This window comes from Scardinius erythrophthalmus, assembly GCF_964197995.2.
Source record: "Scardinius erythrophthalmus genome assembly, chromosome: 7".
Lineage (NCBI taxonomy): Eukaryota > Metazoa > Chordata > Actinopteri > Cypriniformes > Leuciscidae > Scardinius > Scardinius erythrophthalmus.
The window spans coordinates 20,795,848-20,917,743 of record NC_138227.1 but is presented as its reverse complement, the minus strand read 5'-3'; the positions used below and the strand labels follow the sequence as shown (position 1 = coordinate 20,917,743).

Here is a 121,896-nt window from a genome sequence, read left to right as displayed (position 1 = left end):
TGGCAGTTCTGTCCCCATGTTGAAAGAAATCGGGAATAAGAGGTAGAGGTGTTGTGTACGCTGTGATAACATAATGCTTATTGTAGTTCTAGACTAAATGTGCGCTTGCATTTACTCATCTCACTTACACAAAAACAGATTCATTGTTCCTAAAAATGAATACAAACAATGCAAACTCAGAATATTACGCAAACCAGCAATAATGAATTATGTTAAATTACACAAATACACTATGTATTCAATCTCACTTTATAATGCTTTTGCCGCTGACTTTCGATGATCCAGTTCAACCATACGAATAAGCAAAAATGACTAGATAAACATCAGATTTGTGTTTCATTTTCGAGTTTTTATTGCTGAAGTAAGAGTGTTGAACATCTGTACTATTTTTCTGCAATCCAGAATGGAAGCACTTTTTTTTTTTTTGCTATAAAACAAGCATATGCAAAATTAACGTAACATTACTTTCCAGAAAAGTAACTAAATTACATTTTAGGGAGTAACGTAATATTGTAATGCATTACTTTTAAATGTAAGTTTCCACAACACTGCTCATTAATAATAGATCTTACCTGAGCATCAATCAGCATATTAGAATGATTTCCGAAGGATCACGTGACACTGAAAACTGTAATGTTGAAAATTCAGCTTTGCCATACTATATTTTATACATTAAAATAGAAAACAGTTACTTTAAACTGTATGTTTTTAATGTATTTTTGATCAAATAAATGCAGCCTTGAGATTTTCAATAACACACTGATTCCAAAATTTTGATCAGTAGTGTACGATTTAAGCATTGTTTTATCTATTACAACACTATGTCATATGAATAAAAGCAATAAATTGAATCAAACATGATTTCAAGCACTGGAATTTTTATTTTTCTCTTTTTTTTGTTAAATTCCATGAAACAATTACACATAATGGTATAACTATACTATATTATATAACTATTTCTGACAAAAGATGCTATTAAAAATACGTTTGACAATGTATATCAATATAAATAAGAGCATATTAATATAAATAACACAGATTTACATCATCATTGACCAAATTATAAGTATTCAAAAAGGAAAATGAGAAAAGTTAAGGAAAATCAGGGCCTTTCAGAGAATCTAAAAGGCAGTGGGTGCAATGTCAGGGCAAAATACACATTTCCTTGCACAGCTCCTGAAAATATTTCTTCCTTTAAAGGTTCAGACACACTGCACCTCACTCTACAGGAGCCTCTTTTTATGCATTAGAAGCCTTGAGTGTTGTCACTCACTGTATGAACATTTAGTCACAAATCATTTGGCTTTGGGCTTTGAAAAATACATAAAAAACAGAGCATGCAATTAATGCACATGTGCACAGGCACACTCATGAACTCAATGAGATACACAATTATCACATACTTTAAAAGATTCGAAGGAGAAAAAAAAAGTAGTACAGGCCCATTTCTTAGAGTAACATTCTCTCTCTGTCACACACACGCACAAATATGCACACACACAAATCCTGAGATTTTTTTTGACCAATGCATCATCACATACAAAATTAGATGCCACTTTCAGTAGATGTTCCTATGCCAGTCCACTGCAACTGGATGCAGATTTCTGCAAATGGTGAAAATAACTTGTTACGGTCCACCGTTATAGGAATAATCTGCCTTATTGTGCATTACTAGCTTGTTGTCCACAAAGTAAAAGCTGTCGGATTGTGTCTCGTATGGGTGAAGGATCATTTCACGCACTGTAGAGGGATGCAAGAAACACAATGTCACTTGTATTATGTCCTGCTACAAGATCACAAACCAATCAATAGTTATTAAGTCACACTCTGAATTCATAAAAAAGTTCATGACTTACTTATGTCTTCAGAGAGAGGTGGGAATTCATAGATGTGTTCGCAGGTATTCTTACTGCTCGGGATGCAGAAGCCAAACTCAAAGTCAAAGCTCTTCAGCAGCTGCCCACGGAAATAGTGCCGCTCAATCATACGAAAGTTGTTGATTGGAACATCGCCTACAGTGAACTCAACCCTGTGGAGGCAGGAAAGGACACATTTAAGGTTATGCAGTATGTAGCAATGAAATTCCTACCATGTTCTGGATGGAGACACAGCGTACACAAGAAAAAGATTCAATGGGGTTCTATGTACAGTAGAACCTTAGGGTTCTCGGCTCAAATTTAAAGAACACTTCATGCCAAAAAGGTTCTATATAAGATGAAATATCTTAAATGATTGCATAATACTTTCATGTTTAAAAGGTTATTTCCCTTTTCTCAGTATGCTTTCAAGCTGTTTTATTCATACAATTTAATCAAAAGAAAACATTATTTCAATCAAAATGAATTAAAGATCATATTTGTTTTTCATTTAGCACTGCCCTTTATAAGCTACATGATTTACATGTTTCCCCAAAGATGAAATAAGTTCAATTTACTTTGATCATCCAATTCAAGAAGCCTTTAATGCATATTCTGTAAGGGGTGTGCAAACTTATGAGCAGAACTGTCAAGTATACATCTGGCAAATCTTCCTTTTTGTCTTCTCTTTAGTTCTTCTGATGCCTAGTACTAGACTAGTGGTATAGTCTTGGTTACTGTTGTAACCTTCGTTCCCTGCTGGAAGGGAACTCCCCTTAGGGAGTTAAACTCACCTCTGAGTATTAGAAAAACAGCTAGTGAAATTAGCGAGTGGAATTAGCATGCATAGCTAGGCGGCACGCATCCACTCATTAGGTCTGTGCTGAGGAGCCGAGACAGTGTCCCGGCCATTCAGCGGGTAGTTTAACTAGTCTCAACTAGTCTCTCCCTATGGAGGATCCCTTTACCACTCTACAGCTAAAGCGTCGTCGGGAAACTCAATTCGCGTATCTACCCCGAATTGATAAAATAAAATAAAATTCTGTATCAAAAATTATAAGGAAACACCAGTACTTTGTTTAGGCTTGGTTTGTAGGGAATTCCAAACCTGCGCTCATATATTCAAACGCACATAACTATAGAACCAATTCTTAATGCGCATGTGACCGCCATCAGCGTTTCTCACAGGTTCGCGTTTAAAGTTTGTGTAGAGAGAATGGTGTAGTCTTTGCGGCTCCTAATTTGATGACAAGTGGTTGTTGCGACGGAAGCGAATCAATCAAAGCTAACTTTGGCTGGAAAATAACTTTATTAAAGGGCTGCTGTGAAGCCTAAGCAGTCTCTGTTGCCTTAAATTATACGTTTATCTCTGTAAAGCTGCTTTGAAACAATCTACATTGTTAAAAGCGCTATATAAATGAAGATGACTTGACTTGACTTTAAGGTTGTGGCAGGAGGGACATACTGTCTCCGTTCCCTCTATCAGGTTACGTTACGACAGTAACCGAGACGCTCCCTTTCTGTCAGTCACGTTCTATGTTATGTCGACTGAAATTAGGGGTCCCTATGGAAAGTGCCACAACGACTGAACTGCGTTACGAGTGTCGGCGAAGCAGATGCTGGCAAGCTGTAGCGTGCCACCTATCAAATGTCCTTGCTCGATCTTAACCTTCCCAACGCCCCATGTAAGCCGAATAGTCCTTCATGCATGTTGGGATGGAATGGACCGAGCTTACCACGCAGACGGTCATTAACTGCTGTTTCTTTATGTTCTTAATGGAAAAGAGTGCTTCGGCTCATTCAGCTTCAGCCACGACCAGTGGTTAATGCTGGGGATTGGGGAAGCGTGCCAAGTCCAGGTGGAGAGGGATGCTGCAGAGGCCACATCCTACCCAAAGGGAGGTACATGTGGAAATACCCATATGGTCTTCCAACACTTTACCTAACTATTGTACTACCCAACACGCGGGAAGAAACCGGCTCCACTCAGAGGTTATAGAATCTCGTGAAGGTATTAGGTGTCGCCCAGCCCGCAGCCTTGCAAATGTCTGCTAGAGAGTGAGACCGTAAACTATCCAGCAAGAGAGATCTTCTCTTTTCAATGCTCTTTTATTGGTGATTAGAGTGATCGCTGTCTGTAACCAATCTGATGAGCGGATGCATGCTGCCATCTTCTATAACCGTATATACGGGGGAGTGGCTAAGCACTCCCAAGCATTTCATTGCCCATTTTTCTAAAACTCAGAGGTACAAATGGAACTATCCTACTTTCTCCCCTGTGACATGGCGGGTCATCTGTTCAAGTATTCAAGACTTTTTTCACTTGGAAGGAAGTTTTAAGTTGTTGAAACGGCATGTTTTCATAGTATAATTAACCAATTTATCTCAAACTTTTATTCATTGTGATATGACTCCTTTAAGGATTAAGTCAAACAGACTCAAGTGTGATTTCAGGCTAATTTTATCTTGCAATTTAAGATCAAGTGTAATCCTGTCACTGATTGCACTTACGTGGCGCCAACCTGGCGTAGTCGGAGGAAGGCGGGGGTGAACTGGTAACGCACAAAGCGTCCGGCGTTCTGGTCAAAGTCGGTTCTGTCCTCCCCACTCTCTGTGAATCAGAAAGGGGTCGGCATTATCAAATGAGCCTTTGAAGGGCTCTTGTGCAGCAAGCTGCATCTAAATGGAAATCAGGGCTTTATGGCGATAAAAAAATCAAGACAAGCCTTGCATTTAAATGTGCAGCCTGTGTAGGTGGAGTGAGGAAGTGAATTTGAGAGGTCTGGTCTTTGTCTTACCTGTTGTAGGGGGTTTGGTGATCTCAAAAAGAACTGTGCCAGTCTCCATGTCTCGGATTTTGAACCTGGTGAAGTCAATCTTGTGTATGTTCTGCTCTGGACCGCAGAGGTAATCTATGGAAACAAAACCCAACCGCAGCGGTTCAAGATGTGCCTCAGTTACGACTCTCATTACATCAACATTTGTAAGATAATGAAATATGAATGGAACATTAACATGGATGTGATTCTCTCCAGACTTGTCACAACATTTCAAAATATAAAGCTAACCACATTTTAACACTGGGTATGTGTGCGTGACATAGGTCACATGCATCAAGTGAGCTATCAAAGATATGCCTCAGGGCTGAGCAACGCTGAAATCCGTAACCTTGTGTGATAGACTGCAGGGACAAAAAGAGCTATTTCTGTTCTCTCTGATGTTGTATGGAAATGACATTGATGATGACCATACACCTACTCGATTCATTACCTGCCTGCAGAGACTGATACGGTTTAGAAATACTGTCAGAACAATGGGAAGTATACCATCAGAAAAACATTATTAAACACATTGTGCTTTCATTTTCAACATTTTCTATTGGTTTTTAACTTAAGATTGCCATAATGGTGTGTTTGCTCATTTTGTGTAAAATGAGTGACAGCTGGTTGGATATTTTGTTATGTTTTATAATATTATTTTCCATGTAACATTCTAATAATTTGCTTTATTGTGTGTGTGTGTGTGTATATATATACACTCACCTAAAGGATTATTAGGAACACCATACTAATACTGTGTTTGACCCCCTTTCGCCTTTAGAACTGCATTAATTCTACGTGGCATTGATTCAACAAGGTGCTGAAAGCATTCTTTAGAAATGTTGGCCTATATTGATAGGATAGCATCTTGCAGTTGATGGAGATTTGTGGGATGCACATCCAGGGCACGAAGCTCCCGTTCCACCACATCCCAAAGATGCTCTATTGGGTTGAGATCTGGTGACTGTGGGGGCCATTTTAATACAGTGAACTCATTGTCATGTTCAAGAAACCAATTTGAAATGATTCGAGCTTTGTGACATGGTGCATTATCCTGCTGGAAGTAGCCATCAGAGGATGGGTACATGGTGGTCATAAAGGGATGGACATGGTCAGAAACAATGCTCAGGTAGGCCGTGGCATTTAAACGATGCCCAATTGGCACTAAGGGGCCCAAAGTGTGCCAAGAAAACATCCCCCACACCATTACACCACCACCACCAGCCTGCACAGTGGTAACAAGGCATGATGGATCCATGTTCTCATTCTGTTTACGCCAAATTCTGACTCTACCATCTGAATGTCTCAACAGAAATCGAGACTCATCAGACCAGGCAACATTTTTCCAGTCTTCAACTATCCAATTTTGGTGAGCTCGTGCAAATTGTAGCCTCTTTTTCCTATTTGTAGTGGAGATGAGTGGTACCCGGTGGGGTCTTCTGCTGTTGTAGCCCATCCGCCTCAAGGTTGTGCGTGTTGTGGCTTCACAAATGCTTTGCTGCATACCTCGGTTGTAACGAGTGGTTATTTCAGTCAAAGTTGCTCTTCTATCAGCTTGAATCAGTCGGCCCATTCTCCTCTGACCTCTAGCATCAACAAGGCATTTTCGCCCACAGGACTGCCGCATACTGGATGTTTTTCCCTTTTCACACCATTCTTTGTAAACCCTAGAAATGGTTGTGCGTGAAAATCCCAGTAACTGAGCAGATTGTGAAATACTCAGACCGGCCCGTCTGGCACCAACAACCATGCCACGCTCAAAATGGCTTAAATCACCTTTCTTTCCCATTCTGACATTCAGTTTGGAGTTCAGGAGATTGTCTTGACCAGGACCACACCCCTAAATGCATTGAAGCAACTGCCATGTGATTGGTTGATTAGATAATTGCATTAATGAGAAATTTAACAGGTGTTCCTAATAATCTTTTAGGTGAGTTAATATATACACACACATTATATAATAACAATAATAATTTTATATATATATATATATATATATATATATATATATATATATATATATATATATATATATATATATATATATATATATATATATATATATATATATATATATATATATATATATATATATATATATATCTGTGTGTGAATCTATGTATTTAACTTTAACAGGCACCATCCCCTTTGGTGTCCTTGGGTCCCAGTTTGAAAATCTAATGCAATGGCATTTGTAATTTGTAAGTGTTGCCTCAATCTACTTGCAATCACATCATTCTCTATAGGGCACAGCTGATTGGTTCTTGCTGTATCAGTAGCCAATGAGCTCGCTGCTCAAGGTGCACTGTGTAATATTTAGCGGCATCTAGTGGTGAGGTTGCGAATTGCACCCAGCAGAAGTTATGGTGGCCAACAGGAAAATATGTCGTCGTCTGAGACAGCAGAGTAGCCAGTTAAGCAATGAGGTTTCTTTCCAAATATAAATTAAGAAATTAGGTTTACTTGATTATTCAGTAAAATGATATAGTATTGCGAATATTATTGTTACTTGTTCATCATTGTGTCAGTCACAGTGTTTTATTTGCTGACTTTAGCTAGCTTCTTTGCACGAAGAACAACATACGAAGCGCGTTTGTCCGTTTAGGGCTACTGTAGAAATATGGCGCATTTCAATGTAAGGGGACCCGCGGTGTATGTAGATAGAAATGGCTCATTCTAAGATAATAAAAACATAATGGTTCTTTAAGTAAGGTCTACACCATTGAAAACATAGTTATGTATTTGATGTTGCATTTCTGTCAACAGATCCTACTAAATATTACACAATGTACCTTTAACTGTCCAAATATTTTTTGGTGTTCACTATATATGGGGATTTATTTGTGTCCTGGAGTTGGTAAAAAGTTTGAGCCAGCCACTCGTATCATGCCCTTTAACGTTCGTCTCTCTTTCCTCATGCCAAACTCCCAAAGGAGGCATATGAGGTGCGAGGAGCAGCTGTGTCAGCCCTCTTCTACCTGGGATGGATTATACCTAAGAAGCTTACATTGTTCCCCATCACATGGAGCAGATTGGTAGATACTAAGGGGATTTAGGACAACTCTAAATTTTGAGAGGTCCATCTCTGCTACAGATGGTGGACAACCAGAATGCCTATTACCGCCGCGGCAAAAATAAACCAGCCGCATTTCAAAGTCGTTCCCGAAATGACCGCCAGGTGGCGCAAAGGGACATTGTGCAAAACAGCAGCAATTGCCGTATTTTAAAATGTAAGTGGGTTAAATATAAAACCCTAAGCCTAATAGGCTTATTTTTCATATATACTGTAGGATGACATTGAGATGAGTGTATTACTTTCTTCCTGTGAGACACTGACCCGTAACAGTATCCCATAAAATTCCCATTTAAACATTGATCAGCGAACATAAACAGAAGCTTAACCAAACCTGTTTGAACTTCATTGGTTCTTGAGGAAGCTCAAACGTGCTGCGTAACATGAGAATGAACCTCATTGGTTCTCGCACGTCAAGCGAACATGCTTGAGCTTCTGTTTTCCACAGCAGATGTGTGAGTTGATAAATGTTTATGTGAATAAAAGCCTAAATTCAATCTGTTCATCATATAAAGCGATCATGCCTCTTCAGAAAATTTGGTCTAAACCACTCAATTCATATGGATTAGGCTAGTTTAACAATCTCTTTCTGAACTTTTTGAAGAGGTAGTTGCATATCTGTGAATGGAGAAACATAAATCTTTCAGATTTAATCAAAAAGATCTTCAATAGTGTTCCGAAGATTTACTTTTTCAAACATAACCCGCGGATATTGACACGTTCTCTGAGCACGAGAGCCAATTCAGAGTAGAACACCGAAACCTGAATAGACAAGAAACGGATACCTTGCATAATTTCCTGCGTTTTAATGCACTTGCCAACACCACAAAACACGCTTGATATATATCGACACTTTTATACCTCTCGGTGAACTTGTTCATGCAAATGTTTTTTGTTTTGCTGTTTACTTCACCTCATGAATTGCCACACAGCGGGACCAGTCTAAGTGAGGTAACACTACTATGTGTGAGTGTGAGTGCAAAAATACAAATAGTCAGGAAAATTGAGAGGTGAAGGGAGAATACAAATGAACAGAGACAGAGCAGCATAGTGTATTTTTAGAAGTGTAAATCTCAGTCATTTAAAATGTATTTAAGGCAGGATAAGTGTAATTATAATTTAATTTATTGAGAATGTAACATTTTAATAGTTTAATACAATACAATATAATATGCTGTTATCTAGTTTTCATAACCCCAATGTCTTGGTGGAGGCATCTTAAGTGCAATTAATTATTTTTAGCTTTTTATATGAAGTTATAAAGCATCTGGTGTGCGTCTGCTTTAGAATTTGTGAACTGTAAAAAATTAGTTATTTCTTTCTGATCCTTAAAGATGGTCTTTTCTTGTAAAACCTAATGTAGGCCAGGTTGATCATTCATATTAAGCGATATGTGTGTGATTATCTGACAAAATGTCAAATGTGCAATTCTTTAAAAAATCTTATTAGAGCTGTGTGGCAGGCAAGTGTCAATGTAGCTTTCCAAACCACCATGGTGCCGCACTTCACTGCGTCTAATGCTGTCACCTAGCAACAAATCTTTTGATACCAATCCAGAATAACTACCTGTTATTGTAAGGTAAACAAAAGGAACTGCTCTGTATAACAAACACAGATTATGAACGAAACAGCATCCATTTACAAGACCACACAGGTCCAGTTAGATTTATGAGGCATAATGTGCGTATCTAAACACCATAATTCATTCTTTATGAAGTAATGCTTCCAAACACTCTAAGAAAAGCGCCAAATTGAGCAGTTAATCAAAAGATTATAGGAGGATGTCATGTAACCACTTCTCTAATGAAATTGAAACACTTATTAACATAATTTATATTTATACTATTTATCACTTCATCCATTAACATACTCTGTGTTCTTGTTTATAACAGTAACATGAGATAAAGAGGACAAAAATGCAATTTGTAAATAATAACGAATGAATCCAAAGCAAGCATGCTGTCCACCTTCCTCAGAATAGCAGCCTGTATCCTTAAACAAGAGCAGCTTCTATTTTTAGAGCACTAATCCAAGTGATTAGCCAGACACCAGCTTTTCTTCCATTTAGAAGAAGAGTGGCATCTTAAAGTGATATCTCAGCACTTCTCTCAGGCATTTCCTCTGTGCATTTGTAAATATATTTATTCAAAGAGATCTTTAAATTCACAGCTCAGCGGATAAGAATACATTGTTGATTTTTCAACCACAAACCACTCGCATTTCAGAGCTAATGACTCACACAAATGGTGGCAAACATGAGACAGTGTAGCTATTATGTCCAAGTAAAACATTCTTTATGGACTGTGAGAAGTGTAAAAGTAATGCAAATGTCTATCAGTCAGTTTTGGCAGTGCCAGTTCCGTAAAACTGTTGTATCAGTAGAAACTGAGCATTTGTATTCATCCACAGATCTGATCTCTGATCAAGTAGCCTATATTTGTTTTAGTGCTAGATATAATGACTTGCATGCAGGATCAACAAGCAAAGACATTATCAAAAATGTGTCAAAACACCAGCTCACAAGAGTCATCCAGTCTTAGCATCTGAGTTCCTTTGCACGAGGTGATGAATGCTTATTGGTCAAAGTTCATAATATTTTAAACTAATCAAACTGTTTTTGAATAAGTAAAAGCAGTTCAACCAAATCAGCATTTTAATTCCTTTTTAAATGGGTTCAGAGGATTATTAGTCATATCAAAAGTTAACACTATGCAGTATGATTGATCCTCAACAAATATCTTCAATCATCATCAGATTGATCTGATTACATTTACTCATGTAATGCATGCATGGTTCTTCCTCATTTCATTGAAATTTGTATCATTAACCACCTGTCAGTGTTATTTGATTATTGAAATACTTTTATAGATTTTTATTAATATTTCAATTAGTTTCTTTTTTTATTTTCTGTTTTACTTTTACTTTTGGTCAAACTTTTATTTTTGTTAATTTTTTTTATATATATTTTTTAATGTATTTATATATTTTCCATTTTAGTTTTGGTAATTTTAGCACATGGAGTTAAACTAAATAAAAATGAGAAATGTTGATTTGGCAACTAGTTGAAATAAAGTAAGTTTTGTTTATATTTTATTTCAGTTAGCATTTATTGTATTTCAAGTAATGTTTGTTTTTTAATGGTTTTAGTTAACTATAATAACCCTGCCACTTGTTTAAGAATGTGATATACACAAAACATGCCCTTTCTTGTATGCTGCTTCAGAAATAATGAATCCAGCAACATTATTGGAAGAAATTCTCTTGTGCATTTATATGTATGTGGCTCAAAGTTACTACACACATAAGCCTATACAAAGTAAAGTATAAATGCTTAATCTTACATGGAAATGTAAACATTCAGTGAGTGATTAATGTATTAAAACCATCCTCTAATCCTAAAATATTTTATTCAGATTCTAGAAAGATCATTCCTATATGACTTTTCACAGACTTTTTAAGAGGTGACAAATGCAAACCTTTAAAACTGGCCCTAAGTTAACTATAGCCATAGCCTACATGCTAAACAAACAACTATGATTACATATTTCGTTTATTGCTTTAAAATGAAACTTAACGTTAGGCTACTCAGTTTCAGGATTTTTATATAGTCTATTTCTCGATGCTCAGCCCGTTCATCAGTAAACTTACTACGTCGTCATTGTAAGCAGTACATTGGAAATCCATAATGTTTATTTACCAAGGAAGAGCCGATTGAATTAGGTATAGGTAGGCTATATGATAGATAGATAGCCTATCACTGGGTTCGTTCGACCAAAAAAGAGGACCGTACAAAGACGTAGCCTACTCGCTAAATGAAAACGTTACATCGACGTCACATTTTAAACGATGACGCTTTATTCTAAACGAAGTTTCGTACTAGAATGTCACGGCAGGAGACTAAAAAAAAAAAAAAAAAAAACGTATTAAACGTGCCATTTCGCACTGGTAAATTATGTGCAACAGTGTGAGCTAGCAGAGCAGCTCGTCAGCCGTGCAATTGTTTTCGGAAGCTTCCTGTTTGAGAGTGGCATTGATATTACTGAACTTACTGTCTGTGATCTTCTGCAGCCCGAGTACATCATCCGGCGTTATTTCTGTGTTTTTTAACAAATCTTCTTCAGTCGTATTTAGGACACCCGCGTCGCAGCCTTGCTTCACTTTCATGTCTAAATGCGATAAGACGCTGCTGTTGTTGTTCGTGCACGAGTTGCGGTCTTCGCACCAACCTTTCTGGCAAGGGCCGTTGGTTTGTCTCACCTCTGCTGTATTATGCGTCCTGGTTATTTAACGCAGGCTCTTTACTGATACAAGAATAGCGCATTCACCTCCCCCAGCCAGTCTGTCTTCTAAGGATGTTGTGTTACCCGTATTTTAGCTATTCCTTTCCTAAGGCGAGGGACTCTCGCTCTGTAATCTGCATGTTTGTCTGCAGCTGAAGGTATTAGAGCAACCTCTTCATGTAATCGAGCAAACCCCGAGAGAGATGAGCAGTATTAACTAAGTGCGGAAGGAAGTGGGCAGACGGCTCACTCGCTCAAGCCACTTCTTTTTAAAAGTAAATGTCTACTGTCTCATTTTGATCAGACTTGTAATGCACTGTATGGACAAAACTTGCATTTATTCCTCTTTTCTTGGAGGAAAACCGGAAAATCTTTTTAACAATAATTATTAGTAATCTTATGTATTTAACTAGCCTATATATTATATATTACCGGTATAGAGTACATTATATATATATATATATATATATATATATATATATATATAAAATCTAACCTTTCATTGAAGTAAAAGAATTGAAATTAGGGGGTAAATCACATTATGAAATAAATGTTTTTCTCCAAAACACGCTAGCCATAATTGTTGTCACCCCTAGAATTTTTTTATGAGAAAAATATCTCTGAAGTATATTTCCATTAATATTTACCTTTTTTAGCACACCAGGGTGACTAGGAACATGAAATTGTCTAGCTATGACTTCTTGTTTCACAGGAGTTTAAATATGAGGAAACACAAAGGCCAAATTCCCTTGCTCATCCATCACAATGAGTAAAACCACAGAATATAGTTCTGATGTGCAGCAAAAGATTGTTGAGCTTCACAAAATAGAAAGTGGCTGTAAGAAATATATCTAAAGAATTGAAAATCCCCATTTTGACCATCAGGGCAATAATGAAGAAGTTATAATCAACTAAAGATGTTACGAATCTGCCAGGAAGAGGACGTGTGTCTATATTGTCTTAATGGACGGTGAGGAGGAAAGTTTGAGTGGCCAAAGACTCTTCAAGGATCACAGATGGAGAATTGCAGAGATTACTTGAGTCTTGGGGTCAGAAAGCCCACAAAAAATTATCAAACCACCCCTACATCACCACATGTTGTTTGGGAGGGTTTCAAGAAAAATCCTCCTCGCTCCTCCAAAAATAAACTCCAGCATATTCAGTGTCAGACACGACTGGATCTTCAAAAGGGACCAGATTCTATGGTCAGATAAAACGAAAAAAAAAAAAAAGGTTTTTTTTGGCAGCAAACCCAGCAGATGTGTTTGGTGCAAACAGGGATAAAAAGTGCCCCATGCCTACGGTTAAATATACTGCTGGATCTTATATGTTGTGGGCCAATTTATTTGCTGGAGGTCCTGGACATCTTGTTCAGATACATGGTATTATGGATTCTAGCAAATACAAACAGATAAAAAATCAAAACCTGACAGCCTCTGCTAGAAATCTTATAATGGGCCGTGATTGGATCTTCCATCAGGACAACGGTCCAAAACAAACATCAAAATCAACACAAAAATGGGTAACTGAGCACAGAATGAAGCTTCTGCCATGACCGTCCCAGTTCCCTGACCTGATGAGTGGAGTGAACTGAAGAGAAGAAGCACCAACATCTGAAGGATCTGGAGAGATTCTGTATAGAGGAATGGTCTCTGATCTCTTGTCAGGTGTTCTCCAAACTCATCAGGCATTATAGAAGAAAACTCAGATCTGTTATCTTGGCAAAAGGAGGTTGCAAAAAGTATTTAATAACAGGGTGCCAACAATTATGGCCAGTGTGTTTTGGAGAAAAACATTTATTTTATAATGTGATTTACCCCCCACTTTCAATTCTTTTACTTCAATGAAAGGTTAGATTTTTGTGATTTTTTTTAATGAAAGATCAAAAGGATAAACAATGCAGATTTATTTTTTACAGCCATTTTTTATCATATTTATCAGGGGTGCCATCAATTTTGACCACCACTGTATATATGCATAATAAATTAGGAAAAATGATACACATATTTGAAAGTGAATAGTTGCATTTGGAGTCTGAACATGGCAAAAACTATGCAAAAAATTTGCTACCAGTAGAATATAACTATTCACTTCCAAATATGTGTATAGTTTGTCGTAATATATTATGCATTGTAAATTACATAAATAATTAAAAATATTGAATTAAGGACATTGTATGATTATTGTGCTTTAAAATCTTTTATTTTTGTTTATTGATTTTCTAGGAAATTTGTTTTTAGATGCCAGCATCCCTGAGATATAGCCTAGTGATAAAGAAAAAGTGTAGTAGGATCTCTTCTATTTTGTAAAAGGGGGTCTAAAATCTGTTCCTGGAGAGAGAAGAGGCATATTCTGTTCTCTTCTCCCCTCCGGTCTGCCACGTTGAGGACTCCGTCCGTCACAGTAGCAGATGAGCATCTAGAATCTAGAAGATGTGGTGTGTGAAGCCAGGAGAAGGTTGAGTTCTGGAGTGCTGAATTGCACCTCCCTCTTGTTCAGTGAATATTCCTGCAGGGTTTAGCAGCTAAATGAGAAATTGATTCAGATTAGCTTTACTGTGGATGTTCATATGGTATATATTCTTTTATAAAGTAATAAAGACAAAGAGTTTAGAGCAAAGAAACATAATGATGCAAAACTGGGACAATTTTCTTTACTTTTTTTAAGGGGTTAGACGTAGAATGCATTTGCCATACTTAATAGTGTTTCTACAACTAGTCGTAACACATGATTGCTTATTTCTAATGTCTATTCCAAGCTCTTTTAATTATAAAGGATTTTTTTTTTTTTTTTTTTTACATTCCACAGAGTTTTCCCTGCGGGGCCTTTTTGTATCCACCTGTCCATGCCACGTGTCATTCCTTATGCCATATCGAAGCAGCCTCTGTTATGCGTCTGCATGTCCCTCACTCTGCGCACAGACTGGATCTGGGGGTGATTGGCACCCCATTCGTTCCAGTGTTTATAGGGTCCAAATTCAAACAGGTACTGATATCCACGGTAGCCAGGGTACTGGTATCCAACCCATCTACAGTAGGAACGAGCATAGCATATGTTAATTCATGAGATAACATCAGATGCTTAGATAATCTTCATCTTTTGTAATAGAAAATATAAGAAATGGTAAATCACTTACGTTCCACCATTTACTTGAATGCTGGCGACTCTGTCCTGGAAGCCATAACACCACAAACTTGGGATGTCCTCATCAGACACCTCCATCTTACGACCCTCAAAGTTCATGCACTCATACAGACAGATGTTATGGTCCTTGGGGTCCTACATGGAGAAAGAAACAGTTGAGACGGTTTCTGTGGTCCTCCTATTATTAATTGGTTATGTTTTGTGATAAAATGGGAAATGGACTGATATAATGTTCACCCACCATCTTGACGGGCCGGACAGACATGAGGCGATCACATCGATAGCTGTTAGACCAAGTGTCCCATCGAGGGTATTCGCCCCTCTCTAGCATGAACATCTCACCAGTCATATCCTGTTGCTCAAAACCTACCCATCTGCAAGACAGTAGAGGGCAAACACACTGTAAATGGTCTTTTTACATGTACATTATGGAAAAAATATTTTAAAATCCAAAAAAAAGTTCAAAATTTTCCCTTGATGTTCTTTTATGCTATTGACAAGAGTTAACAGATAAGAAACATTTGAGAAGGATTACGGAAATAAATTGTACATTTTTAAATAATTTGGACTATTCGCACCATGGAAAATAGGAATCAAGGATGAAAGAACGTTTGTGAAAGAAGCCTCTTATGCTCACCAAGGCTGCTTTTATTTGATCAAAAATACAGTAAAAATAGTAATATTGTGAAATATTATTTACATTTTTAAATAACTATTTTTCAGCCTTAAGTGTCATGTGATCCTCAGGAAATCGTTAAAATATGCTGATTTGGAGCTCTAGAAACATTTCCTATTATTATTAATGTTGAAAAAAATTGTTTTGAAAAAAATCCTTGCTCAATTAAAGTACTAGTTTCTTTAAAGGGGTGGTTGATTATGATTTCACTTTTCTAACTTTAGTTAGTGTGTAATGTTGCTGTTTGAGCATATCTGCAAAGTTATGACGCTCAAAGTTCAATGCAAAGGGAGATTTTTTGCTTTTTATGGACAACAACAAATGGCTGGTAGGGACTACACAACATTCCTCCCGGGTTAGTGACATCATGAACCCTAAAATTTACATAAACCCCGCCCCCGGAACGCGATTTATAGATTATCAAGACAGAATATGCTAATCAATGACTAGAAGATAACTACACATAAACTACATAAATTAATCAACTAACCATTCAGAAATGTTGTCTACATGTTGTCACTTATTCTTGAGTTTCTCCATCTTTCATACTCTGGTTTGTATGGAAGCTTGTTTCCGCCACAAAATAAAAAAAATAAAAGATAATTGCGACTTTTTATCTCACAATTGCGAGTTTACATCTCGCAATTCTGACTTTATTTCTCAGAATTGCGAGATATAAAGTCAGAATTGCGTGATATAAAGTCAGAATTCTGAGATATAAAGTCAGAATTGCGAGATATAAAGTTGCAATTGCGTCTTATAAAGTCAGAATTCTGACTTTTTTTCTCGCAATTGCGACTTTATATCACGCAATTCTGACTTTATATCTCAGAATTCTGACTTTATATCACGCAATTCTGACTTTATAACACATAATTGCGAGTTTATATCTCGCAATTCTGACATCTTTTCTCAGAATTGTGAGATATAAAGTCCAATTCTAAGGGGAAGAAAAGACGGACTTTTTTTTTTTTTACCTCAGAATAGTTTATATCTCACAATTCTGACTTTATAACACGCAATTGCGACTTTATATCATGCAATTCTGACTTTATATCTCCCAATTGCGTGATATAAAGTCAGAATTCTGAGATATAAAGTCGCAATTGCGAGAAAAAAAGTCAGAATTCTGACTTTATAACACGCAATTCTGACTTTATATCTCAGAATTCTGACTTTATAACACGCAATTCTGACTTTATATCTCAGAATTCTGACTTTATAACACGCAATTCTGACTTTATATCTCAGAATTCTGACTTTATAACACGCAATTGCGACTTTATATCATGCAATTCTGACTTTATATCTCCCAATTGCGTGATATAAAGTCAGAATTCTGAGATATAAAGTCAGAATTGCGTGATATAAAGTCGCAATTGCGAGAAAAAAAGTCAGAATTCTGACTTTATAACACGCAATTCTGACTTTATATCTCAGAATTCTGACTATATAACACGCAATTGCGACTTTAAAACACGCAATTCTGACTTTATATCTCAGAATTCTGACTTTATAACACGCAATTGCGACTTTAAAACACGCAATTCTGACTTTATATCTCGCAATTCTGAGAAATAAAGTCAGAATTGCGAGATGTAAACTCGCAATTGTGAGATAAAAAGTCGCAATTATCTTTTATTTTTTTTTTATTTTGTGGCGGAAACAAGCTTCCATAGGTTTGAACATAAAAGGCTGAAAGTTTTAGAAATTTCCAGTGCTTGTCTGTGTGAGGTAATCAAAACGGCTAAGAGAACCATCTGTTGTAGCTCCGCCCTCTGTGTCAACAGCTCATTTGCATTTAAATGGACAGACACAAAAACGGTGCGTTTTTGCTCACCCTCAAAAAGTGACAACTTTAACATGCTATATAAAACTATCTGTCGGACATTTTGAGCTAAAACTTCACATACACACTCTGGGGACATCAGAGATTTATTTTACATCTTGTGAAAAGGGCATTATACCACCCCTTTAAAAATCATTACTGACCTATATGTGACAAATCATATTATGCATATGATTTTTGAGATGAGTACTTACGGCCCACACTCCACTCTGATGGAGCCCACACGGGTAAGCCCCTTGTCACAAATGTTACGGCAATCTCCATTCAGCTCCATTATGCTCCCTTGGAAATTCTCGTACTCAAACAGATATATCTGATCAGAGAGATCACACAGTAAAGGCAAATAATTCAGCGAGTGCTTCTTGTACAAAACACGTGTAATGGCAATATTAGAGTAAAAAGAGAGAATCTGATAAGAGCATGATGGGACCGGTTTGACATACTCTGTGGGAGCTCTTTCCCGTGGCAAAGCGACTCCCCATACTTCCTTGTACAGCAGTGTGTGACATGGCTGAAGCTGCAAACAACAGAACAGAGAGAAGTTGAGCTTAAATGAAAGACTGAATCAAGATTAATTCCGGAATGTTACACTCCATTCTTCTTTGTTATTTATCAGAACACATTTGTAGAGAAATCATTACTTTTGAAAATCATTTTTAAATGGTATCTATCTATCTATCTATCTATCTATCTATCTATCTATCTATCTATCTATCTATCTATCTATCTATCTATCTATCTATCTATCTATCTATCTATCTATCTATCTATCTATCTATCTATCTATCTATCTATCTATCTATCTATCTATCTATCTATCTATCTATCTATCTATCTATCTATCTATCTATCTATCTATCTATCTATCTATCTGTCTGTCTGTCTGTCTGTCTGTCTATCATAATCATAACAAACTTATTTAAAGGATGGTCACTCTGAAATGATTAAAATGACCAATCAGATCTCACCTAAACTTTTGCAGTCAGAGGAATGGAATGTAAAAGGAGTGCTGGCGGAGGAAAAGATGCCAAGGCCTGATTGTACACGGGCTTCAGGCTTCAGATGGGTTCTATATACATATATATATGCCAGCAGTACTTCTAAAGCAAAATGAGACCAGGCTATTGGATAAAGGTGATGGCCGTTTGGAGGGGTTTGGAGTGGAGGCTTATCTATGTGACCCTGCTGACTCTGCTCATTGCTTTGTTCCAGGCTACGGCTGGATGTCTGATGTCTACCTCCATCAGCAAAAAGCGTGGCACTCCACAGCCCCTATCTCTTCAACACTCTCTCACACACACACTCATTCACTCTCTATAGCATGGCTAGCAATGTGCTGACCTCAGTAGACTGGCCACAGACCTCTCCATTGAGAGAAAGAGGACTTGTTGCCGTTGTGTGAAGCTTCAGCAGTTTTCTGTGTGGTTACGGTTATATATTTATGTTGTCAAGGATTTTGGAGCTTATAAGTTTGAAGTAAAAGTTCCCACAAGTGTACATTTAGGTACTCTACATTTCCTGACTATTAAATATTAAACAAAACATAAATAGCGCTGCATTTAATTATTCTCACAATCATACACATGACCATCGACAAATCAAAAATACTTCTCTTTGTAGAGCTATACTGAAACTCACCCAAAAAGCTGAAAATTATGAATCAATCTTCTTATTTACTTGAATGCCATAATTCACACACTTCATTTGACTTAGTCATGCACCTCCTAGATCGACTGGGCCCCAGCCATGGAGCCTGCTTTGCATAAAGTCAAAGGAGTGGGCAGGACATGGATGTTGAATGGATGTGCTTGTAAGGGCCTGTTGCGTGTGTATGCATGGGAGAGCGTCTGTATGTGGGCGAGTATGTAAAGGCAGGTGGAAGTGGGTTGTTGAAACATTCTGTAGCTGCCACCGCACTGAGAGGAGAGCAGAAGGGTCTCAATGCAGCTTAAAATGGACTTTTAATGATAGGTAATTTTTAAAAAACAGCGTTTTTAATATTTAAGGATACCTAGTGTTTTGGGGGATGTTTGCAAAGTTTGTACCAAGCATTTTTGGCTTGAAAGAAACCTTGAATGCATACCTCAGTAAATCTTTGTGTTGTCTTTGCTGGAATGATCTCAAGTCGAAACAGCTTGCTTGTGTTCCTGCAAGCATGTGTGCTTTGCCATACACTCCGGTCATATGTAAAAACATGCATGGAATCACTTGCCTGGCATCCGCTCCGGTGGCAGATGCCAGTAGGCACGATGCCTCCCTGGCTACGGCAGATGGCATTGTGAGCTGGGTAAAGCCAAAGGCTCAGTCCAAAACAATGAGGCCTGAGGCAAAGTGCTGACTCCTGCCTGCCCTGTGGCCAATCTTCCCTTACTGTCATGCTACATATAAATAGAGCCCTTAGTTGGAGGTCTGGAGACCGTTGTGTGGAACTCCTGAGTGCTTGCAGCTATTTGTTGGGTAGGTCAGGTAAGCCCTTCATGTTTGTCCTTTCAGCCTCAACATCTTTTAGTGTGCTTTTCTGATCTGCAGAACTCTATGGGAGGGGCGCACATATGCACAATTGAAAACCCAAAACAAACATAGCAAGCATATATGGGTGTCTTTGTCAAAATATACATGCATTTCAGAAAATGTATATAAATATATAAAATTAGTGACTAAATATTGTATTTAAATGACTAAATATTTAAGTGACTAAATATTTTTAAAATGTAATTACAATGAAAAAATAGGCAGTTTAAGCTTTGTATAACGTAAAACCTTCTAGATTATCTTGATATTAAGGATAACTCTGATATTTTATTAGTTGCTGATATAATCTCTGCCGTTTTTAAATTTGCATATACCTCAATGCTTTGGCTATAAATCAGTATTTCAGTAAGCTGTGTTTTTTATTCTGTTATGTTTGGATAATACCTTCTAAAACAGCAGCCAGGTCTAATTTGTTGGCTGCCATATCTTTCTTATTTTATTTTTTTTATCCCTAGGCTACTTGTAGAGTTAACATAAATTATAAAGAACCCATGCATGTTTTTTTTTTTTTTTTTTTTACATTTCTGTATTGTTCAGGTCTATCAGCATTGAGATATCTTCAAGGATGGCTCTGACTAATCCCATGCCAATGGGGCCATGGAAGGCAAGTAAACACTTAATGTCTATGAAATAATGCCGGTCACAATACAAAATGATATAGAATAATCTGAATCACATCTCTTTTGTCTCTGTGAATATGTGTAGCTCACAGTCTATGACCAAGAGAACTTCCAAGGCAAGCGCGTGGAGTTCACCTCAGCCTGTCAAAACATAATGGAATGTGGCATGGACACTGTCCGCTCTCTGAAAGTGGAGTGTGGCGCGTAAGTCATGCATTCACAGACACGTACTGTCTAAATGAGACCATACCAGACTTCAATTGTTGTTGTATCATGCTAATTAATTAGAAGTACTACAGTTTAACCCCTAAGAGAAAAGGATTTGCACTTTAAAAACTATATATTTTAAATAATATTAATAATATTGTGTAAATTTTTAATGTATTTGAATAATATGTCATATTCTTAGTGTGTAAAATATAATTAATATATATATAATTATTATTTATTATATATATATATAAATATATATAATATTATATTATATATATATAATTAATAAAATATAATTATAATATAAAATAATTTTTTCACTACCATTCAAAAGTTTTTAGTGTAGTGTTCAAAAAATGTTGGGTTTTCATGTTTTATGAGGATTTTCTATAGACATAATGATTTTTGTACCGTACAAACTGTATATTCTATCCCCTTACACTAACCTTACCCCTAAACCTACCCATCACAGAAAACTTTCTGCATATTAACATTTTCAAAAAACATTTATAAACTGTTTTCCTCATGGGACCCTGCAAAAAATGTCCCCATTAAGACAAGGATTTTGGATATTGCATCTTCGTTTGTCCCCATAACGTAGGGTTTACCAGGACCACACACACACGCACACACTACACATATTATTTATGTAGCATGTGTATATTTGAACAGTTGGGTGGGCTACGAACACTCCAGCTTCTGTGGGCAGCAGTTCATCTTGGAGAGAGGCGACTACCCTCGCTGGGAGTCTTGGAGCGGCAGCAATGCCTACCACATCGAGAGGCTAATGTCCTTCCGGCCAATCTGCTCTGCTGTGAGTCTGAAATCATATCAACTAATCAGTGGCGAAATGGTTTAACCATCTTTCCAAATAAAACACAATCTCGTCCGCTGTTATGATCTGCGCAGAACCACAAGGAGTCAAAGATTACTGTCTTTGAGCGGGAGAACTTTATCGGACACCAGTGGGAGATAACTGACGACTACCCCTCTCTCAAGGCCATGGGCTGGCCCTCCAATGAGATCGGATCAATGCAGGTGCTAAGTGGGGCGTGAGTACCATACTTTTCTCTCTCTCTCTCTCTCTCTCTATATGGCATTAGCTTCTGGTGCTGTAACCAGTGTTCCCTCTAAGCTGCACACATGCATGGCCCGTGACGCACCTCTGATGAAAAAACAAAATGCCACGCAGAGGGAAGAGTCAAGAAAAGCTATTTGAAAGCTTATATTATATGATAATATTATATTATATTATATTATATTATATTATATTATATTATATTATATTATATTATATTATATTATATTATATTATATTATATTATATCATATTATATTATATTATATTATATTATATTATATTATAAAATAGTTCAAAGAATGGCACAATTAACACAGCACTGTAAAAAATAAATTCTCAGATAACCTTAAAATGTGCTTCATATTTTCTAAATTAACGGCTTGTTTTCAGAAATATGATTTATTTTTGACTTGGTTACATCAGGGGTCAAATAAAATACAAATAGCACTTTAAAGTCACCATGAAATCAAACAATTATTATATTTCATGGAATATTGAAGTATTTATTATAAATGATTTATCCAAGCAAAAATCATCATTTTTTTAATAAATGAATGTGCCCTCATAATCTTTAATCAAAATAACTCCCCTTCCCTCTTGCATCGACATCTCCTCTCTTCTCTGATGACGTGTTTACTGGCGCGGGGGCGGGACAACCTGTCACTCACATGAGATCCACCAATAGCAAACCACAGATATGTTATGATAGGGAAAAAATGCCTATCCCAACTCCCGTGTCATGTAGACTTTAAAGTTACAGCATGATGAAAGCACTTTTGAGTGTACACTGTGTTCAGGTCTGGCATTAAGGGATGTTTTTTCTCAGGTGGCCGAATCGTTCGTCCTATAGAAAGAGGTTTTGCTCAGCAAGATAAAAACAATTAGAGGGCACATTGGCTGTAACCTTGCAATATTTGGGATACTTGGAATTTTAAACTGTGTTTCCTCACTGCATTTAGCTGGGTTTGTTACCAGTACCCCGGCTACCGTGGTTACCAGTACATCATGGAGTGTGACCACCATGGTGGCGATTACAAACACTACAGGGAGTGGGGCTCCCACGCTCAGACCTTCCAGGTGCAGTCCCTCCGCCGGGTTCAGCAGTGAGGGCAACTCGCCCAGCGCCCTTCCTCCCTCCCCCGCCTCCTCCTCCTCTTCCTCACCTCCACCCCTTCATTCCGATACCAGCAAGCCCAGCACAGGCTGAACGTCTGGTGCATTCGGCAAATGTTTACAACGCTTTCTTCTTTCTGCATGCCATCGATTTGAAAGAAAAGAGTCAGAGGAAGAACTCAAGCAGACTGATTCTGTGAGCGGCACAGTGGTGTGATTTAAGCTTTGCTTCTCATCACTGTCATGATGCAGTCTGTGCAAAAGAGATCAATAAAGGGTACACACATGAAAACCAACCATTGTGAGAGTGTGTTTGATGCATGCAGTGTAGTTTGAAACTAACTTTGTAAAATGGGCAACATTTTAACCATCATTAGCACTAAAACATCCTATTGTAAAAAAGAGTTGATTTCCAGTGGCTTGTGAGTACAGGGTCATAATAGGGTGTGAATAAATAAAAGTTTATTGTTGTTTCCACCTATGTTTGGGTGTGATGTTGATTTTCCTTACCTGTCACCCATTATGATTACATACAAAATTATTTATTTGTGATAAATATTGTCAAATCTATTCACTTTAAGGAAGGAATTAATTTAAACTGCATGTTGGATTCAAATGATTTTCAGCTTCATCTACTGAATCATCACAATCAGAAAAAAATCGTACATTTTTGACAAAACAACTATATTTTGCGTATCACGCATACACGCAGTAGCAAGTTGTTTCAAATGAGTTAAAATTGGGAAATTATCAAAAAAATAAAATAAACTATTTCTGTTGTTTCTGTTGTGTGGTTGTGACAATGACTATTTTTTTTTTTTTTTTTACAAAAACTAAACTGCAACACATCAGAGCCTGTGTTAAGGTTATAACATTAACATTTAACAAGTGTTGAGGTATGGTCTGAGGAAAGGTGTTTTAGTGGTAGTGTGTGATAATGTAATGGGTAATGGCATAATATAAAGAATAAATGAAATATTTAATTTTTGTCAAGAACATTATAATAGGCTATATAGGCTAACATTATAGCATCGATCTATTAATTTCATAGTGGAAATGGTGCTTTTTAAAATACAAATGGCAGGTAATTTTATGGGACATTTTTGTGGTACTACTAAAACGGGCTTATTTTTTTAAGGATAATTTCTCATGCTCTTCTTTTGGTCTTGGGGTGATTCTCTTCAGAAAGTGCGACTTTTCTTTTGAGATGACGTAGAGAAATGGCGCCATCCAGCGCTTGTCAGAAGTTAAACCCGGAAACTGGCCGTTACAAAAGCTTGAAAAAAAACACGATAACAGTCTGGAGTGAGCAACGGAGCAAAACACATGTACTCTCCTAAACTTTGAAAATTTGTAACATTCCTCAATTGACGCCCTCAAAGGACATAATGTCTATCCTGTTGTCAGTGCTGGCCGGTGTGCTGGCTATATATATACTGCTTTATTACACCGTGTTTAAAGGAGCTAGATTTAAGAGCAGCGTCACGTTAAAGGGGAAAACAGCAATTGTAACAGGTTGGTAACATTTGAACGCTTAAGTACGATACATGATATATTTGCATATTACATCAGAGAACATTTAACGTTGTCTCAGGCTGAGACAACGTTAAATGTTCTGTGCTCAGGGTTGAGTAATCAATAATTTGTATGTTTGCAGGAAGTAATACAGGCATTGGAAAACCCACAGCCTTGGATCTGGCCAAGAGAGGGGCCCGAGTGATCCTCGCCTGCCGAAACAAACAGAAAGCCGAAGCTGCAGTTTATGACATAAGAAAGGTGAACTCTTCCATTAACCTCAATACCTCCCAGTTCTTATTACACTGAGATAAGTCTAAAAGAAAGAACTTGCTGTATATCCTCCAGGAAAGTGGGAACTCTGAGGTACTGTTCATGCAACTGGACCTGGCCAGTTTAAAGTCAGTGCGTGATTTTGCTGAGACTTTTCTGAATAGTGAACCAAGGCTCGACTTGCTCATTAACAATGCAGGTAACTTAAGAGGCAATGTGGTGTATGGACACATGCAAGAACATGATTTCAGTGTGTGAGGTTTTCTCTCTAGGTGTTATCGCATCAGGCAGAACTGATGATGGCTTTGGCATGGCGTTCGGCGTCAACCACCTGGGCCACTTTTTGCTGACGCTGTTGCTGTTGGATCGCCTGAAGCAGTCAGAGCACAGCCGCGTTGTCAACGTGTCTGCCCTGCTGCATCGTCTGGGGTCTGTGGACTTCAACCTCCTTAACGCCCACAAGGATCTGGTCACAGGTCAGTCTTCCTGGCATGCATTCAGAGCCTACTGCCACAGCAAACTCTGCAATGTGCTCTTTACCCGTGAGCTCGCAAACCGCTTGGAGGGGACGAGTGTCACCTGCTATTGCCTGCATCCAGGTTAGTGGTCCTTTGTTTTTTTGTCTGCCATTATGTCACAAGTATTATTATTCCTCCACATTTTCTTCATTGTCTCTTCTTCATAGGTGTCATAGCCACTGAGATTGGTCGGAATATGAGTACGGTGCAGAAGCTGGTTTACCCGATCATGTCCAAGCTGTTTTTCCTGGACCCTGAGGGAGGTGCGCAGACCACGCTATACTGTGCTTTGCAGGAGGGACTCGAGCCTCTGAGTGGACGCTACTTCTCTTCCTGCGCTCTGCAGAATGTTAGCACTGACGGACGGGACGATGCCCTGGCCAGGAAGCTTTGGGAAGTGAGCGAGAGGTTGTGTGGCCTGTCTTAAGTGAGCTCACACAGGTTTGTGGAACAATAGAACTCCACACACAAAAGCCCAATAACAGCATTATGAGTATCAGCTGTTGTGGTTCTTCATTTAATTCACAGGTACACGCGTAGCTGAGGGGGCTGGTTTTTGCATTTAGTATTGTTTTAAAATATGTTGTTGCTTTAAATGAATACAGTATATTTCAATTAGGGGTTCACTGATATTTAATCTCTGCTTTATACCATAACCTGATCATTTGTTTTTTGTTGTAATGGACCTATAAATTGTCTTAATCAAATAAAAATAAAACACTAACAACTAAACTGATTTAGGCAACATGACAACATTATAATGTACAGAATGAAAAATTGATATTCGTTTTGAGATTTGTAAAGATTATATCTAACATTATTATCATCATCAAATTCGTAGTATTTTTTAGCTCAATTTTCCAACGGACAAAATTGCGATTGTTAACTCATGATTTCTGTTCTGTCTGTGCGCACCAATCTTGCACTTCTATCTCCTCCTCAACCAGACCACCTAGAGACTTTGGGTTTTCGCCATTATGTTAAGGAAGGTCTAATCTCGGGAACGCACAAAAAAACAAACAAAAAAAAAAACCTTAAAAAGATTTACTATCTCTTACTGTTGTGATCCCATGACGTCAGAAAATTGCGCTAAAACACTCACTGAGTTTTTATTACTTGTTTAAGATTGACTGAAAGTGTTAGATGATGGCAAAAGTAATCTAAATGTAAAAAGTAAAAGAAATTAGCATAAAATTAATTCTAATTAAATTATGATAAAAAATTGACATATTGCGTAACACTTTATTTTAAGGTGACGTAGTTACTCATTACTACATGTAGTAATTACTATAGTAATAACAGTAAATTAACTAACCCTAAAACCAACTGTAACTCTATAGTAAGTCCATGTAGTTAATTAATATTACTCAGTACTTATTTGAGTAAGCACAATGTAACTACGTCACCCTAAAATGAAGTGTTACCAAAAATAGGCCAATAACTAATGTTGTACCAATGTATTGTGCATCCCTACTTTAACTTAAGCAACAATATACGCATAGCTTGGGGAATAGTAACCAAAGTAACATTTAATGTTCCTATGATATGTAATGCTTATTATTTTTTTGAAAATATGTAGAGGTGAAGTAGAGTTATGATTTGTATTCACTCAGTGGACTTTGTATTAATGTTCGTTCTCTCTCTCTCTCTCTCTCTCTCTCTCTCTCTCTCTCTCTCTCTCTCTCTCTCTCTCTCTCTCTCTCTCTCTCTCTCTCTCTCTCTCTCACTATTTTTTTTTTCTGGACTCTTTCATTGGGCTTTTTTTATAAACAATCATGATTTTTTTTTTTTACGATCAATTTTTTTGACCCAAATAAGAACATTGCATCCACTGATTTTTTTTTTTTTTTTTTTTTTTTTTTTTTAATATTCTTTTTATTAAACATTTTCGTTATTTCAAACAAAACATATTAGAACCCAAAAAAAAAAAAAAAAAAACAGCACAGAAAACAAAATTAAATTACATACAGCATCTCATCATATGATTGTACCTACATTTTATCCAGTTTGTGTTTATGACCTTTTAATCTTCAAACATTTTAGAATATTCTCCCATTTTTTAAACATGTGCGATTTACCATTGAGACAATACCTCAATCTTTCTAGAGTTACAACTTCTGATATCAGAGATTTCCACATCTGATTAGAGGGGGCATCGCTACTAACCCATTTGATCATTATAGCCTTTCGAGCCAGCATTAAGAGAAACTGAACAGTCTCTTTGTGAGCTCTCAGAGGGTCAGGTATAAGCCCCAGTAGGCACATGAGTGGGCTGAGTGGGGCTGTCTGTCCAATCACCAAACTGATTTCTCTGCATATTGCCTGCCAAAATACCTTGATGTTCTTGCACTCCCAAAGACAGTGATATCTAGTGCCCTTAGCTGCGTTACATTTAGGACAGTTCGGAGAAACACCTGGAGTGTACTTGCTGTATATATAAGGTGATATGTAAACATTATGCAGAATATTGAACTGCATTTCTTTGTATCTATTACAGATTGATATTCTGGAGGGCAGTTTTACTATTTCCTCCCACGACTCAGAGTCAATTGACATTTTAAGCAACATATTCCAAGTTGTTCGTAAGTGTTTCAGTTTGTCTACTGTTAGAGTCTGTAGCTCAGAGTAGAATCTAGACACAAAACGTCCACGTTTCTTGATTTTTTGTTTTTATTTTTTTAACTCCCTACTTTAAATTAAGCAACACTATATGCATAGCTTGGGGAACAGTAACCAAAGTAATTGTACCGAAGTGGTATTATAGGTCGGTAGTGGTATTAATGTTCGTTCTCGTTCGTTCTCGTTCTGATGCCTCTCTCTCTCTCTCTCTCTCTCTCTCTCTCTCTCTCTCTCTCTCTCTCTCTCTCTCTCTCTCTCTCTCTCTCTCTCTCTCTCTCTCTCTCTCTCTCTCTCTCTCTCTCTCTCTCTCTCTCTCTCTCTCTCTCTCTCTCTCTCTCTCTCAATGACTCTCTCATTGGGCTTTTCGTATAAACATGCATGAATGTGTTGTTCCTTTTTTACGATCAATTATTTTGACCCAAATGAGAACATTGCATCCACTGGTTTTTTTTATTTTTTTAACTCATGACCAATTCAATTACCTCATGTATTTGAAAATCAAATGAAGAAAGTAAAAAAATAAAAAATAAAGAAAAGTTTCTTTCATTCATTTAAAGCCTATTTACCTTGTCAGATAGGATATTGTACCCATATATCGATATGGGATATTGTACCTTTTTGGTTCACTGGGGGGCAGTAGCGTGTCACATTTGGCAACTTCAACTCAGGGCAACACACAACCTTAAGAGTCTACAGAGACCTCGGTCAAGATGACAATCATTAGAATAAAGTAGGTTAGATTACACTGAGAATTGCAGAAGTAATTTCATGTCATATTAGAGTTTGCTTTTCCAATGAATGAAAGTGGGCGTCTGGGGCTACAATCATTCAGTGTGATGGGATAACCAAAACTGAAGAAGACTTGTTATAGACCCATACCCATATCCATGCATCTTCGACAGCTCACAATGGGATACCTCACGTTTTGACACTTTTTTTTTTTTTTTTTTAAGACCTCATCTTAGCATCCTGTTTATATATGCTGATATTTTTACTCTTCATTCTCTGACTTACTGCATACTATCCAGGTGGATGAATCTGGTCAGTTTTACCCAGTTTCTTCTGTGCACTTTCTAACACTTTCTTTCACTTGTTTTCTAACCTGAAAGTATCAGATCCATTGACTGTCACTTGTGCCGTATTTATAAAATCCATTCTGTGCTCATGTCACCGATCATATCTCAAATGTTGGCCACCTCTCCTCTGTGTTTGTTCTCAGGCATGGTAAAGTTTGTAACTACACCGTCCTCTTCGATTCGTTTTGTAGAAGCAAAGCACATTGATGAGTGACGGCAGGTGTTTACTTTGGACGCACTCCCAAGCTCTTTGGCACAGTACTTAACGACTGGATTAGTGCATCAATTAGCAATCACTGCATGGGAGGAGCCTGATTGATCGAGACTGCTGCTGCTGCTGCTGCTAAGGCTGGGCGTGGGGCATGCTGGGGCATGTCAGCTGTGTGTGTGTGTGTGTGAGAAACTGTAGTGTCCAGCTGCTTGAGAATTAGTTCAAAGGATTAATTTCACTGCATGATGGCAGAATAAAACCATACGCCCCTTGTTGACCTTGTAAGGATATCTCATGCATACCTGGAACTGTCACATGATTGTGATTTGCTAAAGCTAATGTGTCTTTAAAAAAAAAAAAAAACGATATTACAAGTTGGAGACCACTATAATATATTAACTTTTGTCTTGTTTATATTGTATTACAAAATGTAAAGAAATTGTACTATAAATATTATTAATTACAATGGAACTATTATAGTAGTTGTCTCGTAATATATTTGTTTGTATTTATTTGAAATAAATAAAATTAATTCATTTATTTGATCCAAAATACAGCAAAAACAGTAATATTGTGAAATACTTTTACAATTTAAAATAACTGTTTTCTATTTGAATGTATTTTAAAATGCAATTTATTTCTGTGTTGGTAAAGCTTAATTTTCAGCATCATTACTCCAGTCTTCAGTGTCACATGATCCTTCTGAAATCATTCTTATATGATGATTTGATGCTCAAGGAACATTTATTATTATTATTATTATCGATGTTGAAAAGAGTTGTGTACATTTTTTTTCCAGAATTATTTGATGAATAGAAAGTTCACAATAACAGCATTTATCTGAAATAGAAAGATTTTGTAATAACTACACCGACTCTTGTCCAATCAGATGCTCTCTAGTATGAGAATGTCCCTTCCCTACTACCATTTGCAATTAAATTGCTTATTATCCACTCAAACTTTCTTTTTTAAATAGGGAACATGTCAAGCAGCTTCATTGTGTTTTTAAGTTATATTTGTAATAACATAATTGGCTGAGGGCAGCGAGATTATGTCATTGGCTCAGTGCGTACAGTGACTGGTTTTCACTGCAGAAGGTAGCAGGTGGTCAGGGGAGCTGCACACTTCCATCTCAGCCTGAGAGGCAAAGTGATGCTGGGTCTCACTTTAGAGTAACACGCAAGGTGTGAGATGGGAAGGGGGGTTTGATTGTGAGAATGGGTGACAACATTTTGGAGAATCATTCAAATAAAGGCTGCTTGTGTCACGAGCAAAGCCTTCCTGTTTATCCTTCTCGCCCGCCCCGTGCAGAAATGCCATCTGAAGGCGGTAAATAGAAGCATCCTTTGGGTCATGTTATTTCCACAGGTGCAATTAACACCCCCATCTGCTAATCTGTGATTAACGATGTTTACAGATATGCTGCACATGCCGGAGAGTGTCAGAATAGCAGCTCACACCTTCTTACTCTTTCCTATCTTGTCTGTCGTCTTCCATGGTATTGTGTTTCTGGATTAGTAATTAGGGTTTGGGTGGGAGGTGGCAGATGGAAACCAGACCCTTAAAGCAGTAGCATCTGAGCAGGGCAAATTTAGGATGGATGGATGAATCTAGGTAATTCTAGTTCTCATATATAGATAGATAGATAGATAGATATATAGTAATGTTTGTAAAAACTGTTAATCCCCCCCCCCACCACCAATTTAAGTTTTTTTTTGGTATTTGTTTTGCTCCTTGTTTGCTGTGATGACAGATGGCACTAGTCCTGCATGATTTTGATCCATTTGATTTTTGATGTAGGCCTATATAATAAAATTGAATTATAAATATTTTGTTTATGCCTATATAATTAATGTTAATATGTGTTAAATTATAAATATCCAAGTTTTATAATATAAATAACATTTAAATATATAATCCCAGGTTTTCCACTGATCTGATTTGGATTTTATTTATAATGATGGTTTTATTATTAATTATATTTTTGATGCATTATTGTTGTCAATCCTCATTTATTAAAGTGCTCGCAAGAGATCGCTGCATTAATTGTTGAAAATAAGAGAAATGTTAAAACCACTTAATGTAGACTCCATTCAAATTTTAAATTCCTTTATTTTTACTACTGTATCTTTTTTTTGTTTAATCTTAAAATATACATATAAATATAAAACATTGCAAAAAAGTTCACCATTAAAAATTAATATAATCTTGTTTGTTAAAACTTGTTCCTAAGTTTTGCATCTTCATTTTGAAAATTATTGTAACATTTGTTAAAATCTCCAATAAATAGAGTATTAAAAAAAATTACTAATCATCATTATACAAAATTTATTTAACCATCTATATCAACCCTTTACATGGCAAAGACGGCATAGAAAGTGCATTTAAGTACAGAACCTAAAGGTGATGATACACAGGGCAACTTTTTGAGCAATGTTGCTGGGCAATGTTGCCGTCAACGGGCAACCAGATGAGAGACAGGGCCCACGACCCATCTAAATGATCCAGATAGAAATTTATTGCCCATTTTCAATGGGAAAGTGCCCAAGCAACAATCGCGCTGCAAGATTGCCCATCAACATTGCTCAAAAAGTTGCCCTGTGTATCATCACCTTAAGACTTCCACCTAACTTGCCTGAAACTTGAACACTATTCTTTTGCTGTTTTGTATGCACTGGCATTTCCTTCAAGAAATGGGAAATGTAGTTTTGAATACTCCCCTTTAATGTTCTGTACCTGTCATATAGTGTTGAAAACTTTCCCAGTGATGTGCTGCTTTAAACGAGCCCGTTGCTCTTTGACTGTGCCTGGAGACCAGGAGTGCATTAAAAAATAGACAAGCAAGTTATTGCTGGTTTCGTAAAAGCTTCATAAACATACATTAATTTACACCATTTAGGTAAATGAGCCCATTTCCTTGTTTTAGCAATTTGCTGTAATCTAATGACGAACTGTAGCTTGCTGTGCACAGCTCTGAAAGCATGCTGCTGGGTAAGCCAGCTTTATAAACGCTATCAATTAGGCTGATGCTACAATGCTCCACAATTGTTTTACTAATTGCCAATTAGCTACCTTGAAATAAAGCACCATTTTTATTTTATTTTAGAGATTTACTGAGCAATCACTCATTTTCAAACAAGTACAGGATATTTGCAAAAAACATTAACGCTGTCCCAGAGGAAGGAAGGTGATATCTAGTGGTGTTTTCAACACAGAGGGAAGAAAACTGCATGCAGCATCAATCCATTTCTGTTTGTATGGAGGAGGAGAAAGGACAAGAATCACTGTTAATCACAATTTACTTGGTTGAAACACACATGACGTGCAGTATTTACTCTCATTTTTAATCTGTCGTACTCCTGAGAATACATAATGAATTGTCAAACAGCAGGCTGGTTAATAATTAGTCAGGCCGTCTTTGGTTAAACAAAGAGAAGGAGATACTCTAGATCTTTAATGGCAGGGTTCAGTCAAGTTGTGACAGTCATTCATTAAGACGTCTTATAAAAAGCACAGCTGGCGCAACAGTCATGCTCTGTGTTTTTGGAAGTGTGTTTTACAGTGGAGAGGTGAGACTCTGAATGGATAACAGCTTCTCTGGGGTTGTTTTTGTTGTGATGCATCACATGAACAACGTTACATTTTTCTTGTCAAACGGCCAGTCAAATGCGAATCGCCCGGTTACTCAAAGACAATGAAAGAATTCCAATTATGCACAAACAACTTCGGTTGGAGAGCTCACGAAAACGTTAACGTTTCTGTGAAGTTATAAACGAGATGCTCTTATTGACAGTTCAAGGCTTCCTCTTTGTCTGAAATCCACTGAAAATTGAAAGAGAAATTCAGAGGAAGCATGATTATTGATTGGATACTAATTGCACTCCTGAAAAAATAAACAGGCCAGACTGGATCAAACATACCTATCAGATGCACTATTAGCACCTCATTCACTGCGTGAAAGAGTAAACAATGTTTAGGAGGGAAAATGCCACCCAAAATGAAAATTGTCATTGTTTATTTGACAATACCTGTATGACCCTGAAAAAATGTCCTAGTGTTTTTTTGTCCTCACAATGAAAGTCAATGGGGGCCAATGTCCAATGTTTGGGACGCCATTGACTTTCCTTGAATAGACTTTTCAAAATGTCGTCTTTTGTGTTCCACGGAAGTCATACAGGTTTGGAATTACATGAGGATGTAAAAAGTAAGTGTTTTAAAAGGACATCCACTACCGAATATACTGTAAAAACATATTGTTGGTTTAACTTAAAAAAGCAAGTTACCTGGTTGCCTTAAATTTGAGTTAATACAACAAAGGAGATTGGTTTAATTAATAGGGACTCAAAATATTATGTTATCTTAACCACATTAATTATCTAAGTTGATTTGACAAAAGATAAAAAGTTGTGATGAATCATAAAACAAATATTTTTTTACAGTGTATATATTAAATAAATGAATACTTTTATTCAGCAAGGTTGCATTACATTGTTTAAAAGTCACAGTAAAGACATTTTAATGTTACAAAAGATCTCTATTCCTATGAAATCTGTTCATTTGAACTTTATATTCTTTAAAGAATTCTGAGCACCAAATCAACATATTAGAATTATTTCTGAAGGATCATGTTGAGTTGGTTGCAAAACTTGGAAACCGTGACAAACATTAAAAGGAAACAATGAGAAACGAACTAAAAGTCCATGAAACACGAAACTGAAGCTAGAACTCTTAAACTTCTGTGCTCTCGTATGACGTCTTGTGCTGCGTCTCGGGCATGACATGGCATTCTAAAAACGCGGCGCTCTAGTTAAAAGAAGTTCAACTTTTTTCAACTAGACCTTGCGTTTTTTTTTTCTTTCCGCTGACCTGCTGCTCGCATTTTTAATGTGTGAACCGGACCTTAGTACGCATGCAGTTTTCAATGGCCTAGATTCATTTGTCCCTATATTTGAATGCTCCGCTAGCACGCAAGATTTAAATGGCGGAATATTATGACGGCTCGTTCACGAGTGGGACTGGTGCTTTGACTGCGGTGCCTTTGAGCCATTTTCTCAGGGGGACTAAATCTGTTAATTAATGAGCATGGTGAACTAACTCCTCTTGGCTCTGGCGACAGAGGAAACATGCCAAAGCAACAAACACAAACAGATGTGCGAGGCAATGGGATGGAAAACAAAATCCATATCTTCTCGCAACGTTGTGCAGCAAGTTGCGTTGCGCGTATTTCTCTACGTCTTATTTGGAACTTTCTGTTATTGATGTCTAATTGCTGCATCAGCTGTGGTCTCAGTCTCTGGGTCAGTGTGTCTTGGCAGGCCCACATAGCCACAAGGGCTTTTTATTTATGGGTTGAAATGTGAACCGGGAGGACTACTTTTGATCACTAGCAATTTATCTAATAAGGTGGAAAATCCTTAACCACATGAGGCCGAGAGTTTGGGGCATGTGGCGTATGGGGGGTGACGTATAGCTGTGCCACTTGGGGAGCTTGTGATCCCTGTTCTGAATCAAGAGTGCAGCTCAGGTAGGGTTTTAATTATGGTTCCCTATTTCCCCAGACTCTTCAGACACACAGGCCTCACAGTTGGGACACTCTCGGTCTCCAAAGCAAAACCTGATGCCATTGAACCAGAGAGGTGCTCTAGTGCAGACTACTGAGATCTTTTCGTTTTTGTGTATCCAAAGCTCAGTGGCGATCAGGTGGGGTGTGTTGATTGGATTCATGCGGTCTCATTGATCTCCACTCGTTGATGCACATGCACTGCTTTTGCACTCTTTATGGTTTTTGTAGGAGGGATCGATTGACTGCAAACAGCAATGTAAACACGGATACTAATGCAGCTTCTACATGACTAACTTCCTACTTGAATATAACCAGTGGAAGTGGGCAGATACATCAACACTGAGATTTTGTGAAATGTGCCATTTGATGTCATTTTCAAGATGATGGCGACTACCATGCCCAGGCCATAGAAACACCCCCCCCCCCCCCAAAAAAAACAAAAAACAAAAAACGGTTATGTTTTATTTCCTTAAGTTAATGTTAATTTGCACATTCAAGTTGTAAAAATGAATTGATGTGTTATGAAAGAACATGAAAAAACAACGAACAATAGTATAACCATACATTAATTTTAATTAGTTTTTAATTTAAAAATTGTTTACAAATTAAACTGTATTGCAAAGTGTTGCCAAAATTGTTTAAAAGTTTTATTATTATTATTGATTGTTTAAAGAAAACTATAACATTTTATCGGCGTAGCCTATTCACAAAGTTCACTATAATTATAATAAATGTAACTATTGTAATTTATAACAATGAACAGTAGTATTATAATTAGTATTATGAAATATTTCTAATCTAGATACATTTTTATAAAAATGCCAAAATATTTTTTACTATTGTTAACAAATTGAACCTAATTGCAAACTTTTACCAACAAATTTAACGGCAAAGTAGTCGTTAAATTTATTATAATTATAATTTCATTCATACATTGAAATTATCGTAATATTTAATTTTTTATTTTATTTTATTTATTTATTTTGCTGCTAATAGCAAACGCAAGCATTCTGCTGTCACAGGTTTTATTATGGCATTGGTATTCGACTATGGTGTATGATTGACTGGAATGCTTTGAGGTTGGCAGTTCTTGACTATTCCCACCTCTGATTTGGTTTGGTGCGCAGGATTATTTAGACATCCGTTCAAACAGTGGACAACAGTGATCAACAAGTGCGGCCCGCTGCCCTCTTGGCAAGCTTCTGTGCAGCAGGCAGCAGATGGGACAGAGTCATCAATATCGGCCGCTGGCCATTGATCAGCTGTATTGATCAGGATGGGCAGTGGGGCCAAGGGAAGGAAGGGCCTGCTGGATCTCATCGGAGCAATTGTTTAGGGTCACTGACAAATTCAATTGCCTATCAGGGAGCGATCATGGAAACAAACGGCTGCTGTCGATGCAAGGGCTGTACCCCGTGGTAGCTGTCACTCAGCATTACTCCCGGTTTGGGAGAGCGTGAGGGGTTGTTTGCGCACATACAGATGTCAGTTAGGTTACTGGGGCACTGGAGGGCAATCTCTTGCCCCTGACTGCCCACTGTGTCCTGTTTGTTGCCAACAAACTCTCAAATTCTCTATGCTATACTGCTGTCGTGTTCATAGTCTCTAAATTAAAGCTGTATTGCCATGAACAGCTTCCTAAAACCACAAACCTGCCCTTTTGTGACATTTGCTGAGTGTGTTCAAGTTGGCTATTGACAGATAATGTCATTCATAGATTTCCCACAGTGACAAGCAATTTAGCTTTCTAGAGTTCTTTGATGTTTGGACTTTCTTGTCAGTTTGTTGTCTTAGATCTATTTTTTTCTTCTTCTATGCTAGCACATTTTCTTTTTGTGATTATTGTATTTTAATTTATTTACTTAAACAACATGGATAATTGTGAGTAAACTGAGAAATGACCTACTGTAAATATTTCTTACTGGCCATTAAAATGCACTTTTTGCAATTTTTATGATTAAAAATTCATTTTATAAAAAGAAAACAAAGATACCACAGTAATAGGCAATGCTTATTACTAGCATATTTATGACTTTTTTTTGTGGAAACATTATTGTATTTTTTTTTATAGAAAAGTCAAATATATATTTCAATAAAAATTATTCAAAAATACAATGCAAAATACTATTTACAAGCAGCACAGGCATTTTGTCATGCACAGCAGCAAAAGCAAGATGAACTCTCAGAAAAACTTGTCACTAAACATGAAGACGTGTAGTAATTTTTTCACATTTATGTCACTACATGTACTTCTGAAGGAATATTCCTTTATAAACTTGGGATAGCACATTTTTCATGGAGGTAAAGTTGTTTCTTCAGTATCTGGTTTGTAGACCCTCTCATATAGCTTTAATTGTAATTCCCTACATCTGCCAACTGGTTTTATTTTTCACAATAAAGCCATTTTTCATCTCATTTTGCTTTTGGTGAGTGTTCATTTGTGCCTCTGCATATATTACAACATACAATCCCATTCTCTCTCATATTAAGCAGTGAAACACCTCAAAAGCTGAAAGCAGTTCATTCTGTGCTCTGTTAGCCCTATAACCGGAGCGGAGATTCTGCATGGTCATGTGACCTGCTGTTTAGGCTGACTGCTTCTTCTGTTCAGGGTGTCAGACGAAACTCCTAACTAGCTTGCAGGGGCCCTCAATCGAAAGAGTGGCTCGGGGCTCTTCGTTAACTAATTACGGAAAACAGGAGTGCCCTCCCTCATCCCCCTTCTCCACAGCTTTTTTTTTTTTTTTTTTTTTTTTGAAGGGGGGTGTTTTTGATAAGGTTTGCACTCTTGTCAACAAGCTCGTATTTAATTAGTGTTGATTGTTGTTAGCATGTTCAATAGTTATTAATTAGAGCTGGGAGGGGCCTGCCACTTGATTGCATGCCCGGAGCAGTGACATCTTGTGCTTTTTCACACTCAGTCATGACATGGTGTAGAAATGAGGGACCAAAAAAAAAAGAGAAAGATGAGAGCACAGAATGGTTATTTCTAAGAATATGGAAACGGATGAACATAAATTTGACCATGGGTACTTTAACCGGGAGCATTTGTGGTCAGATTTGTGATTGGGTCAACGATAGATAGAAAACATCTTATAGGTGATTTGTTGTAATAATAATACTAAGTATAGTAAAATTGATTGTTAGTGAAGTTAGCAAAATGAATATGTTTGCATAGAACCTAATGGCAAAACATTTTGTTTTTTAAACAAATATAATTTCTGAACCTTATTCCAAACTTATTCCAAAGAGTTCTGTTCAGGTTGCTATGTAGCTAATCAAGATATTGGCACTCTGGTACTGGAAGTCTATGCAGGTTTCTTCCTTTTTCCGCACAGTGCATTAGATCCCCGTTCCGCTTGCAACAAGATGCATTGAAAGCTGCTGCTGCTTAAATGCAGAAATGTTGCATAAACCTGGAGACGTTCGGATGAGGTCTGGTAGAAAATGATTTCTATATGTATGCATATTTCACTATATACGCGACAGAGATGGGCTAAAATATATCATTTTCTGTCTTTGTGCACCAGGAATTGTCTTGAGGTTCATTCTAAACTTCTGCTGTGGGGTGCATTTCCCGCTGTTCAGCTGAGCATATACCCTCATTCGAAGTCGGCGCGAGCAGCTCTGCCTATTAAAATGTAAATTCCCTCTCGGTGCAGCAGGCCCAGACTGTGGAACTCAGCGGGTGAAGAGGGTGTGTGTGTGTGTGTGTGTGTGTGAAGAGACAAAGTGTATGTGTGTGTGTGGTGAGCCTATTTTCCAGCTTGGTCTGCTCTCTGGATTGGCAAGATGTGACAGTACAAAAATAGATGTTCGTTTTCTGTTCATAAATGCATAAATACTTTTCACATACTTTTTCATTAAAGTTCAATTAAATTAACTACTGGGCATAGCGTCGCTGTATATGTAAAAAATAAAAAGATCGCAAACCCATCGATTAAAATAAGCTGCTGCATTGAAAACCTGAATTAATGTGAACCAAAATAAGACAAAATTATATAGTATAAATACATATGTATGCTATCTCATGTATATTAGATTTTTGTTTTCCCCTTCAATGTTGTACATCAAGTGAAAAGGTTTTGAATGTCATTTCACATAAGTAGACCAACTTTGCGAGAGAATACTTTAATGTTGCAATTTACATTTATTGGCCATGTTTTCCTTTTTTATTTGTGCATTTCATAGACATAGAATTAAATAACATTATAAAATAAGGTCACAATAACTCTGTTGAGGCGTTATAAATCATTAGTGTGTGTTTTTTCTTTCTTGCAGTGGATGTTTGGTTTATTATTTCCTATAGAAAATGTTGTGCATAGAAATGGAGATCATTTTAACTAAATAGCTCATTTAGCTATTTTATGAAAATTATAATCTATCTTAGGCACTTTTTAAGTTTGACAATTAACTAATAATGCAAATATGACCCAAAGCGTGTTGCAAAGATCACTGTGTCAGTTCTATTCACTACCATACGTTTCTTGTACATTGCACTAGGTGGAGCTGTGATCTTTTGGTAGAAGGCCACTGAGATGTGTGTGTCTGTGTGTGTGTAAAAGAGAGAGGGAGAAAGAGTGGACAGGAGGGCCGGAATAGCTCTTTTTTTTTTCTTTTTTTTATATACCTGGTAGGCGCTGTGCAATTGCAGAAGCATACTTCCGTGACCCATTGGGTAATTAGAAATAATAGAGCGTACTGTGAAAGACCCAACATTCAGAATTAATCGATTACTCTTGTAGTATTAATGTATGAATGTGATTTGTGGTGTGTCCATACCGAGAGTCGCTGAAATGCATTGGAGACCCCAATGCAAAAGTACCTACGTCCCCCATTTCAAAAAATAAATTAATTAAAATAATTTGCAAACTATCTAGGGTTTAGTTAGTTATACAGTTGGCACAGCCTTCAAAAGTGTTTGAAACTGATATTGTTGATAGATCATTATATTTTGAAATACTATACTATATCAGATAAGTGTGGTCAAAATCTAATTTACTTGATTTCTCTAATGCATACTGTTGTTGTTTTCATAATGATGTATTTAATATCACTGGATGATCTCAGTGGTGCTGGAGTGATTGACTGTGTTTACATACGTGTTGTGTTTGATTGTTAAATGGTGTTCTGTGTACACTCCAGTGAAAATAACACATACTTGATACACAAAAAGCAGCCAGTTCCTGTAAATCAGTATAATCCTGTCATGGTTGCCAATACAATTCACCCAAACCAACATTTCAACGTCTTATATTTTCCTCTAGTTCTTGTTAAAGAGTGGCAGAAATAATGTAGAGGCTCATTTCAGATGCATTGCTGTCAATTGTCTCACAATAATTGGCATTGATTTAGCAGTTAGAATCTGATTTAGTCAAGGCTCTTGTCCGTAATGTTCCTTGGGCTTTAGGTGCCAGAGCCTTTTCTTAGACTTTGGTGGTAAATAATCCGAGAAGATCTACGTAACGGGGAGATTGTGCCAGCCTTGCATCCTAATTTCGTAGTGTGAACATGCAATGACTGTGTGGATGATTTAGAAGGTGGTAGAGTGCCACATTTTCACCACATCAGGGCATCTTTTGTTAGCGAAAAGGAAAGTAAAGATGGTAACATATCTCAGAAAGATATAACAATGCTCTCAGCATGTTAATCCCAAACAGCAGACATCAGAATTAACGGAGCAATGCTCGGTACCACCCAATTGGAGACACTCTAGAGGTACTTTGAAAAGCCATTTCAGGAAGACTAAAGAGAACAAAAATTGTTCGCCCATTTTCTTTAAAAAAGTGGAGGCCAATGGCGAACACATCATAATTTAAAAGACTCAAAATATCTTTCATGTAATTAGAGGTCATTTTAAGGAATAGCACTGCAGCCTATTTTGAAGAATCCATTCAGTCTCAATTGTTGAATTCATCCAAAAGTGAAAAAGTAAGGCTGAATGACGTTTTTATCCAGGCCTTTTGAACCCAGAGTTCAAACATTATTGTTTGTGGCTCTTGCTGAATAGTAGGTGCCAAATACTGTTGTTATTGCTGATTGAAAAAGCACAAGCGCCCTCATAAAAGCACTGAAGTACCCTGGAAAAAAAAATGATATAAAATACTCCCCTGTCTGTCTTGTCAAAATATTGCAACATGTTTGCCATTCGACTTTCAACACAATGACTTAATGTACAGAAAAGGCAAAAGATTTTATTGGCACAAGCACGTGATTTATTAAAGGAACGGAGATTTCCTATCCATATTCGGTCAGCCTTGAGTTCTTACAGGGCTCTGTGGATGCTTTCAGGGATTCTGTTATTGTCCGTTTGTAACGGGCCGCGTTCATGAGGTCGTTTAGAATGGGTTATTGATTCGTTCTTTCCTGCCTACTATGTGGTGGTCATGATAACTAATTATGTCGGACCTCTGAAGGTGTCTGCGTGCAAGTATAGGTATGTAATTACTCCGTTTAATTACAGATCTTTTGAAGATCAGTGACTGGGATGTATGTGGTGAGTAAATGTTGTGATGGTTCACACACAATATTAAAGTGATTGCATTGACCTTTCGCACTCTGCTGTATGAACTGTGTCATTTGTTTTGTTGTCCTTATAGATCGGTTCAGGCCAGAGTTATCTAAATCCAACACTTCCTTCAGACTTAGAATGTGTATTCTTTTTTTTTAGGTATGTTTCTTAGTTAACATTTCAGCGTGTTTTTATTTTACTTGACAAGGAGGAAAACAAATGTCCAGACGGAAAATCCATTCTTTGGCTTAGCGGCGCACACAATGAGCCGAATTTGCCTCGACAACAATACAAGTGACAAAACCTCATTGTTTACCCAGGACCATTCACTATTATTATCTTATTTTCTCTGTATAGCCATTACACTTGTTTGGCACCCTTTATTTTCAAGAGAGCGTTTAAAAGCAGTGTGAGGTGAATTGTTGAATGTGCTTCCTGATAATGACCTAAGATTTCACCAGACCTGTTTTTTCCGCTGAGCTTGAGGCCCTCGGCTCCTTGAAGCGCAAAACGCACACGTGCGCTCACATATAAAACGATGAGACTCCGGCGGGGTCTGCGCAGCTAAACACATTGTGATTTATTGTGCTTTAATTTGGATGCCGTCTATTGTTTGTGGCTTGAGGAGGGTTGCCTGCTGACAGTAATTTCTGCGGTTTGTCTGGATTCTGCCCGAGCTAATAGCACTTTCTTTTACTCTGTGTTTGGCCCCAGTACGACAGAAGGAAGCAGGAAATAAACAGCGGTTCCTATTTACCCTGCCAATTTCACTTGACGGCGCGCTGCGTATTGAAATGAACTGGGCAGCCTTCTAATACTACAGAAAGTATGGAGCCGGCAGTGGCAGAGATAGATTGTAGCAGGCAATTACGTTGGTCCGGCCTCTGATTAGAGAGCTGCCTTGGTAGACACTCAGCCTCACGGCTGCCTCTTATCATGATGAGGCCGGTATTGGTCCGGACATTGTTTGATTGCTTTCAGACACATTTTCTAAATCCAACGCACACAACGTTTCCTGTTTCTTCATGCACTGCCGTGCTCACAAACTGCTCGGATTGTTTAACTTTCACCCCATCACTTTTACAATTTGCCTCTCTCGTCTCCAGTTAGCATGTTTTTCTTTTCCAGATCTGTTGATCTGAATTATCTTGTGCTCTATACTATCCACCTTTTTGAATGTGGAAGTTTCCTGTGATTTAAAACCATGAACATGTTGTCTTTTTCTGGTTCATGAAGATTTCACATCGCTTTACATGCTGTTAAACAGTTATTTGTTGTTTTTGTTGAATTCTGCATTAACGTCTATGTGTGAAGGGATAGTGGTCGGAGTTGAGCCAAAGTTTTGTAGCTTTATTTATTTAATAATAAAAAAAAAGCTTCTAGAAGTGGTTGTTCAATAAGCTTGGATACAGGATAAAGACACACAAATTACGTTTACATATATTTTAAATGTTCAGTAGCGGTCAGACCATTTAATTAATTATTAAAAAAATATTGTATATTAAATTATTATGATTGTTGTTATTATTATTATTACTATAACATTATTTAGATTTCATTTATATATTTTTTTTATAATTTGAATACATTTATTTTAATTTTAATTTGTCTTTTAAAATGTTATGTAAAAGGCAGGGTAGGAATTTTGTTCCAGAACATTTTTGGTTATGCTGGTTGAAGTCTCTTCACATCCTGATAGCAATCACTTAAGTTACAGTAGGTGATGAGGTCTGTGGAGGGCGTAGGACCATAAAATGTTCGTCCAATCATTGCATTCGGTCCGAAATCAATGATACAATGTCTTACCTGCCTGTCAGATTATGTATTTCCATAACTCCCTGCTTACGCAGACATCACACATCATCAGCACGTTTCATGCTATGTAGAGTTAGATAGACGTCAGTCACAGAGCACCGCAACAACAGCCATAGTCCCTCCTGAAACAAAACAACAAGCTTATGCTGTTCACGCCATAACTACTGTAATTTGGAACAAACGGAAACCCAACATTATACTCGGAGCGGTTCGTGACTTGAATTTTTGTGTTTCAATGCCAAAACAATCAACGGCGAAATGATCTGCAGCAGTCAGGTGGTACAGGTCAGAGCTCTTTAAGTTGTTTATGTTCATTATTATTGTAATGTTATGTGCTTTGAGACATGAGGTAGTTTAACGCCGTCTCTCATGACGCTTTTGTTTGCTCCTTGCTGTACACAGGAGGAGGCGTGGCTTTGTAGAGAGCTCTGAAGAGAGGCTGGGATCTTATGCTTTCAAAGCTAGTACGCTATTGCTGGCCTCTCCGAAAATTACCTACCCTACCTTTAACTCTTATGGAAGCTTGTTACTGCCATATATTAAAAAAATTAAAAAGTTATTTGCGACTTTGTATCTCACAATTCTGACTTTTTTCTCACTTTTTCTCTCACAATTTCTCTTTTTAAAGTCAGAACTGCGTGATATAAAGTCGCCATTGCAAGTTATAAAGTCAGAATTGCGTGATATAAAGTCAAGCTGGTTCCACTATAATTGGCCTTGGTGTTGTTTGGTTGTTTCGAAAGATAATCAAATATTCGATTATGTATACTTGGATGGATAGATGGAGATTGTAGCTTGACTATGCAAAAACTCTTTGCTCGATTGTAACTGTAAATGTATTTCCCAGAATCTTTGTTTAAATTCTCAGACTGTATATGTGCTTTGGACTGAGTTTTGCAACCAGAAATGATACGTGGTGGCCTGACTGAAGGAAAGATGTCTCATTTCTTTTATCTTTCTCTGTCTCTCTCCATCCTTTTCTTGCTAGATACTGAGCAATCATTCAGTTAGTTACAGTATGCTGTGAAATAACACTCTGCCTTTGGCCAGACACTGCTTATTTGCTAAGTTCTTATCTACAGGATATGTGCATGTGTGTGTGGCTGCACGCCTGATGCAAAGCTCATTTGAACCTGACCTCACAAAATGGGTGTAATGCAGTGTGCTTTCACGTTATTGCAGTGATAGTTGCAGTGAAACCATTATTGCCTAAGGGAGAAAGAATTACTGCCTAGTCGTTGACTGCTTTAGTGTCAGCATACATGGAACTCTGGTTTAAAAGGATGCTATAGCATTTATTGGGAAAATAACTTTTTCTTTCTTTCACTAAGTCACATTTCATTTGTAGGAGTTCTGCTCTTAGACATCATTATGGCTGGGCGATATATTGAGAATACACATTATATTCACTTGCCAACTTGAAATTTCTCTGGACTTGTTTCTGTTTGCAATAGCCCTACTGTGCTGTAACTGGGTGTGTAACACTGGTAAAATGATGTTACCCTCTCGTTCACTGATCCACTCCCTGCTATCTGCTCACGTGCTCTGATAATAATAGCTTTGTAGGACTACTTTATTTTGATAATTGGTCAAAAAATAAATCTGTTAAATCTGATTCTGTTGCATAGAACTGAATGAAGAATAATATATTGATATTAAAGGAGAACTCCGGTCAATTTTAACATTGAGCTCATTTTTTTGTAAATTTGGAGTGCTGTCAATACAGAGAACAACGACAAATCGGTGTTGCCTACACCGTGTTATCCTCTTTTTAAAATTTGCACCCTGTTGACTTCAATGGGGCAAGTTTTAAACCAACTTTTAGCCTCTTAACATCCTTAACATTAGTTCTCCTTTAATATATTGATATTTAATATTATTTTAATATAGGCCTATTTTCTGTCCATTATTTGTGTTACTTGTGTAATTAATTATTGAATTGAAATTAAAAAGTTTAATAATAATACAATTATACAAAAATGGGTGTATGTATGTATGTATGTGTGTGTATGTATGTACTGTTTGTATATATAGAACAGTTTGGGGATTTATTTTTTATTTTTCTTTTATCTCTGAGATACTATTTTACTGTTTGACCAAAAAATATCAATTATATATTGCCCAGCCATATTCATTGTCTTCACTTATATTTTATGGTTGTGCTAAAGGGGGAGCACATTATGAGAAGCTGCAGCTGTACCCATGAAGCCGTTTCCTTCACAGTGGGTCCACTATCATCAGCTCGGAGATATTGTGTTAAATGGACGAATGCCCAACTGCAAACATTGCTCAAAGCCTACCGTCCACTCCTGCTGGAAAAGCACTATGGTCTGGCCGAATGGAATGCAGCCATGCCTCCGAGTGCTGGTCCATTAACTACAGTACCCATCTGCACCCCACAGAAACAGTTTGGTATGACAGAGAAATAAAACAGTCACAACATAGCATGCATTTACATTCATATCCCCAATAGGGTTGTATCATGGACCGCATGCTTTGATTCTTCACACACAGTGGTAATATGCTTTCTCCTTATTTACGCACATGAACACATGATCCTGCATGTTTTGAGATGATACAGCCGAGCTCTGCATTGGATATGGATAAAGAGGAGAGGGAAACTGGCTGTTCTTAGGTGTGGCTGCGAAGATGAGAGGGTCCAAAAAGGTTTAATTTTCTTATCGTATTGTACATGTATGTTATTATTGGCTAAATGCCTTTTAAAGTTGCACCACTGACTCCAGCCCCCCAGTCTCAGCCCCTCAATGAGAGCCGAGTCACCGTTAATAAACAGACCATGCAACCCCAGCATATCGCAAGCACGGGCGGAGAAAGCTGCATGCGCTGATCCCAGCTGTATGTTCGCCGCCACCCAAATTAATCCCAAGCAATTTTTTCTGCACCACTTGTGCTCCTGATAAAAAAGCCCCTGCATTCAAATAGCAGGGTCCCTGATGGCATTAAGTTCTTACGGTATTGGGCCATAGACAGACCTGCAGTGGAGAAAAAAAAGAGAAAAACCTCTCACCCCAGACCTCTCAGCCTACATAGCTCAAGAAAGGCCTTTCGGTTCATTTCAATTCCATGCGAATAGCGTTTCTTGGACGCCCTTGTATGTAGATGTGTTTTGTTAAATAATCTCATTAAGTTTAATTCATCAAGTTTTATTTAAGACATTTGCAATTCATTAGATCAGGGTTTTCACTTTCAGAATGAGGTTTTGACATCTCGGTGTTGGCGAGGCATTGAGGGGAGTCTTTTGTACCATCATCAGCGAGTAGAATGGTCAAGGCGAGGTGCCTCCTTATAATGAATATCACAGTTTCTTTAGATATAATGATTGGTGCTTGGATGGGAAGCTGCAGTGGGCTTTACTCTGAATAAGTCTAAAACCCATGGCCTTATTGTAGAGACTGTGCTGAAGGAAATAGTGTAATGATGCCTGTCTTCCCCCACTTTAAAGTTATGAAAGTCACTAATGAATGTCAAAATCATGAAAAGAAATGTCTCATGTTGGGCTGCAACAACTTATCGTTAAGAAAACAGTTGACACAGTAACACCACTTTACAATTGTGAATTTAGCATGTCTATGGACAAAACGCATCTGAAAAATAGATGGAATGAGAGTGAGCTGCTGTGGGAAAAGTGCACAAACCTACAGTATGTTGTCCTAAATATGAGAATGCTTTATATTAAGTACTTCAAACAAACTTGCAAGCACATATTTTAACACAGCTTGCCTTGCCAGGTGCTTTGATAAAAGCGTTTGCTGTTTGAGACTGTCATAATTACTGTCTTGTGTTCCCCTTGTCTTGTGTGGACCTTTTGTCATTTCCTGTGCCATGTTTTGTAGTCCTTTGTAGTTTTTCTTGTTTATTAGTCTCCCCAGGTGTCTCTGATTAACCACGCCCCCTTGTTATCTTTTTTAGCTTGTTTGCCTGTGTATTTATGCCCTGTGTCTAGTTCAATCTTTGTGAATTCTTGTTGTTGTATGTTGGTTGTTCCGTTCCCAAGGTCTGAGGCTGAGGCTGAGGCTGAGGCTGTCAAGTTTTGAGTTTATTTAATAAAAGACTACTGCTGCACATGGATCCTGCTTCCTCCTATGTTTCAACCGCATTGTTACAGAAGAACTCACCATAACATGGATCCAGCATATTGTCTCTTCCGTCTAAGCCAAGTTGACCGTCCAATCGAGGAGTATGTAAGGGAGTTTTGTGAACTTTGCCATGGGGTGGACTTTTGTGATGAGATCTTAAAAGACATGTTTCGCCATGGACTTATTAAAGCCGATTTACTATTTTATGCCTGGCAATACCCCTCACTACACTCTGGTGAAATATATAGACTTTGCTCTTTCGTTGAGTGGCTCGTCATTTACTGTGGGCTTTGCAGATGAGGAGCCCCACAAGCCCACAGTATCCCCTCAGCCTGAGCTTCACATCATGTCTGCCGAGCCTGAGTTTCTTCAAATCAGTCCTGCCGAGCCTGAGTTTCTTCACGTCAGTCCTGCCAAGCCTGAGCTTCTTCACATCAGTCCTGCCGATCCAGAGGCTGTTCACGTCGTGCCTGCCGAGCCTGAGCTTCTTCACGTCAGTCTTGCCAAGCCTGAGCTTCTTCACGTCAGTCTTGCCAAGCCTGAGCTTCTTCACGTCAGTCTTGCCGAGCCTGAGCTTCTTCACGTCAGTCTTGCCAAGCCTGAGCTTCTTCACGTCAGTCTTGCCGAGCCTGAGCTTCTTCACGTCAGTCCTGCCGAGCCTGAGCTTCTTTACGTCAGTCTTGCCGAGCCTGAGCTTCTTCACGTCAGTCCTGCCCCCCTGAACTGTCGGCTCCGCCCTGGTCGCCTGCACAGCCGGTGCCGCCTATGCTCCAAGGCCCAGGTCCGCCCACACTCCACGGTCCAGGCCCGCCATTGCCAGGTCTTGTTCCCATTCCCCTGCACGGGCCTGGCCCTCCATCCCTTCCCCAAGACCGCCTCTGTTCCGCCAAACGGCGTCTTGAATCCGCTCCTTAAGTGGGCGGCTCTGTCATAATTCCTGTCTTGTGTTCCCCTTGTCTTGTGTGGACTTTTGTCATTTCCTGTCCTATGCCATGTTTTGTAGTCCTTTGCAAATTTTCTTTTTTCAACCGCATCGTTACAGAGACATTTTTTCTCAATGCATGACTTGCATTTTTTGATTTTATCTGTACATGTTAGAAATTCATTTGAGTTTTTCCACTTTGTATAACTGGTTATCGCGACAGAAAGTGAGTCTCCATTAAAGTCGTGATAAAACACAAGTAGTGACACATCTTTTGTTATATATTTTGATGTACAAAACATCCAAGTGTAATGGATTAGGCCTATTTAAAAAGAAAAAACAGGGGACTTGGTTTTACCCATACTTCTGTTATTGGATTTTGAGAAGTGGGTGCTGCACTCCAAATTGGAGACAGCTGAATGCAAGCTTCAAGTTAACGTTCAGTCTATAATTGGTTTTCTTTATCATTTTTCATTTAGTGATTTTAACTTCTGCTTTAAAGCATTGGGTAGCACATTGTTTGTGCAAGTTTAAAATAAAATATGTCTCTTTCATATAAAATCTAGATTGTCAGGTCAGGTTTTTCCCTTGATCCCATGAGATCAAGTGTACTGTTTGTTTTCTTGAATGCAAATTTGCTTCTACCTGGACTGGACTTTGCTTTTCATATATTGGTGACATTCACTGCATAGGCTTTCATGATCCACATTGATCACATAGTGCTGAGTTAATATTTGTTTAGTAAACACTGATTCAGATTAGCTGAGACAAAACTCTACTTCCTATTCTGTTGTGGAGGCATGAATCATAGGAGGTTACAGGATCCGATACTCAAGGAGCCTCATGTAGTTAATGAACCACATCACCAAACAGCACTCCATGTCTTGTTCCTCAATAAAAACCTTTTGGGAAGCGCTTCTTGAAAGCCTTGCAATTGCTCATCCACTGTGTAACCATCCGCTTTGTGCAATGTCTCAGTCCTTGAAGCTTTGACTGTATCTTCAAAACCTCTGCATCATAGGTGGTAAGTGTCTGTCTAAAGCATGTAGTGTCCTGGAGAAACCTGCAAGCTCTTGCAAGCAAGGCTGCAAAGAGCCATGGCCTTGAAATTAATTCAGACTTCGGCCAGGCCTCGAAATGTATGGGTTAGAGGCAACATTGATAGCCCACTTGAGGGAAAATGAGGCGGCTCTTTTAAAGGATAATAGTGATAGTGCATCGATTGGGTCTGGAATGCTCTCTTGTGATTATTCAGATTGGAGTAACATATTCTACGGCCGGGCTCTGGTCATTTCACAGGCACCTAATCATATAGCCATTGTCTGACCTCATGTCGTTTCTATCAACTGGCTACTGAGGCCAAACACTTGAAGAACGATTACACAGCACTGAATGTTTTATCATAGCAATGCATTTTTTTGTCTTGGCCCATGCAATGGGCCTTATTTTGTTCTCCAAACAACAATTCCATTGGATGAAATATTTATATTATGTTTATGTATGATACTGTCGCTGCTTAATCAAACCGTTATGAAAATTCTACATTCTTTTTCATTTTAATTAATTTACATTTTTTTAACATGTTCCTCTGACTTATAGTTTATAGAAAATAGTTAACATTTTTATATGAATCTTGTTTTTGATGTTGCAATAATGGAAACTTTGTATTTCGCATTACAGCAATGCTGATTGAGGGTAAAAATGATTGTCCTGAAAATAAATTTCACAATGCAAACTGTCTTAAAGGGGTCAGGATATGAGAAATCAAATTTGCCTTGATCTTTTGACATGTAAGAGATCTTTGTGCCATTAAAACATCCTGCAAGTTGAAGTTTCAGAGCTAAAATGTCCTCATTATAAACAAAGCATTTATTCAATCAAGCTTCAAAAACAGCTCGTTTGGATATTGTGGGATTTGTGACGGTAAACAGCTAATTGTCTCGTATCTATACAGACTTCAGAAGAATAACAGCATCAAGAACAAGTGGATGGTTTATTTTTAATGCTGTCATAGATCCCATCGGAGGATTATGTATATTTTTGGGGAGTTTGACTGCAGATTGTTTTGTAAATGAGGCACAGTGTAATGTTGCTAAGAACACGTTTTACAGGTAAAATTATGTTTAGTAAGTATAACATTTGCATGTATATTTAGACATTATCAAATACTAATTTATGTCACAGTATAGATTTTATTTATTTATTTATTTTTAACTGTTGAATCTTCTGACTCAACCAACTGGTAAACAGTCTGAGCATCAGATCTCACTCTGCCTCTGTGCGTGTGCGTCAGTTACACACTTGATGGTTTGGAGTTTAACCCTTTCATTGCTGTGTGCTTTGGCCTGCATAAAAAAAAAAAAAGAACTGCGTCAAAACCATTAGCAAACGATTTCATCTTGCTTTGTCCATAAATTACGGTTTTATATGGAGATTTTTTTCAAAACACTTAATCACGTGCAAAATAAAGTGGGCGTTGATACTGTTTCCTATGCAATGACATTAGCCAATCATAACATTGGCTATATATATATATATATATATATATATATATATATATATATATATATATATATATATATATATATATATATATATATATTTGTTTTTTTGTGCCAAAAGCTTTATTAACATTATTAGTGAACCTCAAGGAACATATAAAAAAGATGAACAAGGTTTGCAGAATATTTTTCATTACGCAATGAGTGTTTTTTTTTTTTAAACACATTTTTGCTGATTATTCAGGCAACACTAGATAATACTGCCAAGGAGGTCAGCAGAATTAAGCAGCATTGGCAGCAGTGGTTCTAGAAATCTGCATGAGAAAGCCTGCTGCGGATACCGGGCTTTGACAGAGGAGCCCACCTGAATGACATTTACAAATTACCCCGCCGAAAGTGCTCTGTCCCCTGACCCCTGCTCCTGTGTTCGGCACCCTGTGAGATTTGCAGCATTTTGTCATATAATTATGGTAACTCCCCTGAAAATACAACCCCCCCCCCCTCCCAACACCTCCTCTCTCTCTCACACACACACACAAAGCTGCAATGAATTGTAATGCTTGATGCGGTGCTGTCCGCACAGCCAGTTCTCTTGACAAGCTGGAGGGATTCAAAACCACAGCAGGGGCAGAAAATAAGTGCAGAGAGAGAAAAAGTGGGAGAGCTACGAGAGATGGGCTGTGTGTGGGTGGGGGGAATCAAAGAGCAAGGCTGGCAGAGTAGGGACTTCTCTCCATCTACTCTTACAAAATGTTCTGGGTTGTACCAGGTACTCCAAGTTACCATAATATTACTACTGGTCCAAAGAAAAAATGTCGTATTATATTGGTATTATGTCCAAACAAAATAACTTTTTATTTTTTTACATTTGCAACTCATTTCACATCTACAATGTGAAATATTTCTGTGTGAAACAGGATATTTATTGAGAAAAAACCTTTGAACCTGATGTTATCCAATACATTGGATTTTTTTAGAGTATGAATAATGAGAGCATGTATAATAAGACTATGTATTAAGAAAGGAGAAAAAAAATAACTGAAGCAAGCAGGTGTTCTTAGTCTCCCATTCCAGGGTTGAATTAAGTCACAGAATCAAGGCTGCAGATCACATTCGCTGGGCTTACTTGTCATTCTTATTTCTTTCTCACACTCTTTCTCTCTTATTCCATCTCTTCCCTAACTCTGTCGTGAATGTATGTGCGTTCTTTCACGTGTATTAAGGCTGTGTGTACATTTTTGTTGCTGTATGTCTGCATCTTGAATGCGCACAAGAAGAAAGAAATGAAAAGGATAATCTAATTGAAGGACTTTAAAGCGCCGTGGCCGTTTCATGTAGTCCTTTGAAATGGACGTAATTTGAACGCCGTTACCCGCCCAAGCATATCTGCAGTGAAGGTCAGCTGTCTGCCACCAGGAGCATGCAGAAAATGTAAAATGAGTCTTTCTCTTCTCCTCCTCTTCCTCCAGTTTTCCGCACTCTGTTAGCAAATAAGCCAGAGCCACTCTCACAAATAAACATTTGCAGCCATAAGTAACCATTGGTTAATTCATGATGAATGATGAAAAATCCAGATCATTCAAATTATTTTTTGTAAGCCACAAAACTGCGAGAATATATTGACGTTTGACCCCTTACATGAGTTTTATTGTGGAATAGTTATTTCAAGATTTCAAGAAATCTAGTTAGTCTTTTTTGCTCTTTTTGGATCTTGACAACCCATGGTCAATCTATAATTTAATTCTATGAAAAAGAGCAGCGTGAACATTCTGTTATTTTTGTTTGTTTGTTTGTTTGTTTTTGTGCCATTGAAAGACGAGTACATGATGAGAATTTTCATTTTTGGGTGAACTATTCCTTGACAAAAATTGTGCACTTATTGTAAAATATGGGTAACTAAGAAAAATATTGCTTTTCATCCAGGCACTTTTATTAGCCTATCAACAGCTAGTTCATCATGTGCGTTAGTTCCACTGACGACTGACCTGTTTGGCCGCCGTCAGCCTGTGACACGCTGGTGACTCCTTTCTGTTGGTAGATTGGTTTAGTTTTTCTGTCTGCTTGTCGAAGGCCAAGGAAAGTGATGAGAATGCATAGGTGTGCAGCTCCCTGGCTTTAATATGCAGGCCAAGTCATTGGTGTTTATGTGTGCAATGCATCACTGTACCACTGTGGCCCTTTAAGTCCATTGAGTGCCACTTTGAATGAGGCCCCTGCACTCACACAATAAACAAGATCTGCCTGAGAGACAGAAGCTTTTAAAACTGCGATGGAATAATGCAACTATCCCTTCTGTATTAAATCCCAGTCAAATTTAAAGCGGGGTCCTGCATGTGAGTCACCTCCGAAGTTCTCTGTTGGTCTGCCTCACCAGGGTTCTCCTAACTCGCACGTTTGTGCTTTTCATGAGAAGCATACAATACTTTCTTGTTCTTTTTAGAGCGTCAGCGTTTCTGAGTTTGATTTTCAAGGGCGAGAACATCTAATCGTGTCTAGCCTGCTCTGAACGGTATCTCTGATTCACAGCCCAAAACCACAGAAGAACAAGTACACTCGAGGAGCGAGCGCGAACCTCCTTTTATCTAGCAGTCGTTTAATTTTTTTCCACGATATTGTTTGAATGCTTCTCGTATTCCTCGCATGGCTTTATTAGTAACTCTTTGATCTATTTCAGTCAGTCTAAAACAGTCGCCTTTTTCTCTCTCTAGATGAAATACTTGAAAGCCGCTCCGCAGACGAGCTCCATTATTTGTTTTTACATCAAAAGTTTCATTAGTTATTCCATTAATCATAGCCATGTAAAGTGGCTAGAGAGTGACGGAGTGACAGGCTTTAGCCCGCATGGCCCTGCTCTGCGGAGATCTGGGAAGGGTAGGTGTGTGGACAGGCTAGTTAAAGCCCAGGAGGGGGAAAGGAGGAAAAATCTAATATGAAAATGAAAATGTAAATGCGGGGGAAGCAGCGAGCGGTTTCTCCAGCTGGCCTAATCTTGCGTCCGCGGGGCTCAGATAGCGATCGCTAACAGGAGGGCTCGCGCTGGGCTTCTTTGAAATGCAGAACGGCTCTGTGTGTAAATTGGAGCCACCGCGATGGTGCCACAAGATGACATGTGGAGCCGCGACCCTCTCGCCTGAGCGGGGCCAAATGCGGCAAAGGTAAATCTTGCACATCAGACAATTTCATTTTCAGCACAGAGGGGATGAGCAAGTACAATGACTGGATCTTTTCAGATGATACTACCCCCCTTAGAGGCGTATCATCATTTAGTTTTTTTTTTTTTTTTCTACTCAGGTAAACTTCCTCTTGTTGGAAAGAGAGATGTTAGTTAGTCTTTTTTTTGTTGTTCATTTCACTCTGGTTATCGTCTCTGCGTCCCAGAGCTCTTTGCATTTCTGATCATGTTACAAGCTTGTGCGGCTCCCTAAGTTTCCTGCTCCTCAACAAGTCCACGAACACTCTCTGTAATCCATTTATCCAGTTTGTGTTGTGGCTTGTGTGATGTTTTTTTTTTTGCATATGCCACTTTGTAGATCCCCTCTGAGCGACTCTATTTCATGGCTGCTCTTGCCATAACATGTGTAGCCTGTGAGCATGGCACATATTGTATTTCACACCAGCTTACATACCTCCTCCTGCTCAGACAAACATAATCGACTGCTTCAGCATTTCAGAATGCATTGATGAAGTCTCTTAAGCTTTTAGCTGCCGGTGGACATTTCTAGAACCAGGGTCATGAATTGTCATGAGTAGTGTGACCTCTCAGACGAGAGGACAGTTCTGTTCTTGTCAAAGAAAGGATTAAAATGCTGTGCAATTCCACAATATATTAACAGTTTAAAATATATTCAAGTGCCATGCCCCAATTTCCCATCGTCTTCTCTAGGCAAGAGACAAGAATATCACAATCAATGCGCTGAGGTCTAATAAAACTGAAATCACAGAACTAGCTGAATCAATTGTCATTTCAAATAATAATTTCAACAGGGCCGTTTCTGTAAATGTGATGTCAGTTCTTTAAACACTGATTGAAAATGTTAAAAATATATATAATTTGGACTTGAAAGGCCTGCAATTGACTTGAAAAAGCATCCTTTTCTATATGTATATGTATATATGTATGTATATATATTTGTATCTGTATATGAAGAGTTCAGATGCAAAAGCCTCTAAGTGCCATCTGAAATTTTCTTCTAGAATGATAATTTTTATCAAGCTCGTATATTTAAGTTCAATAATTTCACTTAAATGGCAATGCAAATTACCTATTAATTGTCTTTTACGTGAAATTACTGACCTTAAATATACAAGCTTTATAAAAATGATCATTCTAGAAGAAAATTTCAGATGGCATTTAGAGGCTTTTGCATCTGAACTCTTATGTATGTGTGTGTGTATGTACTATTATACTAATAATAATGTATTACTTTAATAATTTTTTGGATTTTGTAAATATTTTATTTGAATTTGTTTAATTGACAGACCGTGCATAATGAATTGCATTTACATGCATTAAATGTTTTGTATATAGGCTTGTCCCTGGTTCGTCTTAAAACGTAGTCATACCAAACAACAACAACAGCCAGTGTTTATTTGATATATAATTTACTTGTTTGAGCAATTTTTTTTGCATGATACCCTATAAAAAGTGCTTCACGTTCCCTTTGCTGTTTGCCTCACTCATAGCCAAGTCTATTAGCACTTGACACACAAAGTGTAAGGATCATTCCAACTATGTTATCGCATTTTGATGACAAGCCGGCGGTCCAGCCTGCGCTAATGATGCTTTTCTCATTGGCCACTCCGCCATTGCATTAATAAGAGACAGTGTGGCGGGAGACGGCCGTGGCGTCCGGGCCAACCCCTCCTCTCTTCCCAGCCCGCTCGGTGCTGTGATGGAAAGTGACACTGTGATTGTGTGTGGGGCTCCGCCATGCTTAGATGAGGGTGTCACTTCTGCCTAGTCTGATTGCCACTTTCGCGGTGCTACACGGAGGAGTTAAATTGAGGCAGAAAAGGTCAGAAGCCAGTGGTCATCTGCTCTCTTCTTTCCCAAATTACTTGTCCTCTTGGAGGGGAATGAAAACAGACAGGGCCGGCTTGGCTGCCAAGTGGAGATGATCCAGGAGCGGGCAGAGAGGAATGCAAACGAGTGGAGAGGGGGGTTGAGAAGGGGTGTTTGGAGAGAGGTGCAAACTGAGAGAGATAGAATGACAGGCTCAGAGAAAGAGAGAGAGAGAGAGAGAGATAGGTGGCTGCATTGCAACGGAGCAGGAAAGGGCACCTGTGAAGGTCAGGCTGAACTGAGGTGTGGATGGTTGTGACTGGAGACTGAAGAGAATCTGTCATAACCTCTTCTTGAAATGACTGTATGCGGCATGATTGTGTTTAGCTACACTTTTCAGCACCATGGACAGAGGTTTACAAACCCAAAACATAGATTCTGCTCCTAATTACCTCTCAGTTTTTCTGTCTTACATGTATTTTACATGTAAAACGCATTTTGCATATCCATTATTGGTTGAGTTCTTTTTGGATGTGCACTGAAAAATATTTGGTGTACAAAGAGTTTTCACTCTGTAACTAATTGCGAAATTTACTTGCGATTTGGCAAGTAACGCATTGAATTGAACATGAAATTTTAAAGTAGAATAACTGAAATAGTACTTTCTTGTAAAGCGTACAGTTCTACAATCTTTGTTTTATTTACAACTTTGAATCACTTTTTTATCAGTTGTAAATGATTGCTCCTATCACATATATTGCTACTGTACTCCTACCATACAGACTAGCACATGTCCACTAAAACAGTGTTTCTCAACCTTTTTGACTCAACCTTTTGATTTAACGGCCCCTCATGTAGTCCAAGATTTTTCTGTTATTCTGCCGTAATCATGGCAAAATTGCTTGTTTTCAAAAAATTGCTTGTTTTTGTAATTAAAACAAAATCTAGCAGTGTCAATTGATTAAAAATAATCAACCGTGATTAGTATCATTATTTCAGAAGTTTCAAGAACTTCAATAAAACAATAGTTTATATACTACGTCTTAAAAGAATTCCAAAGTCAAATATTATTACAAATTAAAATATCTATTTTCTACTTTAATACGTTTTAATGTAATTTATTCCTGTGATGAAAAACTTGAATTCAGTGTCACATGTTCCTTCAGAAATCATTATAATACAATATGCTGATTTGGTGCTCAAGAAATATTTCTTATCAATTTTTTTCAGGATTCTCTGATGAAGATATAAATGAACTATAAATCTTTTGTAACATTATACACATCTTTACTGTCACTTTTGATCAATTGAATGCATCATTGCTGAATAAAGAATACATTTAAACTCACCCAAACGTTTAAATGACACTATAAAAAAACATACATTTTATTTTTAGTAGACAACTGAAAAAAGAAATACAACTTAATATTGTACATATTTTAGTTAAGTGAAATCAATTCTAAGTCATTTTGCAGCCCCCTAGTGGGCCCCGGCCACTGCTTTAAAGGCCATCCGTTCTTTGAGGTTAGCAGTCAGGACGGTGCACAATTAAACTGGAGGCGACCCTCCTGTGATCCAACACATGGCAATTAACCTGCTAATACACTGCACTGTCTCCACATCCAGCCCTGGGACAAGGAAAAGCCAGTGGATTTGACAAAAAGACAATTTCACATAATGTGCTAAAGCAATGTCTTATAGTTTAAGTTAGTGGATTTGTGTTTGTTTCCCAGAAAAAGACCGTAATAACCTTTTTTTGGAATGTTTTATTAAAATGCACACAATTGGATCCCACAAACCTCAAGCAATTCAGTTCTGGTCGCTGAGTTGTGATCAAGATAGCAGATAGACCAGCATGCCTCTGTGGTCTCTGCAGACCAGCCTGAATCTCCTGGAATCTCTTGGAGAAATAAAACACAGCGCAGAGTGAATTTGCTCCAAATCTCTCAGGACAATATGCGACGTGTCTTTAGATCTTTAAATCAAAACATTAAATTGCATTCGAGGACGACGCAAACATGAAATGCCCGTAAAACAGCCACTATGCACCTTGAAACTGACTAAATACAGTCTCTAGCAGTGAATAGTAAAGGTTTAATTAGTGTCACCATATATTGTATTAGGCAGAACTGACTTTTCAGTCTGACCTTGTATTCCTCACATAGAACTTAAAGTGGCACAGATCTATTTGTGAATGTATGTTTATGTTGTGTGTGTAGATGTGACAGACAAACCCTGCCACATTCGTGTGTGTGTGTGTGTGTGTGTGTGAGTATGCCGTCTTTATACACGAGTATGTTTGTGTGGTCTCTAAAGCGACGAGATGGAGAATAAATATTTACCATCTGTGTTACTCCCCCCTCCTTCGCAGATTCCAGCGTGTTTTATCGGCTCTGGAGTTCAGCCATGGGCTTTTTTAATTTTCTGCTTTTGTGTTTTTAGCCGAGATTGACAGGCCGCTCGCTCCCTGGAGCATTGTTCTATTAATCTGTTTAATATGCTACAGAAACACTTGAGCGCTGGAACAGGCAGCCTGGTAATGGAATCGCAGCAGGTAAAGCAGACTTGCCCATCCGATGGCGGTGCAGGGCACCGTCCGTATTACAGCACGGCTCTGTGCAGGCGTGGCACTGTTCCGGGCATCGAAGGGGGTGTGCCACCCACCCCCCGCAGTGACCCTCTGCAGAGACAGACAGACGGACAGATGGAGGAACTGAGGGGGCCCTTCCCGGAAAACCGCCACCTTCTGCGTGCTCTTGCGTACTGAAAAGACCCCTTTTATTGCACCACGTCCTGTCGCCTCTCAGTTCTGGGACGAGGAGTCTTTTTCTCTTTGTTCAGCAGTATACCTAATGACCCACTTTTAGCTATGAGGAATACTGTGTGTGTGGAATGGCATCAACTTCTTTCCGGGGTTGTTGAGCTGTTGGGCGTATTGCATATTAACCAAACTGCAAATTGGATTTGGGGATGTTGATGAGTCCACAAGTGCTGGATTGCCCAACAAAAATTCCCAACCTTATAGTACTTATAGGCCATTATGCAATGTGGCCTCGGGATATGAACTTGCCTGAAATGAAGCTTTTGCCAACAAATTGGCGGTTTTATTGGAATTACCCATTTACAAAGTTCTACACAATTTGCACCCTTTTGTTTGTTTGTTAAATATTTTGGCTTCGTTTTATGTTTTTTTCAGCAACCAATAATAATACCAATATATATTCTTTAATAATAATAATAATAATATCATTATTAATACAACCAATATATTCTGAAATAATAATAATAAAAACTAGGATCATTATAATTATGATATCAGAAAAGCATGTGTTTTGGAAAGGTGCTATATAAATAAATCTTATTAAAATCTTTTTTTAAATTGTTTTATTTAAATAAAACCTTTTTAGCACAAGCCAAGGTCTGTGTTACCGTCTTATTTGCATCATTATTTATTTTGCTCATTTGCTTATTTACTTTTGCCATTCCTGAACTGAACTGAATTTAAGGTTTTTAAAAGTTGCAGTGCTTATTTCTTCAGTAATGTTGATTGTGAAGTGTGAACACCAGATCAAAGTGTTTAGTTCTAATATATTTTACCGTCTGAAAAGTTCCGCTGATTTTCTCCTAAAATTAGAGCTGAAAATGTGGAAAATGTCTGCCAATTCTGTCTCGGCCTGCCTATTTCTTAGCACCATAACAAGCTAGGCTAGTCAAGTCTATTGGGGGCCAAGCATTGTAATGAGCTTTGTATTTTCATGTCAAAATCTATCGCAACAACGAAACCCTGACATCGAAAACTATTACAGGACTTGATACGTCCCTCAAATCATTAACAGGAGGCCCCTGATATCAGAAAACCTCCTTTCAGTGCCAAGCTCAGATTAAAACCATTCATACCTCGCACGGCACCTTCGAGCCCGGGCGCTATGATTGATACAGAGCTGATGAAATTAATTTAATGCTGCCGTCTTTAACCCAGCCTCCAAATTTTAATCAGGTAATCAGAACTCGGACTCGTCTTTAATCCCGTCTTCCATCTCCTTAAATGCAGCGGACTTTGTTTTTGAGCCCCGTCTCCGGAGAGCAGACGGAAGCTCCGCTGTGTATTTTGACAGTATTTGTCAGTGCGCTCAGTTAATATGTCAAGCCGTATCTCCCCCCCTAACTGAATGTGTATCTGCGGAATAAGGAGTGAGCCAAAACGAAATGAACCTCTAATGAAATGAGATCCCGGGGAAGCCGGAGCAGTGTGAAGTGCGGGCCTCAGATCAAAGAGAGCCACTGGTAATTAGAATACATGCTGAAGAGGAAGCTGGTGAGGAAAATCAGCATTTTGCTGGAAAATTACCTGTTGAGCTGTTAAATAAATTAGAACTGTCTGGGGAGTGTCGGCCCCGGCTTCACTAAGCCAGACATTGGGAGCCACTCTTATCTCCCTTAGGCGATGCTCTATTCGCAAATATCTATTGCTCTCGCTGGATCTAATCTGAAGTTTTGTCATTTCGCCTCGAGCTGACGTTTTGTACTTTTCTTCTTTGGAAGCTTTTTAAGTTGCAGTGCCGATTTCTTCAGTAATGTTGAATAAGAGTGTCAATTACACATCTGGTCCTCGAATCCGACGTTCACAGCGTTTACAGTTCAACAGATTTGTTCGAAAACATTGATTCATTCAGGAATGAAACAAGTCACTGTTATTATGACCAAGTCATTGAATCATTCATTCAGCCTATATTTGTTGAAAAATGCTGATTCATCCAGTCACTGCCTGCATCTGAAAGCTGAAAAATCCTTCCGCCTCAGGCAGGATACAGAGGAAGGAAAGAACTAGACACGTCCACCTTTTCCAATGTTGATGTCATTTTTAGCAGGAAATTTTTTATTTATATTGTGTATTGTAGTAATTACATTTTCTCTTGGTTGTCACCAAACCTCTCTTTATTTTGTTGTAGATCATTAGACCATTCTGCTTCCTCAGAAGCCTGCCCAAAATCAGATTCATGAGGTACCTTCGTGTGCAAATGTTGTCTTCAAAGTCAGCTGCCTAAGCTTTCGAACGTAGCCACTGTTATTATGACTGAGTGATTGAACCATTCATTCAACCGATTTCTTCAAACACACTGATTCATTCAGAAATACCCCAATCGCAAAATTCGCAATCTGTTTATGTAAATTCACTTTTCTAAAGCATGCAGGTTGTAAAATGTTTACACCAACAAACTTTTGTATTAAATCGATGGTCAAATTAAAAGAAACAATGAGTTGTGGTGCTCATCCAGTGATTTTCAATAAAAAAGTTTGTTTGATTGAACATTTTACAACCTGAACGTATTTTTGAAAAATGAATTTACATAGATTTCTAAGTATTAACGTCTTGCTTATTGGACTCTTGTTTAAAAAACAATAGTACACTCTCAATTGCGTGTTTTTGTCATCCAATTGGTTGGACGAATTCTTCAAGAACTCCCTCACGAAGATAGTCAATGACTGCGAGTGTGACATTGCTCAATATTTATTAAGCAAATAATGTATTAAAAATGAAATAATCATATATTTGTACTCCACATTCTAGTCTACATAATCCTGTGTTTTCCCAAGTCTTAAGATGTTGCAGTATTGGCAGAAAATGGCTGCTAGTGTGAATTGACTTGTGCTTGCCTCCTGGGCTCTGTGCTGTCTGCTGTAGTGGGCTGGGCGACACGGTAAATGTCACTGATCGTCAAGCGCTTGTGCAATGGCTGCCCTTGCCAGAGAAAGTGCCGAGGTGGCAGATCCCGCCTTTGATTTAGACACTAAAGGCAGCAGAACAGCAAAAGCACTGAAGCATGAAGGTAAATTCTCATAATTCACTGCTGAAAGGTTAGCCAGTGGCTGCCTCCTTCTTGGTGTGGGTAACTAACAAATGTCACCTGATTGAAATAAGTACACCTGCCTATAGGGCTTTGGTGCCTTTACTTTGAAACTGATATTTATTTACAGCATTTTTTTTGATGGGGTGGATTAAATTTAGACTTAAGCCAGAGGGATGCTTACTGAGAGAGTTGAGCCGGAGTCCTTTATCTTTTTAGCGCACAAGCTAAAGGGTTTTGTCATTGGACACACTAAGGCCATGTTAATACAATGCTTTGTATATATATATATATATATTTTTTTTTTAATTCATCACAGTTAGTGGTGTTATGATGCCATTTTTTTTATTCTACTGCTTAGTGCTTGGGTAGTCAGTGGTATGTGATGCTCTCTTTAGTCTTGTGAGTTCCGTTCACTTGATGTTCACACAGTTATAAAGTTGTCAGAAACGGAAGTTGAGACCATCTATTCTTCCATATTGTGATGAGTGAAATGGCTTCTCGAGCAAGAAAAGAATGTAGGACGGGACTTGGTTTTGTCCATCGGGAATTGATTGTGTTGTTAGATTGTCGTTTGCTAATTGGTGTGATATCATGTCAGTGACAGGTTGCTGGAGGGGAAGAATTATTGTCCCGATCCCTGTGCCAGTGCACACGTCATCAGAGAAGAGAAGAGATGTTGTAGGTGCAGAGGTGAAATTACGGTTTTTGAATTAAAAATGATAAGGGGATTTGAATAATAATAAAAAAAAGATCTGCATGGATAAATCAGTTATAAAAACACTACAATATTCAATCAAACCATAACAATTGTCAATGTTTAATAAAATACTCAGTTTTTTGCTTCAGATATAATATTTTTTAATTATCTCTACATGGCATGAGCTGATAGGTCCAAGTCATGTAATTTGTCAGCCAGTCAACTCACGTACTCCATGTACCTCTTAACGTTTTTAATAGTTGTACCGTATTTTACCGTCATTTCAGTTCAAATATCATCAAAAGTGTGATTAAAAGGGTGGTAATGTAACCATTCAGGCAGATTTGCAGAACTTTTATGAACATGACATGCACTCTTTTACATGGACAGCGTAATCAGCCAATAGCACGATAGAGGATGTTATTTTGTGAAAATATCTTTATATTATGTTAAAGATTTTACTTTAGACAAATGAGTGGTTTACACAGCATTTAATGTAATATTATGTAATGTTTGTTTTGATTTATTTTTATACTGTTGATTATTTTTTCATCATTACTTCTCCAACCCGTAAGTCAATCCATACTGGTAAATAAAACACCACTGAAAAACTCAATTAATTTCCCATAGCTGTTTTATCTTTATGGAGTTCATCTGATCATTTATTTAAATGTGTACATTTGAACGAGCTGAAGTGTTATGAGCTAAGCACTGGTTTTGTTTGATGCTGATGGAGTGGTAGGAGGTTATTTGCAGCTATAGAGGGAAATATGGCTACAGTTATCTCTCATTAGTACTCATTTGTCCAAAGGACATGTCTTATTTATGTTTGAAATTGTCTTATTTCCCTGTGCTGCATCAGTCCTGATGTTATTGTTCAGTTTTCTCTGAAGCAGGAAGTGTGTGTGCATGCTTTGAGTCTGTAGTGGTCTAACTGGAGCTTTGGAGAAGCCAGCTGTCAGTGGTGGGTGTTGGACTGCTGTTCTGACATGGCTTTTGGTATATTTACAGCAGTACTGGGGCCAAGGCTTCATCAATCTCAGGGCGAAATGAAGGGGGCTCTTTTCCCCACTCTCCATCTCAGCTGCTGACCTGCAAATGCGCCTCCGAAAATGCAACCCCCACAGACTCCAGGGAGAGCTGGCCAGGACTGTCTGGAAGGGGAGCATTTGAAGTATCATACTGACCAGCCTCTTCCAAAGTGGCGTAATGCTTGATGTGCTGTTTTTTGTCTCATTTCAAATTAAGCACAATTGCTTGGCACTTGTTGAACAACTGTGCGGTGCCTGTCTAGTAATGAATATTTCATTGCAACATCACAACAATAATGTGGCCAATGCAATGCGTATTGTATGAAGTACTATTCATGTTTTCTTTGAAGCTAACAATGATGTTGTATTAGTTCAGGCTAGCGTTGAAGAGTTACGTGTTCACTGGTGTGGAAGAAATACATAACATATAACTCAAAATGCCCAAAGAATACAAGCGGTGTCAATTTAACAAATTTGTAAAAAATTTAGTTAAATATATTATTATCACTATTTTTATTATTGTCTATGAATTCTATTATTATATGATAATCTAAGTATGATTTAACAATTTATTATTATTTTTTTCTATTATTGATAGATTTTTATTATACATTAGATACATTTAAATTGTGTTTAATATATACATATATATATATATATATATATATATATATATACAGTATATATGTATATACAGAGTGTCAACTGTGAAGGCCTCCTTCCCTTCCCTTTACCTCAGTACAGATAAAATGTTGTCGGGATAATTCCGGTTTGCGTGGCTACGCAGACGCGGAAAAAATAAAACATTTAATTTTTTTTTTTCTGTATTATACATTTTTAAGGCCAGACAAGTAGTTTATTGAGGGTTGATTTGTAAAGAAGGACTACATGCCTGCGCACATACATATTCAATCAGGCATTGGACTGAACACGTAATGCGCAACGTCTGCATTTTCGTGGGTTTGCGTTTTTGAGGTTTGCGCAGAGATAACGGATAATCATTTGCACCTTCTAACCTATTTCCGGGAGTTCGTTCTCGAGCCACCAGGCACTGTTTTGTGCGGATGGGCGGCCGGAGCGCGTTAAAGGTACAATATGTAAGTTTTTTGCTTTTAAAATAGCAAAAATCACTATATCTATGATTTATATATTTTTGTTGTTGTGTACTTACATTATCCCGACTGTTTCCAACAACTTTCAAACCAGGAGAAATTTGTAATTTAATTCGAAGACACGTCACGTTTCTTTATTTTCGTTTTTCTGTCAACAGCGTCATATCCGAGTTCTCCCTGGTTTCCACTCGTACTGTCATAGCAACCAGAGCTATGAACCAGAGCCCTCTGAAAGTAACCAAGGCGACAGACGTGGACAACTGTGTAGTTCCTAATGTCTATCTGCACGCTGTTGTTGTTTCATTCAAACATTATGGACCATGGCAAGCAGACTTTGGATAAAAAAAAGTTAAAACTAAAACGAGAATCAATATCAGCGCGGTGTTTTCGAGATGCCTAGAGCTCCCATAGACAGTATATAAACGAGAGCTCCACATCCGAGACTTCGACCGCTCCTACATGTACTTTATTAAACAGGTGAGCACATTTACATAAAACTAATCAATGTTATATAGTTCAACAATGATAAAATGTCAGAATATGATCTGTATGTTATTCTAATGTTGATCTAGCTTACTGCTAGTCTCATACAGACAAACTAACACATACATTTCAACACATTCAAATGCAGTTTAGTGTGCTAATGTAATGTTAGACCAAGTGAAACAGTGCTGCATTACCTCACAAGTTTAATTTGTCTAATAAACTGACCTGTGAGTAGTAATTCTGCACTTGCGTGTAGTTCGGTGGAATGAAATGTCCATATTCCTTTTATATCCGCAGGACTCGCATCGCGTGTGAGCCTGATAGCTGTCTCTTAGCAATCCCGAACTGCTTCATATCACAGTCATGATAAAAACATCGATGTATTCACTCATCCATAAACATTATTAGATCGGTCGGCTTGACGTTGACGACAAGATCCATAATTCTTAGCAAATGTTGCGTCATCAAACTACGCCTTTGTTATTGTAAAAGGTTAGCAACCCCTAGCGGCGAAAAAAAATTACATACTGTACGTTTAAGGGTTTTCCTGTTAGAACGGTGTTGTGTTAGCTGCCCCTAAGATAATAACTAATGATTTTCGCATATCCTAGAGCTGTTGAAAAGCCTAAACAATCTGTTACAGTAATTTCCTATTATCACTGTAAAGCTGCTTTGAAACAATCCATATTCTTAAAAGCGCTATATAAATGAAGGTGACTTGACCGTATATAACTTAATTCTGCTCTCTGACATATTACTGTTCTCACTGCAATTTGGCTCTTATTTTGTGTCTCACTTGTTTTTTCTCAACTTTTTTTAAAAACAGTTTTTCCTCTGATTTCAACCCTGCAACCCCCCCCCAAATGCCTGTTGCTCAGCTCCCATAGAGAATGAATTAAAACGCCCACTTACACGGCACCATTGGACATGTATGTACCATTAAACATTTATAAAATGCAACCTCTAAATGTTAGATTGTCAACAAGATGGATTAATTATTTGGGTGATGCACATAATGTTTCTCCTACATTGTCGTCACACACTCGGATCATGCGCACACTCACAAACACATACGCATTAAAGATGGGAGGCAGTGTTGTGCACACGCAGGGCCAGTGAGGTGAGAGGTTCAATCCTTGATTGGTGGCATGCTCCACAGCCAGCCGCTGTTGCCCCAGGCGAGGTAAATCCTGCCAGGCTGACAGAAAATTACAGCAGGGACCTGGAACAGCCCTGACTCCCCACAGGCCTCAGTGTGCTAGCCAGGGTGAACCAGTGCACATGTGCACACACACACACATACCCGCTGCATAAATGCGTGATACCCACGGCTTCATGCCTCATGGTATACAAACAAACAACGGAAGGCAAGAACAGTCTCCCACACCATAAACCTACACAAACATCTGTGATACTGAGAGACTCTCTCGCTGTCCTCTCAGGAGACCCCCACTATATTAAGTTGTCTATATTATTATATTTTGTCTTTAACGTCCTAGTGAATTGACTCGATGAATGCCATTTTCCTCGAATTATGATGACCGGATTTCTGATTTAAACAAGAAGTCAGTTGTTGTGAGACATATCTCTTTATCTCCCTTTTAGTTTTTTAGTTTACGGTATAGCTCAGCAAAGCTGCCCTTAACAGCTTGTATCAGCTACAGTTCTAATAGATAATAGATTCACACTATTCAATATGAAACTATAACGTTTGTCATAAATGCAATTACGGTTACAACAGTAACATCATGTTATAGTGTTAAAAACCACTATGCAGATCTTATCATGCAACGTCCAGATTTATAAATGTTTGGATTTCACACATAGTAACTACAGTAAATGTGATGCTCAAAGGCCCATTAATTTTTATCCTTGAAAAGTTAGTGAATATCTAATTTTTTTTTTTACCTTATAAATGCGTACATTTATTAAATTACTTTTAATAAAAATACTTTTATGGCACTATAATGGTGTTTTTCTTGGGGATATTGAGGAGCTTGTCAGATGTGATCACTAATGAACTATCACTGCATAAAAAGGACTGTGTAAAAATGTCTATTTTTAACTTTATACATAGAAAATAGCAGCATATGAGGTTGGAAGTCTCGGAAGGTAGGTGTCAGTAGAAAATTAAAAAAAATAAAATCTATTTATTTTAACTTTTATTTATTCCAGAATATTATTTTATTTCTTATTTAAAAAGGACTTGCAGTTAATGGGATGAAAATTATCTCAACATTTTCTCACCCTCATCTCATTCCAAACCTGAATGACTTTTCTTCTGTGGATGTCTTAGTATTTGTGTCCATATTATGAAAGTGTATGGGGTTCATTGTCGTTTTGGACCCCAATGGCTTTCATTTTATGGACAAAAAATATTATCTTTAGTGTACCCCACCAGAAAGTCAGTCACACAGGTTTGGAACGACAGGAGGGTGAGTAAATAATGACAGAAAATACATTTTTGTGTTAACTATCCCTGAGCATCGTACAAGTAAAGTCAGAGGACGAAAATATAGGAAAAAGACTCCGGTCCTGTTAGCCTGTTCATTCCCCCTTTTCCTCTTTCCTCTCTCCATCCATTCCTCCCTCATTTCATTTCCCCTGTCCTCCGTCCTACACGCTGGGGACATTAATCCAGAAATCTGCATATGTGCTGCGCGCCTCGGGAGCCGGGACTGTCCAGACACGCCGGCGTGTGATTTCACATTGTTTTGAGCAAATTGCAGCTTCTGATGATGGGAATCTAATTCCCACCGTGTTCGAGGAGGGAGGGGTACGAAGAGGAGGGACGGTTACCGAGGCAGCAGCCGTCCTGTGGCATGACAGCGCGTGTGCCTGCGTGGTGCCACTCATGCAGACACACTTCCACATGCGCCCGCACACGTCCAGGGAGGGGGCATCCTAATACACCAAATTGCTGATACACATGTAAGCAAATATCCTCTCAAATTACTTTCCCTCTCTTCAGGCCCAAGCTCGAGATGAGGCTTGTTATTTAAGAAAGCAAGGGCGGTGATTTTGTTTTTCTTCTAAGAAGGGCTCTAATTTGCATTGCATGCTGAATTACATGAACAGGAGGCCCACCCCTGGCAGGGTTTGCACCGTCTCCATATGCCTTTATTTTTGTCACGTTTAAATTGAGTTGATTTAAGGACAGATGTGCTGTGCAATCAGTAGCACCCACAGTTTATTTCTCATGAAATTGGACTTTGTGCTAAGAATGTTTGCATTTGCGCTAAATTGCTGCATTTATTGGGGTCTTGAGTGTGCCATCGTCTTCCATTTGCAGCGGGGCATGCGTGCATATGGGACCGGCACAAAAGATGGCTGATTTGCTTTAAATGGCAACTATCTTTGGAAAATGATGTCTGTTTGAGTGTATAGCTGCTGCACAGTATGTAGGCAATCCATCTAGACAATTAGCAGAGTGATTCAGACTGCGGCAGCATGGAAAAAGCCACCAGCTGTGTGCATCATACCAATCACACGCCGTACACATTGGGGAAACAAGTTCGTCCCTCATTATACACATCCCTGCATGATATACATTACTTTTCTATCAGTGTCCCTAATCTACTTTTAGTGCAAGTAGATTATTAGTAACATATGACCAATAAAATCATGCAGTAGTTCTCCAACTGCCTTTATGCTAATGTTATGAGTCATAATTAGCCCCTTTGGAATATTTATTGGTTATATAAAGAAAGAAAGTGGCTGTTAAACTACTGCAGAATAGTTGTCATTATTATTATGGCTTTTTATAGGTTTTTTTGTAAATATACATGCAAACAAAAGAATTAAGATACATTTTATTTATTAAATAGCTTGTGTGATATATATATATATATATATAGTTATAGTGAGGTGTTATTAAGTTATTTAAAGCAAAAACATCATAAATTACTCACCTTTATGTTGTTCCAAACCTACAAAAGAAGATATTTTGAGAAATGTCCCTTGTTTTTTTGTCCATACAATGGAAGTCAATCGGCTCTAATGTTGTTTTTGTTTTTGTCTTTTTACATGAGGTTGAGTAAAAAATTACAATGTTAATTTTTTTTGTGGACTCTTCCTTTAACATCGGTAAGACTAGGGTGATTTACACTCTTGGATGTTTTCTTCCAGAAATACAGGCCTAAACAAAGAGATATAATGCATTATGTTAAGATACTGTAGTAAAACCTTGACCATAGGCTGATAAAAGGAAGAAATAAAATGGAGGTAGCCAGAAAGAAAGAAAAGAGAGAGAGGGTGGGCGAAGTTGTCAGGCGGAGTGTGTGAGCTAGCCAGATGATAATGTGGCATGACACTTCTGAAATGAGACACTGGTTGCCATGGCAAAGAGGCAGGAGGGACAGTCTCTCAAGAGGCCCAAATAAAACAAGCTGTAAATGATGTTTGATTAGAATTTAGATCATGTAATCGTTCGGGACAGGCCTTTTGTCAGCTGCTTTAAAGCCCAGGCTTTTTGCAATTCTTCACAGAGTAGCTTCTGCCATGGCAAAAACACTCTCCCTAGCTCTTTCCATCTGTATCTTCTCCTCTTTTCCCATCTCTTGCGTCTCTACTTCTCATTATCTCACCTGTTTAACACATCGTAATGATCCTCTTCTGAAAGACTTTCGTAACGGAGTCAGGTGTTAGCACACGTTTAATTTCAAAGTGAAATGTATGTAGAAATAATCTAGCAAGCACGTTGACAGCCTGACAGGATGAGGATTGTAAAATTTTCTCATTCTCAAGCTCTCTAGTGCATTTTAAAGACAAAGGGTCTAATTCATTCATAATTGCGTACAAGTGTTCTTATTTCTGAATGCAGAAAATGTTCACACAAAATGTATGATGAATCCAGATTATTCTAAATGACAGTGGGCGTGTCCACAGTTTGCAATTAGCATAATACACACCCAGGCCATTTCCATATAAGGGCTTTCCTCATAACCTCTTCTGTACAGCCATTCATCACTCTCTGCAAATACTCACACATGATCAGCTATTTTTATGCAGAACATGTCCCATATCGAGCTATAGTCCGCTGAAATAAGACATATTGTAGGCTCAGTTAGTTAAGTTTCTAATGATATGTGTGAAAATTTCAGTTTAACCAATTACCAATGTGGTTGTTGTGATTTTAGATGGTTCAAAGGTTTATCCTGAAATTACACACAATTAGTGAATGAGACCTAAAGAGAGATTATTTGTTGCCATATTTTCATGTCACACACATTAAAGAAACAATCAAAAACACAAGGTCTGAAAAGAATCATAAAAAAAGAAATTGTGTTTCTTTCTACTTGAAGCGATATTCATTTCTTCTTTGAGTTATCATTTAAAATACTGTACTGGTTTTTTTCTTCAAGTCATAGCTTTTAATGCTGGCTGAGACAAAAACAAGCATATTCTTGCACTTCATGTTAGAAAGCATTACGTTCAAGGATTAATGAATTAATGAAAGTGAACCACCATTCAATTCATCGCTGATGCGGTGTATGCAATAGCTGGATCCTTATATCAAGGTCACTCAGAATAGCATGGCATGATGTGCAGTAGAATGAAATTCACAAATTAATTGTGCATATAAACACGTCTTAAAGGAATAGTTCACTTTGAAATTAAATTTTGGTATGTTTTAGCTTACCTCAAGGGCATCCAAGATGTAGGTGTCTTTTTTTCCGCAGTAGTTTAAATTTTGATATTTTTAGGTCAAACCGTTTTTGTCTGTCAGTCATATAATGCAGGTCTATGGTCACGGTCTCAAAGAGCAAGCACAGAGTCCAAATTAAACAATTCCCCATCGTCCAAATTAAACAATTCCCCATCGTAAGTACACATTGATGGCCTAAGACACGAAATGAGTGGTTTGTGTGAGAAAACGAACAGTATTTATATTGTTTTTACCTCTTATAACACAGCCACGTCCAAGTGATCTGAGGGCGCGGGCGCTTACTGCTGTGTGACATGTGCGCAGACTGGTGCATAGATATATACTCTAGATGTCGCATTAAAGACATTCGTTCCAATGAACTGCCGTAGCCAAGGCGACATCTAGTGTATATATCTATGCATCAGTCTGCGTACACGTCACACACCAGGATGCGCGAGCGCCCTCCGATCACTTGGACGTGGCTGTGTATAAGAGCTAAAAACTATATAAATACTGTTCGTTTTCTCACACAAACCGCTCGTTTCGTGTCTTAGGCCATCAATGTGTACTTACGATGGGGAATGGGGAATTGTTTTAATTTGGACTCTGTGCATGCTCTTTGAGACCGTGACCATAGACCTGCATTATATGACTGACAGACAAGAACGGTTTGACCTAAAAATTTCTAAATTTAAACTACTGCGGAAAAAAAGACACCTACATCTTGGATGCCCTTGAGGTAAGCTAAAACATACCAAAATTTAATTTCAAAGTGAACTATGCCTTTAATACCATGGTAGCCCTGTAACCTTGTGTGCATGAAACATATCAGTAATAAAAAGGCCTCGGCATTTAGTGTGATTGCTGTATTATGCACTGAACATATTAACAGCTAAATAGCTCATGGCTTCTTTTTAAAGGGACACAACACCCATTTGCATTAAGCTTTGCATTGTTAGAAACCCAGTCATACTATTGAATGGTCATGCAACACTCTCTCATTTTCCCCTAAGACGGGAGAAATCTGTTATTTACCTCTTACACTTCCTCCTACAATGACGCAAAAATCGTCATTTTGCGTCATTGTAGGAGGAAGTGTTAGAGGGGGGGATTTCTGTTAAGACTACAGACACTAGTTTCTCATCTTTCCCAGGGTGGGGCGCGCTCACGCTACAGACCTATTACAGATCAGTGGGTGGGACTTTACTCTCTGAAACTGAAAGCAATATCCTCCATCTTGTTTGAAGCTAAGCTAACAGGCGCTGTGGAGACAGATGTACAGTTATGACAATAGCGGAGGAGAGTGCTCAATATGATATAGAAGAAGAGGATTTCGGAAGTCTGATGCTTGAATCAGGTGTTTGTGGCTACCTTTACAAGCCGCATTATAGCGAAGAGCAGCCGAGGCAGAAGACCTGCCTGCCGCGGACGAGGAGCCCGGACTGGCTCGAGTTAGGGCGGACTGGTGGCGCCGGTGATCTCACTATGCAGCTACGAACCGCTACGAACACAGAGATAGAGTCCGTCTGCGGCAAAGAATTTCAACGATGACAATTTCTCCTGGACGAAATCTCTGAATCAGACGAGGACACGGACGTTTGTGTTGAGAACTATCCTAGTTTCGCACCGCATTTATGTTCTGACTGAACATCCAGGTACCATGCAATAATTCACCTTTTCGAAAGAAATACAAACGAGGAGTAATGCACTATATGAGTTCGCCAACTAACTAGACATTTTGTGTGAATGTGAAATGAATTTCAAGCTCTGGTAGTAGCTAGCCTTGTAGACGGAAGAGTGATTTCTCTTATAGGCAGATATCATAGACAGTAAAAGAAATGGACACAGCGACCCCATTGGATTCAACAGAGACAAAGTGAAGCCAATTAGAAAATCTTACTTCCTGGGGGTCCAGCGTACTGCGCAGACTCAAACTGAGCTCGACGACGTAGATGTGACGTGAGCAAACCGTCTGTCTTCTAGTAGCTGTGCCAAGATCAATCTGAATCATTACCTTCCGAAACTCGCAGAGACGGAGAGCGTGAGTAGGAGCTGTCCATGATCTTGGAGCAGGAGAAACTTTTTGTAGGTGTTCTGATTAATTACTTTGTCATTTTGCCTCGACGTCCTCCCGATTGCCCGCGAGCTTCTCCTCCTGTCCATACGGTAATTCTCTACTGTGCGACAGAGAGTCGCGTGGCTGTGACGCAATCGTTAGCTTACTTTTACAAAAACTGCTTCTACAGGGCCATAACGTAAGATACAAGGTAATGGAGCCTTTTATACATTTTCGTGTTTCTTTAGAATTAAATAATGGACAAATGGAGTCTTTAAACGCCTCAGATGTGAAGTTATTCGCTGTCAAAGTGACGCCAAAATGAATGGGAGTCAATGGGATGCTAACTGCAGGTGGGGTTCCGTTAGCCAATGGCGGCGTCCGGGGGTACTTCAAAATAATACAAATCCCTGCACCCTTGGCAGATATGCGCTTTCTGGATTAGTGGGAGTGGCTTGCAGAGCTGTGCAATGTGGTGCATTGTGGGAGTTGTTGTCTTTCATACAAATGCGTTCTGAAGTTATTTTTTGTCTTTTCTCGGTCACGAAGGCACCAAATTCAAAAATTATTTTACATTTCGACTACATATATGACCCACTTTAAATAAAAAACAATGTTCAAATGGGTGAAATGACCCTTTAAGCCATTAAATAAATATTAAACAATTAACAATGTATGAATGTTATTGAACTATGTAACAAAATATCTAAATAAGTGTTATTTATTTAATAGCACAAGCACACTTTTCAAGCAAAATCTTCCACCAAAGACATTTTGTTAGACTTTATAGGGTAAAACAGTAGATATACACTTTTCCAAATTAAAGACCCCATTTGGTGTAAAACAAGTTTTTAATATTGTTTATATGTATATGTGGTGTTTTTAATATAATTTAACCATGTGCAAATTCATCAGTCAACACCATCGCTGAGTATTTTCTCCTTAAAACTGCAGTTTACCAAAGACAGTCTCAAAAACACGGTTTGAAATCGCCCATTCCCTGTTCTAACAAATATGTTGTTACCAATCACTTCAACATGCGGGCGGACTTTAGCATATTTAACTATGCTGCGAAGCAGTGAGGTCTCTAGAGAAGCAGGTTATCCCGGTATATTTTTCTGTTGATATGAAAAATGGGTACATTTAGCAATAGCGGGTGAATTATGTATGTGATGTATATGTTATGATGAACTGTATGCCTTTCTCCACTGACGTTCTATGTTGTTTAAAGCGCTTCTGCTGATTGTTAGAAGGCAGCTGTCTGACTATGAGATGGTGAACGGGAACATGGTTTGTGTAACATTACCAACACATTGTTAGCTGTTTGATAACGCAGTCAAGCAAAAGACTAATCATATTAATTACTGTTTTCTGACCAACGTTGTAGAGAGCGATACATAAAACGCATTACCAGTCTGATAAATCGACTTGTAGTCGAGCCTGTATAATTTACTCTTCCACTTCTTCTTCTGAATCAGTTTCTGGTTCAAACATATGGCTGTATGAAGCCAGTATTTTCACCTGCCATTGTGTAGCATTTACTTCAGTTGAGTTAACCAAGTGGATCTCTGAGCTGGTGGGATTGTGTCATAGACTGTAAAAAATATGGACAAAGCGTCTGTGACGTCACCCATAGACTTTCTGAAGAACGGTTTTGAAGCCGTTTATGGGGGGTATGGGCGGCGCCATCTTGGAAAATCTTGGGAAATCCTTACCTCGCCCACCTTCTGGCCAATCCATATATGGGTAAAGGACGCAGCGCACGTCTCTCAGCTCGCTCTGCTACTCCGGTTATCTCTGTGTATATTTTAGGCAACGAAATATGTTATAAAACACCATACTAACTCTTTTCGTTTTCATTTAAAGAAATCTTAAACATTATAGCCACACAAATGTGGTTCAGGCCAACGCGTATTGATTATATTCACTGCATATAACGTTTGCCTATTTATAAAAAAACAAAATATAAAACACAACCCTGCCTCTTTTCGTTTAAATATAATATAAAAATATTAAACATTTTAATATGGTCCAGGCAACATGTGCATTTGTACTAAACAACAGATTTTGCAGTAAACAACATTACAGATCATCTTCATTGTATTAAAATTTAAAATGACAAAACTCAACCCAGTCTCTTTTTGTTAAATTTCAGTTTTATCAATATTAGCCATTATAAAAGTATAAGTAAAAGGTACAAGAAGCTATACAAATAAAGCAAACAATTCAGTCAAACATACAAAGCCAGCGCTCTAGTCTAACCATACAACGGTAAAGTTAAATAGCTTATAAAGTTATAAAACTTCCCCTCAGCCAAAACGATTGCCCAGGGAACAAATTATAGATTCACGAGACCAAAAATCGCCCATTAGATATACACAAGACGAATTATATCTCATGTTTAACCACTACAGAGACGCCAGAGTCAGCGGCAAACGTCAGAACGACTAGCCGAGGAAAGGCTGTTCCAGGCGGGGTACATGCGCCGAGCGTCCTCTGATCGTCTGGATCTAAAAACTGGATACAATTTTCATAAATCTTTAAATAAACCACAGATTTGAGCTTTAAACAACTACATTCTCGCCTGAAAAACTCTTAAAACTACATTTCATGATACAGAAACAGTATTATATTTCAACTGTGTTAAAAAATGGCGCTTCTTATGTTTTCATTTTCCTTGGCGCAGCCTATGCTCGTTATCAGCTGTCAATCAAGCTGTCAATCAAAGTTAACCACGCCCTTATTTGTCATACATTTTATATCTAAATACGATCTAAACTAATGAGTTAGAAAAAAATTCACCCCTCTCACAGTTGTCAGGCACTCGGAAGCTATCGAAAAATACAATAAAAGTCCATGGGACCAACCTGTAAAAACATGAATTTATGCTGTGAAAACAGACATTTTAACATGGGGTCTATGGACATTTGCTCCCTTTTGGGACCTTCCCCTAGCGGCTTTTCGATGTATTGCAGTTTTTCGCACTTCCGGGTAGGCTTCATTTTTCAGATTAGAATGTTGCCGCTTGGATTGAGTGGAGACGGGGCTAATTTGCATATTCAAAGGTATAACATTATTGACTACAGGGGGACTTTAAGATAAAAATAACTAAGACACTTTCTTGTCAAATGTTAGTGAAACATGTTAAAAGTGATTAATTACACTTGTGGAAACTCTTGTGAATTTTATGGGAAGTGACTTACATCCACTAAAAACTACTGTGACCAATTGGGTAAAGGTCATTATTAAATGTCTAGAAAAATGAGTTCTCAGAGTTCTAGTTGTGAGAAAAGGTCTAACATCATTTATTTTCAGAGGTCACTTGTTTTGATGTTTTATAACTATGCAGTTGGATTCCTACAGTATTAAAGGCACAGCAAGTTTCGCCACTAGAGATCGCTTATTCAAAACGTTAACAATATGTTGCTGTTTGAGCATAAAAAAGATCTGCAAGCTTACAAAGCTCAAAGTCCACTCCAAAGGGAGATATTTTATTTAACAGAATCCCCTTTTCAAGAAGTACAACAGTTCTTTGGATCTTATGAAGTCATAATGTTACTAATTTACATAATCTCCACCCACGGAATACGCAAAAAAGGTGCAAGGCCTGGTTGAGCTCCATTAGAGAAGACAGGGTTTGTTTGACCTTCCTAAGACTGACGAACTTAGAGTGGTTAACGTTTATTTTAAACACTGTTCCTGAACATTAAAACCCAAACGTTTATGTGCACTGCACATTTTATGGAGAACAGTTTGTTTTCTGTAAGCTCTCGCTTTTGTAAGATGGTTCACCGCTCCTTATGAAAATTAGCCATGATTTTGTGATCAATTACTGTTTGTATTACCTTAGTTTTCAGACAAATATCACGATTAAATATCAAGGGTAACGCGGATATGACGTGGCACTGGTTAAAATAGCAGATTTCTCTGGATCTAAACATTGTTTGAAACTTTTGGGATAATGTAAGTACACATTTGAACCAATTCTATAACATTGTTCTAGTGGTTTTTGGATATTTTAATAAAACAAATTACATACAGTATTGTGCCTTTAAGTATGACTTAAAGGGAAAGTTTATCCAAAATAATAAATTTTTTTAATAAAATACAAAATAATAATAATAAAAAATTGTTTTAATCACCCTCATGTCTTTCCAAACTTACTTGAAGAATTGGACTCCAAATCACTTTTCAATTTTAATAGGCTACATTTTAAAATGTTTATGTTAAAAACCGTTGTGCTGCTTAATATTTTTGTGGAAACCGTGAAACTTTTTTTCCCCAGGATGCTTTGAATAGAAAGTTCAAAATAACGGAATAATATTCAAAATATTCAAATTTATATTTATTTGAAATATAAATCTTTCATAACATTATGTATTTACTGTCAGTTTTGATCAGTTTAATAATAATAAAAAAAACCTTACTGACATCTGCAAAAAGTATATTATTTAGTGTTTTGCGGAAGAAAGTCATTCAGGTTTGAAACGACATGAGAGTGAGTAAACGATGACTCGGTTTTCATGTTTGGTAACCTGGTTCTTTAAATGTCTAAATACTTTGGGTGGCCACTGTATGTAGAACAAATTAGCTGTGTAAAAAAAAAAAGAAAAGAAAAAAGGATTCTATCTGTGATCTTAATCTTATCCTCAAAAGTATACAACAAACAAAAATAGGACCCAGTCCATGAAATTTCCCCTCTTGTCTTCGGAGGGTTCAACTACTACAGCACCCCCCGCCCCCCTACCAGCCCGGGGAGTAATGAACTGCTTACCAAGCCTGAACTAATCAAGTCTGACTGCTCTCTGTCATTGTCAATTACACAGCAGCCTAGCCTGCGAGAGGGCTAACGGAGACTTATGCTATAGCTACAAATTGAAAAGTAATGTGTGAAAAGAATGCGATCGGATACAAACTCCTAGTGCAAGGCGGCCTTTTGTTCTGCACTGTTTTAAAGGCTGTCCTTACATTTACCACCATTTTTAGAGGCATGATGAAGGACTCTTTATCTTGGAGGAATATGTTTCCTTTGCTTCACAAACTTGTCTGTTGATTTGAGCAGGTGGGATATTGATGCGCTAGTAAATGTAATGCTAGCTGTGACTTGTTTACATTAGCAGTATGTACTGAAGCATTGAACGGTCTGTAGTGGACTCTGATGTGTAAATATATAAACTCATGGAGACCCACATTGGTCCCAGCTGTGTGTCTACCTTTCCCGCTGTGTTTGGCTAATCAATGGCAGACATCATCAGTAATCACAGCAGCACAGCTTCGTGGCACTGCTTGCCAGGCTCTTGTCTTGACACACACAGAAACGCACACTTTTCTGTGTTGGGGTGTGACCTTTGTGACTTGTGCAAGCAGAGATTATATCATGTGGCTTTCAAAACATTTAGCAGAGCACTAATCAGAATCATTTTAAGATTAGTAAAATGGGATAGCAAGCTAAGTTTATGGCTAATTGGACTGTATCAACACTGATACTATGTTATTAGATTAAATGGATGATAAAAGTACAATTCTGTCGACATTTACTCAACCTCATGTTGTTTCAAACCTGTATGACTATTTTTCTTCTGTAATTTGTCCGGATGGTGCCTGAACGAATAGTTTTTCAATAAATCAGTTGATCTAAAGTAGTTTAATCTGAATTATTTGTTAACGATTCGTTTGATTCAGTTGCTCAATTAACTGCTCACTGGAGAGAAATATTATCAGAGATTTAAAATTCAGCCTCTTCCTCATACATATCTATTGTATGATTTAAAAAAAAATGTGGATCTATAGTTGGATACTCTGTGTAAAAATTATTGTGGGACCAAGTTTTGAGAATTGTGAGAAAAAGTCTGAAATATTTTTTTTTCTTTTCAGATTTGATGTTTTGTAACAACGCGGTTTTATTCCTACAGTTCACAAAACTGATCTAATTGATGTATTCACTTTATGATTCTCATCTCGATTCGGTTACGGCAGCTCACTGGAGAGGAAGATTATCTGAAATATCGTCTCAAAATTTGTCCTGTTCCATTCGCTAAAAATTATTGTGGGACAAATTGGGTATAAGTCATTATAAAATAGTTATACGTTCTCAGAATTCTAGTTTCAAGAAAAGGTTTAACATTATTACAGTTTTCGCAAGCTTGGTTTGTAACAATGCGGTTTAATTCCTACAATTCACAAAACTGATCTGATTGAATCATTCACAATCTGATTCTTGACTCACTGAATCTGTTGCAGCAATTAACAGTTCACATACTGTTGTTTGGCGACTTTTCACGGGTAAAATCCAGTCATTTCAATAGGAATCCACTCAATTCTGCATGAGGGCGAGACATTTCCCTTTGCGGATTTCACAACAGGTTCGAGTTGGTCACACGCCATTGACCAACAGAAAGCTGCTTGGTTTGAAAGTGAGAGCTGTGCTTCATACATCGCTACACTATTGACAATAAAAAACGGACCTTTTTTTGCCTGTGAAATTTGGCTAATGTGACCACACATTAACGCCTCAAAAAACATTATATGTTTTCAGAAAATTTTGACCACTTTTATTAAAAAATTTTTTGGTGCTTAATTTCTCATTCAACACAACTGCATGGAATAAGGAGATCAGCACAGTTTGGAATGACATGAGGTTGAGTAAATTATGACAGAAATGTCATTTTTAGGTGCACTATCCCTTTAAAATGAGCACTGAAACATCACAATGCTGCATTAGATATACTACACTGAGATATCCAGAAGAGTGAGGCTATTGTGGCCTCCTCCTTTATCTTGTTCTAGCCAATGGCGCTGTCACTCACTCCCATGTGCTCTGGGATTACTGAACAGGAGGTCAATGATCAGACACCTCGGCTAATAAAACGTGCTGCTGGATTGTTTGCACTGGAGCTCATAGCTCCATATTCATTTACAGGGTGTGTGTATGTATGTGTCCTTGGCATAAGTTAGAGTGATTTCATGCGTATCTGGTGGGTGCCCGTCCATGAAATCCGGCGGATACCTGTGCTATCCATTACAACTGTCCTGAGAATAAAGCACACTCATTTTTAGTCTGCTTCCAGCCACGTTATTTAAAGTAATTAACCTTAATTTGCCGAAAAGACAGAAATCTTTATTAGACCGTTGCCACTTAACCAGACCCAAGCCCACCGAAGTCCATCTCCCTCAGCTCCAAATGGGGTGTGCATTTAATCAAAATTCATCCATCAGATTTTAGTGTTGAATCATCTTTTAATTGGAAGTTACAATTCTGGTTAATAGTCTTATAGTTCTCAGGCTCTAATAGCGGCACCGTTGGGAGCTGCTCTATTTTCACTGACTCTACACCTTCACGTGGAGCCCGGGATAACTTTTTTTTTCCTGACACTGTCTGCCTGCACACCATCCTCTTGCCCATCTTTCGGCCCACAGAGGTTGACAAAGTGGGTCATTTTTGAACTGCTTACTTTCATATTTGATGGTAACCCATACACAGACCATAGCTGGCCAAGTTGTTTGAATGTTTGCTTGCATATAGAGGAGTGAGATCCATCTTTGTTAACAACATTGGGTTTGTGCTTACCAAAAACATCATGTGGATGCCATAGAAAATCTACAAAATTTTACTCTGGTGGTCTTCAGTTTTCATTGTAGGGACAAAACATTTTGGTATAACAATCCTTTTAAGGGAGGATTTGTTATTTATTTGTCCTTGTAACTAGGTCAAATGTTGTACTGAATCTCAACACCTACTCCATTTCCTTTCATAGTTATTGCAGTGTGGTTTGGGCTGCAACACAAAATGTTCCAGCCGTTAGGGAAGTTTGACAGTAGAAAGGACAACCGAGTCCATATTTTCCATACATGTAAATTGACCTAGGACCTTTAGAGAGGGCCTGTGTGTTGTTGAATTGCAACATAGTGCAAGTCAGACTTAAGAATGCAGCAGCTCCACAAAGGACCGTGAAGTCAATGTCTAGGGGTCAGAACAGGGTATTTCTGCATTCAAAGCCCAAGGCATGGGGTCTCTGTAGAGGCTCTTCACGATGGAGGGGTGAAGAGAGGGCTCTGTCACAGGCCAGTGAAAAGACTGTGAGAACAACTTGTCAGAAGAGTAACAACATCCTCCTTTTGTCTCTGTCTTGCCTCTTCTTCTTCTTCTTCTTCTTCTTGTGTCTTCCTGATTCAATATTGATTGGTTGGGATTCGGCTGGCCACGATATGGAATTTCAGAGGCCAAGCATTCAAGGCTGGCACTAGCATTCTGTCTATTTGTAATTTCGCTCCTCGGCTGTTATTTACATTGTTGCACAGTGTTTGAAGGCCAGAGAGTGAGGAGGCAGGCGCACAATTCTACCTCTGCATTGTTCTCGGCTGTGGCTGGAGAAAAGGCCATGCCAATGCTGTTTGCTTTGCGCTCTCTGCTAAAAAGAGAATTGATTCATGCATGGGGTGTATAAACTAAGGGGGGAGGGGGGAGGGAGTTGATGTTCCAACTTTCAGACTTGCCAGTAGTTATTGACTTATTTTGGTTCAGTACATAGATTTTCCATTGGACAATGTATTTAATGTAGTCTAGGCTGCATTCTTCTGGCATGATCATTTTATTTAGCAAAATATCTCACCATTCACTGATGCGTCCAGGTCGCACTCAGCCATCATTATATGTTTTACGGCTTGACAGCAGTTGCAAGTAAATTTCATGTTTGCAGGACTGCGATATGGAGAGTGTACGAAGTAATATATCTTTAGCAACAGTGTAAAGTAAATGGCACACAACAGTAACAATACCGGTATAAACATAGATATCTATTGGTTCAATATGCGTCACATGACTAAACATGGGTCATCGCTTTCAAATACCTCCGTTTTCACAGTCCACACTACAACACGAAAACCGCGTTTTCAAATGTATCCACTTTTCTCAGTGTGGACGGAAGGCCAAACGGAGAGAAAAAGATGCGTTTTCAAATGAAAACGTATTAGTGTGGACAAGGCCTTAGAATACAGAAGTTTGTTGCACATAATACCCATTATTTATGGTATGGCTGATAACTGATAAATTGACATTTATAAATAATTGACATTTACTGTATATATCAGTGTTACTTAGCTATAATTTTTTATACTATTATAGTATTTATTAATATTTTGATTGAGCGTTTATTTTTATAATTTCAGATTTCATGTCCAATTTAATTCATGGTTTAGTAATTTTGTAATGCTTTTGTCATTTGTATATTTTTAAAAAAAAAAAAAATTCAATTTAGCTTTAATTTATTTTTGTTTCAGTTTTGACACATCCATGTATTAGTTTTAGTACTTCTATCTAAATGGTTTATTTTAGGTTAGTTGAGTCAACATTTCTATTTTTCAAGTTTTTCATCTAACATATACTGTATATTTTTATTTATTTCAGCTATATTGCAGAAATGACCAAAAACGTAATGTGTGTGTTTGTATAGTCTACATAAAGTGAAATATATTTAAAGTTTTACAATTATTTTTGTTTAGCATTTGTATTTCTCCTTTTCTTATAAGAACAGCCCTCCAATGGAAAACAAATTTCTTCTCCTTGCATTCTGACATGTTGACTGCAGCAGGTCCCATGTTGCTTGAATGTCTTGACAAAAGTGTTTGCAGGCAGATGCGTGAGTGTGAGCCTATAGAAACCAATGACGGAGTGTTTCACCCCAAGCTTGTCAGAATGTGTATGTGCACACGTGTGTGTGCAAGTGTGTTTTCCTCCGCATCTGTGCCCCCCCCCCCCTCTGTGTGTAGAGCTCCTCTATACTCTGCTGCTGTAGGGTAATCTTTTACACTAGGCAGAAGAAGGCAGTGGAGGGTGGAAATGAGCTTTTCAGTCTCACTCCCTCCCGTATTCCCCCCTCAGCCTCGCTTTTGTACCCAGTGCCCTCCTTGCCTTCCACCTCTATTCTTTCAGCTCTCTCACCTACATTGTTTTGCTCTCTTTCTCCCTCGGTGTACGTTCAGGGCACTATCTGTGACTGAAATCAGACCGTGTGCCGTCACCTTCCACATGACGCTGTTTGAAGCAAATTGCAGCTTGATCATTTGCTTTTCTGTCATTTGTCTTTACTTTAGTAAAAAAAAAAAAGAAGTTTTTCTTTCTCCTTTCTTTTTCGGGTCTCCTTTCTCCAGTGACCTAGGCTTGCCCTCTAGGGGCTGAGGCAAATCACTGCAGTGGCACCGGTGCCCTCGTCGAAAGTGTGCTGAGGCGTAGGCTCCGTGAGCGAGGGCACAATGGGCTGCCTCTTACTCCCTCCTCAGCAGCCTCATTCAGCTCCCCACATATTAGAATAGTTCACAGGGTGCCCCTGCTTTCCAGGTGATAATGAAAGGCGTTCCAAAGAATGCTTTCAACGCGACGGTTCCTCTTCAGTGCCCCTCACAAAGTAGCGCACATTCGGGGTATGAATATACCTCAGTGTGAGTAGTGCCTCTTGTTGAAATTCAATTTTCTTGGTATATTTCTTTTAAGTGGACCAAAGGTCTATCAGGAAAACTATCAATGCTTTTACGTCTCTCTGTTCTGCAAGTGTCACTGTTTTTGTGCTTTTAAAATGGGGGACTATTCAGTTATTCAAACAGGATCTAATGAGAGAAAAACAGATTATGAATTGATGACAGATATGATGGGGAAAGTCATACAGCACTTAGTTACTTTTTTTTAGTCTTGGTTTAGGTTCCCTAGTTGTTTGGTTTCAATCTAGAAATTGACTTCATAGTCTGTATGTCATAATATATAAACTAGAGATGTTTTTTGCACTCAATTTGGCACAGGCTTTCCAGCACTCACAACTTGTGATAATGCAATAACATAACATAACATAACATAACATAACATAACATAACATAACATAACATAACATAACATAACATAACATAACATAACATAACATAACATAACATAACATAACATAACATAACATAACATAACATAACATAACATAACATAACATAACATAACATAACATAATGTGTATTTGGCAGACACCAATATTTATTTTATTTTATTTTATTTTATTTTATTGATTTGATTTGATTTGATTTGATTTGATTTGATTTGATTTGTGAAAAACAAAATTCATTTTGGCATGATATAACCCTTTAATTGACAAACTGTTGAGGGCAACATGCATTTTTATTTTAAGGTTTATATATATATATATATATAATACATATATTAAATTATATATGTTATTTTTTATGAATGTTTTTTTTTACATCTTAAAAGTAGATCTATAACAAAATTATAGATTATGAGCAATTTACAGCAATGCTATAATAAAAGTACAAATAAAATAAAATAGTGACTAAAAGTTGTTATTGTGGCGCAACCCTATTATAAAATATCCATAGGTAGTTCAACACTTTTACATGTCTTGCTTTTATTTTAAGTTATGTAGGATTTCTAAAATGTCTCTACTTTCAGCAAGTAATTCTTGACTGCTGAAAACCATTGTTTTACTTATGACACTGTGGCCTGCCTTTTATACTCCGAGCAGCTTCATTTCTCTTTCTGTCTCCTGTCACCAGGCCCTCTTCCATCTTTTCATTTGCTTTCATCAGTCGCTCTCTTGCTCTGTCCATCTCTCTCTCGGTCCATCCCTCTTGCACTCCGTCTCCGGTCTGAGAACGGTGACAGGGCTGGCATAGACAGAGTGTGGACGTCCAGCTTAAAAAGTGACCGCCCTGTCCTGCAGCTGCACAGCTGGGGAGCTGCAAATCTATCATGGCCAACTGCAGCCTGCTAGCCAAACAGACCTTCTGCTAGGAGAGTAAAAGAGAGAGAGACACAGAAGGACAGAGAGGCAGAATAAGGTAATATCAAAAAGCTAGGCTGCTGCTTTGGTGAAGGAAGCCCAGTTTTGAGGAGTATGCAAAAGCAACTTGGATGGTGGTGGGAGAGGGAGAGGGGACGTGGCTGCCTCGCGCCGGGGACAGAGGGGGGGTATTAATCATTATTGGCGCACACCTCCGTCCGTGCCGCACCCTGACGGCCCTTCCACCCCTGACATAAATCATAATTCCTCCACAATAGATCCCCTCTCCTGCATGCTGCGGAAAAGTCTGGTACTCTTATTGATTTTTCCTTTTCTCCCTCTGCCTTCCCTATCAGCACCTGCACCCCCTCCCCCTTGTCCACCGTCACCTCTGCCAAGTCATTAGGAAACATAACTGATATGATATTCATAGAATACTAAATAAACTTTACGAGGACACGTCATTGTACGTTCCAGCGTTTTTTTTTTTGATGAATGAAAAGCAAGTGTGGAAAAAAACAAAACTAATGATATAAAAATTACAAAGCATGCTCTGTGCTATTACACCTCTATTGATTTGTTTTTGTGGTGCACCTAGGCTTATAAAAGTTGCTGGAGGAGATTACAGAGAGAGAGAGAGAGAGAGAGAGAGAGAGATAGAGAAAGAGCTAGAGAAAGAAAGAATATGGAGTTGAATACGCTTTGTTCGCAGACCTTGGGTCAGAATGACTGTAAATGTCTGTCTTTGTGTGTTTTTGAGTGATGCTAGAATAGCCTGTAGTGATTTGACTCAGAAAATAGCTGATTGATTTGCGAACCTTGACCTAAAAGTGACCCATGTAGTGCAGTACATTGTGAAGATCTCAAATATTGTATGTTTATAATGTTTTTGTATTTTTTTACTCTTTTTTTATATTTATGTATATTTGCATTAATAAATGTTTTTACTACATATTTTACTAATTATAGTGTAATGCATAATTTATTCAAATAAAAACTGGTCACCCCGCCCAATAGTTTTCAATATTAACAATAATAAGATAAGATTTTTTTAGCTACAAATTAGCATGATTTCTGAAGCATCATGTGACACTGAAGACTGCTGAAATGCTGACAATTCAGCTTTGCAATCAGAGGAATAAAATGACATTTTAGAAATATATTAAAATAGAAAACAGTTATTTTGAATTGTAATATTTTATTATTTTACAATATCATTTTTACTGTATTTATGATCAAATAAATGTATCCATAGAGAGCATAATAGGCTTCTTTCAAAAATATTTAAACAACCCCATGCTTTTGAACTATGTTGTATAAAGTAGAAACTTTACAGGACACAATAGGCATATGAGTTCAGATTCGAACCCGCATCTATTATATGTGCATTGTAGCACATTTCAGAGCATGGCCGCAACTTCTGTAATAATTAGACTTTTATAATGTCTAGAAACGCTGTGTTAGCATTCCCATTTATGGTAGTTGCTTAGCTAGTTCAGGCCCCCCATAAGTAAGTACACGATTTGAAATCTGCCATCTTTGCATGACTGCTCACTTTTGGACAGTCGTTTTTATATCCAAAAAAATCTTCCATTGGTAAAATATGTATTAAAATACAATGAAATTCTTGTGATGTAAATGTTGGTTACAAAAATGCTGAAAGATGTAGTTACTTACGGCATCTACCAACAGGTGCTAACCAGCCAAACCTTGACCCATTGATTCTGCTCTCCTCCTTAGGTTTGAACTTTGGCGCAGCCAGCATTTTCATGTTTTGAATCAAAAGAAAATTTTCTAAATAACCATTTTGCAGGCATGATGTGACACCCGTGGATAAATCTGCAGATTTTTCGCCATGTCTTAATCGGGTCCTTCTGCATCCCTCAATCCTTGCTTTCTGTGGCATTTTCCTTTTTCTGACCTAGGTCGGCTTTGCCTTTATTTCTCTGCGGTTTGGATACATGTGGATGTTGTATGCACTTAACATGGGAGCAATTCAGGGCGGTGCAGGCTGAGGCCTGGCCGGGATTAAAGCTTGGGTGGAGGGATATTAATGTGAAGCGGAGGGGACAAGGGCGCTCCTGTCCAATTACTCTGTACCTAGTCACCGCCATCCGGCCGCAAAACAACAGAGGAGGAAAGGATTAATTGCCTTGGACTCTGCCCCCACTACAGGCCCAATTATGGAAACATATTGGCTCCCAGCGTTGCCACAGACACTGCTGTGCTGGGATATTGTGTGAAATTTCTAACCGTTTCCAGAGGTCAGGACGAGTGGACTGAAGCAGAGGCTGAGAAAAGAGTAGTTGTGTGTATGTGTGTGTGAGCGCTGCTGTGTTATCTCGGTTAGCACGTTGTTGATGTGGCCTGTTATGGGTGTAGAGGATGAGACTTCGTGGTTGGAAGCAAAACAAACAAACGAAATCAGAACTGTTTTTCTGTGCTTTTGTCTTTTTTAAGGATTTATATACATTGTTTTTCCTTCTCTCTGATTTAAGAAAGTATACTAGATCAAGTATATACTAGAGTAAGTAAGAGTTTTGAACCTTTTGGGTGATGAAGACATTGATTATAGTGGCAAGTTTCGGTACTGTTGCTATTGCTTACAGTAAGATTAGGGATTTGAACAAATCATCTACCCTAAATATAAAATTTCAGCACTGATTTTTGCATTTGCTCTGTACTATTTTTGCCTTGTTGCAGACATGGGTAAAATTTTAAATGGAAGCGTTGGCTCCCTTCAATTTCATGAGTGTAAAAATGTCTTCATTTGGCCACACCCCACAGGAAGTTGAATTTGAGTTGGAATGACAAGTGAAGAAGAATTTACTGAATTGCAGTTTAAACAAATTTATTACAGGTAATGTTTTCTGGAAAATTAAGTGTTCTTCCTATCGGTCCTTAAAAGTGAATTAATATATTGTTCGGCCATTTCCATCGTTCTTTATCGTTCTTTTTAATGTTCTCTCAAAAACCTTTTTTCTTCAGAAAATGTAAAAAAGTAATTGACAATCATTTTTTAATTGGTTTGTTCATTTGTTATTATTTATCCATTCATTTACTGTATTTATCAGTTTATTAATTCATTCTGTGATTTCACTCCATAACAGCATCTCAAACAATAATTTTTTTACTCCAAATCCTAAGCACTTGCATCCTTAGATTTCCTTTTATCTTACTGATGGGAAAGGATGAGATTTCTTATTTCTACCTCAAATCGAAGTAAATGAAACCATTATTGTATTTTCTAATCATGGAATGCTATACTTTGTCTCTGAATGTGTCGACACCATTGCCCCACAAATGGAGACTGCATTAAGCGCAGTTTACCTGGCATGTTGACTGATGCGGACTCCATGAATCCTGAATTAAATTGGCTCTTGATGAATCTCAAATGTCCTTTCCTGTTCAGAGCAATACAAATCCAATGAAATCCAGTCACAGCTCAAATAAAGCCATACATTCCACTCGGAACCACTGGATGGGGAGCTGGGTGAGGGAAAAAAATGACTGCAGCACGAGAAAGCTGTAGCCGAGGTGCGGGAGGCCAGGAGATGAAGAAGAGAAAGCATTGTCCGGGCTGTGCTGCATTAGGCCTGTCCTTTAGCTTGCGGAGGAAAATATTACAGGAATGAGATCCTTGTCGCCTCTACGCCTTCAGCACATCGAGTAGACGGGTCAAGCCAAGAGTAAATCAGCCTGTGCTCCCTAGGCCCAATTTCCCCCGAGAGCTCCATCCTAGACCCACTCAAATCAAGTAGGCTGCCCGACTTTCAAACAGAAAATCAAGGAGACTCCGCAACCGTGGACAGCACGCCTCTCGACAGAGTAAAGTGGAATTTAGTGCACTTTTCTGTGTATCTACCCTAAAAAATGCACATTGTTTTCGCCTACTCCTCTCTCTTTCTTTTTTTTTGAAAGAACCCAGTCCAATTGAGTTGCCTCACATCTTAACGCATGGAAGGGACCGAAAATGTTATCATTGGGGTCTGGGGAATTGATGTTTGTGCCCCTGCAGAGCTATGAGGTGTGTGGATGATGGCTGGTGTTCAGGCACGCTCCCGGCGTTTCGCAGCTGCGGTGACTAAGCACCCTCTCCTCGCACCCTCGCCCTCTTCCGTGCATACCCTAATGTGAATAATGTTTCTCCTCAAACTCCTCTGTTATAAATGGAGTGCCACTCTGCACAATGGCAAAGTCAGGGCTCGTATTGATTAACTCTCGTCATCGACTCCCACTCCCACTTCCATGATTTATGATTGTCTGTTATTTTTGCATTAGCAATCAAATTCATCTTGTCTTTCCTGACTAGGGTCTGGCTGAGCAAACAGTAAACATATTTAGCTTGCACGTTGCTGCTCCCAGCGCTGGCCCATTAAACATACTGCTTTCGAGGGGGGAGGGGGGGAACGCTCCCGGAGGCCTCTCAAGGGCCCCCAAAGGCCAAAATAGAAAAGTTAGGTGTGTTCTTATTCCTGTAAAGTCCTAATGTTTCATACTTTGTACAAATACCATTATTGTGCTATTGTGTTTCTATTTGAAGTATAATGACGTATACAATTTCCAGAATGATAATGAAAGGGTAAATAATTCTCTTGTTGGTGTTTTGTAAGTCTGATGCATTGTTTGCTGTGCATAGTTTAATCCTTTTGAGATTTATGGTTGTTTTCACATGAGCTGTGCTTTTCATTTATGCCTTTCAGAATATTTTTTTTTTGCTCTCATGAGCCATTCTCTCAGATGTCAGTTAGTCCCCATTACTATTTATTTATTTATTTATTTAGAAGACTGCTTATGAACATACAAATAGTACTGGTAGCATATTTGACTTTTAGACAGGAAATTATTACATCTATAAACTACAAGCTGCATCAAATTGAGGAAATTTGCACGATATTGGATCTGCAAAAAAAAATTTGAGTTGAGTTATACAGAATGGACAAAATGAAAAAGAAAAGAGGGGTTGTTTCTCTGTCTGAAGACGAAAAAAGTGACAGTTGAGAAGATGCCTTTGGTCCAGATATCAATGATTTGTCTGTCTATTTATGATTCAGGCATTGAAAATAAAATAGGAGATGACTGCAAGGCTACGATCAGCTATCAGTTTAAACACAGTGTCCACTGCTGTCAATTTGGAAGACTGCCTATTTCCCTCCAAACCAGATCTAGAAAATGTCAAGGTACACAGTGATAAGTAATAGTAACCTCTTTTCTTCTGTGCTTTTTTTCTTCCTAGGCACCCGGCTCTTTAGCCTGTGGCTTGAAGTGATAATAACAGCCGTGAGTGAGAGGTGTCCTGGTGAAGGAGGGTCCCTTCTCGTAATGGCGAGGGCTGTCTGCTCCTGTGGACCCTCGGCTTCAGCTTCATTGAGATTCCATTAGGAACGTGGTAGTGCGCTCCATCCCATTCACCCCCCCCTCTCCCCGGTTCGGCTGACACTTGTGCAGGATCGTGACAAATTGGCTCTGTCATAGTGGACAATTTTGAGATGAGAAGTAAATTAAACATGTAATCACGCAAGGAGGTTCTTGGTGAAGTTCGGGGCCCTCCGTGTCATAGCCTTGTGTTGTGAAACTCTCTCTGTTTCTCTTCATTTCTTTCAAACTCTTCATAGGAGTTAGTGTCACTACCAGAGGCAGAAAGAGTAGTGCACTTGAACCCTAGTAATGGCTTTGGATTGCGTTTGAAACACTCCAGAAGTCTCTTTGCTGACATTTGATTTCTTTGTGGAGAGCGGTATAAAGGCACTCTTAACTTACGGCGATTGAACAGGTACAACATCCCGCCAAAAAAGAAATTCCATATAAAATGTTATTGCAGCATTGCCCTGTGCTTACAAGTTATCCGTCATTGCAGCACTGAAGCTACTTGTCTGCAGTATAGTTCTTGTGTTTTGTCCTTGTGATCTCATGGCCAGATCCCATAATCAATGCCTGAGCGGTGGCTTTGGCGCTGAGCGTGTTTGCGGTGAGTGGAGGAAGCAGCAGGAAGTGTTCAGGGCTGCTGAAAAATTAAGTCCCGTCGGTGTAATTCAGCAGTACACTGATAGCATCAGGTTTCAGTTGGCTGTATCAGGCAGGTATTACCACCCACCAACTGTAATCACTAATGAAGCCGGCAGCGAGTTTATAACGCGCTAAATGATGCGGTCCACTCCAGATAAACACGTCCTAAATAAACGATTTGGGTGGTAATTGCACTCTGCCAGGGCCCCGTTAATAGAGTCAACTCCGTTGATGAGAGGGTTAACTTCTTTTCCGAAGGAGCCTCTCACTGGCTCATTGCACTCTCATTTCTACTGAGATCTTGGCATTCCCCTGGTTATCAGTGTACTTAAAAAGAAAACCTAATTAGACCAAAAAAAGCCCTCTTTTTTCTTTTTCTCTAATTAGGTCCTTAACATAATTAGCAGGTAATGTTAATAACCCTCTTTTAAACTCTATTAAAAGGCTGTTTGAGAGTAAGTGGTTGAGGAGGATGTCCTGCGTGGAGCCACGGGTCCCTCGGTGGGTGGAAGCGGGAGACCGGAGAGGCATGATGGGACGTCGGTTCATCAGGGTTGGAGTGCCACTGCATTATAGCTCGGGCCCCGCAGGAGTCCCCTCATCATCAGACTGTATGCCCAGTGCATTAATATCAGCACCCACCCCTCCCTTCCCTCGCTCTGTCCCGTGGGCAACACCAGGTCTTCATCGGGGCGGTCTGCAAAACAATGGCTGATTTAAAGTGGAGCCGGTGTTTGAGCGACATTAACCATGCGGCCGTTGCTGAAGTAAGGCTGGAATTAAAATCCACCAGGGGGCATTGTGTCTTCAGTAATGTTCTCGCAAATTACCATCGAGAGGACTGGGACCATTGTCATTAATGTAACTCCAGTGAAATATTTATATGGGTTTTGGGAAGTGCTCTAGGTTCCAGTGAGTGGTCTGTTGGCTTCGCTGAGGAGGAGGAGGATGAGGAAGAAGCCGCCGTCGACCAGAAGAGCCCAGTCCTCGTCTTTAATTAAGTATCTGAAACATCAATTTAAATGTAAATATCGGTGGTGCAGCTCCACTCATGCGTAAATTAGAGCGTTGGCCCGGCACATTGCTCTCTCTCTCTCCCAAGTCCCCGCTCACTTACTCTGACATCTGCTCACATCTGCTGGGCCCAGGGCTTTCCCCAACACACACACACACACACACACACACACACACACACACACACACACACACACACACACACACACACACACACACACACACACAATTAAAAAAGGGGACTCATTCTTGTGCAAGCAGATTTGCATCCATCAATCTATTCTATACAAACTAATGAAGAATCATATGCGTTGTTATATATCACATACATTATTAGACTAGCAAAGTTTTGGAAGTGACAGTCACGTTTGTTTGTCCGTGTGAATCATTCTGCAGTCGTACAGAAAGAAGTCCCTGCTCCTACTACCCCAAACTCACGATTAGCGAAAGCCGTATGTGGATGACAACTATTTAACATGCTTGATGTTAGCTATTTTGCTTAAACTATTGTAGCCTTATCTCAAATATTGCCCTATCATAAAATGGATTACATTTATGCATTTTGCAGATGCTTTTATCCAAAGCAACGTAAATTGCATAGTCATTGTATCAGTTTTTGCTTTCCCTGGGAATCGAATCCATGACCTTGCCGTTGCTAGTGTCAAGCTCTACTGTTTGAGCTACAGGAAGGCATGATGAGATGTTTTCTTTCTGTGTTGACATTTTTCCTATTAAAATGTTCATATCCATCACTTTTTTTAAATAAATAGCCAATAGACTTTTGTTTACATCAACATGTTTTGCTTCTTGCTATTGCTAGTCAGAAATAGGTAATATTGTAGCATTGGTTGGAGAAAATGAGCATGTGCAGTATGAGTAAAAATAAAAGTATGCTAGCATAAAAATTACCTCAAAGCTACCAGACATGAGCTAAAAGCCAATGCGTGTTCGAGTTAGCACATCGCTAATCAAACTTTGAAAGAGAGGGGGAGAAAACAAATAAATATTTAATACACATTTTTATATTAATTTAAAAAGCTTTTAACAAATAAAACTGCATATTATTCAAAAATAAAATATAATTTTGTACACATTTTAATGAAAATTTATCTTTCGCTTTGTGAATGGCCAGAGGGTGAATTTGGATATAGAATGCTGTTGTCACTCCTCTGAATAGCTCAACTTACAGCACTCAGAATAGGAACGCCAACTGTATTTAGCTGCAGTGTGTATGGCCTCAGAGATATTTACCTGACTTCCTGTTATGATGATGAAGACTCCTGAGTAAGTGCGCTCTCCCTTATAGTCCAGTTCATTACCATTATTGTCAAATCATAGTATATGTCTTTTTATCTGACTGCTATTTTGTGTCTGGCACATGGACACGGTCCTGTTCCTCAAGACCCTGTTCTCTGACATGCATCATAGCCTATCAGTGTAGTTGCACTGGCATATGGTCCTGTTTCCAGGCTGAATGTTTTGCTAACACATTTTGTGAGATGATGTAATTTTGGCTTTGCAGATCTAATAAAATGCCCCCATGTACATTGAGAAACTGAAAGTCGCTAAAGGGTTTGTCCGTCTAGCTTTCCTAGCTAGCTTGCCAGAGCCTCTTAGAACCAGTGCCATGACATTTTGGCTCGAGGCGTGAAGGCTGGAACAGTGAGACAGAAACAAATCCCCCCACACAGCGGAATCCCCTGAACCGTGTTGCGAACCCGGTGCGAGGCGGAAAGGCACCTGTGCTTGCTTGCTCTGCTAGGCAGTTGCGGTGGCGGGCCATCTCACCCTGTCTGTTAGGCCATTAGGACACAGCTCATAAAGGACGGGCAGGGAAGGAAAGTAATGATTTAATGGGGCTACGGGGGACGGGCGCTTCTGCTTACGACCCCCCGAGGACCTCCTTCTCCTGCCCACGTCCTAATAGCAGAACAGCGGCCGAGCGGGCGCAGGGGAGGCTGTTCCACCGCTTAGTTCCCCTAACCTGCGGCTGAGCTGATTAAACAGCTAATATTCAATCGTCTGAAAGGAGCCTGCAGTGGAGAAAAATGGAAACTTTGAGTAAAAGTGGGGAGGGGGTTCATAATGATATCTTTTGTGCTCCTTCTCTCGATCGCTGTAATCTCCGTCATCTCATTAACTGGTGACACTCTCGTAATGACTTAAGAAAATCTTTACAGGGCTCACGGAGGCTTGACATTAAGTCAGTGCAGCACTACACTGTATTGAAAGGGTCTGGGTATGACACTGAGCTGCTAGTCTAGTCTAGAGTTAAGGGTATTAGAGTGACACATACACTCTGAGGAACAATGAAGAGCTGTCTCTCAGAGTGGAAATGTCATATCAGCTACAGCTTTCTCATAATGTTGTGCTAATTCTGTGATTGAGGTTCAACAGCTTCTCCGGCCTTTTCGTTATTGTGCTTTGGTGCCACCTGACAGCAAATGAAAAAGGGAGCGGTGCACGCTGGCACGAACTCCTGGCAAAATAGCAGGGCGAAAATGGCCGGTAATGCTCTCCGTGGCCTCGTCATAAGAGGATAAGGTGGTTTGCTAGGCCGGAGGAGAGATAAAACAAACAAAGTCAATTTGCAACTCTATTCTAATGTAGTAATTTGAGAAAATCCCTCAATTCCAAGTCCTAGCTGGGAAATTGGCCTTGGCGGGCACTGGGCGAGCAGGGGGGAGGAAAGAGAGGTTGTCGATGTGGGCGTGCCAGCCTAACGCTGGTGCCTGTTGGCAGCAGAAGATGCTCAATGAGGACCACCCTGGCATGGTGAGTAATTCCCTTGTGTACTCGGCAGACTGAGCTCTTTGCATCCTGGCATGGCTCCCTGTGCCCATTCTTAGTCAACAGGATTAGGTCTGCTTATTGCTGGCTCTCCAGGATCACCTATACTCTGCATTGTACACGCACAATATTAGCTCACCAGTTTGGCTACGACACGAACGTGGCTGTTCGTTTTCTTTTTGTTTTTTTGTCCCCCCCCCTCCATGTCTATGATGAGGCTGGAATGGTGATGGAGCGAATCCGTCCCTGCCTGAAATGACATTAGCCTTGAGTACATTAGCCATGCCATTTAAAGCATAAACAGAAACAAATAAATACTCCCCTTCAGTTCTGATTAAAAGCCCATTTTAATTATAGGGTTATTATGTGCTGCTAGCCAAGCACATATAAGTTGAGTTTGCCATTTGATTTTCACTACTGTTACACTCTCAGCAGGTGATGAAAGAGGCAGCCAAATATTTTGGAGAGCTGATAATGCAAAGCAAAAAAGCCTATATATCTTTACATTTTGATTGGTATGATGTAATTTATGTTCTTGAAATAAATTAATATTAAAAAATAGTTAAAATATATAAATAAATAAATAAAGATGTTATGTTTTAAGTAATCAAAGAGTGCAAAACACAATTTTCTTTCTATTATAATATATCTTAAAGTCCCCATGAAATCAAAATTGTTAGCGTTACTGTTATATATATATATATATATATATATATATATATATATATATATATATATATATATATATATATATATATATATATATATATATAAGCTAGTGTGTTCCAAAACAATGACAAAATTCATTTAGAAGATATAAGCATGCAAAACTTACAGTCTCTCACTTCCGCCAATATGGATCAATGATTTTGTTGACATCACTCTGCACTTCCGCTTCTCATCAGATTTTCTGTCCAATCAAATGCTCTCTAGAATCTAAAGCGTCCCGCCCCCTACATTATAAATAGACGCTGAAGCTGCGGCTAAAATCGATCACTTGTTCACACACTTACTATTTTCTAAATGATGGATGGCACATAGTGCACTAAATAGGGGATAGGAAACGATTCAGACGGTGCAAATATGCTTTCCTTTGGGGCGAATGAAGTCTGGTTTCACGTTAGTGTCACGCTTCCCGCCAGTACACAGTCTGCTCCGGTCCAGAGACATGATAGCACAGAGCGGATCATATGCGGCGCATACCAGAAAACGTATCGGACCCATTTGAATTCTACACAGAATGCTATCTTTTAAAGCGATATGGGGGAGGTTAGGAGGAGAAACGGTTGGAGATTAGGAAGAAACTGCAGCTTTACCGAGCACAAGGGCTCTGGCTGAGCTGGGATATAAACTAAACACTATTTGGCTATTTTAAAAAAGGGGAGGAGCTGTTTGATACGTCCCGTCTTGTCTTCCTGTTTCAGTGGAAATTACGTCAACGCATTGAATAATGCTCTGCGTTTCAAGGCACTTCAGTGGGCCTTTAAAATGTAATTTATTCCTGTGATGGCAAACTGAATTTTTAGCAGCCATTACTCCAGTCTTCAGTGTCACATGATCCTTCAGGAATCATTCCAATACGCTAATTCCTTAAGCATCTTCAATTTTGAAAACAGTTGTGCTATAATAATATGAATTTATGTGTGCTGGAAGTGAATTTGTTTGAAATGAATGTTATAACAGGTAAATCATATTCATGGAGAATAGCGGTGGCACAGGACTGACTTTTGTTTTGGTGGGCACTCCACACAGAGCTACACCTCCACCACACACCAGGGCCACTCAGTGCATTTAGGTTACATTGTGGTGAGTGCCGTTTGTGTCACGTTGAAAATGTTAACGGTACAGAATGTCATTTGCGAAATCGGGGCGTTTGCTCCAGAAAATTAATTCGGCTTACCCCCGGATCTGGGCTCCTGTCTCCAGGCCAGTATTATGCTACCCTTTTCACAAAGAGTAATATTTAATGAATAAGACTATTAATAACGGCAGGGTCTCGGGGGGATGTTTCTTGGTAACGGATAGGCGCAGACAAGATTACGTATGGGAGAGGGCATTGTTAAGGTTTGGATTCTTTCATGCATCCTCAGAGGGAGGATGTGCTGTTTTTTTTTTTTTTTGTTGAGTGAGCGGCACAATGCAGTCCTGCAGCTCCATGTTTTTATGTTCTCTCATAACAAATATATTTTTTGCTCCAATATTGTTGCTCTCAGTGTTTTTTAAATCACTGCGTTATGGCAGGTGCTCTGCAAAATGTAATACCATCTCTCATCTTAGCGTGCAGTCGTTTGTCTTATAGGTTTGTGTGTTTGAAAGAGAGAGAGACTACGGGAGAGGGAAAGGGATAATAGAGAGAGGAGGAAAAAGAGAGCAAGAGAAAGATTATGAGAGTGTATGTATTGTACACCCTAGTCTTTTATTATGTCTATGAGCACATGTCTGCCAGCATGCATTTCCATGTGTTTGTTCATCTGTGTCTGGATGACGATAATAATGATCACGTGACTCAACTTAATGTCCCATGAAAATAGCAGAGAGCAGTTTAATTATAGACTACAGGAGAAATGAAGCCAGTAAACTTGTTTTTTTTTCTCCTCGTCTATATATTATTTATTTTCCCTCCACTTTATTTATTTATTTATTTATTTGTTTGTTTGCAGGCAGAAAATCTGTATCATAGATCAGATACCTCAGAAAGTGCATCCTGTTTTCTCAAACAAACCAATTGTTGTTGTTAAATACCTAATCAAAGATTTAAAAACATGTAGTTTATGTAAATTAAGCATAACATAGATGACAATACAACAAACAAATACGAAATCTAACGAAACAAAAAGCAAACAACAATCTAACATACAAATACAATCCAACAAAAAGTCAAAACATACAATCTAACAAGCAAATACATAATAAAACTAAGCGCAAAACAAAACACAACTATCTAACAAACAAATATATCAATAAATGTCAAACAAAAGAAAAAACACCAAAATAAATTGGTGAATGGAAAATTAATCTCAAATTGCCAATTTTTTGTTGTTGTAAAAAATAGTTTATAGACTGGTCTGTATACTGTGGTTTAAAGAATTTCTTATCTCGAATGGGACGTTTAGCTCAGAGAATGAAAACACTGATGCGGTGTGATTGTGTCATGCTGGAGTCGTGTGCTAAACAAATTTCAGGGTGGCGAATTTCAGCAGCTACTTTAAGCAGGTACAAATCCCAGTAAACTACTATTCTCTCTTGCTCATAGATGTCCCTCTCTCTCTTTCTCAAGTGGGTTGAGATCATTTTCTCCATTCTAATTTTCTGCTCTGCAATTGATTTTGATAACATCTGATTGTAAGCAGAGACAGCAATGAGCAACATCAGAACGTCCGTGTCCTAAACCAGAATACTCTCATTTGGCCATCACGAGCATTAGAATCACCAGCGGCTGTCTAGAAGTACATGAAAATAGTGGAAAGGGAAACCAGTGGCTCACCATTGCCTCTGTATTTTTAGCTTGAGTTGGAGTGTCCTGTTTAGTCATGGTGCCGGTTGCTGACCCCTGCTTGTCCTTCACACAAAAGTGAAGACCACCTTATAATTGCAGCGGGCGGCAGCTTAAAACTGCCAAATCATAAAAGCCAGAAGAGATCCAGTGAATTACGAGGAAATATGGCCTTCCTTTACAGCGAGGGCTGTGAATGAAGCCATTAAATTATGAGCAGTTTTTATGATGGGCCATTCAAGGGGGATGCTTGTATATTGATGGTTCACAGGCTGTATCCCTCTTCCCCTTGTGCTGGGGAAGAGCTGACTAGAGGCCCCTGTGTAACTATTTTTCATGCATTTAATATATTAATTATCCGGTAAATGTTCCCCAGGCAGTGCTTGGGATACTGGAGAGTGACAGCTTTTCGATGAAGCTCCCCCACCAGCCCATCATGCAGCAGTGTATTACGTGGGAAAGGTCGGCTTGGGGTTAATGTAACTTTTTATTTGCTGATTTTTCATAGGCTGGGAGGGGAGTGAGGAGCAAGGCTAGTTTAGTAAAAAGAGAGAGATTGAAATGCGCTGTGTATGGTCTGAGATATCAGCTTTGCATCGTGTGTTTTTGTTTTTTCTAGAAAAACCAAGTCTGGACATCTTTCGCAAAACTCCAAAGAAAGACGAATGCATACCTAATGGGTAAAAAAATTAATTAGTTATAGCGAAGGGATAGCCCCCCCCCCATTTACTCTTATGCATGTCATTCCACCTTTATGACTTTCTTCTGCATAATACAAGATATTTTGAAGAATGTTGTTTTGGACACCATTTAATTGATTGTATGGACAAATAAAAACGTTCTTTTTTTTCTGCTCTGTTCCACAGATGAAAGTCATAGTTTGAAATAATGTGAGATTAAGTCAATTATTATTTTGGTGTGAGCTATCCCATATTGTCAGCTTGCAAAAATTTCCCTCTACTTAACTTTATTTATTTAGTTGTCAGACATGCTTGGTCAAACTGTTTGGTCAAACAAACCAATTGTTGTTAAATATCTAATCAAGGATTTAAAAACAAACTGTAGTATACATCAACTAAACATAGCATAACAGCTGATAGTGTACAAATACATAATCAAACGAAATGAAAAAATAAAACAAACGACAATCTAACAAACATATACGTCAATAATCATCAAACAAAACTAAACAGCAGACAAAAGTAAATTTCCCCCCCCAAAAAAGGCTCCCGTTGTTTATAGACTTAAAGGTTACAGAATAAAAGGTTTTTCATAGGTTTGCCGTATCGTAACCAGTTTTGTTTTTGTTTCTGAACGCTCTGAAAATCCACTAAACCACCCCAGTGATGCAGCATATAATATAACCATTAGTGCAGACCTCTTCCATTTTCTGACAATTAGGACGCTGTGCTTTTTGATGGGAGAAACAGCTTTTTAATCACCATATGTAGCTCTGCTAATTCAGCTGCTCTGAAGTGCTGTCAAGAAACAATTGAGTGAAGAGGGTCTGAAGTGATCAATTGTCTGCGGTCTCTAGGTGAACTTCTCATTTTCTGCACATTCCGCCGTCTGTTTGAGTTAATTAGGCTGCCCTACATTCTACTGATTGGATGTAAACATTAATATGCCAGAAAATGACTTTGTCGATGTTTACTGTTAGGTTCGAAGGTACGCTAAATTGATCAGCTATAGAGAGGCAGTTGCTTCTGATTTGATTGTGGTCCGAGATAGCGAGCGAGAGTGTCGTTTTCGAGAAAATTGCTGTTTTCTTTTTTTAAATAGCATTTACTATTTCGATTTGTTATTATTTTCTTAATAAGTCCAGTGGATTTGATTTGCTGCAGTTGGGAATGCATTTAATTTGAGCATTAAAAGTGGGTCTCAGGAAATATTTTGATGCATTTTTCCTCTGTCTGTCAGTGAAATACGGGGCCCGTGGATCTGGTGGTCTCAAAGAGAGCGTCCTATAAATCACAGTGCGACGGACTTCACGGTTCAATATCTCATCGCTGCGCTGTGAACTCGGGGCTCCGCGCATTGAGGCAAATCTGAGAGCCGGCGTAAATACAGCACATCTCTGAGCAAAACACAGACGTCCATCCTATTTACATCAGCCTGCAGTAAGGGGCGAATTTCACCCCCTTGACTGATGGAAAATGCGCTAACGTTATTTTGGCTGTAGTAGCGTATTTATGTTTGTAGTGGTATTGAGAGGCTGTGGGTGGGGGTCTCAGCTGGGTTGTACAGTGCTTTATAGCTCTGTCCTGTTTTAAACCCTATGCCCTCCCTCCCCTTGCCCCTTCCCTGGCACCCCAGCACAGACAAGCCCCATTAACCCCCGGATGCCTCTCGCTGGGGCCAGTGTGTGCTTAAGCGTCGACGTTAGCGTAAACGATGTCCTCAAGCCTGGAATGAGCTTTGCACAGTTTAATAGAGGTCTGCAGGTCCACATTAATACAGTGGTGCTGGAGAGGGCAGAGGGCTGCTCCCTGTGATGGGCTTCTGTCATATCTCTGTGCTGGCGACACATTCAGGCCAGTGCTGTATTCCAAAGGCTCGGAGCTCTGACACTGTGACTCCTCTGCTAAGCCGCACGGCTTTGTTCTGTCTGAAAAGGCTAAATCAGAACCAAACACAAGCCTGCGGTTTCAGAAAATATCAGTGTTGTACTTGCACTAGCAGTTTGTGGACATTTTTATATAGTCTTTGCACTTAAAATGGGAACAGTTTTTTTTTTACTCTCCTTAATATTGTTCCAAACCTTTTTTTCTTTCTTTGTGAAACACATCGTTCATGTAAAATGACAGTTCATGTCTGTTCACTACAAATCTTCCCATGTTCTTTTAAAGACTTGTATGGACTACTTAAAAAAAAGTGTTAAAAATGTTTTTTTTAAGGTATTTTGTACATATCTTTTAAATATTTGATTTATTTATTTAATTTGTCCTTTATTAAAGGGTTCTGTTGTATTATGGAAAACAGTAAAGAGTCTTAAATTCTCCTTTTGTGTTCTACTGAAAAAAAAAAATGAAATGAGGGTGAGTAAATAATGATTTTTACTTTTTTTTTTTTGGGTGAACTATTACTTTAAAGATGCCTGGGAACACTACAGGTTTCCTGGGATTTCGTCATTGTCAGTGTATAAATCAGTGTAAGACTTTTTAGCTGCAGGGCAACAGTTTGATTCTTTACGGACCCTTTTGTTTTTATGCTTGCATTTGTTTACTTTCGCCTTGCGGTTTACATCACAAACTACCAGCTGCGCTTCTCCGCATTGTCTATGTAGCTCTCCTGCAGCTTCTCAACTTCCACAGCTTATCTTCTCCTCAGACTGCCTTTTCACTATTCCTCTTACTCCATCCTTTTCTCTCTCTCTCTCTCTCTCTCTCTCTCTCTCTCTCTCTCTCTCTCTCTCTCTCTCTCTCTCTCTCTCTCTCTCTCTCTCTCTCTCTCTCTCTCTCTCTCTCTCTCTCTCTCTCTCTCTCTCTCTCTCTCTCTCTCTCTCTCTGCTTCCTGTTTCAGGGCCTGCACAGCCGTCACTCTGAATTATTTTCAATGAGCTCCTTTATAGCATGCGCCAGATCTCAGCTCCAACCCATCACCGAGCGCCATGCCACAGACGCGGTCTGCATTTCTATCAGCCCTGAGCCTTCTGCGTGCTATTAACCTCTCTCTCTCTCTTTCTCTCTCTTTCTCTCTCCCTCGCACTCTCTCCTTCTTTTTTTCTCCCAGCACCTCTATTTCTGTTTCTCAATCTTTTTTCTCCCCCTCTCCTCCTACCCCATTCCGTCTCTCTTTCCCCCCATTTTTTTTCTCTCCATTCTAACACGCCTTCCTTTTACCCTGCATGCTTTCTCCCCGACCCTTTCCCCCTCTCGCTCTCACTCTCCTTTCCTTCAGTCCTGCTGCACCTGTTCTGACTGTCGCTCTTCATCAAGCCAGAGAGACTTTCTATTATATTGTCTATTTCATTCATTCATTCATTCATTCATTCATTCATTCATTCATTCATTCATTCATTCATTCATTCATTCATTCATTCATTCATTCATTCATTCATTCATTCATTCAGTCATTCATTCATTCAGTCATTCAGTCATTTAGTCATTCATTCATTCAGTCATTCAGTCAGTCAGTCATTCAGTCAGTCATACATTCAGTCATTCATTCAGTCATTCAGTCAGTCAGATAAGCTAAATGGCTTTGGCTTCACTGAAATACAAAGTTAATTATCTAATGCCAATAATATGACACCTGTGCTGTTAAAAGGGAGAACAGGGTTGTCACTTTTTTATTCCAGTGAATAGGTTTTTGACAGTCAAATTCTGTAAAAGCACAAAACTTAAATTCTTAGGGAAAAAAACATGATTTAAAATTTCCACTGTTGCTGCTCAGGGCGAAAAAAAAACAAAACAATTATAAAAATTGTCATAATTAACGGAACAGCAAAATTGTAAAATATAACACACAACAATGTCAAACCATTGTTTTGTGGTTGTATTGTGTTCACTTGTATTTCACAAGATACAATATACTATATTTACATTATGATATTTGAAGTTTAGTTTGGAAGACATAATATTAATTTAAATAGCATTCATCTTAAACCTTAAGTGAGATATAATTCTTGTCTATAACATCCTTGTGTGACAACTAGCCCCGGTCTCTCCTACTTGTAAAATATATATAATCAGCAACAAATTTGCATTTATCTACATAATGTTGCCTTACTAACACTTTATTTTTTTCATCAAGCAAATTGATCAAACTTAGCTTCACTCTTCATCCGGACTGAATGCAATGATTAGACAAACATACGACTTCTATTATTGATTGCTATCAGGATGTGAAGAGAGTTTCAACCAGAATAACAAAAAAGTGTTTAAAAAGAAAAAGGCCTTTAAAACTGAACAGATGCAATAAAGTGCTGATGACAGTTATGCTAACTGTGCTATTACCCCGAGGCAGGATTACACTTTGTAGGGTAAAGTTTGAACATCAAAAACAAGCAAAAATTAGAAGTTCACTCTTCCTTTATTGTCTGAAAGGCTCCTGGGCTCATTGTCTTTTCTTATCAAAGCATTTTTAAATGAACAGAGACAGGGTGCCACACAACACAATTAGCCTCCATTACAGATGTACATTACTCTCCCCCTGTTGCAGGCATATTGTAGGTAATCTAGGACACAGTCACTGTTATCTGCTTAATGTGAAAATACATCTCCTTACGGAACATGTCATGCTGCCCCAGGACCATTCAATTTCATCTCATCAGCGTGCAAAGCGGTAATCCCATTCTGCATGCTATCCCTTTTCCACAGCGAAGAATTGAGATTTTACCTGATCTTAAGAAGTTAATTACTTTGACAATATTTGATATTCCTGTCATCACATATTTCCCCAATCACTGTCTCCCCTAGAGGCCCCCACAGCTGCCCGTCAACTGCCGAGCACATGATTTCCAAGACACGCTCAGCTGATTGTCCATGCTCATGCGGGCTTGGTGTTTTGCTAAGAGTGCTTAAATACAAGTTCAATTATTTTGTATTTATTTGATTTTTATTTGATTTTATCTGAACGACCAGGGTTTTCAAGTAACTGATAGCTTCATTTAGAATTTTTTATGTTCTTATTTTCCTTCAATCAGATGATGTCTCATATGGACCAAACCAAATATACTAAAATTTTGTTAATCAATATATGATCATATGATCAGATGGCCAAATATATTTTTGCACTACAAAAGATTTTATTTATTTATTTATTTTATGATCAATATATGATAAATCAGACGAGGACCAAATATAATAAGCTATCTGTCTATCTATCTATCTATCTATCTATCTATCTATCTATCTATCTATCTATCTATCTATCTATCCATCCATCCATCCATCCATCCATCCATCCATCCATCCATCCATCCATCCATCCATCCATCCATCCATCCATCCATCCATCCATCCATCCATCCATCCATCCATCCATCCATCCATCCATCCATCCATCCATCCATCCATCCATCCATCCATCCATCCATCCATCCATCCATCCATCCATCCATCCATCCATCCATCCATCCATCCATCCATCCATCCATCCATCCATCCATCCATCCATCCATCCATCCATCATGTGTGTGTATGTATGTATATATATATATATATATATATATATATATATATATATATATATAGTTTTGCACAACTGAAGAACCCCATTTTTTCGGTGTCTTATTTCTAGACTTAAAATATGTAAAAATCCAGTCAGACTGTTTGTTTCATTGGCTGTTATATCAGTTGTGGTGTTTCTTTGTTATATATATATATATATATATATATATATATATATATATATATATATATATATATATATATATATATATATATATATATATATATATATATATATATATATATATATATATATATATATATATATTCTGTTTGTTATATTTTAATATTTTATTTGTTTACTTTTTTTATTATTATTTCATTCCTCATTTTTCTAACTGTCATGTTTTGCAGTGTATGGACCCTTGGTACATGGTTCCTAGAGGAGCAGTTTCTTGGCTTTTCCTGTTCTGAATTTTCTTGATAAGGATGTTGGGGTTGAATGGACACAGAGAACATCCTCTACATGGTTAAGTACTATATTTGTCTTTTGTCTTAAACCAGTCTTTGCTCACCGCCATATTTCTGGATCATTTCATCTTTCTGAGAGATGGTAAAAGGGGATTGTCGCCCCACCATTTCCTAGTGAGTTATTATTTGTTTATCCGTTTGTAGCTTTGACACTGCCATTGTCATATATGAAGTCAAAGGCACATATTTATCTGTCTAAGCAGCTGACAAGGGTTACCACTTCAGTACATTAGGGTCTGTCAGGCTCACAGAGCAATTTGTCTGTCGAAGACATATAAATGTAGTGGGAAAGGATCCTCTCTTTCAACCAGTTTTGTACAAAATCAGTCAATACTCAGAAACATAGCATTGAATGAGCAGAGTTGAGGTTAACAACTGCCTCCTGTTACGTTATATCCATAAACAACAACAGAAACGAGCAATCCATGTTTTGAGATTGGTTGAGGTGCAGGAAATTACAGAGTACACAAAAGATGAGAATGAAATCGCAGTCAATAAAGCCAGTGACAATTATAGCAGATAGTGGTAACTATCACATGTAACACTCCCCCTACTGAATCCCAACATTAAAAAAGTCTGTAATAACAGTTTACAGAGAGATAGCGCACTGATACATAATAGCGGTGTTATAATTTGCTCTAACAACTCCAATTATGCTTCTTATTGATTCTGCTTTACGATTAATAGGAATAGCCACACCTTTTGCATTATGAGTCATTAAAGGTGTTCAACAGTGAAAATTTTAAATTGTGTCCTCCTCATCCGAGCTGGATGTGTCCCTGACAGCATCATTTTGTCTGCTATTTGGCCACCGTAAACATCGCACAACAATCATTTCTCTCTAACCTTTTCTTTCTCTCACAAAAGCAAGACAGACTGCATGGGAGAAAGCAAAACAACACAAAGGTAGTGAAGCTAGTTTTTGTTGACTGTATTTAAGTGGGTCAAATTTTCTTCTCCCCCATTCCTTTTGGAACATTGGTTATAATTGCACAAGAGTCTGGGCTGTTCACTGGAGTGGAGTAGTTTTACCTTCTGAATCTCACCCTCTTATTATGCCTCTTCAAAATCATACATTTCACCCCTCTCTCTCTCTCTCTCTCTCTCTCTCTCTCTCTCTCTCTCTCTCTCTCTCTCTCTCTCTCTCTCTCTCTCTCTCTCTCTCTCTCTCTCTCTCTCTCTCTCTCTCTCTCACACACACACATGCACACATACACACTTTGGTTGTAAGTATATGTTTGGAAGAAATTTAACTGCTTGAATTTTCTTTTGTCTGCATTTAGCTTTAGCTGTCAATCGTTTTTAATGGTTCATGTGGCTATTTAGATGTTGCTACCTGTGAGATAGCACTGTGGTTTTGTGTTGGGTCTCTCTGCCTTTCCTACTTCCCGCAGGTCTGTTTGTTTAGGGCTGTCCTTGCTCTGTTGGTCCTCGAAAAAAAAAAAGAGCCTTCACACACACCCTGCATGCTCTACTAGCCATACTTCAGTTGTAATACACCAACTGTAAAAGAGAAAGATAAAATATAAAAGGTCCTTAGCACAGGTAATTTTTCATCGGCATTTAATGACTTTGGACTTTCACGTGAATGCAAAACTCCACTGTATTTGTTGACTTGCACTGTAAAATGTGAATGCTGTATTTGCTGTTATCTCAAAGAGCATTTCTGCCTGATGTAACCCTTAAAAAAACTTTTGTTGATGTAATCAAATATATTCAGGCTAAAAGCTTAAATATTTTTCACTAACCTAAAATAAAGATAACTGTTATTATTTATAATATAATTTAATTTAAGCTTTCACTGTAATAATCATCATATCCAATTATACTTTTGAATTATCGAAGCGAGAACATACATTATTAACGCATTTACTGTCGGTATTCCAAAATGTTAAGAAGTCATGCATTGATTCAGTCTCCCACATAAACAAATACATTTAAAGCATAAAAGCACTGGCACCGCAAGGCAAACTACACCTTATCTCGGCGTATGGCAGTGCGTTTTGTGAATTAGAGTTCTTTGAAGTCCTTCAAACCAATGTCCTCCATTACCTAGCGAATGCTGAGTTTGGTCGATCACGATCAGTTAAAGTCATAAAGATTTATATTTTGTAAAATTTTAGACGGATTCCCCTAACCACCCCCAAGAGAATGGTTCTGGCTGTGACATTTTAGCTTCACAACTGAGAAATTCACATAATTTTGGGCACTAGGTAATTTTGTACCTACAATATTCTAAGATTAGAGTAAACTTTATAAATACCTACACAATGTAGACTATCGGATATCAATAATATTATATTTGAATAAAATACAAATAATTTATATTTAAAAAAGGATTAATATTGCCGCTTCTACAGACATCACTGCATACAAATTCTAAATGTTTTGCTAGTACTTACAAATGTTGCTAGTACTTATCTGTATTTAAATGTCAGAAACATAAAATAAACATTATATATGGTTGAAAGAACTGAACTGTTGTCTCTGGCTCAGCGCCAGCCAAAGTACAAACATATTTGAACGTTTTAATCACACTGGTGTGAACGTACACTTCAGGGTTAGTTATCAAAAATATTAACTTTTGTCTTTTGGAAGATGCATTCAAATTTATTTGTCTCAAAAATCTGAGGGGGCATGACACCTCTGATGCTAAAGCAGCAGCATGTCTTACTTGCTCATAGCAGCATGTATTGGCAGTATCAAATTCCATACTTGCTCTCCAGCAGCAGCAGCAATAATCAACAGCAGCGTAGCAGATCTGTTCTGCCAAGACCAAACATATTAACATTGTAATATTTCCATTACAGTTTGGCATGCCTGAGAACTGGCTCTAGAATCTGCTTCTTCCTTTGAACTGTCCATTCAAGTGATCAAATTCGTCCGTTTCTCTCACAAGCTCCAGAAACAAACACCTCAGCTACTCTCCAGGATGAACATATGTTTTATGTTTTCCTATTTACTGTGGCACAGATGTTGTTTATATTCCTTTTCCTTTGATATTGTGAGGTTCTTCTCAATAAATAGAATGGAACAATGGTGTGAAGTGTGTCTTGAAGCTTGGCGAGCTGTAATCAGCTCTCCTCACAAATGTGCCTCCTGTAGTCTGTTTACCTCATCAGCTACTTGCCATGAATAAGCATTGTGTTGGTGCATTCTTGTCATGTTGCTGGGAATTTCATTGTCCAACCGAGAAGTCCCTGTAACTTGTCAATGGTGGCGAGGCTCTGTGAAGCTTTGGGCTGTTGGGACGGTTGTGCGTTTGGACGCGAGGGCTTCTGAGCAGGTGTGTGAGGACAGGAAAGCTGGCCTGCATTTGGTCCAGCTGGTGGGGCGATGTTGAAGGTATGACGATTGGGTGTGAGAAGGTTGTTTGCACACAAAAGCACACAGAGACCTCACAAACAGGCCAGCTTCAGATGGGAAGGGAGGCTCGGTTTAATTTTCAGCCAAGCCGTGAAGTTAAACAGCATTGCCAGGGGTCAGTGACACTGAGGTATCACTAGTGAGCAAGCGCTCACTTTGTTTTTTTTTTTACTCTGTCACAGACCACATGCAGAGCGGGGACAGGATCAAAGGACAGGAGTGCTCATGTTAAAGGAATATTTCGGGTTCAGTGCAAGGTAGGCTGAATCGACTCCACATGTGGCATAATGCTGATCATCAAAAAAAAAAAAAAAAAAAAAAAAAAAAAAAAATCTCATTCCTCCTCTAAAACAAGTCCAAACTAATGAATTAATATATGTTCAAGTGTCCTGCCATTTTTGTAAATGTCAAAATACTCACTGCTTCAGAAATAGAACCACAAGACATAAACAATATACATGTTAAAAGCATTTTAGTGGGGAAAAATCACTTGCTAACCTTTTCTGTGTAAATGATATCTAATTGTACTAATTTATTGCCACAGCATCTCATAAACCCTAAAATGACTTATTTAAACTTTGCTGGTTAAACAATAATCATTTTAACAAAATAATTAATATAAGTTCTTTGTAAAATGATAAGCTTTGCATTTCTGCTTTTCCAAAAATTGGCCCCATTGTATGAGCCTTACTGTAACCCCGACTTTTTTTTTTTTTTAAATGAACCAAAGCAACCTGTGGTAATCATCGTTATGCCGTGCTGCATTATGTCAATCTTAGTTTTGAACATACAATATTCCTTTAAAAAGCCAGAAGGCCTTGAGAGTGTCTTGACTGTTGAGTGTGACTAAAAACAGGACAGCAAAATGGGTTAGAAATCAGAGACTACAGCATATGAGAGCAGAAGAGGCCTATATAACCATCAAAACGTTTACACAATCAGACGCAGAGCCCTTTATCATAACCACTGGGCTGTGGAGTCCCAGTAGCGGCCCAACCCAAGGTCAGTGGGCCAGACAGTGCAGTAAGAGGCCTGGGCTCGCTGTGGATAAATGTCTTCCCCATGCCACTGCACCCAACAACCCTCTATCTTTAATCCCTGCTGCTCCGAGTCAACTATATAAACTATTAACTGCACATCCAGTAAATCCCGCCGCAGAAAGGGCTGTAAAATTGCACCCCCCTAGCAAACAGCACAGTAAACTGCCCTCGCTGTATAACATGATGGGGGCCAAAAACAGTCATTTCCCTCTACAGGCTTCTCAAATTGAGTCTTATCCACTGTGGCGACGAGGTGCCCCCACCTCACCCGCCACCCTCGTCTTCTCTTTTCCTTAAATCGTGCTTTCATCAGCAACCAGTGAGATTGGGTGGAAAGGGCTGACCTTGGAGATGGGATCTTAGCAGGTTTAACGCCACCTGTCCCGACAGTCAGTCAGCCTGGTCGGCCAGCTTCATTATCCCAGTGATGAGCCGCCGGTCCGCTACCATGGTTAACCTCTCACCTCCAGAGCACCAGGGCGGCACACGAGAAGGGCTCCCTGATTTGGCCTCATTTTGTAACGCACTTTGACTCCTCTCGGGGCTTTTGTTTTGAGACACTCACATCTACCTGACTCAAGACATTTGAGGGGGAGCTTGAAATGACCGGTCAATGATTGTTAAAGGCATAGCTCACTCAGTTTAAAACTCTGTCATCATTTGCTATCCCTCATGTTGTTCTAAATCTGTATGACTTTCTTTTTAGAAGGTCACAAAAGTAACAACATTGGACCCCATTGACTTTCATTGTTGGCACAAAAAAAAGTGAAACATTTTACAAAATATCATATTTTGTGCTTCACAGAAGAAAGGTTTGGAACGTCTTTCTTTTATGAATACCGGTAAGTGAATACAAGGACCTAAATCACAAAAAAACAAAAACAAACATTTATTAGTTAAAATACTTAATCCTTTCATAATTTAATGTGCTGAGGAAACTGTAAATTATCCATTTGTTGGTTGATTTTCCCAAAAAGTGTAAACAATGTTGTTCTGTGGTGGTATCATAACTGTTTACGGAAATCTGACCAGCCTAAGACGGCAACACTGACTCAACCAATGGTGCGAGTTTGGGGGCGGGGCTGTCTGTTTGTGTGACCAATGAAAGATGAAGGGGCCTGGAAACCTGTTTGAAAAACATTTGTTCAAACACTTCTGTTTGGTGAGGATAGTGGTTTAGAAATTACATTGTCTAACTTGAGGATAAATGTGCTTGTTTTCACAATGTTACTCTCTATTAAAACTCATTATGTTCCTTTCTGCTCCTCTCATTCCCACACCATCTCCTCTTGCCCCTCCCAGATTGTCATCCACTACATGTCCAGCCAGCGGGGGAGGTAAAATCGCATTCTCTGCGGTTTCCATCACTGACCTGAATACTCCTGCTCCCTCCAATAACAGCTTTAGGAGTGCACAAATAGAGATGAAAAGGAAAAATAAAGCAGGAAAACAGACAAGGAGGGAAACATTACTGATTTGCCTAGGGCGCAGGAGGTGGTTTGATTGTGGAATGGAGTGAGATGATATAAGTTGGACAATGGTGTGGAAGCTCTGCCAGCTTTAGTGCTGTTCTTCCCCTCAATCTGCCACTTTATCCTGCCCTCATGCCCCCGTGACCATGTCTAGGCCAGAGCCTGCTGGGAGAGTCTGACCTCCCCTGACTCACCTCTGAAAGACCATATAGTGCTTTCAGTGATCCTGCCTGGTCTTTTGTCCTGTAGCCTGTTGTGTGGAAGGATCTAAAGATGCAGTTTTTTTTCATCACCTAATCAAGATGGTTTTATCATGGTTATGGAAATGACATGAGGTAATGGATCCTTTAGACTATAAATGACTTTGGGACATACTAAATGGGCTTTGGATCAATTTAATCTTCTTCCATTTAGGTGACCATTCATTCAGCTCAAATCGGCATATACCTCTATACATATGTCTTCATTCATTTATATATGTTTTTTTCTAAGGTACAGTTAATTGGTTGACTCTGATAATCTTTTTTTCATATAAGATGAAAATATGTGGATGGACACGGACATTGTCATACTCAATAGGACACTGATTTCTATGATTTCACGAAATATATATCTATATATATATATATATATAAACCGCAGCGGGTATACTTGGAAAGTTTCTTTCAAATTCGAATAAGTTTATTTGCTCATAACTTTTGAGCTTTTGAGGTATTTAAATTTCACCATACAATGAGAGCAAATGGTGTTTTTTGTTAAATCTGGACCACATTTATTAATATCTTTCTTAGATAAAGTGAGAAAGAAAGTGCATATTTATTTATTCAAATGTAAAAAAAATAAAAAAATAATAATCTATTTTAATTTCATTATTTTTTTATTCAGAATTTTTTTCCAGGGTAGTAGCTTGTCTTTCTAGGAAGTGAAAGTGGTTGTTGTTATGGTGTCGCCAAAAATTCCTCACCTTTTGGAGCCCACGTCAACTACCACATATTTACCTCGTACATTACATTAAAGTGAGAAAATGACACCATCAGGTGACCTGAATGGACTACAGAAGTTTGGCGTTTCATAGATGGTTATTATGGTTTGAGATATATAGGAGCCTGTGCTCTCATTGCAGCGAAACTTGCACTGAGGGAGCCGCAGAACAGCCTGTCTGTGAGTGGCTCCTGGTATATGATAGGCTATGAATTACATTACATCTCTAAAATGGGCCCCAGAGCTGAAGCAGCACTACATCTTAAATTTCAGGACACTGGATGAGAACGAGAGGGAGGGAGGGAGAGCCGGAGAGAAGACGACGACGGGGACGAAAAAAAGAAATAAGATTCAATCTTCAAGCGCCTTACAAATGTTTGCGTCAGTTTTCTTGTTTAAAGCAGAAGCCACTGAGAGGAAGAGGTAAGAGAGAGAAACAGAGAGCAGAGAAGTAATGTCCACGTCTTGTTTTTTTTTTCCCTTCTTCTCCGCATTCTCCTTTTTCCCCCCAAACTGTAGTGAAAAGATTAAATTGTTTACGAGCTCGGAGCCAGGCTGGCTAGAGAGGATGAGCCAAGAGCGACAGAGATAGACATTCTAATTCGTGGCTGTACTTAGCGCCCCGGCCCCTCTGTGCAACCGCTAATTCTTTTATCTAGCTTCAACACTCCAGGCTGCAGCCACATTCATGAAAAAAGTAAGTGAAAGAGGCAAAAATGACTGTTTTATATGGCGTACAACTGATAAAAAAATCTCTACTTGAATACTTGATTTCTTCGTCCCCCTTTTTTTCCATCCCTTCTTTCTTTTTTACGTTCCCCTCATCTCACAAAGCGGCAGGCCGACTGTAGTCTTTAACCCTTTATCTAGACTGAGCAGAAAGACGTTTGCTGCATCCCGCACTGAGGTTTCTCTGCTGGTGTGCGAGTGGCTGCTCGTACGTGCGTCTGTGTTTGACGGGGTTTGGTTGAGGAGTGAGATTGGTGTAAGTTGATTGTGGCGGCGTTGGGGGGTGGGAGGGGGGGTCGGGAGCATGGGGGGCTGGGATTGGGGGTCCGGAGGGTTGAAAATACAGCATAGAGAAGAATTACTGTTATCTCTGAGGCAGAAGAGGAAGAGGGGAGATAAGAAACTGCAGCAGCTGGGAGAGAATCAGGCGTGCGAGAAGCCGTGTTTCAAGGGGGCCCGGGTTGTAAATTCACTGGATATTCAGCACGAGCCGGCCCTGCTTGTCTGTCACATGGGTTTAGGGTTTTTTCTGTCTCTCTCTTTGCTCTACCCTCTCCCCTTCCCTTTTTTCCTGAGGTCTGCTCCTCCGATAGAGGTATTGTGCGGGCTCCACTGTATAGAAAGCTCATCAGCGGCGTTTGCCTCTTGGGTGTTATCGGCCAGTAAGGTAACTGCGCGCTTATAGACTGCATGCAGATAATAGTGGCAGAATAAAGAAGATAAAGGGGGACCTCTTCTCATTAACAGCTATCTCAGCCACTGCAGACATTGCCAGTATTGAGTGCTTAGTATGCTGAGCATAAATTAAATAAAAAAAAGACGAATAAAAATGGGAGGAGAACTGAAATGAATGAGGGGAGAGGATGGTTGTTGTAGTAGGGTGAGCAGGAGGGACCGAGACGCATGGATGTAACGCATGGAATATGAGACGTGGATGCACACAGAGATGCAAACACAAACAAACAAAAGCTTATGTTTGCGTGGCTTTCAGAGGAGACGCCGCTAAGGCCGTTTTCTACACGCAGCCTTCATCCGGCATGAGAATAGAAGTTTATGAGTCTTATTATGCATGTTCTTGTTTGCTTGTGTTGGCTGTTTAATATCTGCATATCCCTGAGGACGTCTGTGAGAGGTATAAAGGACACAAGGGCAATATTCGTCATAGCATCACATAGATCTTCTACAGCACAATACATTTATTTATTTTTATTTTTTTTTGAGAAAAAGGGGGCAGCGACGGCACCGGTGACGGTTCTGACTCATTTAGTGACCACTTTGAAATAATATTTGCAGTGGCCATAGAAAAAAATATTAAAGGGTTAGTTCACCCAAAAATGAAAATTCTGTCAGTAATTACTCACCCTCATGTTGTTCCAACTGCGTAAGACCTTCGTTCATTTTCGGAACACAAATTAAGATATTTTTGATGAAATCTGAGCCATGTCTCACTCCTCCATAGGCTGCTATGTGACCGAAACTTGCTGGCCCAGAAAAGTTATTAAAGAGATCGTTAATATAGTCCAAGTGACTCCAGTAGCTCAATCTTAAGTATATCAAGCGACGAGAATACTTTTTGTGCGCAAAAACAAACAAAAATAACGACTTTATTCCACTATTCATTTCCTTCTCGCTGGACCTCTAGTTGGTTTGCGTAGTGTTTTTGCGCAGCGCGTCTGTGTTACACGTCACCACGTAGGCTCACTATTGGCCGACGCCGGTCATGTGTGTGATGCGTGATGACGTGCAACACAGACGCGCAGCGCAAAAACACTACGAGGCCCAGAGAGAAGGAAATGAAAAGTGGAATAAAGTCGTTATTTTTGTTTGTTTTTGCGCACAAAAAGTATATACAGTACTTAAGATTGAGCCACTGTAGTCACTTGGACTATATTAACGATCTTTTTAATAACTTTTCTGGGCCAGCAAGTTTCGGTCACATAGCAGCCTATGGAGGAGTGAGACATGGCTCAGATTTCATCAAAAATATCTTAATTTGTGTTCCGAAGATGAACGAAGGTCTTACGCGGTTGGAACAACATGAGGGTGAGTAATTACTGACAGAATTTTCATTTTTGGGTGAACTAACCCTTTAACTTACATGTATTATGTTATATTGCTATTGATATTGCTGTGCATATGAGTGACCAACCCGATCTCACGGCAATTCGTATGTATTTTACGAGGCGACTAATTCATACGAATTCGTACGATTTTTGCTAAATCGTGCATATTTTACGAGTTGCCCAATTCATATGAATTCACCCCTGACCCCGCCCCTATACCTACTGTACCTGGGGTTTAGACAAATCATATGAGTGAATTCTTACAAATTAGCCACCTCCTACTCACTCGCGTTGGAGTGACAGGTTATCCCGCCCTCATTATGCCAGTAAACACGTCATCAGAGAAGGGATGTCATTGAGAAGGGGGAGGGGAAGTTGATTTGATTGAAGTTTACAAAGGCACATGCATTTTAAGTAAAGTATATCATTTGCATTAAAAATCCACTTTTTGACTTTTCATTAGGCTCAGAAGCGGGCAAGTGCCAGTCTGAATTTCACTACTTCTTCCCAACCCCAATGAAAAAGTTCATATTTGTGCACATAGTAGTTATATATATATTTTAAAATATTATTTATAAATACTATTTTATTTTTTAAAGAAGCATTGCACCTGAGGCATTGGCAGTGGAGGGGAGAAGGTTAAGTTTGGTGGAGCTGTTCTGTACAACACACACACACACACACACACGCACACAATCTCTGTCGACAGTGCTGGCGGATTAGAGACATTTCTGAAATGCATGGAGCTGTCTTTTTTTGAAAAGCTTTTCAACAGTTACACCAGAGTTTAAAAAAAAGAACCATGAAAGGAGAAAAACAAAACCGTGTGTCCCCCCACTTCCCACAGAAGCCACAGCACAGTAACAATTAAAAAGGAAAATGACCAAATTGGACAGCAGAAGTATGCATTATCTTTGAGCCTGTATGTGTGTGTGTGTGTGTGCGCTTGTCTTGAGCTCTAAGGATGACCATTGAGCTGTAAATAAAGCAGAAGCCCCCCAGCCTGCCAGTAAGAGGAGACAATCCTGCACTGCTCAGGCAGACATGTTCCTGATAAACCGTTGCTCTCTCACAGGGTGTACAATAGGGCCCGGATTCATTTGCATGACACAATTGGCTTGCCGTGCTGATGTGTTGCGGCTAGACAAGTGTAGCATTACGAAGAACAAGTTACCATGGGGAAGGTTAATGCAGACAATAAGGGAAGCAGATAATGGGAATTGGGCTCCTGTTTTTCAAACCTCTTATCTGGGAGCCGAGTAAAATCAGCCTGCTTTGAATACAGGCGACCGCTTTAAAGGGCCAGTCCCCCTTGCTCGCCTGCCATGTTCGCACATACATTAGGAATGATAATTTATGCATTCCAGGGTGTTTATTTACATATCCAAACATGCATCTATTGATGTGTTCCAGGTATTTGTGATGTGGATGTGGTTTTGGAATTTGAGAGTATCTTCAATTTAGATCTTGTTCTGTATATCAGCAGTGCGCAGCAGTTTTGTTAAAACAATTAGGCCGTCTTGTTATAACAGCACATCTATAATGGGTCATTAGCTAACATATGTCACTTTAAATGTGAAATTGCTATAATATGGTCTTAATTGGTGGAGATTTTTTGGCTACCATTTAAAGTGTGAAGCGCCGCTAGGTGGTCAGTGGAAAATTTCACTGTTAAATTTAAGACTTTGCTTTGATACATTTTTATTTTGCTTTCTAAAGAATGGTTGAAAGTCATGAGATTATTTGCCATTGGTATATTGACAACACTAGATTTGACCAAATTTTTAGTTTTGTGATTTAAAAAAATATATATTTAAAAGTATTAATTTCCTTACTTGCGACATATACTTTAAAGAATAAAGTATTGGCTTCAAAAGTTTGAAAACCCCTTCTTTAACCAATTGCTCTGAGTGAGTCAGGGTTGGAAGGGGTGGTCTCCAAAAAGCCTGCCCCTCCGTTCAGCATGCGCCCAGATCAACCCAGCAGGTAAAGGCTCAATTACCATCCTTCAGCAGACCCCTAACAAGGCGACAAAAGGCCCTAATTTTTAATTTAATATTTGGGCTGCTGAGGAGAAGGGGCAGAATAAGGGGGGAGGTTGTCCGTCTGGGTGGAGCCTCCCACCGTGGCCTCCAGATGGGACTGGCTGGCAGAGAGGTTGTTAAGAGCGAGGATTGAGTACCTTACATAGTGAATTAAGTTTGAACCCTGGGGTGTCTGGGCTCTACAGAGAGAAAGACAGTCCTATTTCAGCTATGATGTGCTTTAGCTCTGCTTCCCTGTCAAGTTCCCTTCAACCCCCAATATCATGACATTTAAGCTATTCATTAATTGTTGGCTTGCATGATGAGCTTTTTTGCTCTTGTATGGGAATAAATAAAAAGTGATGTGTCCCCTCCCCCTCTTTGATCATTATGAAGAAGCATCGTGAGATGTTTAACACATCCATCCATCCATCCATCCTGTTTCTATCTGTCCAATATCCAATATTTTTCTTTCTTTCTATCTAGATTTTTAGCTGTCATTCTTTTTTCTATTTAGATTTTATATCTATCAATCTGTCTGTCCTAAATTCACTTTAACAGATTTAACTATTATTTTTAAGTCTTGAGCTTTAGTCTAATAATTTCTCATTTTTTTCCTATTGATTGTAGGTCAGAAACTGGAGACGCGGTGATACAAGCAGAATATACTGTACACGCTTATCTATAAGTATATGAATCCCAGACTTACTGTGACTGAGTTGCAGTAATGATGCACTTTATCAAAATTTTCTTATACTAATGTCACCATTACCTGAGAATGACCCATAAACTTATGCTTAAAGCAGAAAAGGACTTTTGTTTTATGAATGTATGTGTGTGTATTTGTGTGTGTCTGAAGGAACGGATTACTAAAAATAGAAAGGGATATATTTCCTCCTGGGGATGACACCCCATTTGTTTTCATTTTGTAGATGGTCGTCTGTGCCAGATTACGTGGTTTTCCCTCCCTCAGGGCTTTTCACTGGTCCTCTTACCCCCCACCTTCTAATAATGCACCTCCTATTATTCCCTAATGGATTGAGGACAAAAACAATGACCTACTAAAGACCAGACAGAGAATTCACCTGTGATTTATCTATTTGCTCTCACACTCCATGCCATAGTCAGGGGCACAAATCATCTGTTTTGCTCCTATTATGGAATCTTCAGTCCAAGTCTATTCCTTCAACACTTAAAACTAGGCCTTTGTGCTTCAAGTGAAGCTTAAGAATTGTGCATTCTAGAGTACATTATATTAATTAATTTATTTGTTTAGTTAGTTAGTTGCTAACATATGTAATAATGTTTTATTTTTGCCTTTTTTCTTTTTTTTTTGGTCCAAGTTTATTTAAATTTTTTTAATGTCCACTTTTTGAAAAAAAAAAAAAAAGTTTATTTTGTTTGATCAAGTGCATACAGAAACCCTCGAGTGAACTTTTTATGTTTGGAGACAGTATGCTGTTTTACAATGTTTTAAGAAAACGCTGATGTCTATTTGAGATACAATTGGAAGGCTTGTAATTTAAAGGAAATTTAATTAAAAAGCTGGAAAGCACCAAGAAGAGCTAGAATAAGTATGACGATATGAAACTGCCAGCAATTGGATTCCTCAAACTCACTCGAGGGAAACCACACAAGCCACTTAGCAAACGAATAACTTTGGTTCTATTTTCACTTTCATATCACAACCGAATGTATTATTTAACGCACGTACTTTGATGTATTTTTTTCTCTTCGCTTGTTTTGCGTCATTCGTTGTGGCGGTGCCAGAGACTGCCTTGTTAAAGATTAATAAGACCGGTGGCGTGTGATTGTTTTAAGGTTAGGAGCGGCACTGATTCGCTCTGCTAATGCCGTATGTGTGTGTGTGCGGGTGCGTGTGAGCTGGGATATTGATCGCCTGTGTGTCTGCCCAAAGAGCGTTTGTTCAGTCAGGCAGTGAGAGGCAGAAAAAAGTGAGGTAGAGGAGAGAAAGCACGACTGGTTTGGCTGACCTCGGCCCAGTATCCGACACCCCAGATGTATTTTGGCCACCTCAGCACGCAGCCTCTTCCTCCCATGTGCAGGAAATGTTACACCTCAGCATGCTTGATGTGTGTGTGTGTGTGTGGTCTCCCTAATGCTAATCACAATCTGGTGTTGACACTTGTCAAAGACATAGTGCTAACTTCTTAAATAATCATTAGTCAAGTCGCATTTATTTCTTATAGCGCTTTCTACAATGCAGATTGTTTCAAAGCATCTCTGGAGTAATAAACAGGAAAATAAGAGAATCAATGCAAACTTCATCAAATATGATAAATTCTAGTTCTGCTGTAAATCCACTAAAAAAAAATTGTGATTATTCAGCTCAAGTCAGTTCAGTGTTGATTCAGTTCAGTTCAGTAATGTTCAATAAGTGTCGATGTTGCAAATTTCATTAATTATGAAGCAAATTTGATTTTGCTGTAAAGCAGCTCTACAGAAGACAAAGGTGTCATCATCCAGCTCCATTCAGTTCCAGTTTTGTTCTCATCCGATAGTGTCAGTGCAGTCAAATTGATAACAGAATATTAAAGGTGCAGTATGTTATTTCTCAAAGTCATAGCTGAACATTGTTGATATTTGAAATCAACCCAAACAAACACACCCCTCTCTTCATTGCTCCATCTCCAAAGCTCACCCTCCCATCCTAACCGCCCTGCTCCAATTCGGTCTCGAACCCCGATCGCTGGCTTCTATTTTTCTATACAGAAAAATAATACATTGACAAACAATGACACTCAAAACCAGTGTCACTCACGTGTGGAGTTTAGCTCTCTCCAGCGCTGGAAAGCTTTGCTAATATTAACGTGGGTCCTAAAGCTCATTCCTGATCATAACCCTTAATTTTCCAGTGATATTCTCATGAACTTTTCTCTTTTGTAATGTCTCTCAGCCATCTCTCTTTCTACAGTCTTTCTTCAAATCTCCCTTTTGCTTGTTCTCTCTCCTTCACCATCATAAGCCCCCTAATGCTGATTGGCTACACCTTTTGTTGTGTCTGGTTGTGTCTGTCCGACCAATTTTCAAACATCGCTTACCCCACCTTTAAGTGTGTTTTAAACCTCAACTAAGCACACCAAAAGCAACAGTGGCAAGGAAAGGAACCCAAACTCCACCATGTGACAGAAATGGAGATAACCTTGGGGGAAACCAAGTAGAGGGGTGGGGGGACAGTTTTCCTCTGGTCAGAACTGCGTGGATGTCCAGCGTGACTGGATTCTCTCTCCAACTCACGTGGACATATTTCTCCTGTTTTTTTTTTTGTTTTTTTTCTTCCCAGGGGAACTTAGCATTCTGGCCGTGACCCATATTGACACCTTTGAGCCATTGTGAGAAGCCCTGCTTTATGGGACATGAACACATGCGATGACCTCAATTCTCCCCATACCAGCACTGCTCGACCTCCTTTTTTGTTGTCGGTGATTCATTTTAAAAGCTGTTCCCAAATGTACAATTAGCATACTAGCTCTTACGGAGGTTATACCCTATCGCCGGTTATTGACCATTAAGCTGTCCATTAACGCATTGCTGCTTCTTCCACAGACAGGTTCTCCCTCTATTCACGGACCTGAACGATGAATGAGCTGATTTATGTCACAATCTCATTTTGGTGTGTTTTTATATGTGCGTTGTAAACCTTTAACGGCTAATGCGTTAACAATATCCTGGTTCAAAACTCTGGTTGCCACACATATCAACATCGCTCTGGGATTAATTGAGTCTCACTGGAAATCTCTGTGCACTTGGGGATAACTGTCTTTGCCACAGTAGTTAACGGAAAAGGTTTAGGGCTCTTTTATCTCAAATTTATCAGGAGGGAATTGGGCCGAGGTCATTGTCAGGCGGCCATAACCCTTTGTGTCACCTCTATTGTGGTTTGAAGATAAAGTGCTGAAAGACAGGCGGCTGTCATCCCCCTCTCCAGGCTGTAAATGCGTGCAAAGTCGAAGCGCGCATTTGCCTCGAGTGCACAATGCGGGAACGTGGTTTCAGAAAACACTTGACGAAGACCAGTTCCATCACGCTCCAGGATAAAAGGCATCATTTCAGAGGTTTTCATTGCCCGTTTAACTATCCTTGTTCCCTCTCTGTCTAATATCGCCTCTAAATTACCATCTCAAATCTACACACGATTGCCACACGAGAGACGTCTGCACCAGAGACAGCCGTCCACCCACCACCCCTCAGGCTCCATGGCATTTTACAAACCCTGGTCATGTTTGCCTGCGAATTTCCTTCGGATTAGATTTGTAAATCAAAAACCAATACATAACATGCAAGAATTAATCTGTTTTATATACCTTGGTTACATTTTTCCTGCTGCACATTTGGAAGATTTAGAATGTATTTGCACCTGCTGGTTTCAGCCATTATATGCTTCAGTTCATACATCTATTTGTGAGGCTATAAAACAGGCATTGACTACCCATGTAAATTGTGTTCCCCACAATAAATTATATGCATATTTGCAAAAAAAAAAAAAAAAAAAAAAAAAATACATGACTGCTGTCGGTCCTCCCCCGTGTTTCTGGAATACTAATAACAGCTGTGTGAGATGCATATGTGAGTTTTTTTTTTATCTCAGTGTGATTTGGATTGAAGTTTGGTTTCTTAGCATTTCTGTCTCCCTGTCTGCAGCGTCAATTTATTTGAAGCGAGGGATGTTCTTACTGTAGAGAGCTGGTTGAAAATGTCGTTGACCCACACGTACCCACGGTTCAGAAGATGATTTCTGTAGTGCCGGCACGCTCTGTCTCTCTCTATGTGGCTCCCTATGAGATGCCTCTGCTGGAAGATGTGTACATTAATCCAGGATCTAGTTGTGTACGACTAAGTATTAATCACATTCAGCCTGGGGAGATGACTGTTAGCGATGCTAGCCCGCATTCAGCACTGAAGTCAGGCCAGGACACTTGGATGAATCCTTTTTTGATGCAAAGATTTGTCTTTTTTAAAAATGACTTTTTTAAAATGCTTGACTGAAATAAGGGGCGTCGTATGGTTCTTGGGTTTCACTCTTGAGTGTGCAACATAAATCTGCAGCAGTTGACTTTGCTGTAACCCTGCTGATAAATAAGATTAGAACTGACTGACTCCATACTAGAAATAAGTCCCATCTTCATATTTCTCGTGATGACCTTAGCTATCTGATTCACATTATCTTTCAAGCCATGATGTCACCAGAATTACCACTGTCAGATTTTGGGCTACTTAGCAAAACCACACACAAGCTTTTTGGATAATTCCTTCTTCTTTTTGGTGCCAAACAGGGCTTGTGTAATGACCGTATAAACAGAATAATGAGCCGTGATGGCTGATGACTGACTAAGATGTAAAAAAGCTTTCACATGCACTTTTATGTGTTCCAGAGTGCTGTTTCACAGTAGGAATATCGTGTTTCTTGGCTGATTTAATTTAACTTAATTTGAAACACTTTACATATTTGTAATATTCAAAAAAAAAAAAGTGTATCTTTTATATTATTACTTTTTATATACATATGTGTATTATATTATATATTTGAATATGTATTTATTCTTTACATATCTTTAAAGTAGGGCTGTCAAAAGATTACTCGCGATTAATCGCATCCAAAATAAAAGTTTGTGTTTAAATAATATATGTGTGTGTACTGTGCATAATTAATTTTGTATATATAAATACACACACATGCTTGTATATATTTAAGAAAAATTTGTAATTTATATATAAAAAGTTTATA

General features: G+C 38.7%; 4 protein-coding genes across 9 annotated transcripts; 2 read left to right on the top strand and 2 right to left on the bottom strand.

The window, feature by feature from the left end:
• Positions 1-864: 864 nt before the first annotated feature.
• unc119a1 (unc-119 lipid binding chaperone a1) lies at positions 865-12,341 on the bottom strand. The gene is made up of 5 exons (XM_081371551.1): positions 11,798-12,341; positions 4,655-4,768; positions 4,368-4,467; positions 1,857-2,029; positions 865-1,740 (listed from the first exon to the last, which is right to left on the bottom strand). Exons 1-5 carry the CDS (start codon positions 11,910-11,912, stop codon positions 1,628-1,630), a joined length of 615 nt encoding a protein of 204 aa, XP_081227677.1. The 5' UTR covers positions 11,913-12,341; the 3' UTR covers positions 865-1,627.
• Positions 12,342-14,890: 2,549 nt separating this feature from the next.
• On the bottom strand, positions 14,891-18,206 carry crybb1l3 (crystallin, beta B1, like 3; the record flags this gene model as incomplete). Its single annotated transcript, XM_081371552.1, has 5 exons — positions 14,891-15,056; positions 15,165-15,307; positions 15,414-15,546; positions 17,892-18,010; positions 18,141-18,206. The coding sequence occupies 5 exons, from the start codon at positions 18,204-18,206 to the stop codon at positions 14,891-14,893; spliced, it is 627 nt and encodes a 208-aa protein (XP_081227678.1).
• Positions 18,207-20,072: 1,866 nt separating this feature from the next.
• cryba1a (crystallin, beta A1a) lies at positions 20,073-23,250 on the top strand (the record flags this gene model as incomplete). Its single annotated transcript, XM_081371554.1, has 6 exons — positions 20,073-20,158; positions 20,767-20,833; positions 20,935-21,053; positions 21,735-21,876; positions 21,972-22,114; positions 23,103-23,250. 6 exons carry the CDS (start codon positions 20,073-20,075, stop codon positions 23,248-23,250), a joined length of 705 nt encoding a protein of 234 aa, XP_081227680.1.
• A 1,174-nt stretch (positions 23,251-24,424) lies between these two features.
• On the top strand, positions 24,425-107,507 carry dhrs13a.3 (dehydrogenase/reductase (SDR family) member 13a, duplicate 3). Of its 6 annotated transcripts, XR_014030565.1 has the most exons (7): positions 24,425-24,771; positions 24,914-25,032; positions 25,120-25,243; positions 25,317-25,643; positions 25,730-26,003; positions 104,359-104,473; positions 107,286-107,507. XR_014030565.1 is itself a non-coding variant. In XM_081371549.1 (6 exons), exons 1-5 carry the CDS (start codon positions 24,645-24,647, stop codon positions 25,987-25,989), a joined length of 957 nt encoding a protein of 318 aa, XP_081227675.1. In that variant the 5' UTR covers positions 24,425-24,644; the 3' UTR covers positions 25,990-26,003; positions 104,359-104,525. The 6 variants fall into 6 exon arrangements, 5 of the variants coding, with proteins under 5 accessions (XP_081227675.1, XP_081227673.1, XP_081227674.1 ...); XM_081371549.1 differs by lacking the exon at positions 107,286-107,507 and having other exon boundaries at positions 104,359-104,525; XM_081371547.1 differs by lacking the exons at positions 104,359-104,473; positions 107,286-107,507 and adding an exon at positions 89,765-90,074.
• The last annotated feature ends 14,389 nt before the right edge of the window (positions 107,508-121,896 follow it).

Coding starts and splice junctions, on each gene's coding strand:
- unc119a1 (XM_081371551.1), bottom strand. CDS start 11,912: ATGAAAGTGAAGCAAGGCTGCGACGCGGGTGTCCTAAATACGACTGAA. Junction 4,769..11,797: donor GCTGCAGAAGATCACAGACA/GTAAGTTCAGTA, acceptor TTGTTTCCATAG/ATTACCTCTGCGGTCCAGAG. Junction 2,030..4,367: donor CTACGCCAGGTTGGCGCCAC/GTAAGTGCAATC, acceptor CTGCCTCCACAG/GGTTGAGTTCACTGTAGGCG.
- dhrs13a.3 (XM_081371549.1), top strand. CDS start 24,645: ATGTCTATCCTGTTGTCAGTGCTGGCCGGTGTGCTGGCTATATATATA. Junction 24,772..24,913: donor GAAAACAGCAATTGTAACAG/GTTGGTAACATT, acceptor GTATGTTTGCAG/GAAGTAATACAGGCATTGGA. Junction 25,644..25,729: donor CTGCTATTGCCTGCATCCAG/GTTAGTGGTCCT, acceptor TCTTCTTCATAG/GTGTCATAGCCACTGAGATT.